General features: G+C 62.8%; 15 non-coding genes and 1 pseudogene across 15 annotated transcripts; all 16 read left to right on the forward strand.

Moving 5' to 3' along the window:
• The first annotated feature begins 6,414 nt into the window (after positions 1-6,414).
• LOC131871582 (5S ribosomal RNA) lies at positions 6,415-6,533 on the forward strand. Its single transcript, XR_009369796.1, has one exon. It is a non-coding gene; the product is annotated as a 5S ribosomal RNA (ribosomal RNA).
• A 7,817-nt stretch (positions 6,534-14,350) lies between these two features.
• On the forward strand, positions 14,351-14,469 carry LOC131871593 (5S ribosomal RNA). The gene has a single exon (XR_009369807.1). It is a non-coding gene; the product is annotated as a 5S ribosomal RNA (ribosomal RNA).
• Positions 14,470-22,274: 7,805 nt separating this feature from the next.
• LOC131871595 (5S ribosomal RNA) lies at positions 22,275-22,393 on the forward strand. The gene has a single exon (XR_009369808.1). It is a non-coding gene; the product is annotated as a 5S ribosomal RNA (ribosomal RNA).
• Positions 22,394-30,197: 7,804 nt separating this feature from the next.
• LOC131871596 (5S ribosomal RNA) lies at positions 30,198-30,316 on the forward strand. Its single transcript, XR_009369809.1, has one exon. It is a non-coding gene; the product is annotated as a 5S ribosomal RNA (ribosomal RNA).
• A 7,804-nt stretch (positions 30,317-38,120) lies between these two features.
• On the forward strand, positions 38,121-38,239 carry LOC131871597 (5S ribosomal RNA). Its single transcript, XR_009369810.1, has one exon. It is a non-coding gene; the product is annotated as a 5S ribosomal RNA (ribosomal RNA).
• Positions 38,240-46,043: 7,804 nt separating this feature from the next.
• On the forward strand, positions 46,044-46,162 carry LOC131871583 (5S ribosomal RNA). Its single transcript, XR_009369797.1, has one exon. It is a non-coding gene; the product is annotated as a 5S ribosomal RNA (ribosomal RNA).
• A 7,804-nt stretch (positions 46,163-53,966) lies between these two features.
• LOC131871584 (5S ribosomal RNA) lies at positions 53,967-54,085 on the forward strand. Its single transcript, XR_009369798.1, has one exon. It is a non-coding gene; the product is annotated as a 5S ribosomal RNA (ribosomal RNA).
• A 7,804-nt stretch (positions 54,086-61,889) lies between these two features.
• LOC131871585 (5S ribosomal RNA) lies at positions 61,890-62,008 on the forward strand. Its single transcript, XR_009369799.1, has one exon. It is a non-coding gene; the product is annotated as a 5S ribosomal RNA (ribosomal RNA).
• A 7,804-nt stretch (positions 62,009-69,812) lies between these two features.
• Positions 69,813-69,931, forward strand: LOC131871586 (5S ribosomal RNA). The gene has a single exon (XR_009369800.1). It is a non-coding gene; the product is annotated as a 5S ribosomal RNA (ribosomal RNA).
• Positions 69,932-77,735: 7,804 nt separating this feature from the next.
• LOC131871587 (5S ribosomal RNA) lies at positions 77,736-77,854 on the forward strand. The gene has a single exon (XR_009369801.1). It is a non-coding gene; the product is annotated as a 5S ribosomal RNA (ribosomal RNA).
• A 7,804-nt stretch (positions 77,855-85,658) lies between these two features.
• On the forward strand, positions 85,659-85,777 carry LOC131871588 (5S ribosomal RNA). The gene has a single exon (XR_009369802.1). It is a non-coding gene; the product is annotated as a 5S ribosomal RNA (ribosomal RNA).
• Positions 85,778-93,633: 7,856 nt separating this feature from the next.
• On the forward strand, positions 93,634-93,752 carry LOC131871589 (5S ribosomal RNA). The gene has a single exon (XR_009369803.1). It is a non-coding gene; the product is annotated as a 5S ribosomal RNA (ribosomal RNA).
• A 7,788-nt stretch (positions 93,753-101,540) lies between these two features.
• On the forward strand, positions 101,541-101,661 carry LOC131871594 (5S ribosomal RNA; annotated as a pseudogene).
• A 7,809-nt stretch (positions 101,662-109,470) lies between these two features.
• LOC131871590 (5S ribosomal RNA) lies at positions 109,471-109,589 on the forward strand. Its single transcript, XR_009369804.1, has one exon. It is a non-coding gene; the product is annotated as a 5S ribosomal RNA (ribosomal RNA).
• Positions 109,590-117,393: 7,804 nt separating this feature from the next.
• On the forward strand, positions 117,394-117,512 carry LOC131871591 (5S ribosomal RNA). Its single transcript, XR_009369805.1, has one exon. It is a non-coding gene; the product is annotated as a 5S ribosomal RNA (ribosomal RNA).
• Positions 117,513-125,316: 7,804 nt separating this feature from the next.
• On the forward strand, positions 125,317-125,435 carry LOC131871592 (5S ribosomal RNA). The gene has a single exon (XR_009369806.1). It is a non-coding gene; the product is annotated as a 5S ribosomal RNA (ribosomal RNA).
• Positions 125,436-128,409: the final 2,974 nt, after the last annotated feature.

The following is a 128,409-nucleotide window of genomic DNA, read 5'->3' on the forward strand; positions in this document are numbered from 1 at the left end:
GCGAGGTGCGCACCCGGGGCAAACCGGGCTCCGACTTCGTGCACGCCATGGTGCCCACCGCGGCGAAGGTGCACGCGAGGTGCGCACCCGGGGCAAACCGGGCTCCGACTTCGTGCACGCCGCACCTTGGAGCACACTTCGGAGCGCTCCTTGGTGCGCACCATGGTGCCCACCAGGGCGCGCAACCCCGCCGAAGGTGCACGCGAGGTGCGCACCCGGGGCAAACCGGGCTCCGACTTCGTGCACGCCGCACCTTGGAGCACACTTCGGAGCGCTCCTTGGTGCGCACCATGGTGCCCACCAGGGCGCGCAACCCCGCCGAAGGTGCACGCGAGGTGCGCACCCGGGGCAAACCGGGCTCCGACTTCGTGCACGCCATGGTGCGCACCGCGGCGAAGGTGCGCACCCGGGGCAAACCGGGCTCCGACTTCGTGCACGCCGCACCTTGGAGCACACTTCGGAGCGCTCCTTGGTGCGCACCAGGGCGCGCAACCCAGCCGAGGTGCCCACCCCGGCGAAGGTGCACGCGAGGTGCGTACCCGGGGCAAACCGGGCTCCGACTTCGTGCACGCCGCACCTTGGAGCACACTTCGGAGCGCTCCTTGGTGCGCACCATGGTGCCCACCAGGCCGCGCAACCCAGCCAAGGTGTGCGCACCAAGGTGCACGCGAGGTGCGCACCCGGGGCAAACCGGGGTCCGACTTCGTGCACGCCGCACCTTGGAGCACACATCGGGGCGCTCCCGGGTTCGCACCGGCGTTGCGCACCGTGGTGGGCACCTCGGAGCACACCAAGGTGGGCAGCGAGGTGCGCACCTTTGATGCGATGCCTTCACTAATTTCCATAAAAGGCAAAAAAAAAACGAGATTTTAAAATTTCCGTTTTGAAAGATAGTGAGAAAAAGGGAATGCTGGTGCCATCTTGAGCCCGCCCTGGTGCGCAGCCCAGCCAAGGTGTGCGCACCAAGGTGCCCACCCTGGCGAAGGTGCGCGCCCGGGCAATTAACCCAACTTCCAACTTCGCGCGCGCCAGGGTGGGAGCGCACCCAACAACCGGGCCTGGGAAGAGCCAATGCGAGAAACCCCACCAAACGCTCTGACAAAAAAAGAGGGGGCGCTCCAGTAACCCCGCTTCGGAGCGCACCCTGGGCAAACCCAGCCAAGGTGCCCACCCCGGCCAAGGTGCAGGCGAGGTGCGCACCCGGGGCAAACCGGGCTCCGACAACGTGCACGCCGCACCTTGGAGCACACTTCGTAGCGCTCCCGGGTGCGCACCTCAGAGCACACCAAGGTGGGCAGCGAGGTGCGCACCTTTGATGCGCTGCCTTCACTAATTTCCAGAAAAGGCAAAAAAAAAAGGAGATTTTAAAATTTCCGTTTTGAAAGATAGTGAAAAAAACGGAACGCGCGTGCCATCTTGAGCCCGCCCTGGTGCGCAGCCCAGGTAAGGTGCCCACCCTGGCAAAGGTGCGCACCCGGGCAATTAACCCTACTTCCGACTTCGTGCGCGCCAGGGTGGCAACCGGGCCTCGGAAGAGCCAATGCGAGAAACCCCACCAAACGCTCCGACAAAAAAAGAGGCGGCGCTCCAATAACCCCGCTTCGGAGCGCAGCCGGGGCAAACCCAGCCAAGGTGCCCACCCCGACGAAGGTGCACGCGAGGTGCGCACCCGGGGCAAACCGGGCTCCGACAACGTGCACGCAGCACCTTGGAGCACACTTCGAAGCACTCCCGGGTGCCCACCGGCGTTGCGCACCGTGGTGGGCAGCGAGGTGCGCACCTTTGATGCGCTGCCTTCACTAATTTCCAGAAAAAGGCAAAAAAAAATGAGATTTTAAAATTTCCGTTTTGAAAGATAGTGAAAAAAAAGGAACGCGGGTGCCATCTTGAGCCCGCCCTGGTGCGCAGCCCAGGCAAGGCATGCGCACCAAGGTGCCCACCCGAGGTGCACACCCGGGGCAAACCGGGCTCCGACTTCGTGCAGGCCGCACCTTGGAGCACACTTCGGAGCGCTCCTTGGTGCGCACCATGGTGCCCACCAGGGCGCGCAACCCAGCCAAGGTCTGCACACTAAGGTGCCCACCCCGGCGAAGGTGCACGCGAGGTGCGCACCCGGGGCAAACCGGGCTCCGACTTCGTGCACGCCATGGTGCCCACCGCGGCGAAGGTGCACGCGAGGTGCGCACCCGGGGCAAACCGGGCTCCGACTTCGTGCACGCCGCACCTTGGAGCACACTTCGGAGCGCTCCTTGGTGCGCACCATGGTGCCCACCAGGGCGCGCAACCCAGCCAAGGTGTGCGCACCAAGGTGCACGCGAGGTGCGCACCCGGGGCAAACCGGGGTCCGACTTCGTGCACGCCGCACCTTGGAGCACACATCGGAGCGCTCCCAGGTTCGCACCAGCGTTGCGCACCTTTGATGCGCTGCCTTCACTAATTTCCAGAAAAGGCAAAAAAAAACGATATTTTAAAATTTCCGTTCTGAAAGATAGTGAAAAAAACGGAACGCGGGTGCCATCTTGAGCCCTTCCTGGTGCGCAGCCCAGGCAAGTTGTGCGCACCAAGGTGCCCACCCTGGCGGAGGTGCGCGCCCGGGGCAAACCGGGCTCCGACTTCGTGCACTGCATGGTGCCCACCAAGGCGCGCAACCCAGCCAAGGTGCCCACCGCAGCGAAGGTGCACGCGAGGTGCACACCCGGGGCAAACCGGGCTCCGACTTCGTGCACGCCGCACCTTGGAGCACACTTCAGAGCGCTCCTTGGTGCGCACCAGGGCGCGCAACCCAGCCGAGGTGCCCACCCCGGCGAAGGTGCACGCGAGGTGCGCACCCGGGGCAAACCGGGCTCCGACTTCGTGCACGCCATGGTGCCCACCGCGGCGAAGGTGCGCACCCGGGGCAAACCGGGCTCCGACTTCGTGCACGCCGCACCTTGGAGCACACTTCGGAGCGCTCCTTGGTGCGCACCATGGTGCCCACCAGGCCGCGCAACCCAGCCAAGGTGTGCGCACCAAGGTGCACGCGAGGTGCGCACCCGGGGCAAACCGGGGTCCGACTTCGTGCACGCCGCACCTTGGAGCACACATCGGGGCGCTCCCGGGTTCGCACCGGCGTTGCGCACCGTGGTGGGCACCTCGGAGCACACCAAGGTGGGCAGCGAGGTGCGCACCTTTGATGCGATGCCTTCACTAATTTCCATAAAAGGCAAAAAAAAAACGAGATTTTAAAATTTCCGTTTTGAAAGATAGTGAGAAAAAGGGAATGCTGGTGCCATCTTGAGCCCGCCCTGGTGCGCAGCCCAGCCAAGGTTTGCGCACCAAGGTGCCCACCCTGGCGAAGGTGCGCGCCCGGGCAATTAACCCAACTTCCAACTTCGCGCGCGCCAGGGTGGGAGCGCACCCAACAACCGGGCCTGGGAAGAGCCAATGCGAGAAACCCCACCAAACTCTCTGACAAAAAAAGAGGGGGCGCTCCAGTAACCCCGCTTCGGAGCGCACCCTGGGCAAACCCAGCCAAGGTGCCCACCCCGGCCAAGGTGCAGGCGAGGTGCGCACCCGGGGCAAACCGGGCTCCGACAACGTGCACGCCGCACCTTGGAGCACACTTCGTAGCGCTCCCGGGTGCGCACCTCAGAGCACACCAAGGTGGGCAGCGAGGTGCGCACCTTTGATGCGCTGCCTTCACTAATTTCCAGAAAAGGCAAAAAAAAAAGGAGATTTTAAAATTTCCGTTTTGAAAGATAGTGAAAAAAACGGAACGCGCGTGCCATCTTGAGCCCGCCCTGGTGCGCAGCCCAGGTAAGGTGCCACCCTGGCAAAGGTGCGCACCCGGGCAATTAACCCTACTTCCGACTTCGTGCGCGCCAGGGTGGCAACCGGGCCTCGGAAGAGCCAATGCGAGAAACCCCACCAAACGCTCCGACAAAAAAAGAGGCGGCGCTCCAATAACCCCGCTTCGGAGCGCAGCCGGGGCAAACCAAGCCAAGGTGCCCACCCCGACGAAGGTGCACGCGAGGTGCGCACCCGGGGCAAACCGGGCTCCGACAACGTGCACGCAGCACCTTGGAGCACACTTCGAAGCACTCCCGGGTGCCCACCGGCGTTGCGCACCGTGGTGGGCAGCGAGGTGCGCACCTTTGATGCGCTGCCTTCACTAATTTCCAGAAAAAGGCAAAAAAAAATGAGATTTTAAAATTTCCGTTTTGAAAGATAGTGAAAAAAAAGGAACGCGGGTGCCATCTTGAGCCCGCCCTGGTGCGCAGCCCAGGCAAGGCATGCGCACCAAGGTGCCCACCCGAGGTGCACACCCGGGGCAAACCGGGCTCCGACTTCGTGCAGGCCGCACCTTGGAGCACACTTCGGAGCGCTCCTTGGTGCGCACCATGGTGCCCACCAGGGCGCACCCGAGGCAAACCGGGCTCCGACTTCGTGCACGCCGCACCTTGGAGCACACATCGGAGCGCTCCCAGGTTCGCACCAGCGTTGCGCACCTTTGATGCGCTGCCTTCACTAATTTCCAGAAAAGGCAAAAAAAAACGATATTTTAAAATTTCCGTTCTGAAAGATAGTGAAAAAAACGGAACGCGGGTGCCATCTTGAGCCCTTCCTGATGCGCAGCCCAGGCAAGTTGTGCGCACCAAGGTGCCCACCCTGGCGGAGGTGCGCGCCCGGGGCAAACCGGGCTCCGACTTCGTGCACTGCATGGTGCCCACCAAGGCGCGCAACCCAGCCAAGGTGCCCACCGCAGCGAAGGTGCACGCGAGGTGCGCACCCGAGGTGCACACCCGGGGCAAACCGGGCTCCGACTTCGTGCACGCCGCACCTTGGAGCACACTTCAGAGCGCTCCTTGGTACGCACCAGGGCGCGCAACCCAGCCAAGGTGCTCACCCCGGCGAAGGTGCACGCGAGGTGCGCACCCGGGGCAAACCGGGCTCGGACTTCGTGCACGCCGCACCTTGGAGCACACATCGGAGCGCTCCCGGGTTCGCACCAGCATTGCGCACCTTTGATGCGCTGCCTTCACTAATTTCCAGAAAAGGCAAAAAAAAGAAAAAAATGAGATTTTAAAATTTCCGTTTTGAAAGATAGTGAAAAAAACGGAATGCGGGTGCCATCTTGAGCCCGCCCTGGTGTGCAGCCCAGGCAAGTTGTGCGCACCAAGGCACCCACCCTGGCCAAGGTGGGTCACGGGGTGGGTCCTAGGGTGGGTAACGGGGTGGGTACTAAGGTGCGTGCCAAGGTGGGTCATAGGGTGGGTGCCAAGGTGGGCACCAGGGTGGGTGTGCACCAACCCTAGCCAGGGTAGGTCACGGGGTGGTTGTCGGGGTGGGCGTCAAGGAGCCAAGGTGGGTGGCAAGTAGCCAAGTTGCGTGCCAAGGTGGGTGTCGGGGTGGGTGCCAAGGATCCAAGGTGGGTGCCAAGGAACCAAGGTGGGTGTCTGGGTGGGTGCCGAGGTGGGAGCCAGGGTGGGTCCCAAGGTGAGTGCAAAGGTGGGTGCCAGGGTCAAGGTGAGTGCCAATGTGGGTTCCAAGGTGCCAGGGTCAGGGTGAGTGCCAATGTGGGTTCAAAGGTGCTAAGTTGGGTGCGAGGTTGGGTGCGAGGGTGGGTGGGTGCCAAGGTGTGCTAGGTGGAAGCCCGGGTGGGTCGGCATCCCATGGGTGTCGAGTTGGGTGCCTGATGGGTGCTTCTTGTCAAGTTTTAGTCGTCGGGACTCATTTCGAGCCTTAGAGGTCGTTTCTTGTCCGGTTGCCCTGTCTTCGACCTGGGAACCCAATTTTGGTCCTCGGGTCCCATTTTTTTTTGTCTCGCATCCCACTTTTGGCCTGTGGCCTTTTCGGGGTCGATTCTCGTTTTGGGCATCAGAGCATGTTTCTTCTCCTAAAACCCAATATTTGTTTATTAAGTCTCGGAACACATTTTTGTTCTCGTGGACCCATCATGGGTCTTGGAACGCATTTGTGGTCCTTGGGTCCCATTTTGCATCCCGAAACTTGTGTTTTGGTGCTTGATCCCTATTTTGGGTGCCCACCTTGCACCAAGTGCGCACCCGGGGCAAACCGAGCGCCTTGGTGCACCGGGGCAAGATCGAGCGTGCACCCGAGGCGCCCCGAACATGCACCAAGGTGCACTCGGCCCACATGTGAGCGCAGGTCGTTGCGCCCGAGGTGGTGTGTGGGCACCGCGTTGCAGACGGGACACTGCACGCACACGACGCCCCCTCCAGGTGCACGCACGTAGGCCGGGCCGGGTGCACACCCGACGCCCTAGCAAGGTGCGCGCACCCGGGCAGGGCTCACACTTGGCGAACGGGGCGCACTTCGCGAGGGAGGGTGTGCACCTCGACGGGGGTGGGTGGCCGGGGTGGATTCGCACGTGGGTCGCGGTTTGCTAAGTACACACTGCGACAAGCTCATAACGGGTGCGATCATACCAGCGTTAGTGCACCGGATCCCATCAGAACTCCGCAGTTAAGCGCGCTTGGGCCGGAGTAGTACTGGGATGGGTGACCTCCCGGGAAGTCCCGGTGTTGCACCCTTTTTTAGTTTTTCGCCGGGCGTCGCAATGCTATTTGAATAAACCTTTTGCCCGTTTGCGTTCTCGTCGGGGCCGGGCCGGGCCGGGGTGCGCTGCCCGCACTACCGCGCGCGCGGGGGGCGACACCGAGCGCGCACCCGAGGCGCCCCGAGCACACAGGCCACGGTGCAACCCGGGCGTTGTGCGCGCACCCCGGTGCGCCCGAGGTGCTGCGCGCGCACCCAGGTGAAATCGGTGTGCACCTCGGCCAGTGCGCGCTCGGTCGAGTCGCGCACGTTGGCCAAGGTGCACGGTGATGTTTCTTACTCTAAGGTTCCGCACCAGACGCCCGGGACAGGTGAGCGAAGCTGGGCGGGGCCGGGTGCGCGGCCGGGGCAGGTGCACGCAGCTGGAGAGAGCTTTGGAGCACACTTCGGAGCGCACCAATGATGCGCTCCATTCAAAAGTTTCCTGAAAAGGCAAAAAAAGTTGAGATTATAGAATTTCCCACTTGAGAGATTGTAAAAAAAAAAAATTTAAAATGAAGGAAACGCGGGTGCCAAGGTGTGCGCAGCCCAGCCAAGGTGTGCGCACCAAGGCGCCCACCCTGGCGAAGGTGCACGCAAGGTGCGCACCCGAGGCAAACCGGACAATTAACCCAACTTTCGACTTCGCGCGCACCTTGGAGCGCACTTCGGAGCGCTCCTTGGTGCGCACCAATCTTGGGCACCTCGGAGTGCACCATGGCGCCCACCAAGGTGCGCACCCGGGGCAAACCGAGCTCCGACTTCGTGCGCACCTTGGAGCGCACGAAAGGTGCGCACCATGGCGCCCACCAAGGTGCGCAGCCCAGCCAAGGCGTGCGCATCAAGGTGCGCACCCTGGCGAAGGTGCGCACCCGGGGCAAACCGAGCTCCGACTTCGTGCGCACCTTGGAGCGCACAAAAGGTGCGCAACCCAGCCAAGGTGTGCGCACCCCGGTCAAACCGAGCTCCGAATCGTGCGCACCAGAGGTGCACGCCATCGTGCGCACCTTGGAGCACACTTCGGAGCCCTCCTTGGTGCGCGCCGATGTTGCGCACCTCGGAGCGCACCCGGGGAAAACAATGCAATTAACCCGACTTTCGACTTCGTGGGCACCTCGGAGCGCTCTCGGGTTCGCACCTCGGAGCACACCGAGGTGCGCACCTTTGATGCGCTGCCTTCACCAATTTCCAGAAAAGGCAAGAAAACATTGAGAAGGTGTGCGCACCGAGGTGCCCACCCTGGCGAAGGTGCACGCGAGGTGCGCACCCGGGGCAAACCGGGCTCCGACTTCGTGCACGCCGCACCTTGGAGCACACTTCGGAGCGCTCCTTGGTGCGCACCAGGGCGCGCAACCCAGCCGAGGTGCCCACCCCGGCGAAGGTGCACGCGAGGTGCGCACCCGGGGCAAACCGGGCTCCGACTTCGTGCACGCCATGGTGCCCACCGCGGCGAAGGTGCACGCGAGGTGCGCACCCGGGGCAAACCGGGCTCCGACTTCGTGCACGCCGCACCTTGGAGCACACTTCGGAGCGCTCCTTGGTGCGCACCATGGTGCCCACCAGGGCGCGCAACCCCGCCGAAGGTGCACGCGAGGTGCGCACCCGGGGCAAACCGGGCTCCGACTTCGTGCACGCCGCACCTTGGAGCACACTTCGGAGCGCTCCTTGGTGCGCACCATGGTGCCCACCAGGGCGCGCAACCCCGCCGAAGGTGCACGCGAGGTGCGCACCCGGGGCAAACCGGGCTCCGACTTCGTGCACGCCATGGTGCGCACCGCGGCGAAGGTGCGCACCCGGGGCAAACCGGGCTCCGACTTCGTGCACGCCGCACCTTGGAGCACACTTCGGAGCGCTCCTTGGTGCGCACCAGGGCGCGCAACCCAGCCGAGGTGCCCACCCCGGCGAAGGTGCACGCGAGGTGCGTACCCGGGGCAAACCGGGCTCCGACTTCGTGCACGCCGCACCTTGGAGCACACTTCGGAGCGCTCCTTGGTGCGCACCATGGTGCCCACCAGGCCGCGCAACCCAGCCAAGGTGTGCGCACCAAGGTGCACGCGAGGTGCGCACCCGGGGCAAACCGGGGTCCGACTTCGTGCACGCCGCACCTTGGAGCACACATCGGGGCGCTCCCGGGTTCGCACCGGCGTTGCGCACCGTGGTGGGCACCTCGGAGCACACCAAGGTGGGCAGCGAGGTGCGCACCTTTGATGCGATGCCTTCACTAATTTCCATAAAAGGCAAAAAAAAAACGAGATTTTAAAATTTCCGTTTTGAAAGATAGTGAGAAAAAGGGAATGCTGGTGCCATCTTGAGCCCGCCCTGGTGCGCAGCCCAGCCAAGGTGTGCGCACCAAGGTGCCCACCCTGGCGAAGGTGCGCGCCCGGGCAATTAACCCAACTTCCAACTTCGCGCGCGCCAGGGTGGGAGCGCACCCAACAACCGGGCCTGGGAAGAGCCAATGCGAGAAACCCCACCAAACGCTCTGACAAAAAAAGAGGGGGCGCTCCAGTAACCCCGCTTCGGAGCGCACCCTGGGCAAACCCAGCCAAGGTGCCCACCCCGGCCAAGGTGCAGGCGAGGTGCGCACCCGGGGCAAACCGGGCTCCGACAACGTGCACGCCGCACCTTGGAGCACACTTCGTAGCGCTCCCGGGTGCGCACCTCAGAGCACACCAAGGTGGGCAGCGAGGTGCGCACCTTTGATGCGCTGCCTTCACTAATTTCCAGAAAAGGCAAAAAAAAAAGGAGATTTTAAAATTTCCGTTTTGAAAGATAGTGAAAAAAACGGAACGCGCGTGCCATCTTGAGCCCGCCCTGGTGCGCAGCCCAGGTAAGGTGCCCACCCTGGCAAAGGTGCGCACCCGGGCAATTAACCCTACTTCCGACTTCGTGCGCGCCAGGGTGGCAACCGGGCCTCGGAAGAGCCAATGCGAGAAACCCCACCAAACGCTCCGACAAAAAAAGAGGCGGCGCTCCAATAACCCCGCTTCGGAGCGCAGCCGGGGCAAACCCAGCCAAGGTGCCCACCCCGACGAAGGTGCACGCGAGGTGCGCACCCGGGGCAAACCGGGCTCCGACAACGTGCACGCAGCACCTTGGAGCACACTTCGAAGCACTCCCGGGTGCCCACCGGCGTTGCGCACCGTGGTGGGCAGCGAGGTGCGCACCTTTGATGCGCTGCCTTCACTAATTTCCAGAAAAAGGCAAAAAAAAATGAGATTTTAAAATTTCCGTTTTGAAAGATAGTGAAAAAAAAGGAACGCGGGTGCCATCTTGAGCCCGCCCTGGTGCGCAGCCCAGGCAAGGCATGCGCACCAAGGTGCCCACCCGAGGTGCACACCCGGGGCAAACCGGGCTCCGACTTCGTGCAGGCCGCACCTTGGAGCACACTTCGGAGCGCTCCTTGGTGCGCACCATGGTGCCCACCAGGGCGCGCAACCCAGCCAAGGTCTGCACACTAAGGTGCCCACCCCGGCGAAGGTGCACGCGAGGTGCGCACCCGGGGCAAACCGGGCTCCGACTTCGTGCACGCCATGGTGCCCACCGCGGCGAAGGTGCACGCGAGGTGCGCACCCGGGGCAAACCGGGCTCCGACTTCGTGCACGCCGCACCTTGGAGCACACTTCGGAGCGCTCCTTGGTGCGCACCATGGTGCCCACCAGGGCGCGCAACCCAGCCAAGGTGTGCGCACCAAGGTGCACGCGAGGTGCGCACCCGGGGCAAACCGGGGTCCGACTTCGTGCACGCCGCACCTTGGAGCACACATCGGAGCGCTCCCAGGTTCGCACCAGCGTTGCGCACCTTTGATGCGCTGCCTTCACTAATTTCCAGAAAAGGCAAAAAAAAACGATATTTTAAAATTTCCGTTCTGAAAGATAGTGAAAAAAACGGAACGCGGGTGCCATCTTGAGCCCTTCCTGGTGCGCAGCCCAGGCAAGTTGTGCGCACCAAGGTGCCCACCCTGGCGGAGGTGCGCGCCCGGGGCAAACCGGGCTCCGACTTCGTGCACTGCATGGTGCCCACCAAGGCGCGCAACCCAGCCAAGGTGCCCACCGCAGCGAAGGTGCACGCGAGGTGCACACCCGGGGCAAACCGGGCTCCGACTTCGTGCACGCCGCACCTTGGAGCACACTTCAGAGCGCTCCTTGGTGCGCACCAGGGCGCGCAACCCAGCCGAGGTGCCCACCCCGGCGAAGGTGCACGCGAGGTGCGCACCCGGGGCAAACCGGGCTCCGACTTCGTGCACGCCATGGTGCCCACCGCGGCGAAGGTGCGCACCCGGGGCAAACCGGGCTCCGACTTCGTGCACGCCGCACCTTGGAGCACACTTCGGAGCGCTCCTTGGTGCGCACCATGGTGCCCACCAGGCCGCGCAACCCAGCCAAGGTGTGCGCACCAAGGTGCACGCGAGGTGCGCACCCGGGGCAAACCGGGGTCCGACTTCGTGCACGCCGCACCTTGGAGCACACATCGGGGCGCTCCCGGGTTCGCACCGGCGTTGCGCACCGTGGTGGGCACCTCGGAGCACACCAAGGTGGGCAGCGCGGTGCGCACCTTTGATGCGATGCCTTCACTAATTTCCATAAAAGGCAAAAAAAAAACGAGATTTTAAAATTTCCGTTTTGAAAGATAGTGAGAAAAAGGGAATGCTGGTGCCATCTTGAGCCCGCCCTGGTGCGCAGCCCAGCCAAGGTTTGCGCACCAAGGTGCCCACCCTGGCGAAGGTGCGCGCCCGGGCAATTAACCCAACTTCCAACTTCGCGCGCGCCAGGGTGGGAGCGCACCCAACAACCGGGCCTGGGAAGAGCCAATGCGAGAAACCCCACCAAACTCTCTGACAAAAAAAGAGGGGGCGCTCCAGTAACCCCGCTTCGGAGCGCACCCTGGGCAAACCCAGCCAAGGTGCCCACCCCGGCCAAGGTGCAGGCGAGGTGCGCACCCGGGGCAAACCGGGCTCCGACAACGTGCACGCCGCACCTTGGAGCACACTTCGTAGCGCTCCCGGGTGCGCACCTCAGAGCACACCAAGGTGGGCAGCGAGGTGCGCACCTTTGATGCGCTGCCTTCACTAATTTCCAGAAAAGGCAAAAAAAAAAGGAGATTTTAAAATTTCCGTTTTGAAAGATAGTGAAAAAAACGGAACGCGCGTGCCATCTTGAGCCCGCCCTGGTGCGCAGCCCAGGTAAGGTGCCACCCTGGCAAAGGTGCGCACCCGGGCAATTAACCCTACTTCCGACTTCGTGCGCGCCAGGGTGGCAACCGGGCCTCGGAAGAGCCAATGCGAGAAACCCCACCAAACGCTCCGACAAAAAAAGAGGCGGCGCTCCAATAACCCCGCTTCGGAGCGCAGCCGGGGCAAACCAAGCCAAGGTGCCCACCCCGACGAAGGTGCACGCGAGGTGCGCACCCGGGGCAAACCGGGCTCCGACAACGTGCACGCAGCACCTTGGAGCACACTTCGAAGCACTCCCGGGTGCCCACCGGCGTTGCGCACCGTGGTGGGCAGCGAGGTGCGCACCTTTGATGCGCTGCCTTCACTAATTTCCAGAAAAAGGCAAAAAAAAATGAGATTTTAAAATTTCCGTTTTGAAAGATAGTGAAAAAAAAGGAACGCGGGTGCCATCTTGAGCCCGCCCTGGTGCGCAGCCCAGGCAAGGCATGCGCACCAAGGTGCCCACCCGAGGTGCACACCCGGGGCAAACCGGGCTCCGACTTCGTGCAGGCCGCACCTTGGAGCACACTTCGGAGCGCTCCTTGGTGCGCACCATGGTGCCCACCAGGGCGCACCCGAGGCAAACCGGGCTCCGACTTCGTGCACGCCGCACCTTGGAGCACACATCGGAGCGCTCCCAGGTTCGCACCAGCGTTGCGCACCTTTGATGCGCTGCCTTCACTAATTTCCAGAAAAGGCAAAAAAAAACGATATTTTAAAATTTCCGTTCTGAAAGATAGTGAAAAAAACGGAACGCGGGTGCCATCTTGAGCCCTTCCTGATGCGCAGCCCAGGCAAGTTGTGCGCACCAAGGTGCCCACCCTGGCGGAGGTGCGCGCCCGGGGCAAACCGGGCTCCGACTTCGTGCACTGCATGGTGCCCACCAAGGCGCGCAACCCAGCCAAGGTGCCCACCGCAGCGAAGGTGCACGCGAGGTGCGCACCCGAGGTGCACACCCGGGGCAAACCGGGCTCCGACTTCGTGCACGCCGCACCTTGGAGCACACTTCAGAGCGCTCCTTGGTACGCACCAGGGCGCGCAACCCAGCCAAGGTGCTCACCCCGGCGAAGGTGCACGCGAGGTGCGCACCCGGGGCAAACCGGGCTCGGACTTCGTGCACGCCGCACCTTGGAGCACACATCGGAGCGCTCCCGGGTTCGCACCAGCATTGCGCACCTTTGATGCGCTGCCTTCACTAATTTCCAGAAAAGGCAAAAAAAAGAAAAAAATGAGATTTTAAAATTTCCGTTTTGAAAGATAGTGAAAAAAACGGAACGCGGGTGCCATCTTGAGCCCGCCCTGGTGTGCAGCCCAGGCAAGTTGTGCGCACCAAGGCACCCACCCTGGCCAAGGTGGGTCACGGGGTGGGTCCTAGGGTGGGTAACGGGGTGGGTACTAAGGTGCGTGCCAAGGTGGGTCATAGGGTGGGTGCCAAGGTGGGCACCAGGGTGGGTGTGCACCAACCCTAGCCAGGGTAGGTCACGGGGTGGTTGTCGGGGTGGGCGTCAAGGAGCCAAGGTGGGTGGCAAGTAGCCAAGTTGCGTGCCAAGGTGGGTGTCGGGGTGGGTGCCAAGGATCCAAGGTGGGTGCCAAGGAACCAAGGTGGGTGTCTGGGTGGGTGCCGAGGTGGGAGCCAGGGTGGGTCCCAAGGTGAGTGCAAAGGTGGGTGCCAGGGTCAAGGTGAGTGCCAATGTGGGTTCCAAGGTGCCAGGGTCAGGGTGAGTGCCAATGTGGGTTCAAAGGTGCTAAGTTGGGTGCGAGGTTGGGTGCGAGGGTGGGTGGGTGCCAAGGTGTGCTAGGTGGAAGCCCGGGTGGGTCGGCATCCCATGGGTGTCGAGTTGGGTGCCTGATGGGTGCTTCTTGTCAAGTTTTAGTCGTCGGGACTCATTTCGAGCCTTAGAGGTCGTTTCTTGTCCGGTTGCCCTGTCTTCGACCTGGGAACCCAATTTTGGTCCTCGGGTCCCATCTCGGGTCCCATTTTTTTTTGTCTCGCATCCCACTTTTGGCCTGTGGCCTTTTCGGGGTCGATTCTCGTTTTGGGCATCAGAGCATGTTTCTTCTCCTAAAACCCAATATTTGTTTATTAAGTCTCGGAACACATTTTTGTTCTCGTGGACCCATCATGGGTCTTGGAACGCATTTGTGGTCCTTGGGTCCCATTTTGCATCCCGAAACTTGTGTTTTGGTGCTTGATCCCTATTTTGGGTGCCCACCTTGCACCAAGTGCGCACCCGGGGCAAACCGAGCGCCTTGGTGCACCGGGGCAAGATCGAGCGTGCACCCGAGGCGCCCCGAACATGCACCAAGGTGCACTCGGCCCACATGTGAGCGCAGGTCGTTGCGCCCGAGGTGGTGTGTGGGCACCGCGTTGCAGACGGGACACTGCACGCACACGACGCCCCCTCCAGGTGCACGCACGTAGGCCGGGCCGGGTGCACACCCGACGCCCTAGCAAGGTGCGCGCACCCGGGCAGGGCTCACACTTGGCGAACGGGGCGCACTTCGCGAGGGAGGGTGTGCACCTCGACGGGGGTGGGTGGCCGGGGTGGATTCGCACGTGGGTCGCGGTTTGCTAAGTACACACTGCGACAAGCTCATAACGGGTGCGATCATACCAGCGTTAGTGCACCGGATCCCATCAGAACTCCGCAGTTAAGCGCGCTTGGGCCGGAGTAGTACTGGGATGGGTGACCTCCCGGGAAGTCCCGGTGTTGCACCCTTTTTTAGTTTTTCGCCGGGCGTCGCAATGCTATTTGAATAAACCTTTTGCCCGTTTGCGTTCTCGTCGGGGCCGGGCCGGGCCGGGGTGCGCTGCCCGCACTACCGCGCGCGCGGGGGGCGACACCGAGCGCGCACCCGAGGCGCCCCGAGCACACAGGCCACGGTGCAACCCGGGCGTTGTGCGCGCACCCCGGTGCGCCCGAGGTGCTGCGCGCGCACCCAGGTGAAATCGGTGTGCACCTCGGCCAGTGCGCGCTCGGTCGAGTCGCGCACGTTGGCCAAGGTGCACGGTGATGTTTCTTACTCTAAGGTTCCGCACCAGACGCCCGGGACAGGTGAGCGAAGCTGGGCGGGGCCGGGTGCGCGGCCGGGGCAGGTGCACGCAGCTGGAGAGAGCTTTGGAGCACACTTCGGAGCGCACCAATGATGCGCTCCATTCAAAAGTTTCCTGAAAAGGCAAAAAAAGTTGAGATTATAGAATTTCCCACTTGAGAGATTGTAAAAAAAAAAAATTTAAAATGAAGGAAACGCGGGTGCCAAGGTGTGCGCAGCCCAGCCAAGGTGTGCGCACCAAGGCGCCCACCCTGGCGAAGGTGCACGCAAGGTGCGCACCCGAGGCAAACCGGACAATTAACCCAACTTTCGACTTCGCGCGCACCTTGGAGCGCACTTCGGAGCGCTCCTTGGTGCGCACCAATCTTGGGCACCTCGGAGTGCACCATGGCGCCCACCAAGGTGCGCACCCGGGGCAAACCGAGCTCCGACTTCGTGCGCACCTTGGAGCGCACGAAAGGTGCGCACCATGGCGCCCACCAAGGTGCGCAGCCCAGCCAAGGCGTGCGCATCAAGGTGCGCACCCTGGCGAAGGTGCGCACCCGGGGCAAACCGAGCTCCGACTTCGTGCGCACCTTGGAGCGCACAAAAGGTGCGCAACCCAGCCAAGGTGTGCGCACCCCGGTCAAACCGAGCTCCGAATCGTGCGCACCAGAGGTGCACGCCATCGTGCGCACCTTGGAGCACACTTCGGAGCCCTCCTTGGTGCGCGCCGATGTTGCGCACCTCGGAGCGCACCCGGGGAAAACAATGCAATTAACCCGACTTTCGACTTCGTGGGCACCTCGGAGCGCTCTCGGGTTCGCACCTCGGAGCACACCGAGGTGCGCACCTTTGATGCGCTGCCTTCACCAATTTCCAGAAAAGGCAAGAAAACATTGAGAAGGTGTGCGCACCGAGGTGCCCACCCTGGCGAAGGTGCACGCGAGGTGCGCACCCGGGGCAAACCGGGCTCCGACTTCGTGCACGCCGCACCTTGGAGCACACTTCGGAGCGCTCCTTGGTGCGCACCAGGGCGCGCAACCCAGCCGAGGTGCCCACCCCGGCGAAGGTGCACGCGAGGTGCGCACCCGGGGCAAACCGGGCTCCGACTTCGTGCACGCCATGGTGCCCACCGCGGCGAAGGTGCACGCGAGGTGCGCACCCGGGGCAAACCGGGCTCCGACTTCGTGCACGCCGCACCTTGGAGCACACTTCGGAGCGCTCCTTGGTGCGCACCATGGTGCCCACCAGGGCGCGCAACCCCGCCGAAGGTGCACGCGAGGTGCGCACCCGGGGCAAACCGGGCTCCGACTTCGTGCACGCCGCACCTTGGAGCACACTTCGGAGCGCTCCTTGGTGCGCACCATGGTGCCCACCAGGGCGCGCAACCCCGCCGAAGGTGCACGCGAGGTGCGCACCCGGGGCAAACCGGGCTCCGACTTCGTGCACGCCATGGTGCGCACCGCGGCGAAGGTGCGCACCCGGGGCAAACCGGGCTCCGACTTCGTGCACGCCGCACCTTGGAGCACACTTCGGAGCGCTCCTTGGTGCGCACCAGGGCGCGCAACCCAGCCGAGGTGCCCACCCCGGCGAAGGTGCACGCGAGGTGCGTACCCGGGGCAAACCGGGCTCCGACTTCGTGCACGCCGCACCTTGGAGCACACTTCGGAGCGCTCCTTGGTGCGCACCATGGTGCCCACCAGGCCGCGCAACCCAGCCAAGGTGTGCGCACCAAGGTGCACGCGAGGTGCGCACCCGGGGCAAACCGGGGTCCGACTTCGTGCACGCCGCACCTTGGAGCACACATCGGGGCGCTCCCGGGTTCGCACCGGCGTTGCGCACCGTGGTGGGCACCTCGGAGCACACCAAGGTGGGCAGCGAGGTGCGCACCTTTGATGCGATGCCTTCACTAATTTCCATAAAAGGCAAAAAAAAAACGAGATTTTAAAATTTCCGTTTTGAAAGATAGTGAGAAAAAGGGAATGCTGGTGCCATCTTGAGCCCGCCCTGGTGCGCAGCCCAGCCAAGGTGTGCGCACCAAGGTGCCCACCCTGGCGAAGGTGCGCGCCCGGGCAATTAACCCAACTTCCAACTTCGCGCGCGCCAGGGTGGGAGCGCACCCAACAACCGGGCCTGGGAAGAGCCAATGCGAGAAACCCCACCAAACGCTCTGACAAAAAAAGAGGGGGCGCTCCAGTAACCCCGCTTCGGAGCGCACCCTGGGCAAACCCAGCCAAGGTGCCCACCCCGGCCAAGGTGCAGGCGAGGTGCGCACCCGGGGCAAACCGGGCTCCGACAACGTGCACGCCGCACCTTGGAGCACACTTCGTAGCGCTCCCGGGTGCGCACCTCAGAGCACACCAAGGTGGGCAGCGAGGTGCGCACCTTTGATGCGCTGCCTTCACTAATTTCCAGAAAAGGCAAAAAAAAAAGGAGATTTTAAAATTTCCGTTTTGAAAGATAGTGAAAAAAACGGAACGCGCGTGCCATCTTGAGCCCGCCCTGGTGCGCAGCCCAGGTAAGGTGCCCACCCTGGCAAAGGTGCGCACCCGGGCAATTAACCCTACTTCCGACTTCGTGCGCGCCAGGGTGGCAACCGGGCCTCGGAAGAGCCAATGCGAGAAACCCCACCAAACGCTCCGACAAAAAAAGAGGCGGCGCTCCAATAACCCCGCTTCGGAGCGCAGCCGGGGCAAACCCAGCCAAGGTGCCCACCCCGACGAAGGTGCACGCGAGGTGCGCACCCGGGGCAAACCGGGCTCCGACAACGTGCACGCAGCACCTTGGAGCACACTTCGAAGCACTCCCGGGTGCCCACCGGCGTTGCGCACCGTGGTGGGCAGCGAGGTGCGCACCTTTGATGCGCTGCCTTCACTAATTTCCAGAAAAAGGCAAAAAAAAATGAGATTTTAAAATTTCCGTTTTGAAAGATAGTGAAAAAAAAGGAACGCGGGTGCCATCTTGAGCCCGCCCTGGTGCGCAGCCCAGGCAAGGCATGCGCACCAAGGTGCCCACCCGAGGTGCACACCCGGGGCAAACCGGGCTCCGACTTCGTGCAGGCCGCACCTTGGAGCACACTTCGGAGCGCTCCTTGGTGCGCACCATGGTGCCCACCAGGGCGCGCAACCCAGCCAAGGTCTGCACACTAAGGTGCCCACCCCGGCGAAGGTGCACGCGAGGTGCGCACCCGGGGCAAACCGGGCTCCGACTTCGTGCACGCCATGGTGCCCACCGCGGCGAAGGTGCACGCGAGGTGCGCACCCGGGGCAAACCGGGCTCCGACTTCGTGCACGCCGCACCTTGGAGCACACTTCGGAGCGCTCCTTGGTGCGCACCATGGTGCCCACCAGGGCGCGCAACCCAGCCAAGGTGTGCGCACCAAGGTGCACGCGAGGTGCGCACCCGGGGCAAACCGGGGTCCGACTTCGTGCACGCCGCACCTTGGAGCACACATCGGAGCGCTCCCAGGTTCGCACCAGCGTTGCGCACCTTTGATGCGCTGCCTTCACTAATTTCCAGAAAAGGCAAAAAAAAACGATATTTTAAAATTTCCGTTCTGAAAGATAGTGAAAAAAACGGAACGCGGGTGCCATCTTGAGCCCTTCCTGGTGCGCAGCCCAGGCAAGTTGTGCGCACCAAGGTGCCCACCCTGGCGGAGGTGCGCGCCCGGGGCAAACCGGGCTCCGACTTCGTGCACTGCATGGTGCCCACCAAGGCGCGCAACCCAGCCAAGGTGCCCACCGCAGCGAAGGTGCACGCGAGGTGCACACCCGGGGCAAACCGGGCTCCGACTTCGTGCACGCCGCACCTTGGAGCACACTTCAGAGCGCTCCTTGGTGCGCACCAGGGCGCGCAACCCAGCCGAGGTGCCCACCCCGGCGAAGGTGCACGCGAGGTGCGCACCCGGGGCAAACCGGGCTCCGACTTCGTGCACGCCATGGTGCCCACCGCGGCGAAGGTGCGCACCCGGGGCAAACCGGGCTCCGACTTCGTGCACGCCGCACCTTGGAGCACACTTCGGAGCGCTCCTTGGTGCGCACCATGGTGCCCACCAGGCCGCGCAACCCAGCCAAGGTGTGCGCACCAAGGTGCACGCGAGGTGCGCACCCGGGGCAAACCGGGGTCCGACTTCGTGCACGCCGCACCTTGGAGCACACATCGGGGCGCTCCCGGGTTCGCACCGGCGTTGCGCACCGTGGTGGGCACCTCGGAGCACACCAAGGTGGGCAGCGAGGTGCGCACCTTTGATGCGATGCCTTCACTAATTTCCATAAAAGGCAAAAAAAAAACGAGATTTTAAAATTTCCGTTTTGAAAGATAGTGAGAAAAAGGGAATGCTGGTGCCATCTTGAGCCCGCCCTGGTGCGCAGCCCAGCCAAGGTTTGCGCACCAAGGTGCCCACCCTGGCGAAGGTGCGCGCCCGGGCAATTAACCCAACTTCCAACTTCGCGCGCGCCAGGGTGGGAGCGCACCCAACAACCGGGCCTGGGAAGAGCCAATGCGAGAAACCCCACCAAACTCTCTGACAAAAAAAGAGGGGGCGCTCCAGTAACCCCGCTTCGGAGCGCACCCTGGGCAAACCCAGCCAAGGTGCCCACCCCGGCCAAGGTGCAGGCGAGGTGCGCACCCGGGGCAAACCGGGCTCCGACAACGTGCACGCCGCACCTTGGAGCACACTTCGTAGCGCTCCCGGGTGCGCACCTCAGAGCACACCAAGGTGGGCAGCGAGGTGCGCACCTTTGATGCGCTGCCTTCACTAATTTCCAGAAAAGGCAAAAAAAAAAGGAGATTTTAAAATTTCCGTTTTGAAAGATAGTGAAAAAAACGGAACGCGCGTGCCATCTTGAGCCCGCCCTGGTGCGCAGCCCAGGTAAGGTGCCACCCTGGCAAAGGTGCGCACCCGGGCAATTAACCCTACTTCCGACTTCGTGCGCGCCAGGGTGGCAACCGGGCCTCGGAAGAGCCAATGCGAGAAACCCCACCAAACGCTCCGACAAAAAAAGAGGCGGCGCTCCAATAACCCCGCTTCGGAGCGCAGCCGGGGCAAACCAAGCCAAGGTGCCCACCCCGACGAAGGTGCACGCGAGGTGCGCACCCGGGGCAAACCGGGCTCCGACAACGTGCACGCAGCACCTTGGAGCACACTTCGAAGCACTCCCGGGTGCCCACCGGCGTTGCGCACCGTGGTGGGCAGCGAGGTGCGCACCTTTGATGCGCTGCCTTCACTAATTTCCAGAAAAAGGCAAAAAAAAATGAGATTTTAAAATTTCCGTTTTGAAAGATAGTGAAAAAAAAGGAACGCGGGTGCCATCTTGAGCCCGCCCTGGTGCGCAGCCCAGGCAAGGCATGCGCACCAAGGTGCCCACCCGAGGTGCACACCCGGGGCAAACCGGGCTCCGACTTCGTGCAGGCCGCACCTTGGAGCACACTTCGGAGCGCTCCTTGGTGCGCACCATGGTGCCCACCAGGGCGCACCCGAGGCAAACCGGGCTCCGACTTCGTGCACGCCGCACCTTGGAGCACACATCGGAGCGCTCCCAGGTTCGCACCAGCGTTGCGCACCTTTGATGCGCTGCCTTCACTAATTTCCAGAAAAGGCAAAAAAAAACGATATTTTAAAATTTCCGTTCTGAAAGATAGTGAAAAAAACGGAACGCGGGTGCCATCTTGAGCCCTTCCTGATGCGCAGCCCAGGCAAGTTGTGCGCACCAAGGTGCCCACCCTGGCGGAGGTGCGCGCCCGGGGCAAACCGGGCTCCGACTTCGTGCACTGCATGGTGCCCACCAAGGCGCGCAACCCAGCCAAGGTGCCCACCGCAGCGAAGGTGCACGCGAGGTGCGCACCCGAGGTGCACACCCGGGGCAAACCGGGCTCCGACTTCGTGCACGCCGCACCTTGGAGCACACTTCAGAGCGCTCCTTGGTACGCACCAGGGCGCGCAACCCAGCCAAGGTGCTCACCCCGGCGAAGGTGCACGCGAGGTGCGCACCCGGGGCAAACCGGGCTCGGACTTCGTGCACGCCGCACCTTGGAGCACACATCGGAGCGCTCCCGGGTTCGCACCAGCATTGCGCACCTTTGATGCGCTGCCTTCACTAATTTCCAGAAAAGGCAAAAAAAAGAAAAAAATGAGATTTTAAAATTTCCGTTTTGAAAGATAGTGAAAAAAACGGAACGCGGGTGCCATCTTGAGCCCGCCCTGGTGTGCAGCCCAGGCAAGTTGTGCGCACCAAGGCACCCACCCTGGCCAAGGTGGGTCACGGGGTGGGTCCTAGGGTGGGTAACGGGGTGGGTACTAAGGTGCGTGCCAAGGTGGGTCATAGGGTGGGTGCCAAGGTGGGCACCAGGGTGGGTGTGCACCAACCCTAGCCAGGGTAGGTCACGGGGTGGTTGTCGGGGTGGGCGTCAAGGAGCCAAGGTGGGTGGCAAGTAGCCAAGTTGCGTGCCAAGGTGGGTGTCGGGGTGGGTGCCAAGGATCCAAGGTGGGTGCCAAGGAACCAAGGTGGGTGTCTGGGTGGGTGCCGAGGTGGGAGCCAGGGTGGGTCCCAAGGTGAGTGCAAAGGTGGGTGCCAGGGTCAAGGTGAGTGCCAATGTGGGTTCCAAGGTGCCAGGGTCAGGGTGAGTGCCAATGTGGGTTCAAAGGTGCTAAGTTGGGTGCGAGGTTGGGTGCGAGGGTGGGTGGGTGCCAAGGTGTGCTAGGTGGAAGCCCGGGTGGGTCGGCATCCCATGGGTGTCGAGTTGGGTGCCTGATGGGTGCTTCTTGTCAAGTTTTAGTCGTCGGGACTCATTTCGAGCCTTAGAGGTCGTTTCTTGTCCGGTTGCCCTGTCTTCGACCTGGGAACCCAATTTTGGTCCTCGGGTCCCATTTTTTTTTGTCTCGCATCCCACTTTTGGCCTGTGGCCTTTTCGGGGTCGATTCTCGTTTTGGGCATCAGAGCATGTTTCTTCTCCTAAAACCCAATATTTGTTTATTAAGTCTCGGAACACATTTTTGTTCTCGTGGACCCATCATGGGTCTTGGAACGCATTTGTGGTCCTTGGGTCCCATTTTGCATCCCGAAACTTGTGTTTTGGTGCTTGATCCCTATTTTGGGTGCCCACCTTGCACCAAGTGCGCACCCGGGGCAAACCGAGCGCCTTGGTGCACCGGGGCAAGATCGAGCGTGCACCCGAGGCGCCCCGAACATGCACCAAGGTGCACTCGGCCCACATGTGAGCGCAGGTCGTTGCGCCCGAGGTGGTGTGTGGGCACCGCGTTGCAGACGGGACACTGCACGCACACGACGCCCCCTCCAGGTGCACGCACGTAGGCCGGGCCGGGTGCACACCCGACGCCCTAGCAAGGTGCGCGCACCCGGGCAGGGCTCACACTTGGCGAACGGGGCGCACTTCGCGAGGGAGGGTGTGCACCTCGACGGGGGTGGGTGGCCGGGGTGGATTCGCACGTGGGTCGCGGTTTGCTAAGTACACACTGCGACAAGCTCATAACGGGTGCGATCATACCAGCGTTAGTGCACCGGATCCCATCAGAACTCCGCAGTTAAGCGCGCTTGGGCCGGAGTAGTACTGGGATGGGTGACCTCCCGGGAAGTCCCGGTGTTGCACCCTTTTTTAGTTTTTCGCCGGGCGTCGCAATGCTATTTGAATAAACCTTTTGCCCGTTTGCGTTCTCGTCGGGGCCGGGCCGGGCCGGGGTGCGCTGCCCGCACTACCGCGCGCGCGGGGGCGACACCGAGCGCGCACCCGAGGCGCCCCGAGCACACAGGCCACGGTGCAACCCGGGCGTTGTGCGCGCACCCCGGTGCGCCCGAGGTGCTGCGCGCGCACCCAGGTGAAATCGGTGTGCACCTCGGCCAGTGCGCGCTCGGTCGAGTCGCGCACGTTGGCCAAGGTGCACGGTGATGTTTCTTACTCTAAGGTTCCGCACCAGACGCCCGGGACAGGTGAGCGAAGCTGGGCGGGGCCGGGTGCGCGGCCGGGGCAGGTGCACGCAGCTGGAGAGAGCTTTGGAGCACACTTCGGAGCGCACCAATGATGCGCTCCATTCAAAAGTTTCCTGAAAAGGCAAAAAAAGTTGAGATTATAGAATTTCCCACTTGAGAGATTGTAAAAAAAAAAAATTTAAAATGAAGGAAACGCGGGTGCCAAGGTGTGCGCAGCCCAGCCAAGGTGTGCGCACCAAGGCGCCCACCCTGGCGAAGGTGCACGCAAGGTGCGCACCCGAGGCAAACCGGACAATTAACCCAACTTTCGACTTCGCGCGCACCTTGGAGCGCACTTCGGAGCGCTCCTTGGTGCGCACCAATCTTGGGCACCTCGGAGTGCACCATGGCGCCCACCAAGGTGCGCACCCGGGGCAAACCGAGCTCCGACTTCGTGCGCACCTTGGAGCGCACGAAAGGTGCGCACCATGGCGCCCACCAAGGTGCGCAGCCCAGCCAAGGCGTGCGCATCAAGGTGCGCACCCTGGCGAAGGTGCGCACCCGGGGCAAACCGAGCTCCGACTTCGTGCGCACCTTGGAGCGCACAAAAGGTGCGCAACCCAGCCAAGGTGTGCGCACCCCGGTCAAACCGAGCTCCGAATCGTGCGCACCAGAGGTGCACGCCATCGTGCGCACCTTGGAGCACACTTCGGAGCCCTCCTTGGTGCGCGCCGATGTTGCGCACCTCGGAGCGCACCCGGGGAAAACAATGCAATTAACCCGACTTTCGACTTCGTGGGCACCTCGGAGCGCTCTCGGGTTCGCACCTCGGAGCACACCGAGGTGCGCACCTTTGATGCGCTGCCTTCACCAATTTCCAGAAAAGGCAAGAAAACATTGAGAAGGTGTGCGCACCGAGGTGCCCACCCTGGCGAAGGTGCACGCGAGGTGCGCACCCGGGGCAAACCGGGCTCCGACTTCGTGCACGCCGCACCTTGGAGCACACTTCGGAGCGCTCCTTGGTGCGCACCAGGGCGCGCAACCCAGCCGAGGTGCCCACCCCGGCGAAGGTGCACGCGAGGTGCGCACCCGGGGCAAACCGGGCTCCGACTTCGTGCACGCCATGGTGCCCACCGCGGCGAAGGTGCACGCGAGGTGCGCACCCGGGGCAAACCGGGCTCCGACTTCGTGCACGCCGCACCTTGGAGCACACTTCGGAGCGCTCCTTGGTGCGCACCATGGTGCCCACCAGGGCGCGCAACCCCGCCGAAGGTGCACGCGAGGTGCGCACCCGGGGCAAACCGGGCTCCGACTTCGTGCACGCCGCACCTTGGAGCACACTTCGGAGCGCTCCTTGGTGCGCACCATGGTGCCCACCAGGGCGCGCAACCCCGCCGAAGGTGCACGCGAGGTGCGCACCCGGGGCAAACCGGGCTCCGACTTCGTGCACGCCATGGTGCGCACCGCGGCGAAGGTGCGCACCCGGGGCAAACCGGGCTCCGACTTCGTGCACGCCGCACCTTGGAGCACACTTCGGAGCGCTCCTTGGTGCGCACCAGGGCGCGCAACCCAGCCGAGGTGCCCACCCCGGCGAAGGTGCACGCGAGGTGCGTACCCGGGGCAAACCGGGCTCCGACTTCGTGCACGCCGCACCTTGGAGCACACTTCGGAGCGCTCCTTGGTGCGCACCATGGTGCCCACCAGGCCGCGCAACCCAGCCAAGGTGTGCGCACCAAGGTGCACGCGAGGTGCGCACCCGGGGCAAACCGGGGTCCGACTTCGTGCACGCCGCACCTTGGAGCACACATCGGGGCGCTCCCGGGTTCGCACCGGCGTTGCGCACCGTGGTGGGCACCTCGGAGCACACCAAGGTGGGCAGCGAGGTGCGCACCTTTGATGCGATGCCTTCACTAATTTCCATAAAAGGCAAAAAAAAAATGAGATTTTAAAATTTCCGTTTTGAAAGATAGTGAGAAAAAGGGAATGCTGGTGCCATCTTGAGCCCGCCCTGGTGCGCAGCCCAGCCAAGGTGTGCGCACCAAGGTGCCCACCCTGGCGAAGGTGCGCGCCCGGGCAATTAACCCAACTTCCAACTTCGCGCGCGCCAGGGTGGGAGCGCACCCAACAACCGGGCCTGGGAAGAGCCAATGCGAGAAACCCCACCAAACGCTCTGACAAAAAAAGAGGGGGCGCTCCAGTAACCCCGCTTCGGAGCGCACCCTGGGCAAACCCAGCCAAGGTGCCCACCCCGGCCAAGGTGCAGGCGAGGTGCGCACCCGGGGCAAACCGGGCTCCGACAACGTGCACGCCGCACCTTGGAGCACACTTCGTAGCGCTCCCGGGTGCGCACCTCAGAGCACACCAAGGTGGGCAGCGAGGTGCGCACCTTTGATGCGCTGCCTTCACTAATTTCCAGAAAAGGCAAAAAAAAAAGGAGATTTTAAAATTTCCGTTTTGAAAGATAGTGAAAAAAACGGAACGCGCGTGCCATCTTGAGCCCGCCCTGGTGCGCAGCCCAGGTAAGGTGCCCACCCTGGCAAAGGTGCGCACCCGGGCAATTAACCCTACTTCCGACTTCGTGCGCGCCAGGGTGGCAACCGGGCCTCGGAAGAGCCAATGCGAGAAACCCCACCAAACGCTCCGACAAAAAAAGAGGCGGCGCTCCAATAACCCCGCTTCGGAGCGCAGCCGGGGCAAACCCAGCCAAGGTGCCCACCCCGACGAAGGTGCACGCGAGGTGCGCACCCGGGGCAAACCGGGCTCCGACAACGTGCACGCAGCACCTTGGAGCACACTTCGAAGCACTCCCGGGTGCCCACCGGCGTTGCGCACCGTGGTGGGCAGCGAGGTGCGCACCTTTGATGCGCTGCCTTCACTAATTTCCAGAAAAAGGCAAAAAAAAATGAGATTTTAAAATTTCCGTTTTGAAAGATAGTGAAAAAAAAGGAACGCGGGTGCCATCTTGAGCCCGCCCTGGTGCGCAGCCCAGGCAAGGCATGCGCACCAAGGTGCCCACCCGAGGTGCACACCCGGGGCAAACCGGGCTCCGACTTCGTGCAGGCCGCACCTTGGAGCACACTTCGGAGCGCTCCTTGGTGCGCACCATGGTGCCCACCAGGGCGCGCAACCCAGCCAAGGTCTGCACACTAAGGTGCCCACCCCGGCGAAGGTGCACGCGAGGTGCGCACCCGGGGCAAACCGGGCTCCGACTTCGTGCACGCCATGGTGCCCACCGCGGCGAAGGTGCACGCGAGGTGCGCACCCGGGGCAAACCGGGCTCCGACTTCGTGCACGCCGCACCTTGGAGCACACTTCGGAGCGCTCCTTGGTGCGCACCATGGTGCCCACCAGGGCGCGCAACCCAGCCAAGGTGTGCGCACCAAGGTGCACGCGAGGTGCGCACCCGGGGCAAACCGGGGTCCGACTTCGTGCACGCCGCACCTTGGAGCACACATCGGAGCGCTCCCAGGTTCGCACCAGCGTTGCGCACCTTTGATGCGCTGCCTTCACTAATTTCCAGAAAAGGCAAAAAAAAACGATATTTTAAAATTTCCGTTCTGAAAGATAGTGAAAAAAACGGAACGCGGGTGCCATCTTGAGCCCTTCCTGGTGCGCAGCCCAGGCAAGTTGTGCGCACCAAGGTGCCCACCCTGGCGGAGGTGCGCGCCCGGGGCAAACCGGGCTCCGACTTCGTGCACTGCATGGTGCCCACCAAGGCGCGCAACCCAGCCAAGGTGCCCACCGCAGCGAAGGTGCACGCGAGGTGCACACCCGGGGCAAACCGGGCTCCGACTTCGTGCACGCCGCACCTTGGAGCACACTTCAGAGCGCTCCTTGGTGCGCACCAGGGCGCGCAACCCAGCCGAGGTGCCCACCCCGGCGAAGGTGCACGCGAGGTGCGCACCCGGGGCAAACCGGGCTCCGACTTCGTGCACGCCATGGTGCCCACCGCGGCGAAGGTGCGCACCCGGGGCAAACCGGGCTCCGACTTCGTGCACGCCGCACCTTGGAGCACACTTCGGAGCGCTCCTTGGTGCGCACCATGGTGCCCACCAGGCCGCGCAACCCAGCCAAGGTGTGCGCACCAAGGTGCACGCGAGGTGCGCACCCGGGGCAAACCGGGGTCCGACTTCGTGCACGCCGCACCTTGGAGCACACATCGGGGCGCTCCCGGGTTCGCACCGGCGTTGCGCACCGTGGTGGGCACCTCGGAGCACACCAAGGTGGGCAGCGAGGTGCGCACCTTTGATGCGATGCCTTCACTAATTTCCATAAAAGGCAAAAAAAAAACGAGATTTTAAAATTTCCGTTTTGAAAGATAGTGAGAAAAAGGGAATGCTGGTGCCATCTTGAGCCCGCCCTGGTGCGCAGCCCAGCCAAGGTTTGCGCACCAAGGTGCCCACCCTGGCGAAGGTGCGCGCCCGGGCAATTAACCCAACTTCCAACTTCGCGCGCGCCAGGGTGGGAGCGCACCCAACAACCGGGCCTGGGAAGAGCCAATGCGAGAAACCCCACCAAACTCTCTGACAAAAAAAGAGGGGGCGCTCCAGTAACCCCGCTTCGGAGCGCACCCTGGGCAAACCCAGCCAAGGTGCCCACCCCGGCCAAGGTGCAGGCGAGGTGCGCACCCGGGGCAAACCGGGCTCCGACAACGTGCACGCCGCACCTTGGAGCACACTTCGTAGCGCTCCCGGGTGCGCACCTCAGAGCACACCAAGGTGGGCAGCGAGGTGCGCACCTTTGATGCGCTGCCTTCACTAATTTCCAGAAAAGGCAAAAAAAAAAGGAGATTTTAAAATTTCCGTTTTGAAAGATAGTGAAAAAAACGGAACGCGCGTGCCATCTTGAGCCCGCCCTGGTGCGCAGCCCAGGTAAGGTGCCACCCTGGCAAAGGTGCGCACCCGGGCAATTAACCCTACTTCCGACTTCGTGCGCGCCAGGGTGGCAACCGGGCCTCGGAAGAGCCAATGCGAGAAACCCCACCAAACGCTCCGACAAAAAAAGAGGCGGCGCTCCAATAACCCCGCTTCGGAGCGCAGCCGGGGCAAACCAAGCCAAGGTGCCCACCCCGACGAAGGTGCACGCGAGGTGCGCACCCGGGGCAAACCGGGCTCCGACAACGTGCACGCAGCACCTTGGAGCACACTTCGAAGCACTCCCGGGTGCCCACCGACGTTGCGCACCGTGGTGGGCAGCGAGGTGCGCACCTTTGATGCGCTGCCTTCACTAATTTCCAGAAAAAGGCAAAAAAAAATGAGATTTTAAAATTTCCGTTTTGAAAGATAGTGAAAAAAAAGGAACGCGGGTGCCATCTTGAGCCCGCCCTGGTGCGCAGCCCAGGCAAGGCATGCGCACCAAGGTGCCCACCCGAGGTGCACACCCGGGGCAAACCGGGCTCCGACTTCGTGCAGGCCGCACCTTGGAGCACACTTCGGAGCGCTCCTTGGTGCGCACCATGGTGCCCACCAGGGCGCACCCGAGGCAAACCGGGCTCCGACTTCGTGCACGCCGCACCTTGGAGCACACATCGGAGCGCTCCCAGGTTCGCACCAGCGTTGCGCACCTTTGATGCGCTGCCTTCACTAATTTCCAGAAAAGGCAAAAAAAAACGATATTTTAAAATTTCCGTTCTGAAAGATAGTGAAAAAAACGGAACGCGGGTGCCATCTTGAGCCCTTCCTGATGCGCAGCCCAGGCAAGTTGTGCGCACCAAGGTGCCCACCCTGGCGGAGGTGCGCGCCCGGGGCAAACCGGGCTCCGACTTCGTGCACTGCATGGTGCCCACCAAGGCGCGCAACCCAGCCAAGGTGCCCACCGCAGCGAAGGTGCACGCGAGGTGCGCACCCGAGGTGCACACCCGGGGCAAACCGGGCTCCGACTTCGTGCACGCCGCACCTTGGAGCACACTTCAGAGCGCTCCTTGGTACGCACCAGGGCGCGCAACCCAGCCAAGGTGCTCACCCCGGCGAAGGTGCACGCGAGGTGCGCACCCGGGGCAAACCGGGCTCGGACTTCGTGCACGCCGCACCTTGGAGCACACATCGGAGCGCTCCCGGGTTCGCACCAGCATTGCGCACCTTTGATGCGCTGCCTTCACTAATTTCCAGAAAAGGCAAAAAAAAGAAAAAAATGAGATTTTAAAATTTCCGTTTTGAAAGATAGTGAAAAAAACGGAACGCGGGTGCCATCTTGAGCCCGCCCTGGTGTGCAGCCCAGGCAAGTTGTGCGCACCAAGGCACCCACCCTGGCCAAGGTGGGTCACGGGGTGGGTCCTAGGGTGGGTAACGGGGTGGGTACTAAGGTGCGTGCCAAGGTGGGTCATAGGGTGGGTGCCAAGGTGGGCACCAGGGTGGGTGTGCACCAACCCTAGCCAGGGTAGGTCACGGGGTGGTTGTCGGGGTGGGCGTCAAGGAGCCAAGGTGGGTGGCAAGTAGCCAAGTTGCGTGCCAAGGTGGGTGTCGGGGTGGGTGCCAAGGATCCAAGGTGGGTGCCAAGGAACCAAGGTGGGTGTCTGGGTGGGTGCCGAGGTGGGAGCCAGGGTGGGTCCCAAGGTGAGTGCAAAGGTGGGTGCCAGGGTCAAGGTGAGTGCCAATGTGGGTTCCAAGGTGCCAGGGTCAGGGTGAGTGCCAATGTGGGTTCAAAGGTGCTAAGTTGGGTGCGAGGTTGGGTGCGAGGGTGGGTGGGTGCCAAGGTGTGCTAGGTGGAAGCCCGGGTGGGTCGGCATCCCATGGGTGTCGAGTTGGGTGCCTGATGGGTGCTTCTTGTCAAGTTTTAGTCGTCGGGACTCATTTCGAGCCTTAGAGGTCGTTTCTTGTCCGGTTGCCCTGTCTTCGACCTGGGAACCCAATTTTGGTCCTCGGGTCCCATTTTTTTTTGTCTCGCATCCCACTTTTGGCCTGTGGCCTTTTCGGGGTCGATTCTCGTTTTGGGCATCAGAGCATGTTTCTTCTCCTAAAACCCAATATTTGTTTATTAAGTCTCGGAACACATTTTTGTTCTCGTGGACCCATCATGGGTCTTGGAACGCATTTGTGGTCCTTGGGTCCCATTTTGCATCCCGAAACTTGTGTTTTGGTGCTTGATCCCTATTTTGGGTGCCCACCTTGCACCAAGTGCGCACCCGGGGCAAACCGAGCGCCTTGGTGCACCGGGGCAAGATCGAGCGTGCACCCGAGGCGCCCCGAACATGCACCAAGGTGCACTCGGCCCACATGTGAGCGCAGGTCGTTGCGCCCGAGGTGGTGTGTGGGCACCGCGTTGCAGACGGGACACTGCACGCACACGACGCCCCCTCCAGGTGCACGCACGTAGGCCGGGCCGGGTGCACACCCGACGCCCTAGCAAGGTGCGCGCACCCGGGCAGGGCTCACACTTGGCGAACGGGGCGCACTTCGCGAGGGAGGGTGTGCACCTCGACGGGGGTGGGTGGCCGGGGTGGATTCGCACGTGGGTCGCGGTTTGCTAAGTACACACTGCGACAAGCTCATAACGGGTGCGATCATACCAGCGTTAGTGCACCGGATCCCATCAGAACTCCGCAGTTAAGCGCGCTTGGGCCGGAGTAGTACTGGGATGGGTGACCTCCCGGGAAGTCCCGGTGTTGCACCCTTTTTTAGTTTTTCGCCGGGCGTCGCAATGCTATTTGAATAAACCTTTTGCCCGTTTGCGTTCTCGTCGGGGCCGGGCCGGGCCGGGGTGCGCTGCCCGCACTACCGCGCGCGCGGGGGCGACACCGAGCGCGCACCCGAGGCGCCCCGAGCACACAGGCCACGGTGCAACCCGGGCGTTGTGCGCGCACCCCGGTGCGCCCGAGGTGCTGCGCGCGCACCCAGGTGAAATCGGTGTGCACCTCGGCCAGTGCGCGCTCGGTCGAGTCGCGCACGTTGGCCAAGGTGCACGGTGATGTTTCTTACTCTAAGGTTCCGCACCAGACGCCCGGGACAGGTGAGCGAAGCTGGGCGGGGCCGGGTGCGCGGCCGGGGCAGGTGCACGCAGCTGGAGAGAGCTTTGGAGCACACTTCGGAGCGCACCAATGATGCGCTCCATTCAAAAGTTTCCTGAAAAGGCAAAAAAAGTTGAGATTATAGAATTTCCCACTTGAGAGATTGTAAAAAAAAAAAATTTAAAATGAAGGAAACGCGGGTGCCAAGGTGTGCGCAGCCCAGCCAAGGTGTGCGCACCAAGGCGCCCACCCTGGCGAAGGTGCACGCAAGGTGCGCACCCGAGGCAAACCGGACAATTAACCCAACTTTCGACTTCGCGTGCACCTTGGAGCGCACTTCGGAGCGCTCCTTGGTGCGCACCAATCTTGGGCACCTCGGAGTGCACCATGGCGCCCACCAAGGTGCGCACCCGGGGCAAACCGAGCTCCGACTTCGTGCGCACCTTGGAGCGCACGAAAGGTGCGCACCATGGCGCCCACCAAGGTGCGCAGCCCAGCCAAGGCGTGCGCATCAAGGTGCGCACCCTGGCGAAGGTGCGCACCCGGGGCAAACCGAGCTCCGACTTCGTGCGCACCTTGGAGCGCACAAAAGGTGCGCAACCCAGCCAAGGTGTGCGCACCCCGGTCAAACCGAGCTCCGAATCGTGCGCACCAGAGGTGCACGCCATCGTGCGCACCTTGGAGCACACTTCGGAGCCCTCCTTGGTGCGCGCCGATGTTGCGCACCTCGGAGCGCACCCGGGGAAAACAATGCAATTAACCCGACTTTCGACTTCGTGGGCACCTCGGAGCGCTCTCGGGTTCGCACCTCGGAGCACACCGAGGTGCGCACCTTTGATGCGCTGCCTTCACCAATTTCCAGAAAAGGCAAGAAAACATTGAGAAGGTGTGCGCACCGAGGTGCCCACCCTGGCGAAGGTGCACGCGAGGTGCGCACCCGGGGCAAACCGGGCTCCGACTTCGTGCACGCCGCACCTTGGAGCACACTTCGGAGCGCTCCTTGGTGCGCACCAGGGCGCGCAACCCAGCCGAGGTGCCCACCCCGGCGAAGGTGCACGCGAGGTGCGCACCCGGGGCAAACCGGGCTCCGACTTCGTGCACGCCATGGTGCCCACCGCGGCGAAGGTGCACGCGAGGTGCGCACCCGGGGCAAACCGGGCTCCGACTTCGTGCACGCCGCACCTTGGAGCACACTTCGGAGCGCTCCTTGGTGCGCACCATGGTGCCCACCAGGGCGCGCAACCCCGCCGAAGGTGCACGCGAGGTGCGCACCCGGGGCAAACCGGGCTCCGACTTCGTGCACGCCGCACCTTGGAGCACACTTCGGAGCGCTCCTTGGTGCGCACCATGGTGCCCACCAGGGCGCGCAACCCCGCCGAAGGTGCACGCGAGGTGCGCACCCGGGGCAAACCGGGCTCCGACTTCGTGCACGCCATGGTGCGCACCGCGGCGAAGGTGCGCACCCGGGGCAAACCGGGCTCCGACTTCGTGCACGCCGCACCTTGGAGCACACTTCGGAGCGCTCCTTGGTGCGCACCAGGGCGCGCAACCCAGCCGAGGTGCCCACCCCGGCGAAGGTGCACGCGAGGTGCGTACCCGGGGCAAACCGGGCTCCGACTTCGTGCACGCCGCACCTTGGAGCACACTTCGGAGCGCTCCTTGGTGCGCACCATGGTGCCCACCAGGCCGCGCAACCCAGCCAAGGTGTGCGCACCAAGGTGCACGCGAGGTGCGCACCCGGGGCAAACCGGGGTCCGACTTCGTGCACGCCGCACCTTGGAGCACACATCGGGGCGCTCCCGGGTTCGCACCGGCGTTGCGCACCGTGGTGGGCACCTCGGAGCACACCAAGGTGGGCAGCGAGGTGCGCACCTTTGATGCGATGCCTTCACTAATTTCCATAAAAGGCAAAAAAAAAACGAGATTTTAAAATTTCCGTTTTGAAAGATAGTGAGAAAAAGGGAATGCTGGTGCCATCTTGAGCCCGCCCTGGTGCGCAGCCCAGCCAAGGTGTGCGCACCAAGGTGCCCACCCTGGCGAAGGTGCGCGCCCGGGCAATTAACCCAACTTCCAACTTCGCGCGCGCCAGGGTGGGAGCGCACCCAACAACCGGGCCTGGGAAGAGCCAATGCGAGAAACCCCACCAAACGCTCTGACAAAAAAAGAGGGGGCGCTCCAGTAACCCCGCTTCGGAGCGCACCCTGGGCAAACCCAGCCAAGGTGCCCACCCCGGCCAAGGTGCAGGCGAGGTGCGCACCCGGGGCAAACCGGGCTCCGACAACGTGCACGCCGCACCTTGGAGCACACTTCGTAGCGCTCCCGGGTGCGCACCTCAGAGCACACCAAGGTGGGCAGCGAGGTGCGCACCTTTGATGCGCTGCCTTCACTAATTTCCAGAAAAGGCAAAAAAAAAAGGAGATTTTAAAATTTCCGTTTTGAAAGATAGTGAAAAAAACGGAACGCGCGTGCCATCTTGAGCCCGCCCTGGTGCGCAGCCCAGGTAAGGTGCCCACCCTGGCAAAGGTGCGCACCCGGGCAATTAACCCTACTTCCGACTTCGTGCGCGCCAGGGTGGCAACCGGGCCTCGGAAGAGCCAATGCGAGAAACCCCACCAAACGCTCCGACAAAAAAAGAGGCGGCGCTCCAATAACCCCGCTTCGGAGCGCAGCCGGGGCAAACCCAGCCAAGGTGCCCACCCCGACGAAGGTGCACGCGAGGTGCGCACCCGGGGCAAACCGGGCTCCGACAACGTGCACGCAGCACCTTGGAGCACACTTCGAAGCACTCCCGGGTGCCCACCGGCGTTGCGCACCGTGGTGGGCAGCGAGGTGCGCACCTTTGATGCGCTGCCTTCACTAATTTCCAGAAAAAGGCAAAAAAAAATGAGATTTTAAAATTTCCGTTTTGAAAGATAGTGAAAAAAAAGGAACGCGGGTGCCATCTTGAGCCCGCCCTGGTGCGCAGCCCAGGCAAGGCATGCGCACCAAGGTGCCCACCCGAGGTGCACACCCGGGGCAAACCGGGCTCCGACTTCGTGCAGGCCGCACCTTGGAGCACACTTCGGAGCGCTCCTTGGTGCGCACCATGGTGCCCACCAGGGCGCGCAACCCAGCCAAGGTCTGCACACTAAGGTGCCCACCCCGGCGAAGGTGCACGCGAGGTGCGCACCCGGGGCAAACCGGGCTCCGACTTCGTGCACGCCATGGTGCCCACCGCGGCGAAGGTGCACGCGAGGTGCGCACCCGGGGCAAACCGGGCTCCGACTTCGTGCACGCCGCACCTTGGAGCACACTTCGGAGCGCTCCTTGGTGCGCACCATGGTGCCCACCAGGGCGCGCAACCCAGCCAAGGTGTGCGCACCAAGGTGCACGCGAGGTGCGCACCCGGGGCAAACCGGGGTCCGACTTCGTGCACGCCGCACCTTGGAGCACACATCGGAGCGCTCCCAGGTTCGCACCAGCGTTGCGCACCTTTGATGCGCTGCCTTCACTAATTTCCAGAAAAGGCAAAAAAAAACGATATTTTAAAATTTCCGTTCTGAAAGATAGTGAAAAAAACGGAACGCGGGTGCCATCTTGAGCCCTTCCTGGTGCGCAGCCCAGGCAAGTTGTGCGCACCAAGGTGCCCACCCTGGCGGAGGTGCGCGCCCGGGGCAAACCGGGCTCCGACTTCGTGCACTGCATGGTGCCCACCAAGGCGCGCAACCCAGCCAAGGTGCCCACCGCAGCGAAGGTGCACGCGAGGTGCACACCCGGGGCAAACCGGGCTCCGACTTCGTGCACGCCGCACCTTGGAGCACACTTCAGAGCGCTCCTTGGTGCGCACCAGGGCGCGCAACCCAGCCGAGGTGCCCACCCCGGCGAAGGTGCACGCGAGGTGCGCACCCGGGGCAAACCGGGCTCCGACTTCGTGCACGCCATGGTGCCCACCGCGGCGAAGGTGCGCACCCGGGGCAAACCGGGCTCCGACTTCGTGCACGCCGCACCTTGGAGCACACTTCGGAGCGCTCCTTGGTGCGCACCATGGTGCCCACCAGGCCGCGCAACCCAGCCAAGGTGTGCGCACCAAGGTGCACGCGAGGTGCGCACCCGGGGCAAACCGGGGTCCGACTTCGTGCACGCCGCACCTTGGAGCACACATCGGGGCGCTCCCGGGTTCGCACCGGCGTTGCGCACCGTGGTGGGCACCTCGGAGCACACCAAGGTGGGCAGCGAGGTGCGCACCTTTGATGCGATGCCTTCACTAATTTCCATAAAAGGCAAAAAAAAAACGAGATTTTAAAATTTCCGTTTTGAAAGATAGTGAGAAAAAGGGAATGCTGGTGCCATCTTGAGCCCGCCCTGGTGCGCAGCCCAGCCAAGGTTTGCGCACCAAGGTGCCCACCCTGGCGAAGGTGCGCGCCCGGGCAATTAACCCAACTTCCAACTTCGCGCGCGCCAGGGTGGGAGCGCACCCAACAACCGGGCCTGGGAAGAGCCAATGCGAGAAACCCCACCAAACTCTCTGACAAAAAAAGAGGGGGCGCTCCAGTAACCCCGCTTCGGAGCGCACCCTGGGCAAACCCAGCCAAGGTGCCCACCCCGGCCAAGGTGCAGGCGAGGTGCGCACCCGGGGCAAACCGGGCTCCGACAACGTGCACGCCGCACCTTGGAGCACACTTCGTAGCGCTCCCGGGTGCGCACCTCAGAGCACACCAAGGTGGGCAGCGAGGTGCGCACCTTTGATGCGCTGCCTTCACTAATTTCCAGAAAAGGCAAAAAAAAAAGGAGATTTTAAAATTTCCGTTTTGAAAGATAGTGAAAAAAACGGAACGCGCGTGCCATCTTGAGCCCGCCCTGGTGCGCAGCCCAGGTAAGGTGCCACCCTGGCAAAGGTGCGCACCCGGGCAATTAACCCTACTTCCGACTTCGTGCGCGCCAGGGTGGCAACCGGGCCTCGGAAGAGCCAATGCGAGAAACCCCACCAAACGCTCCGACAAAAAAAGAGGCGGCGCTCCAATAACCCCGCTTCGGAGCGCAGCCGGGGCAAACCAAGCCAAGGTGCCCACCCCGACGAAGGTGCACGCGAGGTGCGCACCCGGGGCAAACCGGGCTCCGACAACGTGCACGCAGCACCTTGGAGCACACTTCGAAGCACTCCCGGGTGCCCACCGGCGTTGCGCACCGTGGTGGGCAGCGAGGTGCGCACCTTTGATGCGCTGCCTTCACTAATTTCCAGAAAAAGGCAAAAAAAAATGAGATTTTAAAATTTCCGTTTTGAAAGATAGTGAAAAAAAAGGAACGCGGGTGCCATCTTGAGCCCGCCCTGGTGCGCAGCCCAGGCAAGGCATGCGCACCAAGGTGCCCACCCGAGGTGCACACCCGGGGCAAACCGGGCTCCGACTTCGTGCAGGCCGCACCTTGGAGCACACTTCGGAGCGCTCCTTGGTGCGCACCATGGTGCCCACCAGGGCGCACCCGAGGCAAACCGGGCTCCGACTTCGTGCACGCCGCACCTTGGAGCACACATCGGAGCGCTCCCAGGTTCGCACCAGCGTTGCGCACCTTTGATGCGCTGCCTTCACTAATTTCCAGAAAAGGCAAAAAAAAACGATATTTTAAAATTTCCGTTCTGAAAGATAGTGAAAAAAACGGAACGCGGGTGCCATCTTGAGCCCTTCCTGATGCGCAGCCCAGGCAAGTTGTGCGCACCAAGGTGCCCACCCTGGCGGAGGTGCGCGCCCGGGGCAAACCGGGCTCCGACTTCGTGCACTGCATGGTGCCCACCAAGGCGCGCAACCCAGCCAAGGTGCCCACCGCAGCGAAGGTGCACGCGAGGTGCGCACCCGAGGTGCACACCCGGGGCAAACCGGGCTCCGACTTCGTGCACGCCGCACCTTGGAGCACACTTCAGAGTGCTCCTTGGTACGCACCAGGGCGCGCAACCCAGCCAAGGTGCTCACCCCGGCGAAGGTGCACGCGAGGTGCGCACCCGGGGCAAACCGGGCTCGGACTTCGTGCACGCCGCACCTTGGAGCACACATCGGAGCGCTCCCGGGTTCGCACCAGCATTGCGCACCTTTGATGCGCTGCCTTCACTAATTTCCAGAAAAGGCAAAAAAAAGAAAAAAATGAGATTTTAAAATTTCCGTTTTGAAAGATAGTGAAAAAAACGGAACGCGGGTGCCATCTTGAGCCCGCCCTGGTGTGCAGCCCAGGCAAGTTGTGCGCACCAAGGCACCCACCCTGGCCAAGGTGGGTCACGGGGTGGGTCCTAGGGTGGGTAACGGGGTGGGTACTAAGGTGCGTGCCAAGGTGGGTCATAGGGTGGGTGCCAAGGTGGGCACCAGGGTGGGTGTGCACCAACCCTAGCCAGGGTAGGTCACGGGGTGGTTGTCGGGGTGGGCGTCAAGGAGCCAAGGTGGGTGGCAAGTAGCCAAGTTGCGTGCCAAGGTGGGTGTCGGGGTGGGTGCCAAGGATCCAAGGTGGGTGCCAAGGAACCAAGGTGGGTGTCTGGGTGGGTGCCGAGGTGGGAGCCAGGGTGGGTCCCAAGGTGAGTGCAAAGGTGGGTGCCAGGGTCAAGGTGAGTGCCAATGTGGGTTCCAAGGTGCCAGGGTCAGGGTGAGTGCCAATGTGGGTTCAAAGGTGCTAAGTTGGGTGCGAGGTTGGGTGCGAGGGTGGGTGGGTGCCAAGGTGTGCTAGGTGGAAGCCCGGGTGGGTCGGCATCCCATGGGTGTCGAGTTGGGTGCCTGATGGGTGCTTCTTGTCAAGTTTTAGTCGTCGGGACTCATTTCGAGCCTTAGAGGTCGTTTCTTGTCCGGTTGCCCTGTCTTCGACCTGGGAACCCAATTTTGGTCCTCGGGTCCCATTTTTTTTTGTCTCGCATCCCACTTTTGGCCTGTGGCCTTTTCGGGGTCGATTCTCGTTTTGGGCATCAGAGCATGTTTCTTCTCCTAAAACCCAATATTTGTTTATTAAGTCTCGGAACACATTTTTGTTCTCGTGGACCCATCATGGGTCTTGGAACGCATTTGTGGTCCTTGGGTCCCATTTTGCATCCCGAAACTTGTGTTTTGGTGCTTGATCCCTATTTTGGGTGCCCACCTTGCACCAAGTGCGCACCCGGGGCAAACCGAGCGCCTTGGTGCACCGGGGCAAGATCGAGCGTGCACCCGAGGCGCCCCGAACATGCACCAAGGTGCACTCGGCCCACATGTGAGCGCAGGTCGTTGCGCCCGAGGTGGTGTGTGGGCACCGCGTTGCAGACGGGACACTGCACGCACACGACGCCCCCTCCAGGTGCACGCACGTAGGCCGGGCCGGGTGCACACCCGACGCCCTAGCAAGGTGCGCGCACCCGGGCAGGGCTCACACTTGGCGAACGGGGCGCACTTCGCGAGGGAGGGTGTGCACCTCGACGGGGGTGGGTGGCCGGGGTGGATTCGCACGTGGGTCGCGGTTTGCTAAGTACACACTGCGACAAGCTCATAACGGGTGCGATCATACCAGCGTTAGTGCACCGGATCCCATCAGAACTCCGCAGTTAAGCGCGCTTGGGCCGGAGTAGTACTGGGATGGGTGACCTCCCGGGAAGTCCCGGTGTTGCACCCTTTTTTAGTTTTTCGCCGGGCGTCGCAATGCTATTTGAATAAACCTTTTGCCCGTTTGCGTTCTCGTCGGGGCCGGGCCGGGCCGGGGTGCGCTGCCCGCACTACCGCGCGCGCGGGGGCGACACCGAGCGCGCACCCGAGGCGCCCCGAGCACACAGGCCACGGTGCAACCCGGGCGTTGTGCGCGCACCCCGGTGCGCCCGAGGTGCTGCGCGCGCACCCAGGTGAAATCGGTGTGCACCTCGGCCAGTGCGCGCTCGGTCGAGTCGCGCACGTTGGCCAAGGTGCACGGTGATGTTTCTTACTCTAAGGTTCCGCACCAGACGCCCGGGACAGGTGAGCGAAGCTGGGCGGGGCCGGGTGCGCGGCCGGGGCAGGTGCACGCAGCTGGAGAGAGCTTTGGAGCACACTTCGGAGCGCACCAATGATGCGCTCCATTCAAAAGTTTCCTGAAAAGGCAAAAAAAGTTGAGATTATAGAATTTCCCACTTGAGAGATTGTAAAAAAAAAAAATTTAAAATGAAGGAAACGCGGGTGCCAAGGTGTGCGCAGCCCAGCCAAGGTGTGCGCACCAAGGCGCCCACCCTGGCGAAGGTGCACGCAAGGTGCGCACCCGAGGCAAACCGGACAATTAACCCAACTTTCGACTTCGCGTGCACCTTGGAGCGCACTTCGGAGCGCTCCTTGGTGCGCACCAATCTTGGGCACCTCGGAGTGCACCATGGCGCCCACCAAGGTGCGCACCCGGGGCAAACCGAGCTCCGACTTCGTGCGCACCTTGGAGCGCACGAAAGGTGCGCACCATGGCGCCCACCAAGGTGCGCAGCCCAGCCAAGGCGTGCGCATCAAGGTGCGCACCCTGGCGAAGGTGCGCACCCGGGGCAAACCGAGCTCCGACTTCGTGCGCACCTTGGAGCGCACAAAAGGTGCGCAACCCAGCCAAGGTGTGCGCACCCCGGTCAAACCGAGCTCCGAATCGTGCGCACCAGAGGTGCACGCCATCGTGCGCACCTTGGAGCACACTTCGGAGCCCTCCTTGGTGCGCGCCGATGTTGCGCACCTCGGAGCGCACCCGGGGAAAACAATGCAATTAACCCGACTTTCGACTTCGTGGGCACCTCGGAGCGCTCTCGGGTTCGCACCTCGGAGCACACCGAGGTGCGCACCTTTGATGCGCTGCCTTCACCAATTTCCAGAAAAGGCAAGAAAACATTGAGAAGGTGTGCGCACCGAGGTGCCCACCCTGGCGAAGGTGCACGCGAGGTGCGCACCCGGGGCAAACCGGGCTCCGACTTCGTGCACGCCGCACCTTGGAGCACACTTCGGAGCGCTCCTTGGTGCGCACCAGGGCGCGCAACCCAGCCGAGGTGCCCACCCCGGCGAAGGTGCACGCGAGGTGCGCACCCGGGGCAAACCGGGCTCCGACTTCGTGCACGCCATGGTGCCCACCGCGGCGAAGGTGCACGCGAGGTGCGCACCCGGGGCAAACCGGGCTCCGACTTCGTGCACGCCGCACCTTGGAGCACACTTCGGAGCGCTCCTTGGTGCGCACCATGGTGCCCACCAGGGCGCGCAACCCCGCCGAAGGTGCACGCGAGGTGCGCACCCGGGGCAAACCGGGCTCCGACTTCGTGCACGCCGCACCTTGGAGCACACTTCGGAGCGCTCCTTGGTGCGCACCATGGTGCCCACCAGGGCGCGCAACCCCGCCGAAGGTGCACGCGAGGTGCGCACCCGGGGCAAACCGGGCTCCGACTTCGTGCACGCCATGGTGCGCACCGCGGCGAAGGTGCGCACCCGGGGCAAACCGGGCTCCGACTTCGTGCACGCCGCACCTTGGAGCACACTTCGGAGCGCTCCTTGGTGCGCACCAGGGCGCGCAACCCAGCCGAGGTGCCCACCCCGGCGAAGGTGCACGCGAGGTGCGTACCCGGGGCAAACCGGGCTCCGACTTCGTGCACGCCGCACCTTGGAGCACACTTCGGAGCGCTCCTTGGTGCGCACCATGGTGCCCACCAGGCCGCGCAACCCAGCCAAGGTGTGCGCACCAAGGTGCACGCGAGGTGCGCACCCGGGGCAAACCGGGGTCCGACTTCGTGCACGCCGCACCTTGGAGCACACATCGGGGCGCTCCCGGGTTCGCACCGGCGTTGCGCACCGTGGTGGGCACCTCGGAGCACACCAAGGTGGGCAGCGAGGTGCGCACCTTTGATGCGATGCCTTCACTAATTTCCATAAAAGGCAAAAAAAAAACGAGATTTTAAAATTTCCGTTTTGAAAGATAGTGAGAAAAAGGGAATGCTGGTGCCATCTTGAGCCCGCCCTGGTGCGCAGCCCAGCCAAGGTGTGCGCACCAAGGTGCCCACCCTGGCGAAGGTGCGCGCCCGGGCAATTAACCCAACTTCCAACTTCGCGCGCGCCAGGGTGGGAGCGCACCCAACAACCGGGCCTGGGAAGAGCCAATGCGAGAAACCCCACCAAACGCTCTGACAAAAAAAGAGGGGGCGCTCCAGTAACCCCGCTTCGGAGCGCACCCTGGGCAAACCCAGCCAAGGTGCCCACCCCGGCCAAGGTGCAGGCGAGGTGCGCACCCGGGGCAAACCGGGCTCCGACAACGTGCACGCCGCACCTTGGAGCACACTTCGTAGCGCTCCCGGGTGCGCACCTCAGAGCACACCAAGGTGGGCAGCGAGGTGCGCACCTTTGATGCGCTGCCTTCACTAATTTCCAGAAAAGGCAAAAAAAAAAGGAGATTTTAAAATTTCCGTTTTGAAAGATAGTGAAAAAAACGGAACGCGCGTGCCATCTTGAGCCCGCCCTGGTGCGCAGCCCAGGTAAGGTGCCCACCCTGGCAAAGGTGCGCACCCGGGCAATTAACCCTACTTCCGACTTCGTGCGCGCCAGGGTGGCAACCGGGCCTCGGAAGAGCCAATGCGAGAAACCCCACCAAACGCTCCGACAAAAAAAGAGGCGGCGCTCCAATAACCCCGCTTCGGAGCGCAGCCGGGGCAAACCCAGCCAAGGTGCCCACCCTGACGAAGGTGCACGCGAGGTGCGCACCCGGGGCAAACCGGGCTCCGACAACGTGCACGCAGCACCTTGGAGCACACTTCGAAGCACTCCCGGGTGCCCACCGGCGTTGCGCACCGTGGTGGGCAGCGAGGTGCGCACCTTTGATGCGCTGCCTTCACTAATTTCCAGAAAAAGGCAAAAAAAAATGAGATTTTAAAATTTCCGTTTTGAAAGATAGTGAAAAAAAAGGAACGCGGGTGCCATCTTGAGCCCGCCCTGGTGCGCAGCCCAGGCAAGGCATGCGCACCAAGGTGCCCACCCGAGGTGCACACCCGGGGCAAACCGGGCTCCGACTTCGTGCAGGCCGCACCTTGGAGCACACTTCGGAGCGCTCCTTGGTGCGCACCATGGTGCCCACCAGGGCGCGCAACCCAGCCAAGGTCTGCACACTAAGGTGCCCACCCCGGCGAAGGTGCACGCGAGGTGCGCACCCGGGGCAAACCGGGCTCCGACTTCGTGCACGCCATGGTGCCCACCGCGGCGAAGGTGCACGCGAGGTGCGCACCCGGGGCAAACCGGGCTCCGACTTCGTGCACGCCGCACCTTGGAGCACACTTCGGAGCGCTCCTTGGTGCGCACCATGGTGCCCACCAGGGCGCGCAACCCAGCCAAGGTGTGCGCACCAAGGTGCACGCGAGGTGCGCACCCGGGGCAAACCGGGGTCCGACTTCGTGCACGCCGCACCTTGGAGCACACATCGGAGCGCTCCCAGGTTCGCACCAGCGTTGCGCACCTTTGATGCGCTGCCTTCACTAATTTCCAGAAAAGGCAAAAAAAAACGATATTTTAAAATTTCCGTTCTGAAAGATAGTGAAAAAAACGGAACGCGGGTGCCATCTTGAGCCCTTCCTGGTGCGCAGCCCAGGCAAGTTGTGCGCACCAAGGTGCCCACCCTGGCGGAGGTGCGCGCCCGGGGCAAACCGGGCTCCGACTTCGTGCACTGCATGGTGCCCACCAAGGCGCGCAACCCAGCCAAGGTGCCCACCGCAGCGAAGGTGCACGCGAGGTGCACACCCGGGGCAAACCGGGCTCCGACTTCGTGCACGCCGCACCTTGGAGCACACTTCAGAGCGCTCCTTGGTGCGCACCAGGGCGCGCAACCCAGCCGAGGTGCCCACCCCGGCGAAGGTGCACGCGAGGTGCGCACCCGGGGCAAACCGGGCTCCGACTTCGTGCACGCCATGGTGCCCACCGCGGCGAAGGTGCGCACCCGGGGCAAACCGGGCTCCGACTTCGTGCACGCCGCACCTTGGAGCACACTTCGGAGCGCTCCTTGGTGCGCACCATGGTGCCCACCAGGCCGCGCAACCCAGCCAAGGTGTGCGCACCAAGGTGCACGCGAGGTGCGCACCCGGGGCAAACCGGGGTCCGACTTCGTGCACGCCGCACCTTGGAGCACACATCGGGGCGCTCCCGGGTTCGCACCGGCGTTGCGCACCGTGGTGGGCACCTCGGAGCACACCAAGGTGGGCAGCGAGGTGCGCACCTTTGATGCGATGCCTTCACTAATTTCCATAAAAGGCAAAAAAAAAACGAGATTTTAAAATTTCCGTTTTGAAAGATAGTGAGAAAAAGGGAATGCTGGTGCCATCTTGAGCCCGCCCTGGTGCGCAGCCCAGCCAAGGTTTGCGCACCAAGGTGCCCACCCTGGCGAAGGTGCGCGCCCGGGCAATTAACCCAACTTCCAACTTCGCGCGCGCCAGGGTGGGAGCGCACCCAACAACCGGGCCTGGGAAGAGCCAATGCGAGAAACCCCACCAAACTCTCTGACAAAAAAAGAGGGGGCGCTCCAGTAACCCCGCTTCGGAGCGCACCCTGGGCAAACCCAGCCAAGGTGCCCACCCCGGCCAAGGTGCAGGCGAGGTGCGCACCCGGGGCAAACCGGGCTCCGACAACGTGCACGCCGCACCTTGGAGCACACTTCGTAGCGCTCCCGGGTGCGCACCTCAGAGCACACCAAGGTGGGCAGCGAGGTGCGCACCTTTGATGCGCTGCCTTCACTAATTTCCAGAAAAGGCAAAAAAAAAAGGAGATTTTAAAATTTCCGTTTTGAAAGATAGTGAAAAAAACGGAACGCGCGTGCCATCTTGAGCCCGCCCTGGTGCGCAGCCCAGGTAAGGTGCCACCCTGGCAAAGGTGCGCACCCGGGCAATTAACCCTACTTCCGACTTCGTGCGCGCCAGGGTGGCAACCGGGCCTCGGAAGAGCCAATGCGAGAAACCCCACCAAACGCTCCGACAAAAAAAGAGGCGGCGCTCCAATAACCCCGCTTCGGAGCGCAGCCGGGGCAAACCAAGCCAAGGTGCCCACCCCGACGAAGGTGCACGCGAGGTGCGCACCCGGGGCAAACCGGGCTCCGACAACGTGCACGCAGCACCTTGGAGCACACTTCGAAGCACTCCCGGGTGCCCACCGGCGTTGCGCACCGTGGTGGGCAGCGAGGTGCGCACCTTTGATGCGCTGCCTTCACTAATTTCCAGAAAAAGGCAAAAAAAAATGAGATTTTAAAATTTCCGTTTTGAAAGATAGTGAAAAAAAAGGAACGCGGGTGCCATCTTGAGCCCGCCCTGGTGCGCAGCCCAGGCAAGGCATGCGCACCAAGGTGCCCACCCGAGGTGCACACCCGGGGCAAACCGGGCTCCGACTTCGTGCAGGCCGCACCTTGGAGCACACTTCGGAGCGCTCCTTGGTGCGCACCATGGTGCCCACCAGGGCGCACCCGAGGCAAACCGGGCTCCGACTTCGTGCACGCCGCACCTTGGAGCACACATCGGAGCGCTCCCAGGTTCGCACCAGCGTTGCGCACCTTTGATGCGCTGCCTTCACTAATTTCCAGAAAAGGCAAAAAAAAACGATATTTTAAAATTTCCGTTCTGAAAGATAGTGAAAAAAACGGAACGCGGGTGCCATCTTGAGCCCTTCCTGATGCGCAGCCCAGGCAAGTTGTGCGCACCAAGGTGCCCACCCTGGCGGAGGTGCGCGCCCGGGGCAAACCGGGCTCCGACTTCGTGCACTGCATGGTGCCCACCAAGGCGCGCAACCCAGCCAAGGTGCCCACCGCAGCGAAGGTGCACGCGAGGTGCGCACCCGAGGTGCACACCCGGGGCAAACCGGGCTCCGACTTCGTGCACGCCGCACCTTGGAGCACACTTCAGAGCGCTCCTTGGTACGCACCAGGGCGCGCAACCCAGCCAAGGTGCTCACCCCGGCGAAGGTGCACGCGAGGTGCGCACCCGGGGCAAACCGGGCTCGGACTTCGTGCACGCCGCACCTTGGAGCACACATCGGAGCGCTCCCGGGTTCGCACCAGCATTGCGCACCTTTGATGCGCTGCCTTCACTAATTTCCAGAAAAGGCAAAAAAAAGAAAAAAATGAGATTTTAAAATTTCCGTTTTGAAAGATAGTGAAAAAAACGGAACGCGGGTGCCATCTTGAGCCCGCCCTGGTGTGCAGCCCAGGCAAGTTGTGCGCACCAAGGCACCCACCCTGGCCAAGGTGGGTCACGGGGTGGGTCCTAGGGTGGGTAACGGGGTGGGTACTAAGGTGCGTGCCAAGGTGGGTCATAGGGTGGGTGCCAAGGTGGGCACCAGGGTGGGTGTGCACCAACCCTAGCCAGGGTAGGTCACGGGGTGGTTGTCGGGGTGGGCGTCAAGGAGCCAAGGTGGGTGGCAAGTAGCCAAGTTGCGTGCCAAGGTGGGTGTCGGGGTGGGTGCCAAGGATCCAAGGTGGGTGCCAAGGAACCAAGGTGGGTGTCTGGGTGGGTGCCGAGGTGGGAGCCAGGGTGGGTCCCAAGGTGAGTGCAAAGGTGGGTGCCAGGGTCAAGGTGAGTGCCAATGTGGGTTCCAAGGTGCCAGGGTCAGGGTGAGTGCCAATGTGGGTTCAAAGGTGCTAAGTTGGGTGCGAGGTTGGGTGCGAGGGTGGGTGGGTGCCAAGGTGTGCTAGGTGGAAGCCCGGGTGGGTCGGCATCCCATGGGTGTCGAGTTGGGTGCCTGATGGGTGCTTCTTGTCAAGTTTTAGTCGTCGGGACTCATTTCGAGCCTTAGAGGTCGTTTCTTGTCCGGTTGCCCTGTCTTCGACCTGGGAACCCAATTTTGGTCCTCGGGTCCCATTTTTTTTTGTCTCGCATCCCACTTTTGGCCTGTGGCCTTTTCGGGGTCGATTCTCGTTTTGGGCATCAGAGCATGTTTCTTCTCCTAAAACCCAATATTTGTTTATTAAGTCTCGGAACACATTTTTGTTCTCGTGGACCCATCATGGGTCTTGGAACGCATTTGTGGTCCTTGGGTCCCATTTTGCATCCCGAAACTTGTGTTTTGGTGCTTGATCCCTATTTTGGGTGCCCACCTTGCACCAAGTGCGCACCCGGGGCAAACCGAGCGCCTTGGTGCACCGGGGCAAGATCGAGCGTGCACCCGAGGCGCCCCGAACATGCACCAAGGTGCACTCGGCCCACATGTGAGCGCAGGTCGTTGCGCCCGAGGTGGTGTGTGGGCACCGCGTTGCAGACGGGACACTGCACGCACACGACGCCCCCTCCAGGTGCACGCACGTAGGCCGGGCCGGGTGCACACCCGACGCCCTAGCAAGGTGCGCGCACCCGGGCAGGGCTCACACTTGGCGAACGGGGCGCACTTCGCGAGGGAGGGTGTGCACCTCGACGGGGGTGGGTGGCCGGGGTGGATTCGCACGTGGGTCGCGGTTTGCTAAGTACACACTGCGACAAGCTCATAACGGGTGCGATCATACCAGCGTTAGTGCACCGGATCCCATCAGAACTCCGCAGTTAAGCGCGCTTGGGCCGGAGTAGTACTGGGATGGGTGACCTCCCGGGAAGTCCCGGTGTTGCACCCTTTTTTAGTTTTTCGCCGGGCGTCGCAATGCTATTTGAATAAACCTTTTGCCCGTTTGCGTTCTCGTCGGGGCCGGGCCGGGCCGGGGTGCGCTGCCCGCACTACCGCGCGCGCGGGGGCGACACCGAGCGCGCACCCGAGGCGCCCCGAGCACACAGGCCACGGTGCAACCCGGGCGTTGTGCGCGCACCCCGGTGCGCCCGAGGTGCTGCGCGCGCACCCAGGTGAAATCGGTGTGCACCTCGGCCAGTGCGCGCTCGGTCGAGTCGCGCACGTTGGCCAAGGTGCACGGTGATGTTTCTTACTCTAAGGTTCCGCACCAGACGCCCGGGACAGGTGAGCGAAGCTGGGCGGGGCCGGGTGCGCGGCCGGGGCAGGTGCACGCAGCTGGAGAGAGCTTTGGAGCACACTTCGGAGCGCACCAATGATGCGCTCCATTCAAAAGTTTCCTGAAAAGGCAAAAAAAGTTGAGATTATAGAATTTCCCACTTGAGAGATTGTAAAAAAAAAAAATTTAAAATGAAGGAAACGCGGGTGCCAAGGTGTGCGCAGCCCAGCCAAGGTGTGCGCACCAAGGCGCCCACCCTGGCGAAGGTGCACGCAAGGTGCGCACCCGAGGCAAACCGGACAATTAACCCAACTTTCGACTTCGCGCGCACCTTGGAGCGCACTTCGGAGCGCTCCTTGGTGCGCACCAATCTTGGGCACCTCGGAGTGCACCATGGCGCCCACCAAGGTGCGCACCCGGGGCAAACCGAGCTCCGACTTCGTGCGCACCTTGGAGCGCACGAAAGGTGCGCACCATGGCGCCCACCAAGGTGCGCAGCCCAGCCAAGGCGTGCGCATCAAGGTGCGCACCCTGGCGAAGGTGCGCACCCGGGGCAAACCGAGCTCCGACTTCGTGCGCACCTTGGAGCGCACAAAAGGTGCGCAACCCAGCCAAGGTGTGCGCACCCCGGTCAAACCGAGCTCCGAATCGTGCGCACCAGAGGTGCACGCCATCGTGCGCACCTTGGAGCACACTTCGGAGCCCTCCTTGGTGCGCGCCGATGTTGCGCACCTCGGAGCGCACCCGGGGAAAACAATGCAATTAACCCGACTTTCGACTTCGTGGGCACCTCGGAGCGCTCTCGGGTTCGCACCTCGGAGCACACCGAGGTGCGCACCTTTGATGCGCTGCCTTCACCAATTTCCAGAAAAGGCAAGAAAACATTGAGAAGGTGTGCGCACCGAGGTGCCCACCCTGGCGAAGGTGCACGCGAGGTGCGCACCCGGGGCAAACCGGGCTCCGACTTCGTGCACGCCGCACCTTGGAGCACACTTCGGAGCGCTCCTTGGTGCGCACCAGGGCGCGCAACCCAGCCGAGGTGCCCACCCCGGCGAAGGTGCACGCGAGGTGCGCACCCGGGGCAAACCGGGCTCCGACTTCGTGCACGCCATGGTGCCCACCGCGGCGAAGGTGCACGCGAGGTGCGCACCCGGGGCAAACCGGGCTCCGACTTCGTGCACGCCGCACCTTGGAGCACACTTCGGAGCGCTCCTTGGTGCGCACCATGGTGCCCACCAGGGCGCGCAACCCCGCCGAAGGTGCACGCGAGGTGCGCACCCGGGGCAAACCGGGCTCCGACTTCGTGCACGCCGCACCTTGGAGCACACTTCGGAGCGCTCCTTGGTGCGCACCATGGTGCCCACCAGGGCGCGCAACCCCGCCGAAGGTGCACGCGAGGTGCGCACCCGGGGCAAACCGGGCTCCGACTTCGTGCACGCCATGGTGCGCACCGCGGCGAAGGTGCGCACCCGGGGCAAACCGGGCTCCGACTTCGTGCACGCCGCACCTTGGAGCACACTTCGGAGCGCTCCTTGGTGCGCACCAGGGCGCGCAACCCAGCCGAGGTGCCCACCCCGGCGAAGGTGCACGCGAGGTGCGTACCCGGGGCAAACCGGGCTCCGACTTCGTGCACGCCGCACCTTGGAGCACACTTCGGAGCGCTCCTTGGTGCGCACCATGGTGCCCACCAGGCCGCGCAACCCAGCCAAGGTGTGCGCACCAAGGTGCACGCGAGGTGCGCACCCGGGGCAAACCGGGGTCCGACTTCGTGCACGCCGCACCTTGGAGCACACATCGGGGCGCTCCCGGGTTCGCACCGGCGTTGCGCACCGTGGTGGGCACCTCGGAGCACACCAAGGTGGGCAGCGAGGTGCGCACCTTTGATGCGATGCCTTCACTAATTTCCATAAAAGGCAAAAAAAAAACGAGATTTTAAAATTTCCGTTTTGAAAGATAGTGAGAAAAAGGGAATGCTGGTGCCATCTTGAGCCCGCCCTGGTGCGCAGCCCAGCCAAGGTGTGCGCACCAAGGTGCCCACCCTGGCGAAGGTGCGCGCCCGGGCAATTAACCCAACTTCCAACTTCGCGCGCGCCAGGGTGGGAGCGCACCCAACAACCGGGCCTGGGAAGAGCCAATGCGAGAAACCCCACCAAACGCTCTGACAAAAAAAGAGGGGGCGCTCCAGTAACCCCGCTTCGGAGCGCACCCTGGGCAAACCCAGCCAAGGTGCCCACCCCGGCCAAGGTGCAGGCGAGGTGCGCACCCGGGGCAAACCGGGCTCCGACAACGTGCACGCCGCACCTTGGAGCACACTTCGTAGCGCTCCCGGGTGCGCACCTCAGAGCACACCAAGGTGGGCAGCGAGGTGCGCACCTTTGATGCGCTGCCTTCACTAATTTCCAGAAAAGGCAAAAAAAAAAGGAGATTTTAAAATTTCCGTTTTGAAAGATAGTGAAAAAAACGGAACGCGCGTGCCATCTTGAGCCCGCCCTGGTGCGCAGCCCAGGTAAGGTGCCCACCCTGGCAAAGGTGCGCACCCGGGCAATTAACCCTACTTCCGACTTCGTGCGCGCCAGGGTGGCAACCGGGCCTCGGAAGAGCCAATGCGAGAAACCCCACCAAACGCTCCGACAAAAAAAGAGGCGGCGCTCCAATAACCCCGCTTCGGAGCGCAGCCGGGGCAAACCCAGCCAAGGTGCCCACCCCGACGAAGGTGCACGCGAGGTGCGCACCCGGGGCAAACCGGGCTCCGACAACGTGCACGCAGCACCTTGGAGCACACTTCGAAGCACTCCCGGGTGCCCACCGGCGTTGCGCACCGTGGTGGGCAGCGAGGTGCGCACCTTTGATGCGCTGCCTTCACTAATTTCCAGAAAAAGGCAAAAAAAAATGAGATTTTAAAATTTCCGTTTTGAAAGATAGTGAAAAAAAAGGAACGCGGGTGCCATCTTGAGCCCGCCCTGGTGCGCAGCCCAGGCAAGGCATGCGCACCAAGGTGCCCACCCGAGGTGCACACCCGGGGCAAACCGGGCTCCGACTTCGTGCAGGCCGCACCTTGGAGCACACTTCGGAGCGCTCCTTGGTGCGCACCATGGTGCCCACCAGGGCGCGCAACCCAGCCAAGGTCTGCACACTAAGGTGCCCACCCCGGCGAAGGTGCACGCGAGGTGCGCACCCGGGGCAAACCGGGCTCCGACTTCGTGCACGCCATGGTGCCCACCGCGGCGAAGGTGCACGCGAGGTGCGCACCCGGGGCAAACCGGGCTCCGACTTCGTGCACGCCGCACCTTGGAGCACACTTCGGAGCGCTCCTTGGTGCGCACCATGGTGCCCACCAGGGCGCGCAACCCAGCCAAGGTGTGCGCACCAAGGTGCACGCGAGGTGCGCACCCGGGGCAAACCGGGGTCCGACTTCGTGCACGCCGCACCTTGGAGCACACATCGGAGCGCTCCCAGGTTCGCACCAGCGTTGCGCACCTTTGATGCGCTGCCTTCACTAATTTCCAGAAAAGGCAAAAAAAAACGATATTTTAAAATTTCCGTTCTGAAAGATAGTGAAAAAAACGGAACGCGGGTGCCATCTTGAGCCCTTCCTGGTGCGCAGCCCAGGCAAGTTGTGCGCACCAAGGTGCCCACCCTGGCGGAGGTGCGCGCCCGGGGCAAACCGGGCTCCGACTTCGTGCACTGCATGGTGCCCACCAAGGCGCGCAACCCAGCCAAGGTGCCCACCGCAGCGAAGGTGCACGCGAGGTGCACACCCGGGGCAAACCGGGCTCCGACTTCGTGCACGCCGCACCTTGGAGCACACTTCAGAGCGCTCCTTGGTGCGCACCAGGGCGCGCAACCCAGCCGAGGTGCCCACCCCGGCGAAGGTGCACGCGAGGTGCGCACCCGGGGCAAACCGGGCTCCGACTTCGTGCACGCCATGGTGCCCACCGCGGCGAAGGTGCGCACCCGGGGCAAACCGGGCTCCGACTTCGTGCACGCCGCACCTTGGAGCACACTTCGGAGCGCTCCTTGGTGCGCACCATGGTGCCCACCAGGCCGCGCAACCCAGCCAAGGTGTGCGCACCAAGGTGCACGCGAGGTGCGCACCCGGGGCAAACCGGGGTCCGACTTCGTGCACGCCGCACCTTGGAGCACACATCGGGGCGCTCCCGGGTTCGCACCGGCGTTGCGCACCGTGGTGGGCACCTCGGAGCACACCAAGGTGGGCAGCGAGGTGCGCACCTTTGATGCGATGCCTTCACTAATTTCCATAAAAGGCAAAAAAAAAACGAGATTTTAAAATTTCCGTTTTGAAAGATAGTGAGAAAAAGGGAATGCTGGTGCCATCTTGAGCCCGCCCTGGTGCGCAGCCCAGCCAAGGTTTGCGCACCAAGGTGCCCACCCTGGCGAAGGTGCGCGCCCGGGCAATTAACCCAACTTCCAACTTCGCGCGCGCCAGGGTGGGAGCGCACCCAACAACCGGGCCTGGGAAGAGCCAATGCGAGAAACCCCACCAAACTCTCTGACAAAAAAAGAGGGGGCGCTCCAGTAACCCCGCTTCGGAGCGCACCCTGGGCAAACCCAGCCAAGGTGCCCACCCCGGCCAAGGTGCAGGCGAGGTGCGCACCCGGGGCAAACCGGGCTCCGACAACGTGCACGCCGCACCTTGGAGCACACTTCGTAGCGCTCCCGGGTGCGCACCTCAGAGCACACCAAGGTGGGCAGCGAGGTGCGCACCTTTGATGCGCTGCCTTCACTAATTTCCAGAAAAGGCAAAAAAAAAAGGAGATTTTAAAATTTCCGTTTTGAAAGATAGTGAAAAAAACGGAACGCGCGTGCCATCTTGAGCCCGCCCTGGTGCGCAGCCCAGGTAAGGTGCCACCCTGGCAAAGGTGCGCACCCGGGCAATTAACCCTACTTCCGACTTCGTGCGCGCCAGGGTGGCAACCGGGCCTCGGAAGAGCCAATGCGAGAAACCCCACCAAACGCTCCGACAAAAAAAGAGGCGGCGCTCCAATAACCCCGCTTCGGAGCGCAGCCGGGGCAAACCAAGCCAAGGTGCCCACCCCGACGAAGGTGCACGCGAGGTGCGCACCCGGGGCAAACCGGGCTCCGACAACGTGCACGCAGCACCTTGGAGCACACTTCGAAGCACTCCCGGGTGCCCACCGGCGTTGCGCACCGTGGTGGGCAGCGAGGTGCGCACCTTTGATGCGCTGCCTTCACTAATTTCCAGAAAAAGGCAAAAAAAAATGAGATTTTAAAATTTCCGTTTTGAAAGATAGTGAAAAAAAAGGAACGCGGGTGCCATCTTGAGCCCGCCCTGGTGCGCAGCCCAGGCAAGGCATGCGCACCAAGGTGCCCACCCGAGGTGCACACCCGGGGCAAACCGGGCTCCGACTTCGTGCAGGCCGCACCTTGGAGCACACTTCGGAGCGCTCCTTGGTGCGCACCATGGTGCCCACCAGGGCGCACCCGAGGCAAACCGGGCTCCGACTTCGTGCACGCCGCACCTTGGAGCACACATCGGAGCGCTCCCAGGTTCGCACCAGCGTTGCGCACCTTTGATGCGCTGCCTTCACTAATTTCCAGAAAAGGCAAAAAAAAACGATATTTTAAAATTTCCGTTCTGAAAGATAGTGAAAAAAACGGAACGCGGGTGCCATCTTGAGCCCTTCCTGATGCGCAGCCCAGGCAAGTTGTGCGCACCAAGGTGCCCACCCTGGCGGAGGTGCGCGCCCGGGGCAAACCGGGCTCCGACTTCGTGCACTGCATGGTGCCCACCAAGGCGCGCAACCCAGCCAAGGTGCCCACCGCAGCGAAGGTGCACGCGAGGTGCGCACCCGAGGTGCACACCCGGGGCAAACCGGGCTCCGACTTCGTGCACGCCGCACCTTGGAGCACACTTCAGAGCGCTCCTTGGTACGCACCAGGGCGCGCAACCCAGCCAAGGTGCTCACCCCGGCGAAGGTGCACGCGAGGTGCGCACCCGGGGCAAACCGGGCTCGGACTTCGTGCACGCCGCACCTTGGAGCACACATCGGAGCGCTCCCGGGTTCGCACCAGCATTGCGCACCTTTGATGCGCTGCCTTCACTAATTTCCAGAAAAGGCAAAAAAAAGAAAAAAATGAGATTTTAAAATTTCCGTTTTGAAAGATAGTGAAAAAAACGGAACGCGGGTGCCATCTTGAGCCCGCCCTGGTGTGCAGCCCAGGCAAGTTGTGCGCACCAAGGCACCCACCCTGGCCAAGGTGGGTCACGGGGTGGGTCCTAGGGTGGGTAACGGGGTGGGTACTAAGGTGCGTGCCAAGGTGGGTCATAGGGTGGGTGCCAAGGTGGGCACCAGGGTGGGTGTGCACCAACCCTAGCCAGGGTAGGTCACGGGGTGGTTGTCGGGGTGGGCGTCAAGGAGCCAAGGTGGGTGGCAAGTAGCCAAGTTGCGTGCCAAGGTGGGTGTCGGGGTGGGTGCCAAGGATCCAAGGTGGGTGCCAAGGAACCAAGGTGGGTGTCTGGGTGGGTGCCGAGGTGGGAGCCAGGGTGGGTCCCAAGGTGAGTGCAAAGGTGGGTGCCAGGGTCAAGGTGAGTGCCAATGTGGGTTCCAAGGTGCCAGGGTCAGGGTGAGTGCCAATGTGGGTTCAAAGGTGCTAAGTTGGGTGCGAGGTTGGGTGCGAGGGTGGGTGGGTGCCAAGGTGTGCTAGGTGGAAGCCCGGGTGGGTCGGCATCCCATGGGTGTCGAGTTGGGTGCCTGATGGGTGCTTCTTGTCAAGTTTTAGTCGTCGGGACTCATTTCGAGCCTTAGAGGTCGTTTCTTGTCCGGTTGCCCTGTCTTCGACCTGGGAACCCAATTTTGGTCCTCGGGTCCCATTTTTTTTTGTCTCGCATCCCACTTTTGGCCTGTGGCCTTTTCGGGGTCGATTCTCGTTTTGGGCATCAGAGCATGTTTCTTCTCCTAAAACCCAATATTTGTTTATTAAGTCTCGGAACACATTTTTGTTCTCGTGGACCCATCATGGGTCTTGGAACGCATTTGTGGTCCTTGGGTCCCATTTTGCATCCCGAAACTTGTGTTTTGGTGCTTGATCCCTATTTTGGGTGCCCACCTTGCACCAAGTGCGCACCCGGGGCAAACCGAGCGCCTTGGTGCACCGGGGCAAGATCGAGCGTGCACCCGAGGCGCCCCGAACATGCACCAAGGTGCACTCGGCCCACATGTGAGCGCAGGTCGTTGCGCCCGAGGTGGTGTGTGGGCACCGCGTTGCAGACGGGACACTGCACGCACACGACGCCCCCTCCAGGTGCACGCACGTAGGCCGGGCCGGGTGCACACCCGACGCCCTAGCAAGGTGCGCGCACCCGGGCAGGGCTCACACTTGGCGAACGGGGCGCACTTCGCGAGGGAGGGTGTGCACCTCGACGGGGGTGGGTGGCCGGGGTGGATTCGCACGTGGGTCGCGGTTTGCTAAGTACACACTGCGACAAGCTCATAACGGGTGCGATCATACCAGCGTTAGTGCACCGGATCCCATCAGAACTCCGCAGTTAAGCGCGCTTGGGCCGGAGTAGTACTGGGATGGGTGACCTCCCGGGAAGTCCCGGTGTTGCACCCTTTTTTAGTTTTTCGCCGGGCGTCGCAATGCTATTTGAATAAACCTTTTGCCCGTTTGCGTTCTCGTCGGGGCCGGGCCGGGCCGGGGTGCGCTGCCCGCACTACCGCGCGCGCGGGGGCGACACCGAGCGCGCACCCGAGGCGCCCCGAGCACACAGGCCACGGTGCAACCCGGGCGTTGTGCGCGCACCCCGGTGCGCCCGAGGTGCTGCGCGCGCACCCAGGTGAAATCGGTGTGCACCTCGGCCAGTGCGCGCTCGGTCGAGTCGCGCACGTTGGCCAAGGTGCACGGTGATGTTTCTTACTCTAAGGTTCCGCACCAGACGCCCGGGACAGGTGAGCGAAGCTGGGCGGGGCCGGGTGCGCGGCCGGGGCAGGTGCACGCAGCTGGAGAGAGCTTTGGAGCACACTTCGGAGCGCACCAATGATGCGCTCCATTCAAAAGTTTCCTGAAAAGGCAAAAAAAGTTGAGATTATAGAATTTCCCACTTGAGAGATTGTAAAAAAAAAAAATTTAAAATGAAGGAAACGCGGGTGCCAAGGTGTGCGCAGCCCAGCCAAGGTGTGCGCACCAAGGCGCCCACCCTGGCGAAGGTGCACGCAAGGTGCGCACCCGAGGCAAACCGGACAATTAACCCAACTTTCGACTTCGCGCGCACCTTGGAGCGCACTTCGGAGCGCTCCTTGGTGCGCACCAATCTTGGGCACCTCGGAGTGCACCATGGCGCCCACCAAGGTGCGCACCCGGGGCAAACCGAGCTCCGACTTCGTGCGCACCTTGGAGCGCACGAAAGGTGCGCACCATGGCGCCCACCAAGGTGCGCAGCCCAGCCAAGGCGTGCGCATCAAGGTGCGCACCCTGGCGAAGGTGCGCACCCGGGGCAAACCGAGCTCCGACTTCGTGCGCACCTTGGAGCGCACAAAAGGTGCGCAACCCAGCCAAGGTGTGCGCACCCCGGTCAAACCGAGCTCCGAATCGTGCGCACCAGAGGTGCACGCCATCGTGCGCACCTTGGAGCACACTTCGGAGCCCTCCTTGGTGCGCGCCGATGTTGCGCACCTCGGAGCGCACCCGGGGAAAACAATGCAATTAACCCGACTTTCGACTTCGTGGGCACCTCGGAGCGCTCTCGGGTTCGCACCTCGGAGCACACCGAGGTGCGCACCTTTGATGCGCTGCCTTCACCAATTTCCAGAAAAGGCAAGAAAACATTGAGAAGGTGTGCGCACCGAGGTGCCCACCCTGGCGAAGGTGCACGCGAGGTGCGCACCCGGGGCAAACCGGGCTCCGACTTCGTGCACGCCGCACCTTGGAGCACACTTCGGAGCGCTCCTTGGTGCGCACCAGGGCGCGCAACCCAGCCGAGGTGCCCACCCCGGCGAAGGTGCACGCGAGGTGCGCACCCGGGGCAAACCGGGCTCCGACTTCGTGCACGCCATGGTGCCCACCGCGGCGAAGGTGCACGCGAGGTGCGCACCCGGGGCAAACCGGGCTCCGACTTCGTGCACGCCGCACCTTGGAGCACACTTCGGAGCGCTCCTTGGTGCGCACCATGGTGCCCACCAGGGCGCGCAACCCCGCCGAAGGTGCACGCGAGGTGCGCACCCGGGGCAAACCGGGCTCCGACTTCGTGCACGCCGCACCTTGGAGCACACTTCGGAGCGCTCCTTGGTGCGCACCATGGTGCCCACCAGGGCGCGCAACCCCGCCGAAGGTGCACGCGAGGTGCGCACCCGGGGCAAACCGGGCTCCGACTTCGTGCACGCCATGGTGCGCACCGCGGCGAAGGTGCGCACCCGGGGCAAACCGGGCTCCGACTTCGTGCACGCCGCACCTTGGAGCACACTTCGGAGCGCTCCTTGGTGCGCACCAGGGCGCGCAACCCAGCCGAGGTGCCCACCCCGGCGAAGGTGCACGCGAGGTGCGTACCCGGGGCAAACCGGGCTCCGACTTCGTGCACGCCGCACCTTGGAGCACACTTCGGAGCGCTCCTTGGTGCGCACCATGGTGCCCACCAGGCCGCGCAACCCAGCCAAGGTGTGCGCACCAAGGTGCACGCGAGGTGCGCACCCGGGGCAAACCGGGGTCCGACTTCGTGCACGCCGCACCTTGGAGCACACATCGGGGCGCTCCCGGGTTCGCACCGGCGTTGCGCACCGTGGTGGGCACCTCGGAGCACACCAAGGTGGGCAGCGAGGTGCGCACCTTTGATGCGATGCCTTCACTAATTTCCATAAAAGGCAAAAAAAAAATGAGATTTTAAAATTTCCGTTTTGAAAGATAGTGAGAAAAAGGGAATGCTGGTGCCATCTTGAGCCCGCCCTGGTGCGCAGCCCAGCCAAGGTGTGCGCACCAAGGTGCCCACCCTGGCGAAGGTGCGCGCCCGGGCAATTAACCCAACTTCCAACTTCGCGCGCGCCAGGGTGGGAGCGCACCCAACAACCGGGCCTGGGAAGAGCCAATGCGAGAAACCCCACCAAACGCTCTGACAAAAAAAGAGGGGGCGCTCCAGTAACCCCGCTTCGGAGCGCACCCTGGGCAAACCCAGCCAAGGTGCCCACCCCGGCCAAGGTGCAGGCGAGGTGCGCACCCGGGGCAAACCGGGCTCCGACAACGTGCACGCCGCACCTTGGAGCACACTTCGTAGCGCTCCCGGGTGCGCACCTCAGAGCACACCAAGGTGGGCAGCGAGGTGCGCACCTTTGATGCGCTGCCTTCACTAATTTCCAGAAAAGGCAAAAAAAAAAGGAGATTTTAAAATTTCCGTTTTGAAAGATAGTGAAAAAAACGGAACGCGCGTGCCATCTTGAGCCCGCCCTGGTGCGCAGCCCAGGTAAGGTGCCCACCCTGGCAAAGGTGCGCACCCGGGCAATTAACCCTACTTCCGACTTCGTGCGCGCCAGGGTGGCAACCGGGCCTCGGAAGAGCCAATGCGAGAAACCCCACCAAACGCTCCGACAAAAAAAGAGGCGGCGCTCCAATAACCCCGCTTCGGAGCGCAGCCGGGGCAAACCCAGCCAAGGTGCCCACCCCGACGAAGGTGCACGCGAGGTGCGCACCCGGGGCAAACCGGGCTCCGACAACGTGCACGCAGCACCTTGGAGCACACTTCGAAGCACTCCCGGGTGCCCACCGGCGTTGCGCACCGTGGTGGGCAGCGAGGTGCGCACCTTTGATGCGCTGCCTTCACTAATTTCCAGAAAAAGGCAAAAAAAAATGAGATTTTAAAATTTCCGTTTTGAAAGATAGTGAAAAAAAAGGAACGCGGGTGCCATCTTGAGCCCGCCCTGGTGCGCAGCCCAGGCAAGGCATGCGCACCAAGGTGCCCACCTGAGGTGCACACCCGGGGCAAACCGGGCTCCGACTTCGTGCAGGCCGCACCTTGGAGCACACTTCGGAGCGCTCCTTGGTGCGCACCATGGTGCCCACCAGGGCGCGCAACCCAGCCAAGGTCTGCACACTAAGGTGCCCACCCCGGCGAAGGTGCACGCGAGGTGCGCACCCGGGGCAAACCGGGCTCCGACTTCGTGCACGCCATGGTGCCCACCGCGGCGAAGGTGCACGCGAGGTGCGCACCCGGGGCAAACCGGGCTCCGACTTCGTGCACGCCGCACCTTGGAGCACACTTCGGAGCGCTCCTTGGTGCGCACCATGGTGCCCACCAGGGCGCGCAACCCAGCCAAGGTGTGCGCACCAAGGTGCACGCGAGGTGCGCACCCGGGGCAAACCGGGGTCCGACTTCGTGCACGCCGCACCTTGGAGCACACATCGGAGCGCTCCCAGGTTCGCACCAGCGTTGCGCACCTTTGATGCGCTGCCTTCACTAATTTCCAGAAAAGGCAAAAAAAAACGATATTTTAAAATTTCCGTTCTGAAAGATAGTGAAAAAAACGGAACGCGGGTGCCATCTTGAGCCCTTCCTGGTGCGCAGCCCAGGCAAGTTGTGCGCACCAAGGTGCCCACCCTGGCGGAGGTGCGCGCCCGGGGCAAACCGGGCTCCGACTTCGTGCACTGCATGGTGCCCACCAAGGCGCGCAACCCAGCCAAGGTGCCCACCGCAGCGAAGGTGCACGCGAGGTGCACACCCGGGGCAAACCGGGCTCCGACTTCGTGCACGCCGCACCTTGGAGCACACTTCAGAGCGCTCCTTGGTGCGCACCAGGGCGCGCAACCCAGCCGAGGTGCCCACCCCGGCGAAGGTGCACGCGAGGTGCGCACCCGGGGCAAACCGGGCTCCGACTTCGTGCACGCCATGGTGCCCACCGCGGCGAAGGTGCGCACCCGGGGCAAACCGGGCTCCGACTTCGTGCACGCCGCACCTTGGAGCACACTTCGGAGCGCTCCTTGGTGCGCACCATGGTGCCCACCAGGCCGCGCAACCCAGCCAAGGTGTGCGCACCAAGGTGCACGCGAGGTGCGCACCCGGGGCAAACCGGGGTCCGACTTCGTGCACGCCGCACCTTGGAGCACACATCGGGGCGCTCCCGGGTTCGCACCGGCGTTGCGCACCGTGGTGGGCACCTCGGAGCACACCAAGGTGGGCAGCGAGGTGCGCACCTTTGATGCGATGCCTTCACTAATTTCCATAAAAGGCAAAAAAAAAACGAGATTTTAAAATTTCCGTTTTGAAAGATAGTGAGAAAAAGGGAATGCTGGTGCCATCTTGAGCCCGCCCTGGTGCGCAGCCCAGCCAAGGTTTGCGCACCAAGGTGCCCACCCTGGCGAAGGTGCGCGCCCGGGCAATTAACCCAACTTCCAACTTCGCGCGCGCCAGGGTGGGAGCGCACCCAACAACCGGGCCTGGGAAGAGCCAATGCGAGAAACCCCACCAAACTCTCTGACAAAAAAAGAGGGGGCGCTCCAGTAACCCCGCTTCGGAGCGCACCCTGGGCAAACCCAGCCAAGGTGCCCACCCCGGCCAAGGTGCAGGCGAGGTGCGCACCCGGGGCAAACCGGGCTCCGACAACGTGCACGCCGCACCTTGGAGCACACTTCGTAGCGCTCCCGGGTGCGCACCTCAGAGCACACCAAGGTGGGCAGCGAGGTGCGCACCTTTGATGCGCTGCCTTCACTAATTTCCAGAAAAGGCAAAAAAAAAAGGAGATTTTAAAATTTCCGTTTTGAAAGATAGTGAAAAAAACGGAACGCGCGTGCCATCTTGAGCCCGCCCTGGTGCGCAGCCCAGGTAAGGTGCCACCCTGGCAAAGGTGCGCACCCGGGCAATTAACCCTACTTCCGACTTCGTGCGCGCCAGGGTGGCAACCGGGCCTCGGAAGAGCCAATGCGAGAAACCCCACCAAACGCTCCGACAAAAAAAGAGGCGGCGCTCCAATAACCCCGCTTCGGAGCGCAGCCGGGGCAAACCAAGCCAAGGTGCCCACCCCGACGAAGGTGCACGCGAGGTGCGCACCCGGGGCAAACCGGGCTCCGACAACGTGCACGCAGCACCTTGGAGCACACTTCGAAGCACTCCCGGGTGCCCACCGGCGTTGCGCACCGTGGTGGGCAGCGAGGTGCGCACCTTTGATGCGCTGCCTTCACTAATTTCCAGAAAAAGGCAAAAAAAAATGAGATTTTAAAATTTCCGTTTTGAAAGATAGTGAAAAAAAAGGAACGCGGGTGCCATCTTGAGCCCGCCCTGGTGCGCAGCCCAGGCAAGGCATGCGCACCAAGGTGCCCACCCGAGGTGCACACCCGGGGCAAACCGGGCTCCGACTTCGTGCAGGCCGCACCTTGGAGCACACTTCGGAGCGCTCCTTGGTGCGCACCATGGTGCCCACCAGGGCGCACCCGAGGCAAACCGGGCTCCGACTTCGTGCACGCCGCACCTTGGAGCACACATCGGAGCGCTCCCAGGTTCGCACCAGCGTTGCGCACCTTTGATGCGCTGCCTTCACTAATTTCCAGAAAAGGCAAAAAAAAACGATATTTTAAAATTTCCGTTCTGAAAGATAGTGAAAAAAACGGAACGCGGGTGCCATCTTGAGCCCTTCCTGATGCGCAGCCCAGGCAAGTTGTGCGCACCAAGGTGCCCACCCTGGCGGAGGTGCGCGCCCGGGGCAAACCGGGCTCCGACTTCGTGCACTGCATGGTGCCCACCAAGGCGCGCAACCCAGCCAAGGTGCCCACCGCAGCGAAGGTGCACGCGAGGTGCGCACCCGAGGTGCACACCCGGGGCAAACCAGGCTCCGACTTCGTGCACGCCGCACCTTGGAGCACACTTCAGAGCGCTCCTTGGTACGCACCAGGGCGCGCAACCCAGCCAAGGTGCTCACCCCGGCGAAGGTGCACGCGAGGTGCGCACCCGGGGCAAACCGGGCTCGGACTTCGTGCACGCCGCACCTTGGAGCACACATCGGAGCGCTCCCGGGTTCGCACCAGCATTGCGCACCTTTGATGCGCTGCCTTCACTAATTTCCAGAAAAGGCAAAAAAAAGAAAAAAATGAGATTTTAAAATTTCCGTTTTGAAAGATAGTGAAAAAAACGGAACGCGGGTGCCATCTTGAGCCCGCCCTGGTGTGCAGCCCAGGCAAGTTGTGCGCACCAAGGCACCCACCCTGGCCAAGGTGGGTCACGGGGTGGGTCCTAGGGTGGGTAACGGGGTGGGTACTAAGGTGCGTGCCAAGGTGGGTCATAGGGTGGGTGCCAAGGTGGGCACCAGGGTGGGTGTGCACCAACCCTAGCCAGGGTAGGTCACGGGGTGGTTGTCGGGGTGGGCGTCAAGGAGCCAAGGTGGGTGGCAAGTAGCCAAGTTGCGTGCCAAGGTGGGTGTCGGGGTGGGTGCCAAGGATCCAAGGTGGGTGCCAAGGAACCAAGGTGGGTGTCTGGGTGGGTGCCGAGGTGGGAGCCAGGGTGGGTCCCAAGGTGAGTGCAAAGGTGGGTGCCAGGGTCAAGGTGAGTGCCAATGTGGGTTCCAAGGTGCCAGGGTCAGGGTGAGTGCCAATGTGGGTTCAAAGGTGCTAAGTTGGGTGCGAGGTTGGGTGCGAGGGTGGGTGGGTGCCAAGGTGTGCTAGGTGGAAGCCCGGGTGGGTCGGCATCCCATGGGTGTCGAGTTGGGTGCCTGATGGGTGCTTCTTGTCAAGTTTTAGTCGTCGGGACTCATTTCGAGCCTTAGAGGTCGTTTCTTGTCCGGTTGCCCTGTCTTCGACCTGGGAACCCAATTTTGGTCCTCGGGTCCCATTTTTTTTTGTCTCGCATCCCACTTTTGGCCTGTGGCCTTTTCGGGGTCGATTCTCGTTTTGGGCATCAGAGCATGTTTCTTCTCCTAAAACCCAATATTTGTTTATTAAGTCTCGGAACACATTTTTGTTCTCGTGGACCCATCATGGGTCTTGGAACGCATTTGTGGTCCTTGGGTCCCATTTTGCATCCCGAAACTTGTGTTTTGGTGCTTGATCCCTATTTTGGGTGCCCACCTTGCACCAAGTGCGCACCCGGGGCAAACCGAGCGCCTTGGTGCACCGGGGCAAGATCGAGCGTGCACCCGAGGCGCCCCGAACATGCACCAAGGTGCACTCGGCCCACATGTGAGCGCAGGTCGTTGCGCCCGAGGTGGTGTGTGGGCACCGCGTTGCAGACGGGACACTGCACGCACACGACGCCCCCTCCAGGTGCACGCACGTAGGCCGGGCCGGGTGCACACCCGACGCCCTAGCAAGGTGCGCGCACCCGGGCAGGGCTCACACTTGGCGAACGGGGCGCACTTCGCGAGGGAGGGTGTGCACCTCGACGGGGGTGGGTGGCCGGGGTGGATTCGCACGTGGGTCGCGGTTTGCTAAGTACACACTGCGACAAGCTCATAACGGGTGCGATCATACCAGCGTTAGTGCACCGGATCCCATCAGAACTCCGCAGTTAAGCGCGCTTGGGCCGGAGTAGTACTGGGATGGGTGACCTCCCGGGAAGTCCCGGTGTTGCACCCTTTTTTAGTTTTTCGCCGGGCGTCGCAATGCTATTTGAATAAACCTTTTGCCCGTTTGCGTTCTCGTCGGGGCCGGGCCGGGCCGGGGTGCGCTGCCCGCACTACCGCGCGCGCGGGGGCGACACCGAGCGCGCACCCGAGGCGCCCCGAGCACACAGGCCACGGTGCAACCCGGGCGTTGTGCGCGCACCCCGGTGCGCCCGAGGTGCTGCGCGCGCACCCAGGTGAAATCGGTGTGCACCTCGGCCAGTGCGCGCTCGGTCGAGTCGCGCACGTTGGCCAAGGTGCACGGTGATGTTTCTTACTCTAAGGTTCCGCACCAGACGCCCGGGACAGGTGAGCGAAGCTGGGCGGGGCCGGGTGCGCGGCCGGGGCAGGTGCACGCAGCTGGAGAGAGCTTTGGAGCACACTTCGGAGCGCACCAATGATGCGCTCCATTCAAAAGTTTCCTGAAAAGGCAAAAAAAGTTGAGATTATAGAATTTCCCACTTGAGAGATTGTAAAAAAAAAAAATTTAAAATGAAGGAAACGCGGGTGCCAAGGTGTGCGCAGCCCAGCCAAGGTGTGCGCACCAAGGCGCCCACCCTGGCGAAGGTGCACGCAAGGTGCGCACCCGAGGCAAACCGGACAATTAACCCAACTTTCGACTTCGCGCGCACCTTGGAGCGCACTTCGGAGCGCTCCTTGGTGCGCACCAATCTTGGGCACCTCGGAGTGCACCATGGCGCCCACCAAGGTGCGCACCCGGGGCAAACCGAGCTCCGACTTCGTGCGCACCTTGGAGCGCACGAAAGGTGCGCACCATGGCGCCCACCAAGGTGCGCAGCCCAGCCAAGGCGTGCGCATCAAGGTGCGCACCCTGGCGAAGGTGCGCACCCGGGGCAAACCGAGCTCCGACTTCGTGCGCACCTTGGAGCGCACAAAAGGTGCGCAACCCAGCCAAGGTGTGCGCACCCCGGTCAAACCGAGCTCCGAATCGTGCGCACCAGAGGTGCACGCCATCGTGCGCACCTTGGAGCACACTTCGGAGCCCTCCTTGGTGCGCGCCGATGTTGCGCACCTCGGAGCGCACCCGGGGAAAACAATGCAATTAACCCGACTTTCGACTTCGTGGGCACCTCGGAGCGCTCTCGGGTTCGCACCTCGGAGCACACCGAGGTGCGCACCTTTGATGCGCTGCCTTCACCAATTTCCAGAAAAGGCAAGAAAACATTGAGAAGGTGTGCGCACCGAGGTGCCCACCCTGGCGAAGGTGCACGCGAGGTGCGCACCCGGGGCAAACCGGGCTCCGACTTCGTGCACGCCGCACCTTGGAGCACACTTCGGAGCGCTCCTTGGTGCGCACCAGGGCGCGCAACCCAGCCGAGGTGCCCACCCCGGCGAAGGTGCACGCGAGGTGCGCACCCGGGGCAAACCGGGCTCCGACTTCGTGCACGCCATGGTGCCCACCGCGGCGAAGGTGCACGCGAGGTGCGCACCCGGGGCAAACCGGGCTCCGACTTCGTGCACGCCGCACCTTGGAGCACACTTCGGAGCGCTCCTTGGTGCGCACCATGGTGCCCACCAGGGCGCGCAACCCCGCCGAAGGTGCACGCGAGGTGCGCACCCGGGGCAAACCGGGCTCCGACTTCGTGCACGCCGCACCTTGGAGCACACTTCGGAGCGCTCCTTGGTGCGCACCATGGTGCCCACCAGGGCGCGCAACCCCGCCGAAGGTGCACGCGAGGTGCGCACCCGGGGCAAACCGGGCTCCGACTTCGTGCACGCCATGGTGCGCACCGCGGCGAAGGTGCGCACCCGGGGCAAACCGGGCTCCGACTTCGTGCACGCCGCACCTTGGAGCACACTTCGGAGCGCTCCTTGGTGCGCACCAGGGCGCGCAACCCAGCCGAGGTGCCCACCCCGGCGAAGGTGCACGCGAGGTGCGTACCCGGGGCAAACCGGGCTCCGACTTCGTGCACGCCGCACCTTGGAGCACACTTCGGAGCGCTCCTTGGTGCGCACCATGGTGCCCACCAGGCCGCGCAACCCAGCCAAGGTGTGCGCACCAAGGTGCACGCGAGGTGCGCACCCGGGGCAAACCGGGGTCCGACTTCGTGCACGCCGCACCTTGGAGCACACATCGGGGCGCTCCCGGGTTCGCACCGGCGTTGCGCACCGTGGTGGGCACCTCGGAGCACACCAAGGTGGGCAGCGAGGTGCGCACCTTTGATGCGATGCCTTCACTAATTTCCATAAAAGGCAAAAAAAAAACGAGATTTTAAAATTTCCGTTTTGAAAGATAGTGAGAAAAAGGGAATGCTGGTGCCATCTTGAGCCCGCCCTGGTGCGCAGCCCAGCCAAGGTGTGCGCACCAAGGTGCCCACCCTGGCGAAGGTGCGCGCCCGGGCAATTAACCCAACTTCCAACTTCGCGCGCGCCAGGGTGGGAGCGCACCCAACAACCGGGCCTGGGAAGAGCCAATGCGAGAAACCCCACCAAACGCTCTGACAAAAAAAGAGGGGGCGCTCCAGTAACCCCGCTTCGGAGCGCACCCTGGGCAAACCCAGCCAAGGTGCCCACCCCGGCCAAGGTGCAGGCGAGGTGCGCACCCGGGGCAAACCGGGCTCCGACAACGTGCACGCCGCACCTTGGAGCACACTTCGTAGCGCTCCCGGGTGCGCACCTCAGAGCACACCAAGGTGGGCAGCGAGGTGCGCACCTTTGATGCGCTGCCTTCACTAATTTCCAGAAAAGGCAAAAAAAAAAGGAGATTTTAAAATTTCCGTTTTGAAAGATAGTGAAAAAAACGGAACGCGCGTGCCATCTTGAGCCCGCCCTGGTGCGCAGCCCAGGTAAGGTGCCCACCCTGGCAAAGGTGCGCACCCGGGCAATTAACCCTACTTCCGACTTCGTGCGCGCCAGGGTGGCAACCGGGCCTCGGAAGAGCCAATGCGAGAAACCCCACCAAACGCTCCGACAAAAAAAGAGGCGGCGCTCCAATAACCCCGCTTCGGAGCGCAGCCGGGGCAAACCCAGCCAAGGTGCCCACCCCGACGAAGGTGCACGCGAGGTGCGCACCCGGGGCAAACCGGGCTCCGACAACGTGCACGCAGCACCTTGGAGCACACTTCGAAGCACTCCCGGGTGCCCACCGGCGTTGCGCACCGTGGTGGGCAGCGAGGTGCGCACCTTTGATGCGCTGCCTTCACTAATTTCCAGAAAAAGGCAAAAAAAAATGAGATTTTAAAATTTCCGTTTTGAAAGATAGTGAAAAAAAAGGAACGCGGGTGCCATCTTGAGCCCGCCCTGGTGCGCAGCCCAGGCAAGGCATGCGCACCAAGGTGCCCACCCGAGGTGCACACCCGGGGCAAACCGGGCTCCGACTTCGTGCAGGCCGCACCTTGGAGCACACTTCGGAGCGCTCCTTGGTGCGCACCATGGTGCCCACCAGGGCGCGCAACCCAGCCAAGGTCTGCACACTAAGGTGCCCACCCCGGCGAAGGTGCACGCGAGGTGCGCACCCGGGGCAAACCGGGCTCCGACTTCGTGCACGCCATGGTGCCCACCGCGGCGAAGGTGCACGCGAGGTGCGCACCCGGGGCAAACCGGGCTCCGACTTCGTGCACGCCGCACCTTGGAGCACACTTCGGAGCGCTCCTTGGTGCGCACCATGGTGCCCACCAGGGCGCGCAACCCAGCCAAGGTGTGCGCACCAAGGTGCACGCGAGGTGCGCACCCGGGGCAAACCGGGGTCCGACTTCGTGCACGCCGCACCTTGGAGCACACATCGGAGCGCTCCCAGGTTCGCACCAGCGTTGCGCACCTTTGATGCGCTGCCTTCACTAATTTCCAGAAAAGGCAAAAAAAAACGATATTTTAAAATTTCCGTTCTGAAAGATAGTGAAAAAAACGGAACGCGGGTGCCATCTTGAGCCCTTCCTGGTGCGCAGCCCAGGCAAGTTGTGCGCACCAAGGTGCCCACCCTGGCGGAGGTGCGCGCCCGGGGCAAACCGGGCTCCGACTTCGTGCACTGCATGGTGCCCACCAAGGCGCGCAACCCAGCCAAGGTGCCCACCGCAGCGAAGGTGCACGCGAGGTGCACACCCGGGGCAAACCGGGCTCCGACTTCGTGCACGCCGCACCTTGGAGCACACTTCAGAGCGCTCCTTGGTGCGCACCAGGGCGCGCAACCCAGCCGAGGTGCCCACCCCGGCGAAGGTGCACGCGAGGTGCGCACCCGGGGCAAACCGGGCTCCGACTTCGTGCACGCCATGGTGCCCACCGCGGCGAAGGTGCGCACCCGGGGCAAACCGGGCTCCGACTTCGTGCACGCCGCACCTTGGAGCACACTTCGGAGCGCTCCTTGGTGCGCACCATGGTGCCCACCAGGCCGCGCAACCCAGCCAAGGTGTGCGCACCAAGGTGCACGCGAGGTGCGCACCCGGGGCAAACCGGGGTCCGACTTCGTGCACGCCGCACCTTGGAGCACACATCGGGGCGCTCCCGGGTTCGCACCGGCGTTGCGCACCGTGGTGGGCACCTCGGAGCACACCAAGGTGGGCAGCGAGGTGCGCACCTTTGATGCGATGCCTTCACTAATTTCCATAAAAGGCAAAAAAAAAACGAGATTTTAAAATTTCCGTTTTGAAAGATAGTGAGAAAAAGGGAATGCTGGTGCCATCTTGAGCCCGCCCTGGTGCGCAGCCCAGCCAAGGTTTGCGCACCAAGGTGCCCACCCTGGCGAAGGTGCGCGCCCGGGCAATTAACCCAACTTCCAACTTCGCGCGCGCCAGGGTGGGAGCGCACCCAACAACCGGGCCTGGGAAGAGCCAATGCGAGAAACCCCACCAAACTCTCTGACAAAAAAAGAGGGGGCGCTCCAGTAACCCCGCTTCGGAGCGCACCCTGGGCAAACCCAGCCAAGGTGCCCACCCCGGCCAAGGTGCAGGCGAGGTGCGCACCCGGGGCAAACCGGGCTCCGACAACGTGCACGCCGCACCTTGGAGCACACTTCGTAGCGCTCCCGGGTGCGCACCTCAGAGCACACCAAGGTGGGCAGCGAGGTGCGCACCTTTGATGCGCTGCCTTCACTAATTTCCAGAAAAGGCAAAAAAAAAAGGAGATTTTAAAATTTCCGTTTTGAAAGATAGTGAAAAAAACGGAACGCGCGTGCCATCTTGAGCCCGCCCTGGTGCGCAGCCCAGGTAAGGTGCCACCCTGGCAAAGGTGCGCACCCGGGCAATTAACCCTACTTCCGACTTCGTGCGCGCCAGGGTGGCAACCGGGCCTCGGAAGAGCCAATGCGAGAAACCCCACCAAACGCTCCGACAAAAAAAGAGGCGGCGCTCCAATAACCCCGCTTCGGAGCGCAGCCGGGGCAAACCAAGCCAAGGTGCCCACCCCGACGAAGGTGCACGCGAGGTGCGCACCCGGGGCAAACCGGGCTCCGACAACGTGCACGCAGCACCTTGGAGCACACTTCGAAGCACTCCCGGGTGCCCACCGGCGTTGCGCACCGTGGTGGGCAGCGAGGTGCGCACCTTTGATGCGCTGCCTTCACTAATTTCCAGAAAAAGGCAAAAAAAAATGAGATTTTAAAATTTCCGTTTTGAAAGATAGTGAAAAAAAAGGAACGCGGGTGCCATCTTGAGCCCGCCCTGGTGCGCAGCCCAGGCAAGGCATGCGCACCAAGGTGCCCACCCGAGGTGCACACCCGGGGCAAACCGGGCTCCGACTTCGTGCAGGCCGCACCTTGGAGCACACTTCGGAGCGCTCCTTGGTGCGCACCATGGTGCCCACCAGGGCGCACCCGAGGCAAACCGGGCTCCGACTTCGTGCACGCCGCACCTTGGAGCACACATCGGAGCGCTCCCAGGTTCGCACCAGCGTTGCGCACCTTTGATGCGCTGCCTTCACTAATTTCCAGAAAAGGCAAAAAAAAACGATATTTTAAAATTTCCGTTCTGAAAGATAGTGAAAAAAACGGAACGCGGGTGCCATCTTGAGCCCTTCCTGATGCGCAGCCCAGGCAAGTTGTGCGCACCAAGGTGCCCACCCTGGCGGAGGTGCGCGCCCGGGGCAAACCGGGCTCCGACTTCGTGCACTGCATGGTGCCCACCAAGGCGCGCAACCCAGCCAAGGTGCCCACCGCAGCGAAGGTGCACGCGAGGTGCGCACCCGAGGTGCACACCCGGGGCAAACCGGGCTCCGACTTCGTGCACGCCGCACCTTGGAGCACACTTCAGAGCGCTCCTTGGTACGCACCAGGGCGCGCAACCCAGCCAAGGTGCTCACCCCGGCGAAGGTGCACGCGAGGTGCGCACCCGGGGCAAACCGGGCTCGGACTTCGTGCACGCCGCACCTTGGAGCACACATCGGAGCGCTCCCGGGTTCGCACCAGCATTGCGCACCTTTGATGCGCTGCCTTCACTAATTTCCAGAAAAGGCAAAAAAAAGAAAAAAATGAGATTTTAAAATTTCCGTTTTGAAAGATAGTGAAAAAAACGGAACGCGGGTGCCATCTTGAGCCCGCCCTGGTGTGCAGCCCAGGCAAGTTGTGCGCACCAAGGCACCCACCCTGGCCAAGGTGGGTCACGGGGTGGGTCCTAGGGTGGGTAACGGGGTGGGTACTAAGGTGCGTGCCAAGGTGGGTCATAGGGTGGGTGCCAAGGTGGGCACCAGGGTGGGTGTGCACCAACCCTAGCCAGGGTAGGTCACGGGGTGGTTGTCGGGGTGGGCGTCAAGGAGCCAAGGTGGGTGGCAAGTAGCCAAGTTGCGTGCCAAGGTGGGTGTCGGGGTGGGTGCCAAGGATCCAAGGTGGGTGCCAAGGAACCAAGGTGGGTGTCTGGGTGGGTGCCGAGGTGGGAGCCAGGGTGGGTCCCAAGGTGAGTGCAAAGGTGGGTGCCAGGGTCAAGGTGAGTGCCAATGTGGGTTCCAAGGTGCCAGGGTCAGGGTGAGTGCCAATGTGGGTTCAAAGGTGCTAAGTTGGGTGCGAGGTTGGGTGCGAGGGTGGGTGGGTGCCAAGGTGTGCTAGGTGGAAGCCCGGGTGGGTCGGCATCCCATGGGTGTCGAGTTGGGTGCCTGATGGGTGCTTCTTGTCAAGTTTTAGTCGTCGGGACTCATTTCGAGCCTTAGAGGTCGTTTCTTGTCCGGTTGCCCTGTCTTCGACCTGGGAACCCAATTTTGGTCCTCGGGTCCCATTTTTTTTTGTCTCGCATCCCACTTTTGGCCTGTGGCCTTTTCGGGGTCGATTCTCGTTTTGGGCATCAGAGCATGTTTCTTCTCCTAAAACCCAATATTTGTTTATTAAGTCTCGGAACACATTTTTGTTCTCGTGGACCCATCATGGGTCTTGGAACGCATTTGTGGTCCTTGGGTCCCATTTTGCATCCCGAAACTTGTGTTTTGGTGCTTGATCCCTATTTTGGGTGCCCACCTTGCACCAAGTGCGCACCCGGGGCAAACCGAGCGCCTTGGTGCACCGGGGCAAGATCGAGCGTGCACCCGAGGCGCCCCGAACATGCACCAAGGTGCACTCGGCCCACATGTGAGCGCAGGTCGTTGCGCCCGAGGTGGTGTGTGGGCACCGCGTTGCAGACGGGACACTGCACGCACACGACGCCCCCTCCAGGTGCACGCACGTAGGCCGGGCCGGGTGCACACCCGACGCCCTAGCAAGGTGCGCGCACCCGGGCAGGGCTCACACTTGGCGAACGGGGCGCACTTCGCGAGGGAGGGTGTGCACCTCGACGGGGGTGGGTGGCCGGGGTGGATTCGCACGTGGGTCGCGGTTTGCTAAGTACACACTGCGACAAGCTCATAACGGGTGCGATCATACCAGCGTTAGTGCACCGGATCCCATCAGAACTCCGCAGTTAAGCGCGCTTGGGCCGGAGTAGTACTGGGATGGGTGACCTCCCGGGAAGTCCCGGTGTTGCACCCTTTTTTAGTTTTTCGCCGGGCGTCGCAATGCTATTTGAATAAACCTTTTGCCCGTTTGCGTTCTCGTCGGGGCCGGGCCGGGCCGGGGTGCGCTGCCCGCACTACCGCGCGCGCGGGGGCGACACCGAGCGCGCACCCGAGGCGCCCCGAGCACACAGGCCACGGTGCAACCCGGGCGTTGTGCGCGCACCCCGGTGCGCCCGAGGTGCTGCGCGCGCACCCAGGTGAAATCGGTGTGCACCTCGGCCAGTGCGCGCTCGGTCGAGTCGCGCACGTTGGCCAAGGTGCACGGTGATGTTTCTTACTCTAAGGTTCCGCACCAGACGCCCGGGACAGGTGAGCGAAGCTGGGCGGGGCCGGGTGCGCGGCCGGGGCAGGTGCACGCAGCTGGAGAGAGCTTTGGAGCACACTTCGGAGCGCACCAATGATGCGCTCCATTCAAAAGTTTCCTGAAAAGGCAAAAAAAGTTGAGATTATAGAATTTCCCACTTGAGAGATTGTAAAAAAAAAAAATTTAAAATGAAGGAAACGCGGGTGCCAAGGTGTGCGCAGCCCAGCCAAGGTGTGCGCACCAAGGCGCCCACCCTGGCGAAGGTGCACGCAAGGTGCGCACCCGAGGCAAACCGGACAATTAACCCAACTTTCGACTTCGCGCGCACCTTGGAGCGCACTTCGGAGCGCTCCTTGGTGCGCACCAATCTTGGGCACCTCGGAGTGCACCATGGCGCCCACCAAGGTGCGCACCCGGGGCAAACCGAGCTCCGACTTCGTGCGCACCTTGGAGCGCACGAAAGGTGCGCACCATGGCGCCCACCAAGGTGCGCAGCCCAGCCAAGGCGTGCGCATCAAGGTGCGCACCCTGGCGAAGGTGCGCACCCGGGGCAAACCGAGCTCCGACTTCGTGCGCACCTTGGAGCGCACAAAAGGTGCGCAACCCAGCCAAGGTGTGCGCACCCCGGTCAAACCGAGCTCCGAATCGTGCGCACCAGAGGTGCACGCCATCGTGCGCACCTTGGAGCACACTTCGGAGCCCTCCTTGGTGCGCGCCGATGTTGCGCACCTCGGAGCGCACCCGGGGAAAACAATGCAATTAACCCGACTTTCGACTTCGTGGGCACCTCGGAGCGCTCTCGGGTTCGCACCTCGGAGCACACCGAGGTGCGCACCTTTGATGCGCTGCCTTCACCAATTTCCAGAAAAGGCAAGAAAACATTGAGAAGGTGTGCGCACCGAGGTGCCCACCCTGGCGAAGGTGCACGCGAGGTGCGCACCCGGGGCAAACCGGGCTCCGACTTCGTGCACGCCGCACCTTGGAGCACACTTCGGAGCGCTCCTTGGTGCGCACCAGGGCGCGCAACCCAGCCGAGGTGCCCACCCCGGCGAAGGTGCACGCGAGGTGCGCACCCGGGGCAAACCGGGCTCCGACTTCGTGCACGCCATGGTGCCCACCGCGGCGAAGGTGCACGCGAGGTGCGCACCCGGGGCAAACCGGGCTCCGACTTCGTGCACGCCGCACCTTGGAGCACACTTCGGAGCGCTCCTTGGTGCGCACCATGGTGCCCACCAGGGCGCGCAACCCCGCCGAAGGTGCACGCGAGGTGCGCACCCGGGGCAAACCGGGCTCCGACTTCGTGCACGCCGCACCTTGGAGCACACTTCGGAGCGCTCCTTGGTGCGCACCATGGTGCCCACCAGGGCGCGCAACCCCGCCGAAGGTGCACGCGAGGTGCGCACCCGGGGCAAACCGGGCTCCGACTTCGTGCACGCCATGGTGCGCACCGCGGCGAAGGTGCGCACCCGGGGCAAACCGGGCTCCGACTTCGTGCACGCCGCACCTTGGAGCACACTTCGGAGCGCTCCTTGGTGCGCACCAGGGCGCGCAACCCAGCCGAGGTGCCCACCCCGGCGAAGGTGCACGCGAGGTGCGTACCCGGGGCAAACCGGGCTCCGACTTCGTGCACGCCGCACCTTGGAGCACACTTCGGAGCGCTCCTTGGTGCGCACCATGGTGCCCACCAGGCCGCGCAACCCAGCCAAGGTGTGCGCACCAAGGTGCACGCGAGGTGCGCACCCGGGGCAAACCGGGGTCCGACTTCGTGCACGCCGCACCTTGGAGCACACATCGGGGCGCTCCCGGGTTCGCACCGGCGTTGCGCACCGTGGTGGGCACCTCGGAGCACACCAAGGTGGGCAGCGAGGTGCGCACCTTTGATGCGATGCCTTCACTAATTTCCATAAAAGGCAAAAAAAAAACGAGATTTTAAAATTTCCGTTTTGAAAGATAGTGAGAAAAAGGGAATGCTGGTGCCATCTTGAGCCCGCCCTGGTGCGCAGCCCAGCCAAGGTGTGCGCACCAAGGTGCCCACCCTGGCGAAGGTGCGCGCCCGGGCAATTAACCCAACTTCCAACTTCGCGCGCGCCAGGGTGGGAGCGCACCCAACAACCGGGCCTGGGAAGAGCCAATGCGAGAAACCCCACCAAACGCTCTGACAAAAAAAGAGGGGGCGCTCCAGTAACCCCGCTTCGGAGCGCACCCTGGGCAAACCCAGCCAAGGTGCCCACCCCGGCCAAGGTGCAGGCGAGGTGCGCACCCGGGGCAAACCGGGCTCCGACAACGTGCACGCCGCACCTTGGAGCACACTTCGTAGCGCTCCCGGGTGCGCACCTCAGAGCACACCAAGGTGGGCAGCGAGGTGCGCACCTTTGATGCGCTGCCTTCACTAATTTCCAGAAAAGGCAAAAAAAAAAGGAGATTTTAAAATTTCCGTTTTGAAAGATAGTGAAAAAAACGGAACGCGCGTGCCATCTTGAGCCCGCCCTGGTGCGCAGCCCAGGTAAGGTGCCCACCCTGGCAAAGGTGCGCACCCGGGCAATTAACCCTACTTCCGACTTCGTGCGCGCCAGGGTGGCAACCGGGCCTCGGAAGAGCCAATGCGAGAAACCCCACCAAACGCTCCGACAAAAAAAGAGGCGGCGCTCCAATAACCCCGCTTCGGAGCGCAGCCGGGGCAAACCCAGCCAAGGTGCCCACCCCGACGAAGGTGCACGCGAGGTGCGCACCCGGGGCAAACCGGGCTCCGACAACGTGCACGCAGCACCTTGGAGCACACTTCGAAGCACTCCCGGGTGCCCACCGGCGTTGCGCACCGTGGTGGGCAGCGAGGTGCGCACCTTTGATGCGCTGCCTTCACTAATTTCCAGAAAAAGGCAAAAAAAAATGAGATTTTAAAATTTCCGTTTTGAAAGATAGTGAAAAAAAAGGAACGCGGGTGCCATCTTGAGCCCGCCCTGGTGCGCAGCCCAGGCAAGGCATGCGCACCAAGGTGCCCACCCGAGGTGCACACCCGGGGCAAACCGGGCTCCGACTTCGTGCAGGCCGCACCTTGGAGCACACTTCGGAGCGCTCCTTGGTGCGCACCATGGTGCCCACCAGGGCGCGCAACCCAGCCAAGGTCTGCACACTAAGGTGCCCACCCCGGCGAAGGTGCACGCGAGGTGCGCACCCGGGGCAAACCGGGCTCCGACTTCGTGCACGCCATGGTGCCCACCGCGGCGAAGGTGCACGCGAGGTGCGCACCCGGGGCAAACCGGGCTCCGACTTCGTGCACGCCGCACCTTGGAGCACACTTCGGAGCGCTCCTTGGTGCGCACCATGGTGCCCACCAGGGCGCGCAACCCAGCCAAGGTGTGCGCACCAAGGTGCACGCGAGGTGCGCACCCGGGGCAAACCGGGGTCCGACTTCGTGCACGCCGCACCTTGGAGCACACATCGGAGCGCTCCCAGGTTCGCACCAGCGTTGCGCACCTTTGATGCGCTGCCTTCACTAATTTCCAGAAAAGGCAAAAAAAAACGATATTTTAAAATTTCCGTTCTGAAAGATAGTGAAAAAAACGGAACGCGGGTGCCATCTTGAGCCCTTCCTGGTGCGCAGCCCAGGCAAGTTGTGCGCACCAAGGTGCCCACCCTGGCGGAGGTGCGCGCCCGGGGCAAACCGGGCTCCGACTTCGTGCACTGCATGGTGCCCACCAAGGCGCGCAACCCAGCCAAGGTGCCCACCGCAGCGAAGGTGCACGCGAGGTGCACACCCGGGGCAAACCGGGCTCCGACTTCGTGCACGCCGCACCTTGGAGCACACTTCAGAGCGCTCCTTGGTGCGCACCAGGGCGCGCAACCCAGCCGAGGTGCCCACCCCGGCGAAGGTGCACGCGAGGTGCGCACCCGGGGCAAACCGGGCTCCGACTTCGTGCACGCCATGGTGCCCACCGCGGCGAAGGTGCGCACCCGGGGCAAACCGGGCTCCGACTTCGTGCACGCCGCACCTTGGAGCACACTTCGGAGCGCTCCTTGGTGCGCACCATGGTGCCCACCAGGCCGCGCAACCCAGCCAAGGTGTGCGCACCAAGGTGCACGCGAGGTGCGCACCCGGGGCAAACCGGGGTCCGACTTCGTGCACGCCGCACCTTGGAGCACACATCGGGGCGCTCCCGGGTTCGCACCGGCGTTGCGCACCGTGGTGGGCACCTCGGAGCACACCAAGGTGGGCAGCGAGGTGCGCACCTTTGATGCGATGCCTTCACTAATTTCCATAAAAGGCAAAAAAAAAACGAGATTTTAAAATTTCCGTTTTGAAAGATAGTGAGAAAAAGGGAATGCTGGTGCCATCTTGAGCCCGCCCTGGTGCGCAGCCCAGCCAAGGTTTGCGCACCAAGGTGCCCACCCTGGCGAAGGTGCGCGCCCGGGCAATTAACCCAACTTCCAACTTCGCGCGCGCCAGGGTGGGAGCGCACCCAACAACCGGGCCTGGGAAGAGCCAATGCGAGAAACCCCACCAAACTCTCTGACAAAAAAAGAGGGGGCGCTCCAGTAACCCCGCTTCGGAGCGCACCCTGGGCAAACCCAGCCAAGGTGCCCACCCCGGCCAAGGTGCAGGCGAGGTGCGCACCCGGGGCAAACCGGGCTCCGACAACGTGCACGCCGCACCTTGGAGCACACTTCGTAGCGCTCCCGGGTGCGCACCTCAGAGCACACCAAGGTGGGCAGCGAGGTGCGCACCTTTGATGCGCTGCCTTCACTAATTTCCAGAAAAGGCAAAAAAAAAAGGAGATTTTAAAATTTCCGTTTTGAAAGATAGTGAAAAAAACGGAACGCGCGTGCCATCTTGAGCCCGCCCTGGTGCGCAGCCCAGGTAAGGTGCCACCCTGGCAAAGGTGCGCACCCGGGCAATTAACCCTACTTCCGACTTCGTGCGCGCCAGGGTGGCAACCGGGCCTCGGAAGAGCCAATGCGAGAAACCCCACCAAACGCTCCGACAAAAAAAGAGGCGGCGCTCCAATAACCCCGCTTCGGAGCGCAGCCGGGGCAAACCAAGCCAAGGTGCCCACCCCGACGAAGGTGCACGCGAGGTGCGCACCCGGGGCAAACCGGGCTCCGACAACGTGCACGCAGCACCTTGGAGCACACTTCGAAGCACTCCCGGGTGCCCACCGGCGTTGCGCACCGTGGTGGGCAGCGAGGTGCGCACCTTTGATGCGCTGCCTTCACTAATTTCCAGAAAAAGGCAAAAAAAAATGAGATTTTAAAATTTCCGTTTTGAAAGATAGTGAAAAAAAAGGAACGCGGGTGCCATCTTGAGCCCGCCCTGGTGCGCAGCCCAGGCAAGGCATGCGCACCAAGGTGCCCACCCGAGGTGCACACCCGGGGCAAACCGGGCTCCGACTTCGTGCAGGCCGCACCTTGGAGCACACTTCGGAGCGCTCCTTGGTGCGCACCATGGTGCCCACCAGGGCGCACCCGAGGCAAACCGGGCTCCGACTTCGTGCACGCCGCACCTTGGAGCACACATCGGAGCGCTCCCAGGTTCGCACCAGCGTTGCGCACCTTTGATGCGCTGCCTTCACTAATTTCCAGAAAAGGCAAAAAAAAACGATATTTTAAAATTTCCGTTCTGAAAGATAGTGAAAAAAACGGAACGCGGGTGCCATCTTGAGCCCTTCCTGATGCGCAGCCCAGGCAAGTTGTGCGCACCAAGGTGCCCACCCTGGCGGAGGTGCGCGCCCGGGGCAAACCGGGCTCCGACTTCGTGCACTGCATGGTGCCCACCAAGGCGCGCAACCCAGCCAAGGTGCCCACCGCAGCGAAGGTGCACGCGAGGTGCGCACCCGAGGTGCACACCCGGGGCAAACCAGGCTCCGACTTCGTGCACGCCGCACCTTGGAGCACACTTCAGAGCGCTCCTTGGTACGCACCAGGGCGCGCAACCCAGCCAAGGTGCTCACCCCGGCGAAGGTGCACGCGAGGTGCGCACCCGGGGCAAACCGGGCTCGGACTTCGTGCACGCCGCACCTTGGAGCACACATCGGAGCGCTCCCGGGTTCGCACCAGCATTGCGCACCTTTGATGCGCTGCCTTCACTAATTTCCAGAAAAGGCAAAAAAAAGAAAAAAATGAGATTTTAAAATTTCCGTTTTGAAAGATAGTGAAAAAAACGGAACGCGGGTGCCATCTTGAGCCCGCCCTGGTGTGCAGCCCAGGCAAGTTGTGCGCACCAAGGCACCCACCCTGGCCAAGGTGGGTCACGGGGTGGGTCCTAGGGTGGGTAACGGGGTGGGTACTAAGGTGCGTGCCAAGGTGGGTCATAGGGTGGGTGCCAAGGTGGGCACCAGGGTGGGTGTGCACCAACCCTAGCCAGGGTAGGTCACGGGGTGGTTGTCGGGGTGGGCGTCAAGGAGCCAAGGTGGGTGGCAAGTAGCCAAGTTGCGTGCCAAGGTGGGTGTCGGGGTGGGTGCCAAGGATCCAAGGTGGGTGCCAAGGAACCAAGGTGGGTGTCTGGGTGGGTGCCGAGGTGGGAGCCAGGGTGGGTCCCAAGGTGAGTGCAAAGGTGGGTGCCAGGGTCAAGGTGAGTGCCAATGTGGGTTCCAAGGTGCCAGGGTCAGGGTGAGTGCCAATGTGGGTTCAAAGGTGCTAAGTTGGGTGCGAGGTTGGGTGCGAGGGTGGGTGGGTGCCAAGGTGTGCTAGGTGGAAGCCCGGGTGGGTCGGCATCCCATGGGTGTCGAGTTGGGTGCCTGATGGGTGCTTCTTGTCAAGTTTTAGTCGTCGGGACTCATTTCGAGCCTTAGAGGTCGTTTCTTGTCCGGTTGCCCTGTCTTCGACCTGGGAACCCAATTTTGGTCCTCGGGTCCCATTTTTTTTTGTCTCGCATCCCACTTTTGGCCTGTGGCCTTTTCGGGGTCGATTCTCGTTTTGGGCATCAGAGCATGTTTCTTCTCCTAAAACCCAATATTTGTTTATTAAGTCTCGGAACACATTTTTGTTCTCGTGGACCCATCATGGGTCTTGGAACGCATTTGTGGTCCTTGGGTCCCATTTTGCATCCCGAAACTTGTGTTTTGGTGCTTGATCCCTATTTTGGGTGCCCACCTTGCACCAAGTGCGCACCCGGGGCAAACCGAGCGCCTTGGTGCACCGGGGCAAGATCGAGCGTGCACCCGAGGCGCCCCGAACATGCACCAAGGTGCACTCGGCCCACATGTGAGCGCAGGTCGTTGCGCCCGAGGTGGTGTGTGGGCACCGCGTTGCAGACGGGACACTGCACGCACACGACGCCCCCTCCAGGTGCACGCACGTAGGCCGGGCCGGGTGCACACCCGACGCCCTAGCAAGGTGCGCGCACCCGGGCAGGGCTCACACTTGGCGAACGGGGCGCACTTCGCGAGGGAGGGTGTGCACCTCGACGGGGGTGGGTGGCCGGGGTGGATTCGCACGTGGGTCGCGGTTTGCTAAGTACACACTGCGACAAGCTCATAACGGGTGCGATCATACCAGCGTTAGTGCACCGGATCCCATCAGAACTCCGCAGTTAAGCGCGCTTGGGCCGGAGTAGTACTGGGATGGGTGACCTCCCGGGAAGTCCCGGTGTTGCACCCTTTTTTAGTTTTTCGCCGGGCGTCGCAATGCTATTTGAATAAACCTTTTGCCCGTTTGCGTTCTCGTCGGGGCCGGGCCGGGCCGGGGTGCGCTGCCCGCACTACCGCGCGCGCGGGGGCGACACCGAGCGCGCACCCGAGGCGCCCCGAGCACACAGGCCACGGTGCAACCCGGGCGTTGTGCGCGCACCCCGGTGCGCCCGAGGTGCTGCGCGCGCACCCAGGTGAAATCGGTGTGCACCTCGGCCAGTGCGCGCTCGGTCGAGTCGCGCACGTTGGCCAAGGTGCACGGTGATGTTTCTTACTCTAAGGTTCCGCACCAGACGCCCGGGACAGGTGAGCGAAGCTGGGCGGGGCCGGGTGCGCGGCCGGGGCAGGTGCACGCAGCTGGAGAGAGCTTTGGAGCACACTTCGGAGCGCACCAATGATGCGCTCCATTCAAAAGTTTCCTGAAAAGGCAAAAAAAGTTGAGATTATAGAATTTCCCACTTGAGAGATTGTAAAAAAAAAAAATTTAAAATGAAGGAAACGCGGGTGCCAAGGTGTGCGCAGCCCAGCCAAGGTGTGCGCACCAAGGCGCCCACCCTGGCGAAGGTGCACGCAAGGTGCGCACCCGAGGCAAACCGGACAATTAACCCAACTTTCGACTTCGCGCGCACCTTGGAGCGCACTTCGGAGCGCTCCTTGGTGCGCACCAATCTTGGGCACCTCGGAGTGCACCATGGCGCCCACCAAGGTGCGCACCCGGGGCAAACCGAGCTCCGACTTCGTGCGCACCTTGGAGCGCACGAAAGGTGCGCACCATGGCGCCCACCAAGGTGCGCAGCCCAGCCAAGGCGTGCGCATCAAGGTGCGCACCCTGGCGAAGGTGCGCACCCGGGGCAAACCGAGCTCCGACTTCGTGCGCACCTTGGAGCGCACAAAAGGTGCGCAACCCAGCCAAGGTGTGCGCACCCCGGTCAAACCGAGCTCCGAATCGTGCGCACCAGAGGTGCACGCCATCGTGCGCACCTTGGAGCACACTTCGGAGCCCTCCTTGGTGCGCGCCGATGTTGCGCACCTCGGAGCGCACCCGGGGAAAACAATGCAATTAACCCGACTTTCGACTTCGTGGGCACCTCGGAGCGCTCTCGGGTTCGCACCTCGGAGCACACCGAGGTGCGCACCTTTGATGCGCTGCCTTCACCAATTTCCAGAAAAGGCAAGAAAACATTGAGAAGGTGTGCGCACCGAGGTGCCCACCCTGGCGAAGGTGCACGCGAGGTGCGCACCCGGGGCAAACCGGGCTCCGACTTCGTGCACGCCGCACCTTGGAGCACACTTCGGAGCGCTCCTTGGTGCGCACCAGGGCGCGCAACCCAGCCGAGGTGCCCACCCCGGCGAAGGTGCACGCGAGGTGCGCACCCGGGGCAAACCGGGCTCCGACTTCGTGCACGCCATGGTGCCCACCGCGGCGAAGGTGCACGCGAGGTGCGCACCCGGGGCAAACCGGGCTCCGACTTCGTGCACGCCGCACCTTGGAGCACACTTCGGAGCGCTCCTTGGTGCGCACCATGGTGCCCACCAGGGCGCGCAACCCCGCCGAAGGTGCACGCGAGGTGCGCACCCGGGGCAAACCGGGCTCCGACTTCGTGCACGCCGCACCTTGGAGCACACTTCGGAGCGCTCCTTGGTGCGCACCATGGTGCCCACCAGGGCGCGCAACCCCGCCGAAGGTGCACGCGAGGTGCGCACCCGGGGCAAACCGGGCTCCGACTTCGTGCACGCCATGGTGCGCACCGCGGCGAAGGTGCGCACCCGGGGCAAACCGGGCTCCGACTTCGTGCACGCCGCACCTTGGAGCACACTTCGGAGCGCTCCTTGGTGCGCACCAGGGCGCGCAACCCAGCCGAGGTGCCCACCCCGGCGAAGGTGCACGCGAGGTGCGTACCCGGGGCAAACCGGGCTCCGACTTCGTGCACGCCGCACCTTGGAGCACACTTCGGAGCGCTCCTTGGTGCGCACCATGGTGCCCACCAGGCCGCGCAACCCAGCCAAGGTGTGCGCACCAAGGTGCACGCGAGGTGCGCACCCGGGGCAAACCGGGGTCCGACTTCGTGCACGCCGCACCTTGGAGCACACATCGGGGCGCTCCCGGGTTCGCACCGGCGTTGCGCACCGTGGTGGGCACCTCGGAGCACACCAAGGTGGGCAGCGAGGTGCGCACCTTTGATGCGATGCCTTCACTAATTTCCATAAAAGGCAAAAAAAAAACGAGATTTTAAAATTTCCGTTTTGAAAGATAGTGAGAAAAAGGGAATGCTGGTGCCATCTTGAGCCCGCCCTGGTGCGCAGCCCAGCCAAGGTGTGCGCACCAAGGTGCCCACCCTGGCGAAGGTGCGCGCCCGGGCAATTAACCCAACTTCCAACTTCGCGCGCGCCAGGGTGGGAGCGCACCCAACAACCGGGCCTGGGAAGAGCCAATGCGAGAAACCCCACCAAACGCTCTGACAAAAAAAGAGGGGGCGCTCCAGTAACCCCGCTTCGGAGCGCACCCTGGGCAAACCCAGCCAAGGTGCCCACCCCGGCCAAGGTGCAGGCGAGGTGCGCACCCGGGGCAAACCGGGCTCCGACAACGTGCACGCCGCACCTTGGAGCACACTTCGTAGCGCTCCCGGGTGCGCACCTCAGAGCACACCAAGGTGGGCAGCGAGGTGCGCACCTTTGATGCGCTGCCTTCACTAATTTCCAGAAAAGGCAAAAAAAAAAGGAGATTTTAAAATTTCCGTTTTGAAAGATAGTGAAAAAAACGGAACGCGCGTGCCATCTTGAGCCCGCCCTGGTGCGCAGCCCAGGTAAGGTGCCCACCCTGGCAAAGGTGCGCACCCGGGCAATTAACCCTACTTCCGACTTCGTGCGCGCCAGGGTGGCAACCGGGCCTCGGAAGAGCCAATGCGAGAAACCCCACCAAACGCTCCGACAAAAAAAGAGGCGGCGCTCCAATAACCCCGCTTCGGAGCGCAGCCGGGGCAAACCCAGCCAAGGTGCCCACCCCGACGAAGGTGCACGCGAGGTGCGCACCCGGGGCAAACCGGGCTCCGACAACGTGCACGCAGCACCTTGGAGCACACTTCGAAGCACTCCCGGGTGCCCACCGGCGTTGCGCACCGTGGTGGGCAGCGAGGTGCGCACCTTTGATGCGCTGCCTTCACTAATTTCCAGAAAAAGGCAAAAAAAAATGAGATTTTAAAATTTCCGTTTTGAAAGATAGTGAAAAAAAAGGAACGCGGGTGCCATCTTGAGCCCGCCCTGGTGCGCAGCCCAGGCAAGGCATGCGCACCAAGGTGCCCACCCGAGGTGCACACCCGGGGCAAACCGGGCTCCGACTTCGTGCAGGCCGCACCTTGGAGCACACTTCGGAGCGCTCCTTGGTGCGCACCATGGTGCCCACCAGGGCGCGCAACCCAGCCAAGGTCTGCACACTAAGGTGCCCACCCCGGCGAAGGTGCACGCGAGGTGCGCACCCGGGGCAAACCGGGCTCCGACTTCGTGCACGCCATGGTGCCCACCGCGGCGAAGGTGCACGCGAGGTGCGCACCCGGGGCAAACCGGGCTCCGACTTCGTGCACGCCGCACCTTGGAGCACACTTCGGAGCGCTCCTTGGTGCGCACCATGGTGCCCACCAGGGCGCGCAACCCAGCCAAGGTGTGCGCACCAAGGTGCACGCGAGGTGCGCACCCGGGGCAAACCGGGGTCCGACTTCGTGCACGCCGCACCTTGGAGCACACATCGGAGCGCTCCCAGGTTCGCACCAGCGTTGCGCACCTTTGATGCGCTGCCTTCACTAATTTCCAGAAAAGGCAAAAAAAAACGATATTTTAAAATTTCCGTTCTGAAAGATAGTGAAAAAAACGGAACGCGGGTGCCATCTTGAGCCCTTCCTGGTGCGCAGCCCAGGCAAGTTGTGCGCACCAAGGTGCCCACCCTGGCGGAGGTGCGCGCCCGGGGCAAACCGGGCTCCGACTTCGTGCACTGCATGGTGCCCACCAAGGCGCGCAACCCAGCCAAGGTGCCCACCGCAGCGAAGGTGCACGCGAGGTGCACACCCGGGGCAAACCGGGCTCCGACTTCGTGCACGCCGCACCTTGGAGCACACTTCAGAGCGCTCCTTGGTGCGCACCAGGGCGCGCAACCCAGCCGAGGTGCCCACCCCGGCGAAGGTGCACGCGAGGTGCGCACCCGGGGCAAACCGGGCTCCGACTTCGTGCACGCCATGGTGCCCACCGCGGCGAAGGTGCGCACCCGGGGCAAACCGGGCTCCGACTTCGTGCACGCCGCACCTTGGAGCACACTTCGGAGCGCTCCTTGGTGCGCACCATGGTGCCCACCAGGCCGCGCAACCCAGCCAAGGTGTGCGCACCAAGGTGCACGCGAGGTGCGCACCCGGGGCAAACCGGGGTCCGACTTCGTGCACGCCGCACCTTGGAGCACACATCGGGGCGCTCCCGGGTTCGCACCGGCGTTGCGCACCGTGGTGGGCACCTCGGAGCACACCAAGGTGGGCAGCGAGGTGCGCACCTTTGATGCGATGCCTTCACTAATTTCCATAAAAGGCAAAAAAAAAACGAGATTTTAAAATTTCCGTTTTGAAAGATAGTGAGAAAAAGGGAATGCTGGTGCCATCTTGAGCCCGCCCTGGTGCGCAGCCCAGCCAAGGTTTGCGCACCAAGGTGCCCACCCTGGCGAAGGTGCGCGCCCGGGCAATTAACCCAACTTCCAACTTCGCGCGCGCCAGGGTGGGAGCGCACCCAACAACCGGGCCTGGGAAGAGCCAATGCGAGAAACCCCACCAAACTCTCTGACAAAAAAAGAGGGGGCGCTCCAGTAACCCCGCTTCGGAGCGCACCCTGGGCAAACCCAGCCAAGGTGCCCACCCCGGCCAAGGTGCAGGCGAGGTGCGCACCCGGGGCAAACCGGGCTCCGACAACGTGCACGCCGCACCTTGGAGCACACTTCGTAGCGCTCCCGGGTGCGCACCTCAGAGCACACCAAGGTGGGCAGCGAGGTGCGCACCTTTGATGCGCTGCCTTCACTAATTTCCAGAAAAGGCAAAAAAAAAAGGAGATTTTAAAATTTCCGTTTTGAAAGATAGTGAAAAAAACGGAACGCGCGTGCCATCTTGAGCCCGCCCTGGTGCGCAGCCCAGGTAAGGTGCCACCCTGGCAAAGGTGCGCACCCGGGCAATTAACCCTACTTCCGACTTCGTGCGCGCCAGGGTGGCAACCGGGCCTCGGAAGAGCCAATGCGAGAAACCCCACCAAACGCTCCGACAAAAAAAGAGGCGGCGCTCCAATAACCCCGCTTCGGAGCGCAGCCGGGGCAAACCAAGCCAAGGTGCCCACCCCGACGAAGGTGCACGCGAGGTGCGCACCCGGGGCAAACCGGGCTCCGACAACGTGCACGCAGCACCTTGGAGCACACTTCGAAGCACTCCCGGGTGCCCACCGGCGTTGCGCACCGTGGTGGGCAGCGAGGTGCGCACCTTTGATGCGCTGCCTTCACTAATTTCCAGAAAAAGGCAAAAAAAAATGAGATTTTAAAATTTCCGTTTTGAAAGATAGTGAAAAAAAAGGAACGCGGGTGCCATCTTGAGCCCGCCCTGGTGCGCAGCCCAGGCAAGGCATGCGCACCAAGGTGCCCACCCGAGGTGCACACCCGGGGCAAACCGGGCTCCGACTTCGTGCAGGCCGCACCTTGGAGCACACTTCGGAGCGCTCCTTGGTGCGCACCATGGTGCCCACCAGGGCGCACCCGAGGCAAACCGGGCTCCGACTTCGTGCACGCCGCACCTTGGAGCACACATCGGAGCGCTCCCAGGTTCGCACCAGCGTTGCGCACCTTTGATGCGCTGCCTTCACTAATTTCCAGAAAAGGCAAAAAAAAACGATATTTTAAAATTTCCGTTCTGAAAGATAGTGAAAAAAACGGAACGCGGGTGCCATCTTGAGCCCTTCCTGATGCGCAGCCCAGGCAAGTTGTGCGCACCAAGGTGCCCACCCTGGCGGAGGTGCGCGCCCGGGGCAAACCGGGCTCCGACTTCGTGCACTGCATGGTGCCCACCAAGGCGCGCAACCCAGCCAAGGTGCCCACCGCAGCGAAGGTGCACGCGAGGTGCGCACCCGAGGTGCACACCCGGGGCAAACCGGGCTCCGACTTCGTGCACGCCGCACCTTGGAGCACACTTCAGAGCGCTCCTTGGTACGCACCAGGGCGCGCAACCCAGCCAAGGTGCTCACCCCGGCGAAGGTGCACGCGAGGTGCGCACCCGGGGCAAACCGGGCTCGGACTTCGTGCACGCCGCACCTTGGAGCACACATCGGAGCGCTCCCGGGTTCGCACCAGCATTGCGCACCTTTGATGCGCTGCCTTCACTAATTTCCAGAAAAGGCAAAAAAAAGAAAAAAATGAGATTTTAAAATTTCCGTTTTGAAAGATAGTGAAAAAAACGGAACGCGGGTGCCATCTTGAGCCCGCCCTGGTGTGCAGCCCAGGCAAGTTGTGCGCACCAAGGCACCCACCCTGGCCAAGGTGGGTCACGGGGTGGGTCCTAGGGTGGGTAACGGGGTGGGTACTAAGGTGCGTGCCAAGGTGGGTCATAGGGTGGGTGCCAAGGTGGGCACCAGGGTGGGTGTGCACCAACCCTAGCCAGGGTAGGTCACGGGGTGGTTGTCGGGGTGGGCGTCAAGGAGCCAAGGTGGGTGGCAAGTAGCCAAGTTGCGTGCCAAGGTGGGTGTCGGGGTGGGTGCCAAGGATCCAAGGTGGGTGCCAAGGAACCAAGGTGGGTGTCTGGGTGGGTGCCGAGGTGGGAGCCAGGGTGGGTCCCAAGGTGAGTGCAAAGGTGGGTGCCAGGGTCAAGGTGAGTGCCAATGTGGGTTCCAAGGTGCCAGGGTCAGGGTGAGTGCCAATGTGGGTTCAAAGGTGCTAAGTTGGGTGCGAGGTTGGGTGCGAGGGTGGGTGGGTGCCAAGGTGTGCTAGGTGGAAGCCCGGGTGGGTCGGCATCCCATGGGTGTCGAGTTGGGTGCCTGATGGGTGCTTCTTGTCAAGTTTTAGTCGTCGGGACTCATTTCGAGCCTTAGAGGTCGTTTCTTGTCCGGTTGCCCTGTCTTCGACCTGGGAACCCAATTTTGGTCCTCGGGTCCCATTTTTTTTTGTCTCGCATCCCACTTTTGGCCTGTGGCCTTTTCGGGGTCGATTCTCGTTTTGGGCATCAGAGCATGTTTCTTCTCCTAAAACCCAATATTTGTTTATTAAGTCTCGGAACACATTTTTGTTCTCGTGGACCCATCATGGGTCTTGGAACGCATTTGTGGTCCTTGGGTCCCATTTTGCATCCCGAAACTTGTGTTTTGGTGCTTGATCCCTATTTTGGGTGCCCACCTTGCACCAAGTGCGCACCCGGGGCAAACCGAGCGCCTTGGTGCACTGGGGCAAGATCGAGCGTGCACCCGAGGCGCCCCGAACATGCACCAAGGTGCACTCGGCCCACATGTGAGCGCAGGTCGTTGCGCCCGAGGTGGTGTGTGGGCACCGCGTTGCAGACGGGACACTGCACGCACACGACGCCCCCTCCAGGTGCACGCACGTAGGCCGGGCCGGGTGCACACCCGACGCCCTAGCAAGGTGCGCGCACCCGGGCAGGGCTCACACTTGGCGAACGGGGCGCACTTCGCGAGGGAGGGTGTGCACCTCGACGGGGGTGGGTGGCCGGGGTGGATTCGCACGTGGGTCGCGGTTTGCTAAGTACACACTGCGACAAGCTCATAACGGGTGCGATCATACCAGCGTTAGTGCACCGGATCCCATCAGAACTCCGCAGTTAAGCGCGCTTGGGCCGGAGTAGTACTGGGATGGGTGACCTCCCGGGAAGTCCCGGTGTTGCACCCTTTTTTAGTTTTTCGCCGGGCGTCGCAATGCTATTTGAATAAACCTTTTGCCCGTTTGCGTTCCGGGCGTCGCAATGCTATTTGAATAAACCTTTTGCCCGTTTGCGTTCTCGTCGGGGCCGGGCCGGGCCGGGGTGCGCTGCCCGCACTACCGCGCGCGCGGGGGCGACACCGAGCGCGCACCCGAGGCGCCCCGAGCACACAGGCCACGGTGCAACCCGGGCGTTGTGCGCGCACCCCGGTGCGCCCGAGGTGCTGCGCGCGCACCCAGGTGAAATCGGTGTGCACCTCGGCCAGTGCGCGCTCGGTCGAGTCGCGCACGTTGGCCAAGGTGCACGGTGATGTTTCTTACTCTAAGGTTCCGCACCAGACGCCCGGGACAGGTGAGCGAAGCTGGGCGGGGCCGGGTGCGCGGCCGGGGCAGGTGCACGCAGCTGGAGAGAGCTTTGGAGCACACTTCGGAGCGCACCAATGATGCGCTCCATTCAAAAGTTTCCTGAAAAGGCAAAAAAAGTTGAGATTATAGAATTTCCCACTTGAGAGATTGTAAAAAAAAAAAATTTAAAATGAAGGAAACGCGGGTGCCAAGGTGTGCGCAGCCCAGCCAAGGTGTGCGCACCAAGGCGCCCACCCTGGCGAAGGTGCACGCAAGGTGCGCACCCGAGGCAAACCGGACAATTAACCCAACTTTCGACTTCGCGCGCACCTTGGAGCGCACTTCGGAGCGCTCCTTGGTGCGCACCAATCTTGGGCACCTCGGAGTGCACCATGGCGCCCACCAAGGTGCGCACCCGGGGCAAACCGAGCTCCGACTTCGTGCGCACCTTGGAGCGCACGAAAGGTGCGCACCATGGCGCCCACCAAGGTGCGCAGCCCAGCCAAGGCGTGCGCATCAAGGTGCGCACCCTGGCGAAGGTGCGCACCCGGGGCAAACCGAGCTCCGACTTCGTGCGCACCTTGGAGCGCACAAAAGGTGCGCAACCCAGCCAAGGTGTGCGCACCCCGGTCAAACCGAGCTCCGAATCGTGCGCACCAGAGGTGCACGCCATCGTGCGCACCTTGGAGCACACTTCGGAGCCCTCCTTGGTGCGCGCCGATGTTGCGCACCTCGGAGCGCACCCGGGGAAAACAATGCAATTAACCCGACTTTCGACTTCGTGGGCACCTCGGAGCGCTCTCGGGTTCGCACCTCGGAGCACACCGAGGTGCGCACCTTTGATGCGCTGCCTTCACCAATTTCCAGAAAAGGCAAGAAAACATTGAGAAGGTGTGCGCACCGAGGTGCCCACCCTGGCGAAGGTGCACGCGAGGTGCGCACCCGGGGCAAACCGGGCTCCGACTTCGTGCACGCCGCACCTTGGAGCACACTTCGGAGCGCTCCTTGGTGCGCACCAGGGCGCGCAACCCAGCCGAGGTGCCCACCCCGGCGAAGGTGCACGCGAGGTGCGCACCCGGGGCAAACCGGGCTCCGACTTCGTGCACGCCATGGTGCCCACCGCGGCGAAGGTGCACGCGAGGTGCGCACCCGGGGCAAACCGGGCTCCGACTTCGTGCACGCCGCACCTTGGAGCACACTTCGGAGCGCTCCTTGGTGCGCACCATGGTGCCCACCAGGGCGCGCAACCCCGCCGAAGGTGCACGCGAGGTGCGCACCCGGGGCAAACCGGGCTCCGACTTCGTGCACGCCGCACCTTGGAGCACACTTCGGAGCGCTCCTTGGTGCGCACCATGGTGCCCACCAGGGCGCGCAACCCCGCCGAAGGTGCACGCGAGGTGCGCACCCGGGGCAAACCGGGCTCCGACTTCGTGCACGCCATGGTGCGCACCGCGGCGAAGGTGCGCACCCGGGGCAAACCGGGCTCCGACTTCGTGCACGCCGCACCTTGGAGCACACTTCGGAGCGCTCCTTGGTGCGCACCAGGGCGCGCAACCCAGCCGAGGTGCCCACCCCGGCGAAGGTGCACGCGAGGTGCGTACCCGGGGCAAACCGGGCTCCGACTTCGTGCACGCCGCACCTTGGAGCACACTTCGGAGCGCTCCTTGGTGCGCACCATGGTGCCCACCAGGCCGCGCAACCCAGCCAAGGTGTGCGCACCAAGGTGCACGCGAGGTGCGCACCCGGGGCAAACCGGGGTCCGACTTCGTGCACGCCGCACCTTGGAGCACACATCGGGGCGCTCCCGGGTTCGCACCGGCGTTGCGCACCGTGGTGGGCACCTCGGAGCACACCAAGGTGGGCAGCGAGGTGCGCACCTTTGATGCGATGCCTTCACTAATTTCCATAAAAGGCAAAAAAAAAACGAGATTTTAAAATTTCCGTTTTGAAAGATAGTGAGAAAAAGGGAATGCTGGTGCCATCTTGAGCCCGCCCTGGTGCGCAGCCCAGCCAAGGTGTGCGCACCAAGGTGCCCACCCTGGCGAAGGTGCGCGCCCGGGCAATTAACCCAACTTCCAACTTCGCGCGCGCCAGGGTGGGAGCGCACCCAACAACCGGGCCTGGGAAGAGCCAATGCGAGAAACCCCACCAAACGCTCTGACAAAAAAAGAGGGGGCGCTCCAGTAACCCCGCTTCGGAGCGCACCCTGGGCAAACCCAGCCAAGGTGCCCACCCCGGCCAAGGTGCAGGCGAGGTGCGCACCCGGGGCAAACCGGGCTCCGACAACGTGCACGCCGCACCTTGGAGCACACTTCGTAGCGCTCCCGGGTGCGCACCTCAGAGCACACCAAGGTGGGCAGCGAGGTGCGCACCTTTGATGCGCTGCCTTCACTAATTTCCAGAAAAGGCAAAAAAAAAAGGAGATTTTAAAATTTCCGTTTTGAAAGATAGTGAAAAAAACGGAACGCGCGTGCCATCTTGAGCCCGCCCTGGTGCGCAGCCCAGGTAAGGTGCCCACCCTGGCAAAGGTGCGCACCCGGGCAATTAACCCTACTTCCGACTTCGTGCGCGCCAGGGTGGCAACCGGGCCTCGGAAGAGCCAATGCGAGAAACCCCACCAAACGCTCCGACAAAAAAAGAGGCGGCGCTCCAATAACCCCGCTTCGGAGCGCAGCCGGGGCAAACCCAGCCAAGGTGCCCACCCCGACGAAGGTGCACGCGAGGTGCGCACCCGGGGCAAACCGGGCTCCGACAACGTGCACGCAGCACCTTGGAGCACACTTCGAAGCACTCCCGGGTGCCCACCGGCGTTGCGCACCGTGGTGGGCAGCGAGGTGCGCACCTTTGATGCGCTGCCTTCACTAATTTCCAGAAAAAGGCAAAAAAAAATGAGATTTTAAAATTTCCGTTTTGAAAGATAGTGAAAAAAAAGGAACGCGGGTGCCATCTTGAGCCCGCCCTGGTGCGCAGCCCAGGCAAGGCATGCGCACCAAGGTGCCCACCCGAGGTGCACACCCGGGGCAAACCGGGCTCCGACTTCGTGCAGGCCGCACCTTGGAGCACACTTCGGAGCGCTCCTTGGTGCGCACCATGGTGCCCACCAGGGCGCGCAACCCAGCCAAGGTCTGCACACTAAGGTGCCCACCCCGGCGAAGGTGCACGCGAGGTGCGCACCCGGGGCAAACCGGGCTCCGACTTCGTGCACGCCATGGTGCCCACCGCGGCGAAGGTGCACGCGAGGTGCGCACCCGGGGCAAACCGGGCTCCGACTTCGTGCACGCCGCACCTTGGAGCACACTTCGGAGCGCTCCTTGGTGCGCACCATGGTGCCCACCAGGGCGCGCAACCCAGCCAAGGTGTGCGCACCAAGGTGCACGCGAGGTGCGCACCCGGGGCAAACCGGGGTCCGACTTCGTGCACGCCGCACCTTGGAGCACACATCGGAGCGCTCCCAGGTTCGCACCAGCGTTGCGCACCTTTGATGCGCTGCCTTCACTAATTTCCAGAAAAGGCAAAAAAAAAACGATATTTTAAAATTTCCGTTCTGAAAGATAGTGAAAAAAACGGAACGCGGGTGCCATCTTGAGCCCTTCCTGGTGCGCAGCCCAGGCAAGTTGTGCGCACCAAGGTGCCCACCCTGGCGGAGGTGCGCGCCCGGGGCAAACCGGGCTCCGACTTCGTGCACTGCATGGTGCCCACCAAGGCGCGCAACCCAGCCAAGGTGCCCACCGCAGCGAAGGTGCACGCGAGGTGCACACCCGGGGCAAACCGGGCTCCGACTTCGTGCACGCCGCACCTTGGAGCACACTTCAGAGCGCTCCTTGGTGCGCACCAGGGCGCGCAACCCAGCCGAGGTGCCCACCCCGGCGAAGGTGCACGCGAGGTGCGCACCCGGGGCAAACCGGGCTCCGACTTCGTGCACGCCATGGTGCCCACCGCGGCGAAGGTGCGCACCCGGGGCAAACCGGGCTCCGACTTCGTGCACGCCGCACCTTGGAGCACACTTCGGAGCGCTCCTTGGTGCGCACCATGGTGCCCACCAGGCCGCGCAACCCAGCCAAGGTGTGCGCACCAAGGTGCACGCGAGGTGCGCACCCGGGGCAAACCGGGGTCCGACTTCGTGCACGCCGCACCTTGGAGCACACATCGGGGCGCTCCCGGGTTCGCACCGGCGTTGCGCACCGTGGTGGGCACCTCGGAGCACACCAAGGTGGGCAGCGAGGTGCGCACCTTTGATGCGATGCCTTCACTAATTTCCATAAAAGGCAAAAAAAAAAACGAGATTTTAAAATTTCCGTTTTGAAAGATAGTGAGAAAAAGGGAATGCTGGTGCCATCTTGAGCCCGCCCTGGTGCGCAGCCCAGCCAAGGTTTGCGCACCAAGGTGCCCACCCTGGCGAAGGTGCGCGCCCGGGCAATTAACCCAACTTCCAACTTCGCGCGCGCCAGGGTGGGAGCGCACCCAACAACCGGGCCTGGGAAGAGCCAATGCGAGAAACCCCACCAAACTCTCTGACAAAAAAAGAGGGGGCGCTCCAGTAACCCCGCTTCGGAGCGCACCCTGGGCAAACCCAGCCAAGGTGCCCACCCCGGCCAAGGTGCAGGCGAGGTGCGCACCCGGGGCAAACCGGGCTCCGACAACGTGCACGCCGCACCTTGGAGCACACTTCGTAGCGCTCCCGGGTGCGCACCTCAGAGCACACCAAGGTGGGCAGCGAGGTGCGCACCTTTGATGCGCTGCCTTCACTAATTTCCAGAAAAGGCAAAAAAAAAAAGGAGATTTTAAAATTTCCGTTTTGAAAGATAGTGAAAAAAACGGAACGCGCGTGCCATCTTGAGCCCGCCCTGGTGCGCAGCCCAGGTAAGGTGCCACCCTGGCAAAGGTGCGCACCCGGGCAATTAACCCTACTTCCGACTTCGTGCGCGCCAGGGTGGCAACCGGGCCTCGGAAGAGCCAATGCGAGAAACCCCACCAAACGCTCCGACAAAAAAAGAGGCGGCGCTCCAATAACCCCGCTTCGGAGCGCAGCCGGGGCAAACCAAGCCAAGGTGCCCACCCCGACGAAGGTGCACGCGAGGTGCGCACCCGGGGCAAACCGGGCTCCGACAACGTGCACGCAGCACCTTGGAGCACACTTCGAAGCACTCCCGGGTGCCCACCGGCGTTGCGCACCGTGGTGGGCAGCGAGGTGCGCACCTTTGATGCGCTGCCTTCACTAATTTCCAGAAAAAGGCAAAAAAAAATGAGATTTTAAAATTTCCGTTTTGAAAGATAGTGAAAAAAAAGGAACGCGGGTGCCATCTTGAGCCCGCCCTGGTGCGCAGCCCAGGCAAGGCATGCGCACCAAGGTGCCCACCCGAGGTGCACACCCGGGGCAAACCGGGCTCCGACTTCGTGCAGGCCGCACCTTGGAGCACACTTCGGAGCGCTCCTTGGTGCGCACCATGGTGCCCACCAGGGCGCACCCGAGGCAAACCGGGCTCCGACTTCGTGCACGCCGCACCTTGGAGCACACATCGGAGCGCTCCCAGGTTCGCACCAGCGTTGCGCACCTTTGATGCGCTGCCTTCACTAATTTCCAGAAAAGGCAAAAAAAAAACGATATTTTAAAATTTCCGTTCTGAAAGATAGTGAAAAAAAACGGAACGCGGGTGCCATCTTGAGCCCTTCCTGATGCGCAGCCCAGGCAAGTTGTGCGCACCAAGGTGCCCACCCTGGCGGAGGTGCGCGCCCGGGGCAAACCGGGCTCCGACTTCGTGCACTGCATGGTGCCCACCAAGGCGCGCAACCCAGCCAAGGTGCCCACCGCAGCGAAGGTGCACGCGAGGTGCGCACCCGAGGTGCACACCCGGGGCAAACCGGGCTCCGACTTCGTGCACGCCGCACCTTGGAGCACACTTCAGAGCGCTCCTTGGTACGCACCAGGGCGCGCAACCCAGCCAAGGTGCTCACCCCGGCGAAGGTGCACGCGAGGTGCGCACCCGGGGCAAACCGGGCTCGGACTTCGTGCACGCCGCACCTTGGAGCACACATCGGAGCGCTCCCGGGTTCGCACCAGCATTGCGCACCTTTGATGCGCTGCCTTCACTAATTTCCAGAAAAGGCAAAAAAAAGAAAAAAATGAGATTTTAAAATTTCCGTTTTGAAAGATAGTGAAAAAAACGGAACGCGGGTGCCATCTTGAGCCCGCCCTGGTGTGCAGCCCAGGCAAGTTGTGCGCACCAAGGCACCCACCCTGGCCAAGGTGGGTCACGGGGTGGGTCCTAGGGTGGGTAACGGGGTGGGTACTAAGGTGCGTGCCAAGGTGGGTCATAGGGTGGGTGCCAAGGTGGGCACCAGGGTGGGTGTGCACCAACCCTAGCCAGGGTAGGTCACGGGGTGGTTGTCGGGGTGGGCGTCAAGGAGCCAAGGTGGGTGGCAAGTAGCCAAGTTGCGTGCCAAGGTGGGTGTCGGGGTGGGTGCCAAGGATCCAAGGTGGGTGCCAAGGAACCAAGGTGGGTGTCTGGGTGGGTGCCGAGGTGGGAGCCAGGGTGGGTCCCAAGGTGAGTGCAAAGGTGGGTGCCAGGGTCAAGGTGAGTGCCAATGTGGGTTCCAAGGTGCCAGGGTCAGGGTGAGTGCCAATGTGGGTTCAAAGGTGCTAAGTTGGGTGCGAGGTTGGGTGCGAGGGTGGGTGGGTGCCAAGGTGTGCTAGGTGGAAGCCCGGGTGGGTCGGCATCCCATGGGTGTCGAGTTGGGTGCCTGATGGGTGCTTCTTGTCAAGTTTTAGTCGTCGGGACTCATTTCGAGCCTTAGAGGTCGTTTCTTGTCCGGTTGCCCTGTCTTCGACCTGGGAACCCAATTTTGGTCCTCGGGTCCCATTTTTTTTTGTCTCGCATCCCACTTTTGGCCTGTGGCCTTTTCGGGGTCGATTCTCGTTTTGGGCATCAGAGCATGTTTCTTCTCCTAAAACCCAATATTTGTTTATTAAGTCTCGGAACACATTTTTGTTCTCGTGGACCCATCATGGGTCTTGGAACGCATTTGTGGTCCTTGGGTCCCATTTTGCATCCCGAAACTTGTGTTTTGGTGCTTGATCCCTATTTTGGGTGCCCACCTTGCACCAAGTGCGCACCCGGGGCAAACCGAGCGCCTTGGTGCACCGGGGCAAGATCGAGCGTGCACCCGAGGCGCCCCGAACATGCACCAAGGTGCACTCGGCCCACATGTGAGCGCAGGTCGTTGCGCCCGAGGTGGTGTGTGGGCACCGCGTTGCAGACGGGACACTGCACGCACACGACGCCCCCTCCAGGTGCACGCACGTAGGCCGGGCCGGGTGCACACCCGACGCCCTAGCAAGGTGCGCGCACCCGGGCAGGGCTCACACTTGGCGAACGGGGCGCACTTCGCGAGGGAGGGTGTGCACCTCGACGGGGGTGGGTGGCCGGGGTGGATTCGCACGTGGGTCGCGGTTTGCTAAGTACACACTGCGACAAGCTCATAACGGGTGCGATCATACCAGCGTTAGTGCACCGGATCCCATCAGAACTCCGCAGTTAAGCGCGCTTGGGCCGGAGTAGTACTGGGATGGGTGACCTCCCGGGAAGTCCCGGTGTTGCACCCTTTTTTAGTTTTTCGCCGGGCGTCGCAATGCTATTTGAATAAACCTTTTGCCCGTTTGCGTTCTCGTCGGGGCCGGGCCGGGCCGGGGTGCGCTGCCCGCACTACCGCGCGCGCGGGGGCGACACCGAGCGCGCACCCGAGGCGCCCCGAGCACACAGGCCACGGTGCAACCCGGGCGTTGTGCGCGCACCCCGGTGCGCCCGAGGTGCTGCGCGCGCACCCAGGTGAAATCGGTGTGCACCTCGGCCAGTGCGCGCTCGGTCGAGTCGCGCACGTTGGCCAAGGTGCACGGTGATGTTTCTTACTCTAAGGTTCCGCACCAGACGCCCGGGACAGGTGAGCGAAGCTGGGCGGGGCCGGGTGCGCGGCCGGGGCAGGTGCACGCAGCTGGAGAGAGCTTTGGAGCACACTTCGGAGCGCACCAATGATGCGCTCCATTCAAAAGTTTCCTGAAAAGGCAAAAAAAGTTGAGATTATAGAATTTCCCACTTGAGAGATTGTAAAAAAAAAAAATTTAAAATGAAGGAAACGCGGGTGCCAAGGTGTGCGCAGCCCAGCCAAGGTGTGCGCACCAAGGCGCCCACCCTGGCGAAGGTGCACGCAAGGTGCGCACCCGAGGCAAACCGGACAATTAACCCAACTTTCGACTTCGCGCGCACCTTGGAGCGCACTTCGGAGCGCTCCTTGGTGCGCACCAATCTTGGGCACCTCGGAGTGCACCATGGCGCCCACCAAGGTGCGCACCCGGGGCAAACCGAGCTCCGACTTCGTGCGCACCTTGGAGCGCACGAAAGGTGCGCACCATGGCGCCCACCAAGGTGCGCAGCCCAGCCAAGGCGTGCGCATCAAGGTGCGCACCCTGGCGAAGGTGCGCACCCGGGGCAAACCGAGCTCCGACTTCGTGCGCACCTTGGAGCGCACAAAAGGTGCGCAACCCAGCCAAGGTGTGCGCACCCCGGTCAAACCGAGCTCCGAATCGTGCGCACCAGAGGTGCACGCCATCGTGCGCACCTTGGAGCACACTTCGGAGCCCTCCTTGGTGCGCGCCGATGTTGCGCACCTCGGAGCGCACCCGGGGAAAACAATGCAATTAACCCGACTTTCGACTTCGTGGGCACCTCGGAGCGCTCTCGGGTTCGCACCTCGGAGCACACCGAGGTGCGCACCTTTGATGCGCTGCCTTCACCAATTTCCAGAAAAGGCAAGAAAACATTGAGAAGGTGTGCGCACCGAGGTGCCCACCCTGGCGAAGGTGCACGCGAGGTGCGCACCCGGGGCAAACCGGGCTCCGACTTCGTGCACGCCGCACCTTGGAGCACACTTCGGAGCGCTCCTTGGTGCGCACCAGGGCGCGCAACCCAGCCGAGGTGCCCACCCCGGCGAAGGTGCACGCGAGGTGCGCACCCGGGGCAAACCGGGCTCCGACTTCGTGCACGCCATGGTGCCCACCGCGGCGAAGGTGCACGCGAGGTGCGCACCCGGGGCAAACCGGGCTCCGACTTCGTGCACGCCGCACCTTGGAGCACACTTCGGAGCGCTCCTTGGTGCGCACCATGGTGCCCACCAGGGCGCGCAACCCCGCCGAAGGTGCACGCGAGGTGCGCACCCGGGGCAAACCGGGCTCCGACTTCGTGCACGCCGCACCTTGGAGCACACTTCGGAGCGCTCCTTGGTGCGCACCATGGTGCCCACCAGGGCGCGCAACCCCGCCGAAGGTGCACGCGAGGTGCGCACTCCGGGGCAAACCGGGCTCCGACTTCGTGCACGCCATGGTGCGCACCGCGGCGAAGGTGCGCACCCGGGGCAAACCGGGCTCCGACTTCGTGCACGCCGCACCTTGGAGCACACTTCGGAGCGCTCCTTGGTGCGCACCAGGGCGCGCAACCCAGCCGAGGTGCCCACCCCGGCGAAGGTGCACGCGAGGTGCGTACCCGGGGCAAACCGGGCTCCGACTTCGTGCACGCCGCACCTTGGAGCACACTTCGGAGCGCTCCTTGGTGCGCACCATGGTGCCCACCAGGCCGCGCAACCCAGCCAAGGTGTGCGCACCAAGGTGCACGCGAGGTGCGCACCCGGGGCAAACCGGGGTCCGACTTCGTGCACGCCGCACCTTGGAGCACACATCGGGGCGCTCCCGGGTTCGCACCGGCGTTGCGCACCGTGGTGGGCACCTCGGAGCACACCAAGGTGGGCAGCGAGGTGCGCACCTTTGATGCGATGCCTTCACTAATTTCCATAAAAGGCAAAAAAAAAACGAGATTTTAAAATTTCCGTTTTGAAAGATAGTGAGAAAAAGGGAATGCTGGTGCCATCTTGAGCCCGCCCTGGTGCGCAGCCCAGCCAAGGTGTGCGCACCAAGGTGCCCACCCTGGCGAAGGTGCGCGCCCGGGCAATTAACCCAACTTCCAACTTCGCGCGCGCCAGGGTGGGAGCGCACCCAACAACCGGGCCTGGGAAGAGCCAATGCGAGAAACCCCACCAAACGCTCTGACAAAAAAAGAGGGGGCGCTCCAGTAACCCCGCTTCGGAGCGCACCCTGGGCAAACCCAGCCAAGGTGCCCACCCCGGCCAAGGTGCAGGCGAGGTGCGCACCCGGGGCAAACCGGGCTCCGACAACGTGCACGCCGCACCTTGGAGCACACTTCGTAGCGCTCCCGGGTGCGCACCTCAGAGCACACCAAGGTGGGCAGCGAGGTGCGCACCTTTGATGCGCTGCCTTCACTAATTTCCAGAAAAGGCAAAAAAAAAAGGAGATTTTAAAATTTCCGTTTTGAAAGATAGTGAAAAAAACGGAACGCGCGTGCCATCTTGAGCCCGCCCTGGTGCGCAGCCCAGGTAAGGTGCCCACCCTGGCAAAGGTGCGCACCCGGGCAATTAACCCTACTTCCGACTTCGTGCGCGCCAGGGTGGCAACCGGGCCTCGGAAGAGCCAATGCGAGAAACCCCACCAAACGCTCCGACAAAAAAAGAGGCGGCGCTCCAATAACCCCGCTTCGGAGCGCAGCCGGGGCAAACCCAGCCAAGGTGCCCACCCCGACGAAGGTGCACGCGAGGTGCGCACCCGGGGCAAACCGGGCTCCGACAACGTGCACGCAGCACCTTGGAGCACACTTCGAAGCACTCCCGGGTGCCCACCGGCGTTGCGCACCGTGGTGGGCAGCGAGGTGCGCACCTTTGATGCGCTGCCTTCACTAATTTCCAGAAAAAGGCAAAAAAAAATGAGATTTTAAAATTTCCGTTTTGAAAGATAGTGAAAAAAAAGGAACGCGGGTGCCATCTTGAGCCCGCCCTGGTGCGCAGCCCAGGCAAGGCATGCGCACCAAGGTGCCCACCCGAGGTGCACACCCGGGGCAAACCGGGCTCCGACTTCGTGCAGGCCGCACCTTGGAGCACACTTCGGAGCGCTCCTTGGTGCGCACCATGGTGCCCACCAGGGCGCGCAACCCAGCCAAGGTCTGCACACTAAGGTGCCCACCCCGGCGAAGGTGCACGCGAGGTGCGCACCCGGGGCAAACCGGGCTCCGACTTCGTGCACGCCATGGTGCCCACCGCGGCGAAGGTGCACGCGAGGTGCGCACCCGGGGCAAACCGGGCTCCGACTTCGTGCACGCCGCACCTTGGAGCACACTTCGGAGCGCTCCTTGGTGCGCACCATGGTGCCCACCAGGGCGCGCAACCCAGCCAAGGTGTGCGCACCAAGGTGCACGCGAGGTGCGCACCCGGGGCAAACCGGGGTCCGACTTCGTGCACGCCGCACCTTGGAGCACACATCGGAGCGCTCCCAGGTTCGCACCAGCGTTGCGCACCTTTGATGCGCTGCCTTCACTAATTTCCAGAAAAGGCAAAAAAAAACGATATTTTAAAATTTCCGTTCTGAAAGATAGTGAAAAAAACGGAACGCGGGTGCCATCTTGAGCCCTTCCTGGTGCGCAGCCCAGGCAAGTTGTGCGCACCAAGGTGCCCACCCTGGCGGAGGTGCGCGCCCGGGGCAAACCGGGCTCCGACTTCGTGCACTGCATGGTGCCCACCAAGGCGCGCAACCCAGCCAAGGTGCCCACCGCAGCGAAGGTGCACGCGAGGTGCACACCCGGGGCAAACCGGGCTCCGACTTCGTGCACGCCGCACCTTGGAGCACACTTCAGAGCGCTCCTTGGTGCGCACCAGGGCGCGCAACCCAGCCGAGGTGCCCACCCCGGCGAAGGTGCACGCGAGGTGCGCACCCGGGGCAAACCGGGCTCCGACTTCGTGCACGCCATGGTGCCCACCGCGGCGAAGGTGCGCACCCGGGGCAAACCGGGCTCCGACTTCGTGCACGCCGCACCTTGGAGCACACTTCGGAGCGCTCCTTGGTGCGCACCATGGTGCCCACCAGGCCGCGCAACCCAGCCAAGGTGTGCGCACCAAGGTGCACGCGAGGTGCGCACCCGGGGCAAACCGGGGTCCGACTTCGTGCACGCCGCACCTTGGAGCACACATCGGGGCGCTCCCGGGTTCGCACCGGCGTTGCGCACCGTGGTGGGCACCTCGGAGCACACCAAGGTGGGCAGCGAGGTGCGCACCTTTGATGCGATGCCTTCACTAATTTCCATAAAAGGCAAAAAAAAAACGAGATTTTAAAATTTCCGTTTTGAAAGATAGTGAGAAAAAGGGAATGCTGGTGCCATCTTGAGCCCGCCCTGGTGCGCAGCCCAGCCAAGGTTTGCGCACCAAGGTGCCCACCCTGGCGAAGGTGCGCGCCCGGGCAATTAACCCAACTTCCAACTTCGCGCGCGCCAGGGTGGGAGCGCACCCAACAACCGGGCCTGGGAAGAGCCAATGCGAGAAACCCCACCAAACTCTCTGACAAAAAAAGAGGGGGCGCTCCAGTAACCCCGCTTCGGAGCGCACCCTGGGCAAACCCAGCCAAGGTGCCCACCCCGGCCAAGGTGCAGGCGAGGTGCGCACCCGGGGCAAACCGGGCTCCGACAACGTGCACGCCGCACCTTGGAGCACACTTCGTAGCGCTCCCGGGTGCGCACCTCAGAGCACACCAAGGTGGGCAGCGAGGTGCGCACCTTTGATGCGCTGCCTTCACTAATTTCCAGAAAAGGCAAAAAAAAAAGGAGATTTTAAAATTTCCGTTTTGAAAGATAGTGAAAAAAACGGAACGCGCGTGCCATCTTGAGCCCGCCCTGGTGCGCAGCCCAGGTAAGGTGCCACCCTGGCAAAGGTGCGCACCCGGGCAATTAACCCTACTTCCGACTTCGTGCGCGCCAGGGTGGCAACCGGGCCTCGGAAGAGCCAATGCGAGAAACCCCACCAAACGCTCCGACAAAAAAAGAGGCGGCGCTCCAATAACCCCGCTTCGGAGCGCAGCCGGGGCAAACCAAGCCAAGGTGCCCACCCCGACGAAGGTGCACGCGAGGTGCGCACCCGGGGCAAACCGGGCTCCGACAACGTGCACGCAGCACCTTGGAGCACACTTCGAAGCACTCCCGGGTGCCCACCGGCGTTGCGCACCGTGGTGGGCAGCGAGGTGCGCACCTTTGATGCGCTGCCTTCACTAATTTCCAGAAAAAGGCAAAAAAAAATGAGATTTTAAAATTTCCGTTTTGAAAGATAGTGAAAAAAAAGGAACGCGGGTGCCATCTTGAGCCCGCCCTGGTGCGCAGCCCAGGCAAGGCATGCGCACCAAGGTGCCCACCCGAGGTGCACACCCGGGGCAAACCGGGCTCCGACTTCGTGCAGGCCGCACCTTGGAGCACACTTCGGAGCGCTCCTTGGTGCGCACCATGGTGCCCACCAGGGCGCACCCGAGGCAAACCGGGCTCCGACTTCGTGCACGCCGCACCTTGGAGCACACATCGGAGCGCTCCCAGGTTCGCACCAGCGTTGCGCACCTTTGATGCGCTGCCTTCACTAATTTCCAGAAAAGGCAAAAAAAAACGATATTTTAAAATTTCCGTTCTGAAAGATAGTGAAAAAAACGGAACGCGGGTGCCATCTTGAGCCCTTCCTGATGCGCAGCCCAGGCAAGTTGTGCGCACCAAGGTGCCCACCCTGGCGGAGGTGCGCGCCCGGGGCAAACCGGGCTCCGACTTCGTGCACTGCATGGTGCCCACCAAGGCGCGCAACCCAGCCAAGGTGCCCACCGCAGCGAAGGTGCACGCGAGGTGCGCACCCGAGGTGCACACCCGGGGCAAACCGGGCTCCGACTTCGTGCACGCCGCACCTTGGAGCACACTTCAGAGCGCTCCTTGGTACGCACCAGGGCGCGCAACCCAGCCAAGGTGCTCACCCCGGCGAAGGTGCACGCGAGGTGCGCACCCGGGGCAAACCGGGCTCGGACTTCGTGCACGCCGCACCTTGGAGCACACATCGGAGCGCTCCCGGGTTCGCACCAGCATTGCGCACCTTTGATGCGCTGCCTTCACTAATTTCCAGAAAAGGCAAAAAAAAGAAAAAAATGAGATTTTAAAATTTCCGTTTTGAAAGATAGTGAAAAAAACGGAACGCGGGTGCCATCTTGAGCCCGCCCTGGTGTGCAGCCCAGGCAAGTTGTGCGCACCAAGGCACCCACCCTGGCCAAGGTGGGTCACGGGGTGGGTCCTAGGGTGGGTAACGGGGTGGGTACTAAGGTGCGTGCCAAGGTGGGTCATAGGGTGGGTGCCAAGGTGGGCACCAGGGTGGGTGTGCACCAACCCTAGCCAGGGTAGGTCACGGGGTGGTTGTCGGGGTGGGCGTCAAGGAGCCAAGGTGGGTGGCAAGTAGCCAAGTTGCGTGCCAAGGTGGGTGTCGGGGTGGGTGCCAAGGATCCAAGGTGGGTGCCAAGGAACCAAGGTGGGTGTCTGGGTGGGTGCCGAGGTGGGAGCCAGGGTGGGTCCCAAGGTGAGTGCAAAGGTGGGTGCCAGGGTCAAGGTGAGTGCCAATGTGGGTTCCAAGGTGCCAGGGTCAGGGTGAGTGCCAATGTGGGTTCAAAGGTGCTAAGTTGGGTGCGAGGTTGGGTGCGAGGGTGGGTGGGTGCCAAGGTGTGCTAGGTGGAAGCCCGGGTGGGTCGGCATCCCATGGGTGTCGAGTTGGGTGCCTGATGGGTGCTTCTTGTCAAGTTTTAGTCGTCGGGACTCATTTCGAGCCTTAGAGGTCGTTTCTTGTCCGGTTGCCCTGTCTTCGACCTGGGAACCCAATTTTGGTCCTCGGGTCCCATTTTTTTTTGTCTCGCATCCCACTTTTGGCCTGTGGCCTTTTCGGGGTCGATTCTCGTTTTGGGCATCAGAGCATGTTTCTTCTCCTAAAACCCAATATTTGTTTATTAAGTCTCGGAACACATTTTTGTTCTCGTGGACCCATCATGGGTCTTGGAACGCATTTGTGGTCCTTGGGTCCCATTTTGCATCCCGAAACTTGTGTTTTGGTGCTTGATCCCTATTTTGGGTGCCCACCTTGCACCAAGTGCGCACCCGGGGCAAACCGAGCGCCTTGGTGCACCGGGGCAAGATCGAGCGTGCACCCGAGGCGCCCCGAACATGCACCAAGGTGCACTCGGCCCACATGTGAGCGCAGGTCGTTGCGCCCGAGGTGGTGTGTGGGCACCGCGTTGCAGACGGGACACTGCACGCACACGACGCCCCCTCCAGGTGCACGCACGTAGGCCGGGCCGGGTGCACACCCGACGCCCTAGCAAGGTGCGCGCACCCGGGCAGGGCTCACACTTGGCGAACGGGGCGCACTTCGCGAGGGAGGGTGTGCACCTCGACGGGGGTGGGTGGCCGGGGTGGATTCGCACGTGGGTCGCGGTTTGCTAAGTACACACTGCGACAAGCTCATAACGGGTGCGATCATACACCGGATCCCATCAGAACTCCGCAGTTAAGCGCGCTTGGGCCGGAGTAGTACTGGGATGGGTGACCTCCCGGGAAGTCCCGGTGTTGCACCCTTTTTTAGTTTTTCGCCGGGCGTCGCAATGCTATTTGAATAAACCTTTTGCCCGTTTGCGTTCTCGTCGGGGCCGGGCCGGGCCGGGGTGCGCTGCCCGCACTACCGCGCGCGCGGGGGCGACACCGAGCGCGCACCCGAGGCGCCCCGAGCACACAGGCCACGGTGCAACCCGGGCGTTGTGCGCGCACCCCGGTGCGCCCGAGGTGCTGCGCGCGCACCCAGGTGAAATCGGTGTGCACCTCGGCCAGTGCGCGCTCGGTCGAGTCGCGCACGTTGGCCAAGGTGCACGGTGATGTTTCTTACTCTAAGGTTCCGCACCAGACGCCCGGGACAGGTGAGCGAAGCTGGGCGGGGCCGGGTGCGCGGCCGGGGCAGGTGCACGCAGCTGGAGAGAGCTTTGGAGCACACTTCGGAGCGCACCAATGATGCGCTCCATTCAAAAGTTTCCTGAAAAGGCAAAAAAAGTTGAGATTATAGAATTTCCCACTTGAGAGATTGTAAAAAAAAAAAATTTAAAATGAAGGAAACGCGGGTGCCAAGGTAGTGCGCAGCCCAGCCAAGGTGTGCGCACCAAGGCGCCCACCCTGGCGAAGGTGCACGCAAGGTGCGCACCCGAGGCAAACCGGACAATTAACCCAACTTTCGACTTCGCGCGCACCTTGGAGCGCACTTCGGAGCGCTCCTTGGTGCGCACCAATCTTGGGCACCTCGGAGTGCACCATGGCGCCCACCAAGGTGCGCACCCGGGGCAAACCGAGCTCCGACTTCGTGCGCACCTTGGAGCGCACGAAAGGTGCGCACCATGGCGCCCACCAAGGTGCGCAGCCCAGCCAAGGCGTGCGCATCAAGGTGCGCACCCTGGCGAAGGTGCGCACCCGGGGCAAACCGAGCTCCGACTTCGTGCGCACCTTGGAGCGCACAAAAGGTGCGCAACCCAGCCAAGGTGTGCGCACCCCGGTCAAACCGAGCTCCGAATCGTGCGCACCAGAGGTGCACGCCATCGTGCGCACCTTGGAGCACACTTCGGAGCCCTCCTTGGTGCGCGCCGATGTTGCGCACCTCGGAGCGCACCCGGGGAAAACAATGCAATTAACCCGACTTTCGACTTCGTGGGCACCTCGGAGCGCTCTCGGGTTCGCACCTCGGAGCACACCGAGGTGCGCACCTTTGATGCGCTGCCTTCACCAATTTCCAGAAAAGGCAAGAAAACATTGAGAAGGTGTGCGCACCGAGGTGCCCACCCTGGCGAAGGTGCACGCGAGGTGCGCACCCGGGGCAAACCGGGCTCCGACTTCGTGCACGCCGCACCTTGGAGCACACTTCGGAGCGCTCCTTGGTGCGCACCAGGGCGCGCAACCCAGCCGAGGTGCCCACCCCGGCGAAGGTGCACGCGAGGTGCGCACCCGGGGCAAACCGGGCTCCGACTTCGTGCACGCCATGGTGCCCACCGCGGCGAAGGTGCACGCGAGGTGCGCACCCGGGGCAAACCGGGCTCCGACTTCGTGCACGCCGCACCTTGGAGCACACTTCGGAGCGCTCCTTGGTGCGCACCATGGTGCCCACCAGGGCGCGCAACCCCGCCGAAGGTGCACGCGAGGTGCGCACCCGGGGCAAACCGGGCTCCGACTTCGTGCACGCCGCACCTTGGAGCACACTTCGGAGCGCTCCTTGGTGCGCACCATGGTGCCCACCAGGGCGCGCAACCCCGCCGAAGGTGCACGCGAGGTGCGCACCCGGGGCAAACCGGGCTCCGACTTCGTGCACGCCATGGTGCGCACCGCGGCGAAGGTGCGCACCCGGGGCAAACCGGGCTCCGACTTCGTGCACGCCGCACCTTGGAGCACACTTCGGAGCGCTCCTTGGTGCGCACCAGGGCGCGCAACCCAGCCGAGGTGCCCACCCCGGCGAAGGTGCACGCGAGGTGCGTACCCGGGGCAAACCGGGCTCCGACTTCGTGCACGCCGCACCTTGGAGCACACTTCGGAGCGCTCCTTGGTGCGCACCATGGTGCCCACCAGGCCGCGCAACCCAGCCAAGGTGTGCGCACCAAGGTGCACGCGAGGTGCGCACCCGGGGCAAACCGGGGTCCGACTTCGTGCACGCCGCACCTTGGAGCACACATCGGGGCGCTCCCGGGTTCGCACCGGCGTTGCGCACCGTGGTGGGCACCTCGGAGCACACCAAGGTGGGCAGCGAGGTGCGCACCTTTGATGCGATGCCTTCACTAATTTCCATAAAAGGCAAAAAAAAAACGAGATTTTAAAATTTCCGTTTTGAAAGATAGTGAGAAAAAGGGAATGCTGGTGCCATCTTGAGCCCGCCCTGGTGCGCAGCCCAGCCAAGGTGTGCGCACCAAGGTGCCCACCCTGGCGAAGGTGCGCGCCCGGGCAATTAACCCAACTTCCAACTTCGCGCGCGCCAGGGTGGGAGCGCACCCAACAACCGGGCCTGGGAAGAGCCAATGCGAGAAACCCCACCAAACGCTCTGACAAAAAAAGAGGGGGCGCTCCAGTAACCCCGCTTCGGAGCGCACCCTGGGCAAACCCAGCCAAGGTGCCCACCCCGGCCAAGGTGCAGGCGAGGTGCGCACCCGGGGCAAACCGGGCTCCGACAACGTGCACGCCGCACCTTGGAGCACACTTCGTAGCGCTCCCGGGTGCGCACCTCAGAGCACACCAAGGTGGGCAGCGAGGTGCGCACCTTTGATGCGCTGCCTTCACTAATTTCCAGAAAAGGCAAAAAAAAAAGGAGATTTTAAAATTTCCGTTTTGAAAGATAGTGAAAAAAACGGAACGCGCGTGCCATCTTGAGCCCGCCCTGGTGCGCAGCCCAGGTAAGGTGCCCACCCTGGCAAAGGTGCGCACCCGGGCAATTAACCCTACTTCCGACTTCGTGCGCGCCAGGGTGGCAACCGGGCCTCGGAAGAGCCAATGCGAGAAACCCCACCAAACGCTCCGACAAAAAAAGAGGCGGCGCTCCAATAACCCCGCTTCGGAGCGCAGCCGGGGCAAACCCAGCCAAGGTGCCCACCCCGACGAAGGTGCACGCGAGGTGCGCACCCGGGGCAAACCGGGCTCCGACAACGTGCACGCAGCACCTTGGAGCACACTTCGAAGCACTCCCGGGTGCCCACCGGCGTTGCGCACCGTGGTGGGCAGCGAGGTGCGCACCTTTGATGCGCTGCCTTCACTAATTTCCAGAAAAAGGCAAAAAAAAATGAGATTTTAAAATTTCCGTTTTGAAAGATAGTGAAAAAAAAGGAACGCGGGTGCCATCTTGAGCCCGCCCTGGTGCGCAGCCCAGGCAAGGCATGCGCACCAAGGTGCCCACCCGAGGTGCACACCCGGGGCAAACCGGGCTCCGACTTCGTGCAGGCCGCACCTTGGAGCACACTTCGGAGCGCTCCTTGGTGCGCACCATGGTGCCCACCAGGGCGCGCAACCCAGCCAAGGTCTGCACACTAAGGTGCCCACCCCGGCGAAGGTGCACGCGAGGTGCGCACCCGGGGCAAACCGGGCTCCGACTTCGTGCACGCCATGGTGCCCACCGCGGCGAAGGTGCACGCGAGGTGCGCACCCGGGGCAAACCGGGCTCCGACTTCGTGCACGCCGCACCTTGGAGCACACTTCGGAGCGCTCCTTGGTGCGCACCATGGTGCCCACCAGGGCGCGCAACCCAGCCAAGGTGTGCGCACCAAGGTGCACGCGAGGTGCGCACCCGGGGCAAACCGGGGTCCGACTTCGTGCACGCCGCACCTTGGAGCACACATCGGAGCGCTCCCAGGTTCGCACCAGCGTTGCGCACCTTTGATGCGCTGCCTTCACTAATTTCCAGAAAAGGCAAAAAAAAACGATATTTTAAAATTTCCGTTCTGAAAGATAGTGAAAAAAACGGAACGCGGGTGCCATCTTGAGCCCTTCCTGGTGCGCAGCCCAGGCAAGTTGTGCGCACCAAGGTGCCCACCCTGGCGGAGGTGCGCGCCCGGGGCAAACCGGGCTCCGACTTCGTGCACTGCATGGTGCCCACCAAGGCGCGCAACCCAGCCAAGGTGCCCACCGCAGCGAAGGTGCACGCGAGGTGCACACCCGGGGCAAACCGGGCTCCGACTTCGTGCACGCCGCACCTTGGAGCACACTTCAGAGCGCTCCTTGGTGCGCACCAGGGCGCGCAACCCAGCCGAGGTGCCCACCCCGGCGAAGGTGCACGCGAGGTGCGCACCCGGGGCAAACCGGGCTCCGACTTCGTGCACGCCATGGTGCCCACCGCGGCGAAGGTGCGCACACCGGGGCAAACCGGGCTCCGACTTCGTGCACGCCGCACCTTGGAGCACACTTCGGAGCGCTCCTTGGTGCGCACCATGGTGCCCACCAGGCCGCGCAACCCAGCCAAGGTGTGCGCACCAAGGTGCACGCGAGGTGCGCACCCGGGGCAAACCGGGGTCCGACTTCGTGCACGCCGCACCTTGGAGCACACATCGGGGCGCTCCCGGGTTCGCACCGGCGTTGCGCACCGTGGTGGGCACCTCGGAGCACACCAAGGTGGGCAGCGAGGTGCGCACCTTTGATGCGATGCCTTCACTAATTTCCATAAAAGGCAAAAAAAAAACGAGATTTTAAAATTTCCGTTTTGAAAGATAGTGAGAAAAAGGGAATGCTGGTGCCATCTTGAGCCCGCCCTGGTGCGCAGCCCAGCCAAGGTTTGCGCACCAAGGTGCCCACCCTGGCGAAGGTGCGCGCCCGGGCAATTAACCCAACTTCCAACTTCGCGCGCGCCAGGGTGGGAGCGCACCCAACAACCGGGCCTGGGAAGAGCCAATGCGAGAAACCCCACCAAACTCTCTGACAAAAAAAGAGGGGGCGCTCCAGTAACCCCGCTTCGGAGCGCACCCTGGGCAAACCCAGCCAAGGTGCCCACCCCGGCCAAGGTGCAGGCGAGGTGCGCACCCGGGGCAAACCGGGCTCCGACAACGTGCACGCCGCACCTTGGAGCACACTTCGTAGCGCTCCCGGGTGCGCACCTCAGAGCACACCAAGGTGGGCAGCGAGGTGCGCACCTTTGATGCGCTGCCTTCACTAATTTCCAGAAAAGGCAAAAAAAAAAGGAGATTTTAAAATTTCCGTTTTGAAAGATAGTGAAAAAAACGGAACGCGCGTGCCATCTTGAGCCCGCCCTGGTGCGCAGCCCAGGTAAGGTGCCACCCTGGCAAAGGTGCGCACCCGGGCAATTAACCCTACTTCCGACTTCGTGCGCGCCAGGGTGGCAACCGGGCCTCGGAAGAGCCAATGCGAGAAACCCCACCAAACGCTCCGACAAAAAAAGAGGCGGCGCTCCAATAACCCCGCTTCGGAGCGCAGCCGGGGCAAACCAAGCCAAGGTGCCCACCCCGACGAAGGTGCACGCGAGGTGCGCACCCGGGGCAAACCGGGCTCCGACAACGTGCACGCAGCACCTTGGAGCACACTTCGAAGCACTCCCGGGTGCCCACCGGCGTTGCGCACCGTGGTGGGCAGCGAGGTGCGCACCTTTGATGCGCTGCCTTCACTAATTTCCAGAAAAAGGCAAAAAAAAATGAGATTTTAAAATTTCCGTTTTGAAAGATAGTGAAAAAAAAGGAACGCGGGTGCCATCTTGAGCCCGCCCTGGTGCGCAGCCCAGGCAAGGCATGCGCACCAAGGTGCCCACCCGAGGTGCACACCCGGGGCAAACCGGGCTCCGACTTCGTGCAGGCCGCACCTTGGAGCACACTTCGGAGCGCTCCTTGGTGCGCACCATGGTGCCCACCAGGGCGCACCCGAGGCAAACCGGGCTCCGACTTCGTGCACGCCGCACCTTGGAGCACACATCGGAGCGCTCCCAGGTTCGCACCAGCGTTGCGCACCTTTGATGCGCTGCCTTCACTAATTTCCAGAAAAGGCAAAAAAAAACGATATTTTAAAATTTCCGTTCTGAAAGATAGTGAAAAAAACGGAACGCGGGTGCCATCTTGAGCCCTTCCTGATGCGCAGCCCAGGCAAGTTGTGCGCACCAAGGTGCCCACCCTGGCGGAGGTGCGCGCCCGGGGCAAACCGGGCTCCGACTTCGTGCACTGCATGGTGCCCACCAAGGCGCGCAACCCAGCCAAGGTGCCCACCGCAGCGAAGGTGCACGCGAGGTGCGCACCCGAGGTGCACACCCGGGGCAAACCGGGCTCCGACTTCGTGCACGCCGCACCTTGGAGCACACTTCAGAGCGCTCCTTGGTACGCACCAGGGCGCGCAACCCAGCCAAGGTGCTCACCCCGGCGAAGGTGCACGCGAGGTGCGCACCCGGGGCAAACCGGGCTCGGACTTCGTGCACGCCGCACCTTGGAGCACACATCGGAGCGCTCCCGGGTTCGCACCAGCATTGCGCACCTTTGATGCGCTGCCTTCACTAATTTCCAGAAAAGGCAAAAAAAAGAAAAAAATGAGATTTTAAAATTTCCGTTTTGAAAGATAGTGAAAAAAACGGAACGCGGGTGCCATCTTGAGCCCGCCCTGGTGTGCAGCCCAGGCAAGTTGTGCGCACCAAGGCACCCACCCTGGCCAAGGTGGGTCACGGGGTGGGTCCTAGGGTGGGTAACGGGGTGGGTACTAAGGTGCGTGCCAAGGTGGGTCATAGGGTGGGTGCCAAGGTGGGCACCAGGGTGGGTGTGCACCAACCCTAGCCAGGGTAGGTCACGGGGTGGTTGTCGGGGTGGGCGTCAAGGAGCCAAGGTGGGTGGCAAGTAGCCAAGTTGCGTGCCAAGGTGGGTGTCGGGGTGGGTGCCAAGGATCCAAGGTGGGTGCCAAGGAACCAAGGTGGGTGTCTGGGTGGGTGCCGAGGTGGGAGCCAGGGTGGGTCCCAAGGTGAGTGCAAAGGTGGGTGCCAGGGTCAAGGTGAGTGCCAATGTGGGTTCCAAGGTGCCAGGGTCAGGGTGAGTGCCAATGTGGGTTCAAAGGTGCTAAGTTGGGTGCGAGGTTGGGTGCGAGGGTGGGTGGGTGCCAAGGTGTGCTAGGTGGAAGCCCGGGTGGGTCGGCATCCCATGGGTGTCGAGTTGGGTGCCTGATGGGTGCTTCTTGTCAAGTTTTAGTCGTCGGGACTCATTTCGAGCCTTAGAGGTCGTTTCTTGTCCGGTTGCCCTGTCTTCGACCTGGGAACCCAATTTTGGTCCTCGGGTCCCATTTTTTTTTGTCTCGCATCCCACTTTTGGCCTGTGGCCTTTTCGGGGTCGATTCTCGTTTTGGGCATCAGAGCATGTTTCTTCTCCTAAAACCCAATATTTGTTTATTAAGTCTCGGAACACATTTTTGTTCTCGTGGACCCATCATGGGTCTTGGAACGCATTTGTGGTCCTTGGGTCCCATTTTGCATCCCGAAACTTGTGTTTTGGTGCTTGATCCCTATTTTGGGTGCCCACCTTGCACCAAGTGCGCACCCGGGGCAAACCGAGCGCCTTGGTGCACCGGGGCAAGATCGAGCGTGCACCCGAGGCGCCCCGAACATGCACCAAGGTGCACTCGGCCCACATGTGAGCGCAGGTCGTTGCGCCCGAGGTGGTGTGTGGGCACCGCGTTGCAGACGGGACACTGCACGCACACGACGCCCCCTCCAGGTGCACGCACGTAGGCCGGGCCGGGTGCACACCCGACGCCCTAGCAAGGTGCGCGCACCCGGGCAGGGCTCACACTTGGCGAACGGGGCGCACTTCGCGAGGGAGGGTGTGCACCTCGACGGGGGTGGGTGGCCGGGGTGGATTCGCACGTGGGTCGCGGTTTGCTAAGTACACACTGCGACAAGCTCATAACGGGTGCGATCATACCAGCGTTAGTGCACCGGATCCCATCAGAACTCCGCAGTTAAGCGCGCTTGGGCCGGAGTAGTACTGGGATGGGTGACCTCCCGGGAAGTCCCGGTGTTGCACCCTTTTTTAGTTTTTCGCCGGGCGTCGCAATGCTATTTGAATAAACCTTTTGCCCGTTTGCGTTCTCGTCGGGGCCGGGCCGGGCCGGGGTGCGCTGCCCGCACTACCGCGCGCGCGGGGGCGACACCGAGCGCGCACCCGAGGCGCCCCGAGCACACAGGCCACGGTGCAACCCGGGCGTTGTGCGCGCACCCCGGTGCGCCCGAGGTGCTGCGCGCGCACCCAGGTGAAATCGGTGTGCACCTCGGCCAGTGCGCGCTCGGTCGAGTCGCGCACGTTGGCCAAGGTGCACGGTGATGTTTCTTACTCTAAGGTTCCGCACCAGACGCCCGGGACAGGTGAGCGAAGCTGGGCGGGGCCGGGTGCGCGGCCGGGGCAGGTGCACGCAGCTGGAGAGAGCTTTGGAGCACACTTCGGAGCGCACCAATGATGCGCTCCATTCAAAAGTTTCCTGAAAAGGCAAAAAAAGTTGAGATTATAGAATTTCCCACTTGAGAGATTGTAAAAAAAAAAAATTTAAAATGAAGGAAACGCGGGTGCCAAGGTGTGCGCAGCCCAGCCAAGGTGTGCGCACCAAGGCGCCCACCCTGGCGAAGGTGCACGCAAGGTGCGCACCCGAGGCAAACCGGACAATTAACCCAACTTTCGACTTCGCGCGCACCTTGGAGCGCACTTCGGAGCGCTCCTTGGTGCGCACCAATCTTGGGCACCTCGGAGTGCACCATGGCGCCCACCAAGGTGCGCACCCGGGGCAAACCGAGCTCCGACTTCGTGCGCACCTTGGAGCGCACGAAAGGTGCGCACCATGGCGCCCACCAAGGTGCGCAGCCCAGCCAAGGCGTGCGCATCAAGGTGCGCACCCTGGCGAAGGTGCGCACCCGGGGCAAACCGAGCTCCGACTTCGTGCGCACCTTGGAGCGCACAAAAGGTGCGCAACCCAGCCAAGGTGTGCGCACCCCGGTCAAACCGAGCTCCGAATCGTGCGCACCAGAGGTGCACGCCATCGTGCGCACCTTGGAGCACACTTCGGAGCCCTCCTTGGTGCGCGCCGATGTTGCGCACCTCGGAGCGCACCCGGGGAAAACAATGCAATTAACCCGACTTTCGACTTCGTGGGCACCTCGGAGCGCTCTCGGGTTCGCACCTCGGAGCACACCGAGGTGCGCACCTTTGATGCGCTGCCTTCACCAATTTCCAGAAAAGGCAAGAAAACATTGAGAAGGTGTGCGCACCGAGGTGCCCACCCTGGCGAAGGTGCACGCGAGGTGCGCACCCGGGGCAAACCGGGCTCCGACTTCGTGCACGCCGCACCTTGGAGCACACTTCGGAGCGCTCCTTGGTGCGCACCAGGGCGCGCAACCCAGCCGAGGTGCCCACCCCGGCGAAGGTGCACGCGAGGTGCGCACCCGGGGCAAACCGGGCTCCGACTTCGTGCACGCCATGGTGCCCACCGCGGCGAAGGTGCACGCGAGGTGCGCACCCGGGGCAAACCGGGCTCCGACTTCGTGCACGCCGCACCTTGGAGCACACTTCGGAGCGCTCCTTGGTGCGCACCATGGTGCCCACCAGGGCGCGCAACCCCGCCGAAGGTGCACGCGAGGTGCGCACCCGGGGCAAACCGGGCTCCGACTTCGTGCACGCCGCACCTTGGAGCACACTTCGGAGCGCTCCTTGGTGCGCACCATGGTGCCCACCAGGGCGCGCAACCCCGCCGAAGGTGCACGCGAGGTGCGCACCCGGGGCAAACCGGGCTCCGACTTCGTGCACGCCATGGTGCGCACCGCGGCGAAGGTGCGCACCCGGGGCAAACCGGGCTCCGACTTCGTGCACGCCGCACCTTGGAGCACACTTCGGAGCGCTCCTTGGTGCGCACCAGGGCGCGCAACCCAGCCGAGGTGCCCACCCCGGCGAAGGTGCACGCGAGGTGCGTACCCGGGGCAAACCGGGCTCCGACTTCGTGCACGCCGCACCTTGGAGCACACTTCGGAGCGCTCCTTGGTGCGCACCATGGTGCCCACCAGGCCGCGCAACCCAGCCAAGGTGTGCGCACCAAGGTGCACGCGAGGTGCGCACCCGGGGCAAACCGGGGTCCGACTTCGTGCACGCCGCACCTTGGAGCACACATCGGGGCGCTCCCGGGTTCGCACCGGCGTTGCGCACCGTGGTGGGCACCTCGGAGCACACCAAGGTGGGCAGCGAGGTGCGCACCTTTGATGCGATGCCTTCACTAATTTCCATAAAAGGCAAAAAAAAAACGAGATTTTAAAATTTCCGTTTTGAAAGATAGTGAGAAAAAGGGAATGCTGGTGCCATCTTGAGCCCGCCCTGGTGCGCAGCCCAGCCAAGGTGTGCGCACCAAGGTGCCCACCCTGGCGAAGGTGCGCGCCCGGGCAATTAACCCAACTTCCAACTTCGCGCGCGCCAGGGTGGGAGCGCACCCAACAACCGGGCCTGGGAAGAGCCAATGCGAGAAACCCCACCAAACGCTCTGACAAAAAAAGAGGGGGCGCTCCAGTAACCCCGCTTCGGAGCGCACCCTGGGCAAACCCAGCCAAGGTGCCCACCCCGGCCAAGGTGCAGGCGAGGTGCGCACCCGGGGCAAACCGGGCTCCGACAACGTGCACGCCGCACCTTGGAGCACACTTCGTAGCGCTCCCGGGTGCGCACCTCAGAGCACACCAAGGTGGGCAGCGAGGTGCGCACCTTTGATGCGCTGCCTTCACTAATTTCCAGAAAAGGCAAAAAAAAAAGGAGATTTTAAAATTTCCGTTTTGAAAGATAGTGAAAAAAACGGAACGCGCGTGCCATCTTGAGCCCGCCCTGGTGCGCAGCCCAGGTAAGGTGCCCACCCTGGCAAAGGTGCGCACCCGGGCAATTAACCCTACTTCCGACTTCGTGCGCGCCAGGGTGGCAACCGGGCCTCGGAAGAGCCAATGCGAGAAACCCCACCAAACGCTCCGACAAAAAAAGAGGCGGCGCTCCAATAACCCCGCTTCGGAGCGCAGCCGGGGCAAACCCAGCCAAGGTGCCCACCCCGACGAAGGTGCACGCGAGGTGCGCACCCGGGGCAAACCGGGCTCCGACAACGTGCACGCAGCACCTTGGAGCACACTTCGAAGCACTCCCGGGTGCCCACCGGCGTTGCGCACCGTGGTGGGCAGCGAGGTGCGCACCTTTGATGCGCTGCCTTCACTAATTTCCAGAAAAAGGCAAAAAAAAATGAGATTTTAAAATTTCCGTTTTGAAAGATAGTGAAAAAAAAGGAACGCGGGTGCCATCTTGAGCCCGCCCTGGTGCGCAGCCCAGGCAAGGCATGCGCACCAAGGTGCCCACCCGAGGTGCACACCCGGGGCAAACCGGGCTCCGACTTCGTGCAGGCCGCACCTTGGAGCACACTTCGGAGCGCTCCTTGGTGCGCACCATGGTGCCCACCAGGGCGCGCAACCCAGCCAAGGTCTGCACACTAAGGTGCCCACCCCGGCGAAGGTGCACGCGAGGTGCGCACCCGGGGCAAACCGGGCTCCGACTTCGTGCACGCCATGGTGCCCACCGCGGCGAAGGTGCACGCGAGGTGCGCACCCGGGGCAAACCGGGCTCCGACTTCGTGCACGCCGCACCTTGGAGCACACTTCGGAGCGCTCCTTGGTGCGCACCATGGTGCCCACCAGGGCGCGCAACCCAGCCAAGGTGTGCGCACCAAGGTGCACGCGAGGTGCGCACCCGGGGCAAACCGGGGTCCGACTTCGTGCACGCCGCACCTTGGAGCACACATCGGAGCGCTCCCAGGTTCGCACCAGCGTTGCGCACCTTTGATGCGCTGCCTTCACTAATTTCCAGAAAAGGCAAAAAAAAACGATATTTTAAAATTTCCGTTCTGAAAGATAGTGAAAAAAACGGAACGCGGGTGCCATCTTGAGCCCTTCCTGGTGCGCAGCCCAGGCAAGTTGTGCGCACCAAGGTGCCCACCCTGGCGGAGGTGCGCGCCCGGGGCAAACCGGGCTCCGACTTCGTGCACTGCATGGTGCCCACCAAGGCGCGCAACCCAGCCAAGGTGCCCACCGCAGCGAAGGTGCACGCGAGGTGCACACCCGGGGCAAACCGGGCTCCGACTTCGTGCACGCCGCACCTTGGAGCACACTTCAGAGCGCTCCTTGGTGCGCACCAGGGCGCGCAACCCAGCCGAGGTGCCCACCCCGGCGAAGGTGCACGCGAGGTGCGCACCCGGGGCAAACCGGGCTCCGACTTCGTGCACGCCATGGTGCCCACCGCGGCGAAGGTGCGCACCCGGGGCAAACCGGGCTCCGACTTCGTGCACGCCGCACCTTGGAGCACACTTCGGAGCGCTCCTTGGTGCGCACCATGGTGCCCACCAGGCCGCGCAACCCAGCCAAGGTGTGCGCACCAAGGTGCACGCGAGGTGCGCACCCGGGGCAAACCGGGGTCCGACTTCGTGCACGCCGCACCTTGGAGCACACATCGGGGCGCTCCCGGGTTCGCACCGGCGTTGCGCACCGTGGTGGGCACCTCGGAGCACACCAAGGTGGGCAGCGAGGTGCGCACCTTTGATGCGATGCCTTCACTAATTTCCATAAAAGGCAAAAAAAAAACGAGATTTTAAAATTTCCGTTTTGAAAGATAGTGAGAAAAAGGGAATGCTGGTGCCATCTTGAGCCCGCCCTGGTGCGCAGCCCAGCCAAGGTTTGCGCACCAAGGTGCCCACCCTGGCGAAGGTGCGCGCCCGGGCAATTAACCCAACTTCCAACTTCGCGCGCGCCAGGGTGGGAGCGCACCCAACAACCGGGCCTGGGAAGAGCCAATGCGAGAAACCCCACCAAACTCTCTGACAAAAAAAGAGGGGGCGCTCCAGTAACCCCGCTTCGGAGCGCACCCTGGGCAAACCCAGCCAAGGTGCCCACCCCGGCCAAGGTGCAGGCGAGGTGCGCACCCGGGGCAAACCGGGCTCCGACAACGTGCACGCCGCACCTTGGAGCACACTTCGTAGCGCTCCCGGGTGCGCACCTCAGAGCACACCAAGGTGGGCAGCGAGGTGCGCACCTTTGATGCGCTGCCTTCACTAATTTCCAGAAAAGGCAAAAAAAAAAGGAGATTTTAAAATTTCCGTTTTGAAAGATAGTGAAAAAAACGGAACGCGCGTGCCATCTTGAGCCCGCCCTGGTGCGCAGCCCAGGTAAGGTGCCACCCTGGCAAAGGTGCGCACCCGGGCAATTAACCCTACTTCCGACTTCGTGCGCGCCAGGGTGGCAACCGGGCCTCGGAAGAGCCAATGCGAGAAACCCCACCAAACGCTCCGACAAAAAAAGAGGCGGCGCTCCAATAACCCCGCTTCGGAGCGCAGCCGGGGCAAACCAAGCCAAGGTGCCCACCCCGACGAAGGTGCACGCGAGGTGCGCACCCGGGGCAAACCGGGCTCCGACAACGTGCACGCAGCACCTTGGAGCACACTTCGAAGCACTCCCGGGTGCCCACCGGCGTTGCGCACCGTGGTGGGCAGCGAGGTGCGCACCTTTGATGCGCTGCCTTCACTAATTTCCAGAAAAAGGCAAAAAAAAATGAGATTTTAAAATTTCCGTTTTGAAAGATAGTGAAAAAAAAGGAACGCGGGTGCCATCTTGAGCCCGCCCTGGTGCGCAGCCCAGGCAAGGCATGCGCACCAAGGTGCCCACCCGAGGTGCACACCCGGGGCAAACCGGGCTCCGACTTCGTGCAGGCCGCACCTTGGAGCACACTTCGGAGCGCTCCTTGGTGCGCACCATGGTGCCCACCAGGGCGCACCCGAGGCAAACCGGGCTCCGACTTCGTGCACGCCGCACCTTGGAGCACACATCGGAGCGCTCCCAGGTTCGCACCAGCGTTGCGCACCTTTGATGCGCTGCCTTCACTAATTTCCAGAAAAGGCAAAAAAAAACGATATTTTAAAATTTCCGTTCTGAAAGATAGTGAAAAAAACGGAACGCGGGTGCCATCTTGAGCCCTTCCTGATGCGCAGCCCAGGCAAGTTGTGCGCACCAAGGTGCCCACCCTGGCGGAGGTGCGCGCCCGGGGCAAACCGGGCTCCGACTTCGTGCACTGCATGGTGCCCACCAAGGCGCGCAACCCAGCCAAGGTGCCCACCGCAGCGAAGGTGCACGCGAGGTGCGCACCCGAGGTGCACACCCGGGGCAAACCGGGCTCCGACTTCGTGCACGCCGCACCTTGGAGCACACTTCAGAGCGCTCCTTGGTACGCACCAGGGCGCGCAACCCAGCCAAGGTGCTCACCCCGGCGAAGGTGCACGCGAGGTGCGCACCCGGGGCAAACCGGGCTCGGACTTCGTGCACGCCGCACCTTGGAGCACACATCGGAGCGCTCCCGGGTTCGCACCAGCATTGCGCACCTTTGATGCGCTGCCTTCACTAATTTCCAGAAAAGGCAAAAAAAAGAAAAAAATGAGATTTTAAAATTTCCGTTTTGAAAGATAGTGAAAAAAACGGAACGCGGGTGCCATCTTGAGCCCGCCCTGGTGTGCAGCCCAGGCAAGTTGTGCGCACCAAGGCACCCACCCTGGCCAAGGTGGGTCACGGGGTGGGTCCTAGGGTGGGTAACGGGGTGGGTACTAAGGTGCGTGCCAAGGTGGGTCATAGGGTGGGTGCCAAGGTGGGCACCAGGGTGGGTGTGCACCAACCCTAGCCAGGGTAGGTCACGGGGTGGTTGTCGGGGTGGGCGTCAAGGAGCCAAGGTGGGTGGCAAGTAGCCAAGTTGCGTGCCAAGGTGGGTGTCGGGGTGGGTGCCAAGGATCCAAGGTGGGTGCCAAGGAACCAAGGTGGGTGTCTGGGTGGGTGCCGAGGTGGGAGCCAGGGTGGGTCCCAAGGTGAGTGCAAAGGTGGGTGCCAGGGTCAAGGTGAGTGCCAATGTGGGTTCCAAGGTGCCAGGGTCAGGGTGAGTGCCAATGTGGGTTCAAAGGTGCTAAGTTGGGTGCGAGGTTGGGTGCGAGGGTGGGTGGGTGCCAAGGTGTGCTAGGTGGAAGCCCGGGTGGGTCGGCATCCCATGGGTGTCGAGTTGGGTGCCTGATGGGTGCTTCTTGTCAAGTTTTAGTCGTCGGGACTCATTTCGAGCCTTAGAGGTCGTTTCTTGTCCGGTTGCCCTGTCTTCGACCTGGGAACCCAATTTTGGTCCTCGGGTCCCATTTTTTTTTGTCTCGCATCCCACTTTTGGCCTGTGGCCTTTTCGGGGTCGATTCTCGTTTTGGGCATCAGAGCATGTTTCTTCTCCTAAAACCCAATATTTGTTTATTAAGTCTCGGAACACATTTTTGTTCTCGTGGACCCATCATGGGTCTTGGAACGCATTTGTGGTCCTTGGGTCCCATTTTGCATCCCGAAACTTGTGTTTTGGTGCTTGATCCCTATTTTGGGTGCCCACCTTGCACCAAGTGCGCACCCGGGGCAAACCGAGCGCCTTGGTGCACCGGGGCAAGATCGAGCGTGCACCCGAGGCGCCCCGAACATGCACCAAGGTGCACTCGGCCCACATGTGAGCGCAGGTCGTTGCGCCCGAGGTGGTGTGTGGGCACCGCGTTGCAGACGGGACACTGCACGCACACGACGCCCCCTCCAGGTGCACGCACGTAGGCCGGGCCGGGTGCACACCCGACGCCCTAGCAAGGTGCGCGCACCCGGGCAGGGCTCACACTTGGCGAACGGGGCGCACTTCGCGAGGGAGGGTGTGCACCTCGACGGGGGTGGGTGGCCGGGGTGGATTCGCACGTGGGTCGCGGTTTGCTAAGTACACACTGCGACAAGCTCATAACGGGTGCGATCATACCAGCGTTAGTGCACCGGATCCCATCAGAACTCCGCAGTTAAGCGCGCTTGGGCCGGAGTAGTACTGGGATGGGTGACCTCCCGGGAAGTCCCGGTGTTGCACCCTTTTTTAGTTTTTCGCCGGGCGTCGCAATGCTATTTGAATAAACCTTTTGCCCGTTTGCGTTCTCGTCGGGGCCGGGCCGGGCCGGGGTGCGCTGCCCGCACTACCGCGCGCGCGGGGGCGACACCGAGCGCGCACCCGAGGCGCCCCGAGCACACAGGCCACGGTGCAACCCGGGCGTTGTGCGCGCACCCCGGTGCGCCCGAGGTGCTGCGCGCGCACCCAGGTGAAATCGGTGTGCACCTCGGCCAGTGCGCGCTCGGTCGAGTCGCGCACGTTGGCCAAGGTGCACGGTGATGTTTCTTACTCTAAGGTTCCGCACCAGACGCCCGGGACAGGTGAGCGAAGCTGGGCGGGGCCGGGTGCGCGGCCGGGGCAGGTGCACGCAGCTGGAGAGAGCTTTGGAGCACACTTCGGAGCGCACCAATGATGCGCTCCATTCAAAAGTTTCCTGAAAAGGCAAAAAAAGTTGAGATTATAGAATTTCCCACTTGAGAGATTGTAAAAAAAAAAAATTTAAAATGAAGGAAACGCGGGTGCCAAGGTGTGCGCAGCCCAGCCAAGGTGTGCGCACCAAGGCGCCCACCCTGGCGAAGGTGCACGCAAGGTGCGCACCCGAGGCAAACCGGACAATTAACCCAACTTTCGACTTCGCGCGCACCTTGGAGCGCACTTCGGAGCGCTCCTTGGTGCGCACCAATCTTGGGCACCTCGGAGTGCACCATGGCGCCCACCAAGGTGCGCACCCGGGGCAAACCGAGCTCCGACTTCGTGCGCACCTTGGAGCGCACGAAAGGTGCGCACCATGGCGCCCACCAAGGTGCGCAGCCCAGCCAAGGCGTGCGCATCAAGGTGCGCACCCTGGCGAAGGTGCGCACCCGGGGCAAACCGAGCTCCGACTTCGTGCGCACCTTGGAGCGCACAAAAGGTGCGCAACCCAGCCAAGGTGTGCGCACCCCGGTCAAACCGAGCTCCGAATCGTGCGCACCAGAGGTGCACGCCATCGTGCGCACCTTGGAGCACACTTCGGAGCCCTCCTTGGTGCGCGCCGATGTTGCGCACCTCGGAGCGCACCCGGGGAAAACAATGCAATTAACCCGACTTTCGACTTCGTGGGCACCTCGGAGCGCTCTCGGGTTCGCACCTCGGAGCACACCGAGGTGCGCACCTTTGATGCGCTGCCTTCACCAATTTCCAGAAAAGGCAAGAAAACATTGAGAAGGTGTGCGCACCGAGGTGCCCACCCTGGCGAAGGTGCACGCGAGGTGCGCACCCGGGGCAAACCGGGCTCCGACTTCGTGCACGCCGCACCTTGGAGCACACTTCGGAGCGCTCCTTGGTGCGCACCAGGGCGCGCAACCCAGCCGAGGTGCCCACCCCGGCGAAGGTGCACGCGAGGTGCGCACCCGGGGCAAACCGGGCTCCGACTTCGTGCACGCCATGGTGCCCACCGCGGCGAAGGTGCACGCGAGGTGCGCACCCGGGGCAAACCGGGCTCCGACTTCGTGCACGCCGCACCTTGGAGCACACTTCGGAGCGCTCCTTGGTGCGCACCATGGTGCCCACCAGGGCGCGCAACCCCGCCGAAGGTGCACGCGAGGTGCGCACCCGGGGCAAACCGGGCTCCGACTTCGTGCACGCCGCACCTTGGAGCACACTTCGGAGCGCTCCTTGGTGCGCACCATGGTGCCCACCAGGGCGCGCAACCCCGCCGAAGGTGCACGCGAGGTGCGCACCCGGGGCAAACCGGGCTCCGACTTCGTGCACGCCATGGTGCGCACCGCGGCGAAGGTGCGCACCCGGGGCAAACCGGGCTCCGACTTCGTGCACGCCGCACCTTGGAGCACACTTCGGAGCGCTCCTTGGTGCGCACCAGGGCGCGCAACCCAGCCGAGGTGCCCACCCCGGCGAAGGTGCACGCGAGGTGCGTACCCGGGGCAAACCGGGCTCCGACTTCGTGCACGCCGCACCTTGGAGCACACTTCGGAGCGCTCCTTGGTGCGCACCATGGTGCCCACCAGGCCGCGCAACCCAGCCAAGGTGTGCGCACCAAGGTGCACGCGAGGTGCGCACCCGGGGCAAACCGGGGTCCGACTTCGTGCACGCCGCACCTTGGAGCACACATCGGGGCGCTCCCGGGTTCGCACCGGCGTTGCGCACCGTGGTGGGCACCTCGGAGCACACCAAGGTGGGCAGCGAGGTGCGCACCTTTGATGCGATGCCTTCACTAATTTCCATAAAAGGCAAAAAAAAAACGAGATTTTAAAATTTCCGTTTTGAAAGATAGTGAGAAAAAGGGAATGCTGGTGCCATCTTGAGCCCGCCCTGGTGCGCAGCCCAGCCAAGGTGTGCGCACCAAGGTGCCCACCCTGGCGAAGGTGCGCGCCCGGGCAATTAACCCAACTTCCAACTTCGCGCGCGCCAGGGTGGGAGCGCACCCAACAACCGGGCCTGGGAAGAGCCAATGCGAGAAACCCCACCAAACGCTCTGACAAAAAAAGAGGGGGCGCTCCAGTAACCCCGCTTCGGAGCGCACCCTGGGCAAACCCAGCCAAGGTGCCCACCCCGGCCAAGGTGCAGGCGAGGTGCGCACCCGGGGCAAACCGGGCTCCGACAACGTGCACGCCGCACCTTGGAGCACACTTCGTAGCGCTCCCGGGTGCGCACCTCAGAGCACACCAAGGTGGGCAGCGAGGTGCGCACCTTTGATGCGCTGCCTTCACTAATTTCCAGAAAAGGCAAAAAAAAAAGGAGATTTTAAAATTTCCGTTTTGAAAGATAGTGAAAAAAACGGAACGCGCGTGCCATCTTGAGCCCGCCCTGGTGCACAGCCCAGGTAAGGTGCCCACCCTGGCAAAGGTGCGCACCCGGGCAATTAACCCTACTTCCGACTTCGTGCGCGCCAGGGTGGCAACCGGGCCTCGGAAGAGCCAATGCGAGAAACCCCACCAAACGCTCCGACAAAAAAAGAGGCGGCGCTCCAATAACCCCGCTTCGGAGCGCAGCCGGGGCAAACCCAGCCAAGGTGCCCACCCCGACGAAGGTGCACGCGAGGTGCGCACCCGGGGCAAACCGGGCTCCGACAACGTGCACGCAGCACCTTGGAGCACACTTCGAAGCACTCCCGGGTGCCCACCGGCGTTGCGCACCGTGGTGGGCAGCGAGGTGCGCACCTTTGATGCGCTGCCTTCACTAATTTCCAGAAAAAGGCAAAAAAAAATGAGATTTTAAAATTTCCGTTTTGAAAGATAGTGAAAAAAAAGGAACGCGGGTGCCATCTTGAGCCCGCCCTGGTGCGCAGCCCAGGCAAGGCATGCGCACCAAGGTGCCCACCCGAGGTGCACACCCGGGGCAAACCGGGCTCCGACTTCGTGCAGGCCGCACCTTGGAGCACACTTCGGAGCGCTCCTTGGTGCGCACCATGGTGCCCACCAGGGCGCGCAACCCAGCCAAGGTCTGCACACTAAGGTGCCCACCCCGGCGAAGGTGCACGCGAGGTGCGCACCCGGGGCAAACCGGGCTCCGACTTCGTGCACGCCATGGTGCCCACCGCGGCGAAGGTGCACGCGAGGTGCGCACCCGGGGCAAACCGGGCTCCGACTTCGTGCACGCCGCACCTTGGAGCACACTTCGGAGCGCTCCTTGGTGCGCACCATGGTGCCCACCAGGGCGCGCAACCCAGCCAAGGTGTGCGCACCAAGGTGCACGCGAGGTGCGCACCCGGGGCAAACCGGGGTCCGACTTCGTGCATGCCGCACCTTGGAGCACACATCGGAGCGCTCCCAGGTTCGCACCAGCGTTGCGCACCTTTGATGCGCTGCCTTCACTAATTTCCAGAAAAGGCAAAAAAAAACGATATTTTAAAATTTCCGTTCTGAAAGATAGTGAAAAAAACGGAACGCGGGTGCCATCTTGAGCCCTTCCTGGTGCGCAGCCCAGGCAAGTTGTGCGCACCAAGGTGCCCACCCTGGCGGAGGTGCGCGCCCGGGGCAAACCGGGCTCCGACTTCGTGCACTGCATGGTGCCCACCAAGGCGCGCAACCCAGCCAAGGTGCCCACCGCAGCGAAGGTGCACGCGAGGTGCACACCCGGGGCAAACCGGGCTCCGACTTCGTGCACGCCGCACCTTGGAGCACACTTCAGAGCGCTCCTTGGTGCGCACCAGGGCGCGCAACCCAGCCGAGGTGCCCACCCCGGCGAAGGTGCACGCGAGGTGCGCACCCGGGGCAAACCGGGCTCCGACTTCGTGCACGCCATGGTGCCCACCGCGGCGAAGGTGCGCACCTGGGGCAAACCGGGCTCCGACTTCGTGCACGCCGCACCTTGGAGCACACTTCGGAGCGCTCCTTGGTGCGCACCATGGTGCCCACCAGGCCGCGCAACCCAGCCAAGGTGTGCGCACCAAGGTGCACGCGAGGTGCGCACCCGGGGCAAACCGGGGTCCGACTTCGTGCACGCCGCACCTTGGAGCACACATCGGGGCGCTCCCGGGTTCGCACCGGCGTTGCGCACCGTGGTGGGCACCTCGGAGCACACCAAGGTGGGCAGCGAGGTGCGCACCTTTGATGCGATGCCTTCACTAATTTCCATAAAAGGCAAAAAAAAAACGAGATTTTAAAATTTCCGTTTTGAAAGATAGTGAGAAAAAGGGAATGCTGGTGCCATCTTGAGCCCGCCCTGGTGCGCAGCCCAGCCAAGGTTTGCGCACCAAGGTGCCCACCCTGGCGAAGGTGCGCGCCCGGGCAATTAACCCAACTTCCAACTTCGCGCGCGCCAGGGTGGGAGCGCACCCAACAACCGGGCCTGGGAAGAGCCAATGCGAGAAACCCCACCAAACTCTCTGACAAAAAAAGAGGGGGCGCTCCAGTAACCCCGCTTCGGAGCGCACCCTGGGCAAACCCAGCCAAGGTGCCCACCCCGGCCAAGGTGCAGGCGAGGTGCGCACCCGGGGCAAACCGGGCTCCGACAACGTGCACGTCGCACCTTGGAGCACACTTCGTAGCGCTCCCGGGTGCGCACCTCAGAGCACACCAAGGTGGGCAGCGAGGTGCGCACCTTTGATGCGCTGCCTTCACTAATTTCCAGAAAAGGCAAAAAAAAAAGGAGATTTTAAAATTTCCGTTTTGAAAGATAGTGAAAAAAACGGAACGCGCGTGCCATCTTGAGCCCGCCCTGGTGCGCAGCCCAGGTAAGGTGCCACCCTGGCAAAGGTGCGCACCCGGGCAATTAACCCTACTTCCGACTTCGTGCGCGCCAGGGTGGCAACCGGGCCTCGGAAGAGCCAATGCGAGAAACCCCACCAAACGCTCCGACAAAAAAAGAGGCGGCGCTCCAATAACCCCGCTTCGGAGCGCAGCCGGGGCAAACCAAGCCAAGGTGCCCACCCCGACGAAGGTGCACGCGAGGTGCGCACCCGGGGCAAACCGGGCTCCGACAACGTGCACGCAGCACCTTGGAGCACACTTCGAAGCACTCCCGGGTGCCCACCGGCGTTGCGCACCGTGGTGGGCAGCGAGGTGCGCACCTTTGATGCGCTGCCTTCACTAATTTCCAGAAAAAGGCAAAAAAAAATGAGATTTTAAAATTTCCGTTTTGAAAGATAGTGAAAAAAAAGGAACGCGGGTGCCATCTTGAGCCCGCCCTGGTGCGCAGCCCAGGCAAGGCATGCGCACCAAGGTGCCCACCCGAGGTGCACACCCGGGGCAAACCGGGCTCCGACTTCGTGCAGGCCGCACCTTGGAGCACACTTCGGAGCGCTCCTTGGTGCGCACCATGGTGCCCACCAGGGCGCACCCGAGGCAAACCGGGCTCCGACTTCGTGCACGCCGCACCTTGGAGCACACATCGGAGCGCTCCCAGGTTCGCACCAGCGTTGCGCACCTTTGATGCGCTGCCTTCACTAATTTCCAGAAAAGGCAAAAAAAAACGATATTTTAAAATTTCCGTTCTGAAAGATAGTGAAAAAAACGGAACGCGGGTGCCATCTTGAGCCCTTCCTGATGCGCAGCCCAGGCAAGTTGTGCGCACCAAGGTGCCCACCCTGGCGGAGGTGCGCGCCCGGGGCAAACCGGGCTCCGACTTCGTGCACTGCATGGTGCCCACCAAGGCGCGCAACCCAGCCAAGGTGCCCACCGCAGCGAAGGTGCACGCGAGGTGCGCACCCGAGGTGCACACCCGGGGCAAACCGGGCTCCGACTTCGTGCACGCCGCACCTTGGAGCACACTTCAGAGCGCTCCTTGGTACGCACCAGGGCGCGCAACCCAGCCAAGGTGCTCACCCCGGCGAAGGTGCACGCGAGGTGCGCACCCGGGGCAAACCGGGCTCGGACTTCGTGCACGCCGCACCTTGGAGCACACATCGGAGCGCTCCCGGGTTCGCACCAGCATTGCGCACCTTTGATGCGCTGCCTTCACTAATTTCCAGAAAAGGCAAAAAAAAGAAAAAAATGAGATTTTAAAATTTCCGTTTTGAAAGATAGTGAAAAAAACGGAACGCGGGTGCCATCTTGAGCCCGCCCTGGTGTGCAGCCCAGGCAAGTTGTGCGCACCAAGGCACCCACCCTGGCCAAGGTGGGTCACGGGGTGGGTCCTAGGGTGGGTAACGGGGTGGGTACTAAGGTGCGTGCCAAGGTGGGTCATAGGGTGGGTGCCAAGGTGGGCACCAGGGTGGGTGTGCACCAACCCTAGCCAGGGTAGGTCACGGGGTGGTTGTCGGGGTGGGCGTCAAGGAGCCAAGGTGGGTGGCAAGTAGCCAAGTTGCGTGCCAAGGTGGGTGTCGGGGTGGGTGCCAAGGATCCAAGGTGGGTGCCAAGGAACCAAGGTGGGTGTCTGGGTGGGTGCCGAGGTGGGAGCCAGGGTGGGTCCCAAGGTGAGTGCAAAGGTGGGTGCCAGGGTCAAGGTGAGTGCCAATGTGGGTTCCAAGGTGCCAGGGTCAGGGTGAGTGCCAATGTGGGTTCAAAGGTGCTAAGTTGGGTGCGAGGTTGGGTGCGAGGGTGGGTGGGTGCCAAGGTGTGCTAGGTGGAAGCCCGGGTGGGTCGGCATCCCATGGGTGTCGAGTTGGGTGCCTGATGGGTGCTTCTTGTCAAGTTTTAGTCGTCGGGACTCATTTCGAGCCTTAGAGGTCGTTTCTTGTCCGGTTGCCCTGTCTTCGACCTGGGAACCCAATTTTGGTCCTCGGGTCCCATTTTTTTTTGTCTCGCATCCCACTTTTGGCCTGTGGCCTTTTCGGGGTCGATTCTCGTTTTGGGCATCAGAGCATGTTTCTTCTCCTAAAACCCAATATTTGTTTATTAAGTCTCGGAACACATTTTTGTTCTCGTGGACCCATCATGGGTCTTGGAACGCATTTGTGGTCCTTGGGTCCCATTTTGCATCCCGAAACTTGTGTTTTGGTGCTTGATCCCTATTTTGGGTGCCCACCTTGCACCAAGTGCGCACCCGGGGCAAACCGAGCGCCTTGGTGCACCGGGGCAAGATCGAGCGTGCACCCGAGGCGCCCCGAACATGCACCAAGGTGCACTCGGCCCACATGTGAGCGCAGGTCGTTGCGCCCGAGGTGGTGTGTGGGCACCGCGTTGCAGACGGGACACTGCACGCACACGACGCCCCCTCCAGGTGCACGCACGTAGGCCGGGCCGGGTGCACACCCGACGCCCTAGCAAGGTGCGCGCACCCGGGCAGGGCTCACACTTGGCGAACGGGGCGCACTTCGCGAGGGAGGGTGTGCACCTCGACGGGGGTGGGTGGCCGGGGTGGATTCGCACGTGGGTCGCGGTTTGCTAAGTACACACTGCGACAAGCTCATAACGGGTGCGATCATACCAGCGTTAGTGCACCGGATCCCATCAGAACTCCGCAGTTAAGCGCGCTTGGGCCGGAGTAGTACTGGGATGGGTGACCTCCCGGGAAGTCCCGGTGTTGCACCCTTTTTTAGTTTTTCGCCGGGCGTCGCAATGCTATTTGAATAAACCTTTTGCCCGTTTGCGTTCTCGTCGGGGCCGGGCCGGGCCGGGGTGCGCTGCCCGCACTACCGCGCGCGCGGGGGCGACACCGAGCGCGCACCCGAGGCGCCCCGAGCACACAGGCCACGGTGCAACCCGGGCGTTGTGCGCGCACCCCGGTGCGCCCGAGGTGCTGCGCGCGCACCCAGGTGAAATCGGTGTGCACCTCGGCCAGTGCGCGCTCGGTCGAGTCGCGCACGTTGGCCAAGGTGCACGGTGATGTTTCTTACTCTAAGGTTCCGCACCAGACGCCCGGGACAGGTGAGCGAAGCTGGGCGGGGCCGGGTGCGCGGCCGGGGCAGGTGCACGCAGCTGGAGAGAGCTTTGGAGCACACTTCGGAGCGCACCAATGATGCGCTCCATTCAAAAGTTTCCTGAAAAGGCAAAAAAAGTTGAGATTATAGAATTTCCCACTTGAGAGATTGTAAAAAAAAAAAATTTAAAATGAAGGAAACGCGGGTGCCAAGGTGTGCGCAGCCCAGCCAAGGTGTGCGCACCAAGGCGCCCACCCTGGCGAAGGTGCACGCAAGGTGCGCACCCGAGGCAAACCGGACAATTAACCCAACTTTCGACTTCGCGCGCACCTTGGAGCGCACTTCGGAGCGCTCCTTGGTGCGCACCAATCTTGGGCACCTCGGAGTGCACCATGGCGCCCACCAAGGTGCGCACCCGGGGCAAACCGAGCTCCGACTTCGTGCGCACCTTGGAGCGCACGAAAGGTGCGCACCATGGCGCCCACCAAGGTGCGCAGCCCAGCCAAGGCGTGCGCATCAAGGTGCGCACCCTGGCGAAGGTGCGCACCCGGGGCAAACCGAGCTCCGACTTCGTGCGCACCTTGGAGCGCACAAAAGGTGCGCAACCCAGCCAAGGTGTGCGCACCCCGGTCAAACCGAGCTCCGAATCGTGCGCACCAGAGGTGCACGCCATCGTGCGCACCTTGGAGCACACTTCGGAGCCCTCCTTGGTGCGCGCCGATGTTGCGCACCTCGGAGCGCACCCGGGGAAAACAATGCAATTAACCCGACTTTCGACTTCGTGGGCACCTCGGAGCGCTCTCGGGTTCGCACCTCGGAGCACACCGAGGTGCGCACCTTTGATGCGCTGCCTTCACCAATTTCCAGAAAAGGCAAGAAAACATTGAGAAGGTGTGCGCACCGAGGTGCCCACCCTGGCGAAGGTGCACGCGAGGTGCGCACCCGGGGCAAACCGGGCTCCGACTTCGTGCACGCCGCACCTTGGAGCACACTTCGGAGCGCTCCTTGGTGCGCACCAGGGCGCGCAACCCAGCCGAGGTGCCCACCCCGGCGAAGGTGCACGCGAGGTGCGCACCCGGGGCAAACCGGGCTCCGACTTCGTGCACGCCATGGTGCCCACCGCGGCGAAGGTGCACGCGAGGTGCGCACCCGGGGCAAACCGGGCTCCGACTTCGTGCACGCCGCACCTTGGAGCACACTTCGGAGCGCTCCTTGGTGCGCACCATGGTGCCCACCAGGGCGCGCAACCCCGCCGAAGGTGCACGCGAGGTGCGCACCCGGGGCAAACCGGGCTCCGACTTCGTGCACGCCGCACCTTGGAGCACACTTCGGAGCGCTCCTTGGTGCGCACCATGGTGCCCACCAGGGCGCGCAACCCCGCCGAAGGTGCACGCGAGGTGCGCACCCGGGGCAAACCGGGCTCCGACTTCGTGCACGCCATGGTGCGCACCGCGGCGAAGGTGCGCACCCGGGGCAAACCGGGCTCCGACTTCGTGCACGCCGCACCTTGGAGCACACTTCGGAGCGCTCCTTGGTGCGCACCAGGGCGCGCAACCCAGCCGAGGTGCCCACCCCGGCGAAGGTGCACGCGAGGTGCGTACCCGGGGCAAACCGGGCTCCGACTTCGTGCACGCCGCACCTTGGAGCACACTTCGGAGCGCTCCTTGGTGCGCACCATGGTGCCCACCAGGCCGCGCAACCCAGCCAAGGTGTGCGCACCAAGGTGCACGCGAGGTGCGCACCCGGGGCAAACCGGGGTCCGACTTCGTGCACGCCGCACCTTGGAGCACACATCGGGGCGCTCCCGGGTTCGCACCGGCGTTGCGCACCGTGGTGGGCACCTCGGAGCACACCAAGGTGGGCAGCGAGGTGCGCACCTTTGATGCGATGCCTTCACTAATTTCCATAAAAGGCAAAAAAAAAACGAGATTTTAAAATTTCCGTTTTGAAAGATAGTGAGAAAAAGGGAATGCTGGTGCCATCTTGAGCCCGCCCTGGTGCGCAGCCCAGCCAAGGTGTGCGCACCAAGGTGCCCACCCTGGCGAAGGTGCGCGCCCGGGCAATTAACCCAACTTCCAACTTCGCGCGCGCCAGGGTGGGAGCGCACCCAACAACCGGGCCTGGGAAGAGCCAATGCGAGAAACCCCACCAAACGCTCTGACAAAAAAAGAGGGGGCGCTCCAGTAACCCCGCTTCGGAGCGCACCCTGGGCAAACCCAGCCAAGGTGCCCACCCCGGCCAAGGTGCAGGCGAGGTGCGCACCCGGGGCAAACCGGGCTCCGACAACGTGCACGCCGCACCTTGGAGCACACTTCGTAGCGCTCCCGGGTGCGCACCTCAGAGCACACCAAGGTGGGCAGCGAGGTGCGCACCTTTGATGCGCTGCCTTCACTAATTTCCAGAAAAGGCAAAAAAAAAAGGAGATTTTAAAATTTCCGTTTTGAAAGATAGTGAAAAAAACGGAACGCGCGTGCCATCTTGAGCCCGCCCTGGTGCGCAGCCCAGGTAAGGTGCCCACCCTGGCAAAGGTGCGCACCCGGGCAATTAACCCTACTTCCGACTTCGTGCGCGCCAGGGTGGCAACCGGGCCTCGGAAGAGCCAATGCGAGAAACCCCACCAAACGCTCCGACAAAAAAAGAGGCGGC

This window comes from Cryptomeria japonica, unplaced genomic scaffold, assembly GCF_030272615.1.
Source record: "Cryptomeria japonica unplaced genomic scaffold, Sugi_1.0 HiC_scaffold_428, whole genome shotgun sequence".
Classification (NCBI taxonomy): domain Eukaryota; kingdom Viridiplantae; phylum Streptophyta; class Pinopsida; order Cupressales; family Cupressaceae; genus Cryptomeria; species Cryptomeria japonica.